The 120688-nt window shown below is 43.5% G+C and overlaps 1 protein-coding gene and 1 pseudogene across 7 annotated transcripts; both read left to right on the top strand.

The window, feature by feature from the left end:
- The first annotated feature begins 14506 nt into the window (after nucleotides 1-14506).
- Nucleotides 14507-72818, top strand: LOC135518949 (E3 ubiquitin-protein ligase Midline-1-like). 7 transcript variants are annotated; one of them, XM_064943927.1, is made up of 11 exons: nucleotides 14507-14787; nucleotides 47395-48116; nucleotides 61695-61790; nucleotides 64263-64370; nucleotides 67967-68115; nucleotides 68230-68357; nucleotides 69015-69158; nucleotides 70747-70908; nucleotides 71320-71527; nucleotides 71741-72561; nucleotides 72604-72818. In XM_064943927.1, exons 2-10 carry the CDS (start codon nucleotides 47451-47453, stop codon nucleotides 72087-72089), a joined length of 2010 nt encoding a protein of 669 aa, XP_064799999.1. In that variant the 5' UTR covers nucleotides 14507-14787; nucleotides 47395-47450; the 3' UTR covers nucleotides 72090-72561; nucleotides 72604-72818. The 7 variants fall into 7 exon arrangements, with proteins under 7 accessions (XP_064799999.1, XP_064800000.1, XP_064800002.1 ...); XM_064943928.1 differs by lacking the exon at nucleotides 14507-14787 and adding an exon at nucleotides 18466-18575; XM_064943924.1 differs by lacking the exon at nucleotides 14507-14787 and adding an exon at nucleotides 36855-37071.
- A 17743-nt stretch (nucleotides 72819-90561) lies between these two features.
- Nucleotides 90562-110658, top strand: LOC135518890 (conserved oligomeric Golgi complex subunit 3-like; annotated as a pseudogene).
- The last annotated feature ends 10030 nt before the right edge of the window (nucleotides 110659-120688 follow it).

The following is a 120688-nucleotide window of genomic DNA, read 5'->3' as shown; positions in this document are numbered from 1 at the left end:
ATACATGTGTGTGTGTGTGTGTGTGTGTGTGTGTGTGTGTGTGTGTGTGTGTGTGTGTGTGTGTGTGTGTGTGTGTGTGTGTGTGTGTGTGTGTGTGTGTGTGTGTGTGTGTGCGTGTGTGTGTGTGGCTAAGGTGTATGTAAACTTCTGACTTCAACTCTGTGTGTACATAGCTAACACAGCTAGTCCTGGGGAAATATATATATATATATATATATATATATATATATATATATATATATATATATATATATATATATAGCTATATATATAACTGGCACCACCAGTTGGGGAACCCTGCTGTAGAGGTCTACAAATGTTGTATCCTAATTTGATCACCCGGTTGGAAGAGTCCTTTCCTGAAAATGTTAGACTTGTAGTGTATTTGAGGTTGAAATTGTCCCTTAAGAAAGAATGTATCAATCCCCTCAAAAATGTCCATTCATTATAATCCACATAATAATTGACATTTCCTTTTGCTACAGGTTTATTTTTCTGATGTAGCAAACTGGTTCAAATTAAGATCCTACATATGTAAGGACAAATGACAACAATGTGTGATGAAACTGTGAATTGTGTTCATGACTGAGGTTTTGCACAACTTTCTCCATGACTTTCACTTGCGTCTCTCCGCTTCGAAATTGTTGCTGACTCAACATTGTTGTCTCCCCTGCACATTGTGCGCAAGGCAGATAATGTGATTTGATTAGAGATTGCAGAGTGATTAGGATAACACATCCTCAGTATTGCCTTAGAAGGACTATAAAAAGACTTCATCAATCTCTTTTAAATGAATATTCATGAGACTCTGAGCCCAACGTTGTTTGGATTTTTCTTACACTCTGATAAACAGCAGAATAGCAATGGGCTGTAAGTGAATTACTGTGACTGGTCTGTGTGTGCGTGTGTGTGCGTGCGTGCGTGCGTGTGTGCGTGTGTGTGTGTCTTGTTCATTTGTGTGTAACATAGATTAAGGAGGAGCAGGAATTGCTGAGGTAGAGTAAGTTAAGACTGGTGTGAACATGAATCATACCATCTGAGACAAAGAGGAAACCGGTCTGACGGGTCCAGTGAGTTACCAGGTACCACAAAGAGGAAACCGGTCTGACAGGTCCAGTGAGTTACCAGGTACCACAAAGAGGAAACCGGTCTGACAGGTCCAGTGAGTTACCAGGTACCACAAAGAGGAAACCGGTCTGACAGGTCCAGTGAGTTACCAGGTACCACAAAGAGGAAACCAGTGAGTTACCAGGTACCACAAAGAGGAAACGGTCTGTCAGGTCCAGTGAGTTACCAGCTACCACCAGAGGAAACCAGTGAGTTACCAGGGACCACAAAGAGGAAACCAGTGAGTTACCAGGGACCACAAAGAGGAAACCGGTCTGTCAGGTCCAGTGAGTTACCAGCTACCACAAAGAGGAAACCAGTGAGTTACCAGGGACCACAAAGAGATGAAACGGTCTGTCAGGTCCAGTGAGTTACCAGCTACCACAAAGATAAGGAAACCAGAGTTACCAGGGACCACAAAGACTATAAAAAGACTTCTGTCAGGTCCAGTGAGTTACCAGCTACCACAAAGAGGAAACCAGTGAGTTACCAGGTACCACAAAGAGGAAACCGGTCTGTCAGGTCCAGTGAGTTACCAGCTACCACAAAGAGGAAACCAGTGAGTTACCAGGGACCACAAAAGTGTGTGTGAAACCGGTCTGTGAGGTCCAGTGAGTTACCAGCTACCACAAAGAGGAAACCAGTGAGTTACCAGGGACCACAAAGAGGAAACCGGTCTGTCAGGTCCAGTGAGTTACCAGCTACCACAAAGAGGAAACCAGTGAGTTACCAGGTACCACAAAGAGGAAACCGGTCTGACAGGTCCAGTGAGTTACCAGGTACCACAAAGAGGAAACCAGTGAGTTACCAGGTACCACAAAGAGGAAACCGGTCTGACAGGTCCAGTGAGTTACCAGGTACCACAAAGAGGAAACCGGTCTGACAGGTCCAGTGAGTTACCAGGTACCACAAAGAGGAAACCGGTCTGACAGGTCCAGTGAGTTACCAGGTACCACAAAGAGGAAACCGGTCTGACGGGTCCAGTGAGTTACCAGGTACCACAAAGAGGAAACCGGTCTGACAGGTCCAGTGAGTTACCAGGTACCACAAAAGGAGTCTTGACAGGTCCAGTGAGTTACCAGGTACCACAAAGTGGAAACCAGTGAGTTACCAGGTACCACAAAGAGGAAACCGGTCTGACAGGTCCAGTGAGTTACCAGGTACCACAAAGAGGAAACCAGTGAGTTACCAGGTACCACAAAGAGGAAACCGGTCTGACAGGTCCAGTGAGTTACCAGGTACCACAAAGAGGAAACCAGTGAGTTACCAGGTACCACAAAGAGGAAACCGGTCTGACAGGTCCAGTGAGTTACCAGGTACCACAAAGAGGAAACCAGTGAGTTACCAGGTACCACAAAGAGGAAACCGGTCTTGACAGGTCCAGTGAGTTACCAAGCTACCACAAAGAGGAAACCAGTGAGTTACCAGGTACCACAAAGAGGAAACCGGTCTGTCAGGTCCAGTGAGTTACCAGCTACCACAAAGAGGAAACCAGTGAGTTACCAGGTACCACAAAGAGGAAACCGGTCTTGACAGATCCAGTGAGTTACCAGCTACCACAAAGAGGAAACCAGTGAGTTACCAGGTACCACAAAGAGGAAACCGGTCTGTCAGGTCCAGTAAGTTACCAGGTACCACAAAGAGTAAACCAGTGAGTTACCAGGTACCACAAAGAGGAAACCGGTCTGTCAGGTCCAGTGAGTTACCAGGTACCACAAAGAGGAAACCAGTGAGTTACCAGGTGACAGGTCCAGTGAGTTACCAGCTACCACAAAGAGGAAACCGGTCTGTCGTAGGCTTATTAAACAGTAAAAGGAATGCGTTCCACAGGGGGCTGGTGGCATCTTAATTGGGGAGAACGGGCTCGTGGAAATGACTGGAGCAGAATAGTGGAATGGTATTAAATGCATCAAACACATGGTTTCCAGGTATTTGATGCCATTATTATGAGCCGTTCTCAGCAGCCCCCTGTGAATTGCATACTTATTTTTCAGGCAACCATTTAACTGTCAGGCGGCTACTGTACTTAATTAAGTACAAAGGGTTTCCATTCCATGTAACTTTACACTATAAAGCTTATCATTTTGAAATAAACATTATGACATATATCTTCACCTAAAGCTTTTGGTTAAAATGACACCAATGCCATGTTATTTTAGGAGAGGATAAAGTACATATAACTGTGCCAACACTTGTAAAAGTGGGAATCTGGTATATTAATTTTGGTTTCCTCAAAGAAGCATCTGGTGTGTTTGAACACTCCAGAGACTCCATATTAAAGGGACTGAATGAGTTGTATTTTCTCTCTTCATTAATCTCTAGTGTCTTTACATTTTAGCAGATGCTCTTATCCAGAACAATTTAATGTAGTGAGTGCATACATTTTCCTACTGGTCCCCCATGGGAATTTAACCCAGAACCCTGCCATTGCAAGCACCATGCTCTAACAACTGAGCCAAACAGAAACTTTCTCTCACTTCTGGACTGAATTACTTACCCAAATCCTTTTTTTTCAGCTAATATCTCATGAATATGTGGATTTCTTGTGATTTTTGTATTTACGTTTAATTTCTGTTTCTCTTGCTTTATCACCTCTTAAATTCCACTTCAGCCTCAATTGCTGTTCTCCTTAATGATAAATACAGTACATCACAGACCAAGAGAGGCAAGGCCATCAGTGAGTGTGAGTTCCCAGATCTGGGTGTTGTGAAGGAACACAACTCTGTGTTGATGTGAGTGTTGTGACATAGTAGTGACTGTGGAAAGAGAGATGCCGAGTCTGTGTGTCAGTCACCACAACGTGTGGTTGGATACTCCTCCGCTGTTGTAGGCTCGAGCACAAGCTCCCGTTCTCAGAGAAGACAGTCTGAGCTCAAGGGATAAGGCGACTGTTTAACCCATTTTGAAATGGGAGTCTATTGTACGAGCCAAGTTTGGGGAATGTGTCCTGCAGATACTTTAAAGCATGTGAGATACATATGGAGAAGGAGTGAAAGAATGATATTCTGCATTCTCAAGTAGGCCAAAGCAATGAAGCTTTCAGCTTTGTCAATAAACTGATAGACTACTTAACACCAACCTAACCAGAACCTTCTCAATTATCATATAGCACAACAATGATAAATTCCAACAAGTGATAGCTAACTTATATCCACTGTGATAAGCTATTCTGCCATCCAACAACCCAGCATTTGGCCATTCCCAGTGAGGGAATGAAGTAGTGTTAGTGTTTTGATGATCCCTCAGAGCCAGTAGTCTAGTTAGGATGGAATGCACCCAGCCACACCCAGAGCTCAGACCCAGAGAGCTCAAGACCCAGACCTAGACCCAGACCAAGACCCAGAGCAGACCCAGACCCCAGACCCAGAGCCCAGACCCAGAGCTCTGACCCAGACCCCAGACCCAGAGCTCAGACCCAGACCCAGACCCAGAGCTCAGACCCAGACCCAGAGCCCAGACCCAGAGCGCAGACCCAGACCCAGAGCTCTGACCCAGACCCAGAGCCCAGACCCAGAGCCCAGACCCAGACCTAGACCCAGACCCAGAGCTCCGACCCAGACCCAGAGCCCAGACCCAGAGCTCCGACCCAGACCCAGAGCCCAGACCCAGACCAGACCCAGAGCAGAGCCCAGACCCAGACCAGACCCAGAGCCCAGACCCAGAGCCCAGACCCAGACCCAGAGCTCCGACCCAGACCCAGAGCACCGACCCAGACCCAGAGCTCTGACCCAGACCCAGGGCCCAGACCTAGACCCAGAGCCCAGACCCCGAGCTCCGACCCAGGTCTCTAACAGCTGGGCTCCCGCAGTGCTCTGCCTGTCCCAGGATAGGTCACAGTAGTCTAGATAGTAGTAGTCTAGTCTCCACTTTGTTCAGCTTTTTAAGACTGTCTGTTTGTGGGAGGATACAAGGCACAGTACAATAGGGTCTGTATTAAAGTTAAGTGATGATTTGATCAGGGGTATTGTTAGCTGTGTAAATGTATGACCTGGACATTTCTCATCTGAATTGAGAAAAAACTGCTTTAAAGTGTCAATCAGCAGTTGAAACAATTACAAAGCCAAATCTCCACCCCTGTTTCTTTAAACGTTTGAGGTATAGGGCTGGACACATTCCTAGACAGAACTATGGATGCAAGGGCTGACCATCCATGATATCAAAATTGTAGCTTTAACCATGTTTTGAGGATACCTTATATAGTGTTTGTTAACATTTTGCTTTGTTTACAAAAATTGGAGTAAAACAAGCTCATATCTTTGGTTCTCATGGAGAGTGACAGTTGAACTGAGCTCATGAGGTGTTTCTAAGTTATATTCTTCAAATATCAATGGTTACATTTAATTAATTCAGAAGCCCAGAAATGGATGAAGCAACTGTAAATTGCCCCTTTAAGTTGTGATGATGCTTAATGAAGACATCTCATAGTCTAACAGAGTCTCAGAAAACCCTCAGGACCTGCTGGAAGCAATTATAGGGCTCTCCAAGCAGTAAAGAATGTGGCCCGGCTTTCACCACAGTCCTTACAAAAGAATGATACATTTTTCAAGAAAAAAATTAAGCAAACAGTCTTTGGCTATGGGCTATTCTGTGGAACTAAACACAACACATGATCTTATTTTCCCATAAGTTACGACAGAAATTCAGTGTCACATTGTGCTGCTCTTAACCACAGCTCATAACTCATCCCTGCTGTTCTTTTCTGAGGGATTTATCTGTGCTGGACATTTGAGTCATACATTGTCTGCAGGCTTTGTGTCCAAGTTGTGGGTTTGTAGAGTGAGCCAGGCTAGCTAGTCATAACCTGCCTCATCGTAAACAGTCTAATCCTGACATTTGTCTTTGAAAGGAGATTACATGACCTCTGACCTTTTGAGGAGTCAGGTATCAGGAACACAGTGGACCACCAGAGGTGAAACTCCCAAGGTCATCTCTTTATGCAAAGTTATTTTGTTGTCTTAATCATGGTACATGTGTTGTTTGATACACATACCAGCACTGTTATGATATTTGAAGTGTCTCCAGCATATCAGTAGTAATATCTACAGAGTCATATCGACGAGGAATTCCCCATCCAAGTAACATAGGAAATATAGACATCCTCATCCTACACTGTTAAACAGCATACAGTTCCTCCAATACATTTTCTATGCTCCTGATAACGTCATACACTGTGTCAGTTCAGATCATGGCTGCTGTTGGTTGGCTACAGCTCGTGAGAGAGAGAGAACTGCATGGCATCTGATACCACAGGGGCTGGCAGGCAGGGCCGTAGTCATGGAGCCAATCACGCTGTAGTGTACTGTAGCAGACTACACCCAGAGGAAAAGCATCACTTCCAGGTCAATGACTCCTATATCCCCTCATAGACAACTATATGTTATCCGGGCTAATCAGAAAGCAGTTCAACGGTTGTTTACATTCAGTGGATCTCTTGCTGTGGCATATATACATTTGGCTTTCTAGTTCCACTCGCTAGACAACCACAGCTTCTCAAACTGAAAACAACAAACAAAGGTTTTGAGGATACTAGACATCGGCATTGCTATTCTATTGCTATTCTATAAGTCATATTTTTGATAAGAGTTAAAAGTAGGTTCATTAGTTATTGTAGGACTCTGTGAATTTCTATATTGATTTGTAGGACTCTGTGAATTTCTATAGTGATTTATACCACAGCGTTGTTGAATACTCGTTTCTGATTGGCTAGAAGGGAATTCTCAAATGGGTATTAAAACCAGATGACTTACAGTTGGAAAAGATATCGGGACTCTGTTCGAATAAATATTCCGGACACCTTGAAATCATGACGCAATATGTACACAACTGTATATGCTACATAGTTACAGAAAGCTAAACCAACAACCACACAAACCTGAAAGTGGATACATTGTAAATGCAGGTTCAAGGAGGAAAACTTCCAGCATTGATTTGTTTTTGCAGACATCATATTTGGATTGAGTGCTGACCATGGATGTCTCTGGTGAGTGCTGCATGGATCTGATGTGCTGACCATGGACCTTGACACAACTCCCATGTTTCTAGTTTGACCATCTGATGACCTTACGTGGTGATTGCTGACCATGGACCATGGATGTCTCTGACCATCTGATCCCTACTGTTGCAGCCATGACACAAGTGGCTCTATGTTGTCAAATCCTCCCATGTTTCTAGTTTGACCATCTGATGACCTTACGTGGTGAATGCTGACCATGGATTCTCTGGTCCCTACTGTTGCTGTCATGACACAAGTGGCTCTATGTTGTCAAATCCTCCCATGTTTCTAGTTTGACCATCTGATGACCTTACGTGGTGAGTGCTGACCATGGATGTCTCTGGTCCCTACTGTTGTCAGTCATGACACAAGTGGCTCTATGTTGTCAAATCCTCCCATGTTTCTAGTTTGTTGATGACCATGCTGACCATGGATGTCTCTGGTCCCTACTGTTGCTGTCATGACACAAGTGGCTCTATGTTGTCAAATCCTCCCATGTTCCTAGTTTGACCATCTGATGACCTTACGTGGTGAGTGTGACCATGGATTTCTCTGGTCCTGACCATGGATTTCTCTGGTCCCTACTGTTGCTGTCATGACACAAGTGGCTCTTCAAATCCTCCCATGTTTCTAGTTTGACCATCTGATGACCTTCGTGGTGAGTGCTGACCATGGATGTTTCTACTGTTGCTGTCATGACACAAGTTGCTCTATGTTGTCAAATCCTCCCATGTTTCTAGTTTGACCATCTGATGACCTTACGTGGTGAGTGCTGACCATGGATTTCTCTGGTCCCTACTGTTGCTGTCATGACACAAGTGGCTCTATGTTGTCAAATCCTCCCATGTTTCTAGTTTGACCATCTGATGACCTTACGTGGTGAGTGCTGACCATGGATTTCTCTGGTCCCTACTGTTGCAGTCATGACACAAGTGGCTCTATGTTGTCAAATCCTCCCATGTTTCTAGTTTGACCATCTGATGACCTGACCATACGTGGTGAGTGCTGACCATGGATTTCTCTGGTCCCTACTGTTGCAGTCATGACACAAGTGGCTCTATGTTGTCAAATCCTCCCATGTTTCTAGTTTGACCATCTGATGACCTTACGTGGTGAGTGCTGACCATGGATGTCTCTGGTCCCTACTGTTGCTGTCATGACACAAGTGGCTCTATGTTGTCAAATCCTCCCATGTTTCTAGTTTGACCATCTGATGACCTTACGTGGTGAGTGCTGACCATGGATTTCTCTGGTCCCTACTGTTGCTGTCATGACACAAATGTTGTCAAATCCTCCCATGTTTCTAGTTTGACCATCTGATGACCTTGACCGTGGTGTCATGACACAAGTGCTCTATGTTGACCATGGATCTGATCTTCTGGTCCCTACTGTTGTAGTCATGACACAAGTGGCTCTATGTTGTCAAATCCTCCCATGTTTCTAGTTTGACCATCTGATGACCTTACGTGGTGAGTGCTGACCATGGATTTCTCTGGTCACTACTGTTGCAGTCATGACACAAGTGGCTCTATGTTGTCAAATCCTCCCATGTTTCTAGTTTGACCATCTGATGACCTTACGTGGTGAGTGCTGACCATGGATTTCTCTGGTCCCTACTGTTGCTGTCATGACACAAGTGGTCTCTATGTTGTCAAATCCTCCCATGTTTCTAGTTTGACCATCTGATGACCTTACGTGGTGAGTGCTGACCATGGATTTCTCTGGTCCCTACTGTTGCAGTCATGACACAAGTGGCTCTATGTTGTCAAATCCTCCCATGTTTCTAGTTTGACCATCTGATGACCTTACGTGGTGAGTGCTGACCATGGATTTCTCTGGTCCCTACTGTTGCAGTCATGACACAAGTGGCTCTATGTTGTCAAATCCTCCTATGTTTCTAGTTTGACCATCTGATGACCTTACGTGGTGAGTGCTGACCATGGATTTCTCTGGTCCCTACTGTTTCAGTCATGACACAAGTGGCTCTATGTTGTCAAATCCTCCCATGTTTCTAGTTTGACCATCTGATGACCTTACGTGGTGAGTGCTGACCATGGATTTCTCTGGTCCCTACTGTTTCAGTCATGACACAAGTGGCTCTATGTTGTCAAATCCTCCTATGTTTCTAGTTTGACCATCTGTTGTAATCTTGTTAGGTCTGGGCAGGTTTCCTAGCAACAAACTATTTAACTAAGGTAGCTAGCTTCTAGCCTAGAGTTTGATATGTAATGCCCTTTCCTCGTAATGTACAGTGTTGAGTGTCTTGACGAGAAGCCAACATTTTCAAGCTTTGCCAGGCAAACTTAGGCATCGTTTTTAATTTGGATGTACCCAAATGAATGTCAATAGAAAACAGCTTAAACGAATGCTAATGCAGCTACTTTGCTTTTATTCTGACTGCAGAGTTTGTGACTGTGTTAGCCATAGTTAGTTGGCTAGCTAGCAAGCATGGGACAAGAAGGTTGCCAGCGAGCATGGCAGTGAAACATATAAAACAAACAACCAGTGCTTGTCTTGGGTCGGAGCGCTCTGGAGGGTCGTACCAGCACCTCCAACTGCGTTTCAGCTCCTCCATAAGACAAAATGTCACCGGCCTGGTGTCACACAAAAAGTTTGAACAAAGCGGAATGAAGGCAGGAGCCGCATTGAATAGCAACAGAGAGTGGGAATTCATGTCTTTATTTCGCTTTGTTTAAGTTTATTCGCTGCTAAGTCTGTGAATCCGGTGTATGTGTGCCAGGCTACAGTATATGGTGCCAGCTTCAGAATGCACAGATTGAGAATGTGCCAGATTGAATGGGCAGGATACGGTGTTCCAAGTTGTCAAATGAGGGTTCATATGGTCTTGAAAATCTTGGGAAAAGTCATGGATTTTTAATATAGTGTTTTCCTCTTCCCTAAATATATCATCACTCACTTACAAGTCGACATATCAGACATGATCAGAATTAGGCCAGCACACACAGTGTGATGTGCATCATCTGTGTGTGAGTGTGCCGTGCCGTTGTTCCGAGGAGAGAGACACATTTCAGAAGTAGCTAGCCAATCAAAACAATTATATTGTTACGCTCGTTGTTGGAAGGATCGGACCAAGGTGCAGCGTGGTAGGGGTACATTTTAATTTATACAAAATGTAACGTTGAGTAGAGCTAAGCAGCACAGTACCAAAAGCAAGATCCCACAAACTACAGGTGGAAAAAGGCTGCATAAGTATGATCCCCAATCAGAGACAATTATAGACAGCTGCCTCTGATTGGGAACCATACCCGGCCAGCAAAGAAATAGAAACAGATTGCCCACCCTAGTCACACCCTGACCTAATCAAATAGAGAATTAAAAGGATCTCTACGGTCAGGGCGTGTACCCCTCCCCCCAAATGTGCGGATTCCGGGCCGCGAACCTGAACCTATAGGGCAGGGTCCGGGTGGGCATCTACCCTCGGTGGCGACTCCGTTGCGGGACGCAGACCCCGCTCTGCCAACTTTGGTGGTGCCTCTGGTGCGGGGATCGTCGCCGGAAGCTCCGGACCTTGAATCATCGCAGGTGGAATCGAACCGTGGATCATCACCGGGGACGCCGGACCATGGATCGTCGCTGGAGGCTCCGGACCGGGAACCCTCACTGGAGGCTCTGGACTGCAGACCTTCGCTGGAGGCTCTGGACTGCCGACCGTCGCTGGAGGCTCTGGGCCATGGATCATCACTGGAGGCTTCGTGCATGGAGCAGGCACAGGATGCCGGGTGCATGGAGCTGGCACAGGATATACTGGACCGTGGAGGCGCACTGGAGGTCTGGAGCGTAGAGCTGGCACAACGCGTCCTGGACAAAGGACCACCTTCGCATGGCAAGTGCAGGGAGTTGGCACAGGACGCACTGGGCTGTGAAGGCGCACTGGAGACACGTATGTCTTGTCACGAACTGGCTCAAAGCCCGTAACAAAAGGGAGACAACGTGGAGATAAGAAGTAACTAAATATATATTTATTAAATAAGTAACTAAGTATAATATACAATGCTGTGTGTAATCAGTAATCAGTAGTGTAAGTGAGTGTTTTGCATGCATGAATGTGATAATGCAGGGTGTTGAAAGATGCTAAAGCAAACAACCAAAAACCACCAAGAAACACAACAAAATCTATAAAGGTGTCTGCATGGAGAGAGTCTCCTCCATGAATGTGGAAGAGGTCTATTTATCCTGGAACACACCGGGCCCAGGTGTTTCCCATATAGCTGACGACCCTCCCAAATTCGCCCACCGGCATCCTAATAAGGAAACAAGAACAAAGAGAGAATACGGCAGACAGAGTGGGAGGGTCATCACAGTATGGCCGGGGCAGGATATGCTGGGCCGTGGAGGCGCACTGGAGGTCTGGAGCGTAGAGCTGGCACAGTGCGTCCTGGACAAAGAACCACTTTAGCATGGTAAGTGCGGGGAGCTGGCACAGGATGCACTGGGCTGTGAAGGCGCACCGGAGATACAGCACATAGAGCCCGAAGAGGCCAGGCGCTGGAGACCGGGCGCGCTGAGCCGGCACCACCCGTCCTGGACAGATGCCTCCTTTCACATGGCAAGTGCGGGGAGCTGGCACAGCACGCACCGGGCTGTGGATGTGCACTGGAGACACAGTGCATATCACCGCAAAACATGGTGCCTGCCCGTTCACATGCTCCCCACGGTGAGTACGGGGAGTTGGCTCTGATTTAAGCATTAATGTCTTTGACTCGTTTTCACCTTTCCACAGGTGTTGTGCCAAACATCTCCCCCCTGCCAGAACACCCCCCCCATAATAATTTCCTTAATATTGTGGCTAGAGTCAAATACTTCCTATAGAACAAACTTCACGTCAGGATCGGCAAGCAAAATTAATAATGTAAATATAATAATTAATGTATGTTATATTAAACATAGAAGAGGGAGTAAAATGTTGGCAAACAATAAACATTTCAGAACAACTACGGCTGAATTACTATCCTTACACTTTGAAAAATACTAGTTGAATAAGACATGGGAGAGATGACGAATTTTGGCAAAGAGATTTATTTATAGACTAATACAAATCAGTAGCGGATTTAGGTACGGGCGACATGGGCAGGCGCCCAAGGTGGCTTCTTGCCGGGGGTGGACATGGGCGCCCCAGGGTACGGGAGGGGTGGGCGCGGGCGCTGAAGTGGGGGTTCGCCAAGGGCGCCATACAAGCTTGAACCACCACATACACTTGAAACAAATAGCTAAACCGAAAACGGAGTGAAGAGCAGATATTTCAACTTGCAAGCAAGTCGCAGCAATGAAGAACGTGAAGGGGGAGAATTCTGGCAGGGGGAGATGTTTGATACCAGCACTGTTGAGAAATAAATCTGACATTGTTATTTGAAAGCTGGGATTCCCCTCTATTAAATTGTAGACTATGTAATCCAGACAATGTTACAAAATATTAAAAGAAAAAGCCTAATTGACAAATAACTTCCATGCTGTGTGCATAGATCTCCCCTGAAACATGAATATTTTAGCCTTTTCAAGGTTATAGATAAACATGTATTAGCTACTTTGCTTTGAAGTAGCCTACCTTATCCATTTAATCCCTGATTCATTGAATGAGGGAATAATTGTATAAAGACAGAAAACTATTTGGTTGTAATGTTGCATCCTTTTATGTAAAGGGTTGCCAGCCGTCCTCCAGGAGGATTAAGTATACTGGGTGTGCTGGCTTTTGATTGGAGCCCTGCTCTAACGCACAACAGTATATTTATAAATTCTTAATTCTATTCCTTTACTTTAGATTTGTGTGTATTGTTGGGATATTTTTAGATATTACTGGTTAGATATTACTGCACTGTTGGAGCTAGAAGTTACAAGCATTTCACTACACCCGCAATAACATCTGCTAAACATGTGTATGTGACCAATAAAATGAGATTTGATATAGCCTAAACACCAGCTTCTCAACGGGACCTTGATAAGCAGACTAGGGTGTGTTTGAGGGCTAGATCAAAAGCCTGCGGCCCAGTACCTCTCCAGGTGCAGGGTTGACCACATGTGTTTTATACAGTAGCCTAACAATGCAGTTATTCTACTTTGTGGAGGGTGAAGTGCCTTGATTGATTTGAGAGCACAATGGCAGGAAATAGTAGATCTACATGGGATGAAAAACCAGCAGCCTTCTAGTGTCAATACCACATATATGAAGACTTTTTAATGTAGACAATATAGACGCTACCAATTATTTATCATTAAAAACAAAATTGGTTCAAAGTCATGGAGAAGTCATGGAAAAGTCATTGAAATTCCATCTGTCAAAATGTGTATGAATAATTAGAGGTCTCTATAGCATACTGTCGTTTGGGAATTTCTGTGAACATAGTCTCATGGACTGACTTAGAAAAATACAGGTCCAGGCACTTCTTTCATCCAACTGGGTCACGTACATAAATATACAACCAAAAGATAATAAAGATTGAATTCGCTTATAATGAAAATATCAACAACAACAAAAAATGTTCTCACGGATAAATTTATGCTTGAGTATCGTTTTCTTTGGCAGATGTGGTATAAGCCGGGTAATTCCTCAGTTCTGTACATTACCTTGGGGGAAAAAGGAACTCCACCAACGGACTCAGCCTCGTCCTGCTGCGTCGACCATTACTTCCAAGGTAATGTACAGGACGTGTGCGTTTATCCCTTACTTCTTGGATTCATTAGCCTTGTGTTTTTCAGACGTGATCTTTTGGGGGAGATCCTCTTACTGATGGGGCAGCAGAGTAATTCAAATCTTGAACCTTTGCCATGGTTACCGTGGGTACATCCACATCACATGCTCATTTACATTGCCAATAGAACTGTCTGTGGGGGACAATAAGGTAGAATAAAACAATGATAGGGTTCTTATAGAATGATGCAGATTTAGTTCAGTAAAGTGTCGTTCATACTGGATTTATCCCTCAATTCAATGTTAAGTCTCCTGGCTGGTTGAATACGGAAATATTCAATACAGCCTCATAATAAATCTGTGAAACATTTATCGCTAAAACATGCTCGCATTCACTTGCATTACATCTCTGTTCTCACAGCTGACCATGCTAACATTGGAGACGTCAATGAAGACGTCGCCCTTCCACCCTAGATCTTGTGGTCTTGGAATTGAACATTTATTTGACCATTCATGATCTCATGAGTAGCTTTCATTGAGCAGTGTTGTCTATCTATTGTGATGATGAATGGGTGTGTGGATGGGATGCAGCGAAGCAGCTGAGCCTTGGAGGCTGACCCCATCTGGCTTCAGCCTGGTTATGTTCTAGAGTGAGTTCCAGCCCCAGCCTCATCACAATAGAGTCCCCAAGGTTCCCCCTGCTCCCCAGCCTTTGTCTTCACATTGGCTTACCTTTTGTCTCATGACGTGGAGAAGGGATAGATGGGGAAAAGAGAGCCCGACCCCTTAATGGAGGCAGCGTCCTTGAAATAACCCAGTGGAAATTCCGCTTCCCCAGCATGTTACACGCTTCCGTGAGCATACAGCCAGGGCTGGGGCTGAGGCAGAGGGAGGGAAGGCACCACAGTAACTAGGTGGCTGTGTTATGTTTGGAGGCAGAGTTTCATCCAATGTGCCAGTGACATGCAGTAGAGGGTTTAATAACCATTCAGTGGGAGTTGCATCATTCCTCTCTGTTGGATAAGACCACCCTGGAACATATTATGTGAGTACTGCTTATTGCTGTGAAGGCTGTATATTGTGGAAAGTTGTTGTAATTTATGAGTGTAGCTATTTATTATGATGTCATAGAGAGCGGTAGCATCTTGAGATTCTTTACATGCTGATTCATGATATCAACCGTATACTTTTACTTGTAAGTGAGTTACAGGAATCCTTTCGATTTTTGTTTGAAGTGTTTGAAGGATATCACATTACTTTTGTGGAGCATTACCCTCTTATTTGGTATTTTTATGAACCTAAATAAACTGTTGTTTGATGATGAGGAATAATGTGGCCAGTTTTCATACACCTGTACCTGAAACCTTTAAACATTTCAGAAGTGTATTATGTTCAGAAAGCTTAATGTAGGAATCTGTTTAGTTACGATCATATGGACTAGTTAAATGCTTCAATAACCAGACTCAACCAAGAGTACTGGGAGAAGTAGATTAATTATTGGATGGATGGTGTGAACCCAGTCCATAATATGACACATCCTACATCTGACTCACCCATGTGCTTTAGACTCTTCGAACCATTAGGCCTCAGCGCTTTCTCTATTCCGGCCCTTATCTTGTCCTTCAAGGAAGGTTTTTCCAACCAGCAATATCTTCTATTGGTCGTCTTAAGCTCCACCAAGGAAAGAACCCTGACAGATTAATATTCATCTGCTTGGAATATTTATTCTATATTATGGTTCTATATTACGGTTCTATATTATGGTTCTATTATGGTCAGAGCAAACAGTAAACAGTAGATGCTTTATATATATATATATAATATACACTACCGTTCAAAAGTTTGGGGTCACTTAGAAATATCCTTCTTTTTCAAAGAAAAGCAACTTTTTTGTCCATTAAAATAACATGAAATGTATCAGAAATACAGTGTAGACATTGTTAATGTTGTAAATGAATACTGTAGCTGGAAACGGCAGATTTTTTATGGAATATCTACATAGGCTTACAGAGGCCCATTATCAGCAACCGTCACTCCTGTGATCCAATGCACGTTGTGTTAGCTAATCCAAGTTTATCATTTTAAAAGGCTAATTTATCACTAGAAAACCCTTTAGCAATTATGTTAGCACAGCTGAAAACTGTTGTGCTGATTAAAGAACAATAAAACTGGCATTCTTTAGACTAGTTGAGTATCTGGAGCATCAGCATTTGTGGGTTTGATTACAGGCTTAAATGGCCAGAAACTCGTCAGTCTATTCTTGTTCTAAGAAATGAAGGCTATTCCATGCGAGAAATTGCCAAGAAACTGAAGATCTCGCACAACAATGTGTACTACTCCTTTCACAGAACAGTGCAAAGTGCCCCTAACCAGAATAGAAAGAGCAGTGGGTGGCCCCGGTGCACAACTGAGCAAGAGCACAAGTACATTAGAGTGTCTAATTTGAGAAACAGACACCTCACAAGTCCTCTACTGGCAGCTTCAATAAATAGTACCCACAAAACACCAGTCTCAACATCAACAGTGAAGAGGTGACTCCGGGATGCTGGCCTTTGCAGAGTTGCAAAGAAAAAGCCATGTCTCAGACTGGCCTATAAAAAGTAAAGATTACGATGGGCCAAAGAACACACTGACAGAGATATGATAACTCTACATATGTGGTACCTCCTTCAAGACTGTAGGAAAAGCATTCCAGGTGAAGCTGGTTGAGAGAATGCCAAGTGTGTGCAAAGATGTATCAAGGCAAAGGGTGGCTACTTTGAAGAATCTCAAATATAAAATATATTTTGATGTCTTTAACACTTTTGTGCTTTCATATTGTTGATGTCTTCACTACCATTCTGCAATGTAGAAAATAGTCAAATAAAATAAAAACTCTTGAATGAGTAGGTGTGTCCAAACATTTATATATATATATATATCAGAAATATATATATGGTTAATGTTGTAAATATATATATATATATGAAACAAAATACTTTTAGTTAATTAATGAATATATATATACACTACCATTCAAAAATTTGGGGTCACTTAGAAAAGTCCTTGTTTTTGAAAGAAATGCAGCTGTATTTTTGGCCTTAAAATAACATCAAATTGGATCAGAAATACAGTATAGATATGGTTAATGTTGTAAATGACTATTGTAGATGCTACTGTGTAAATATATGAAACAAAATAGCCACTTTTAGTTAATTAATGAATATTCAAAGCCTTCTGGATTGGATGAAACTGTATTTGCTGCCTGTCTAATTAACCTCTAAAATCCCACTGTCTCAGTTTGAAGCTGTATTTGTTGCCTGTCTAATTAGCCTCTAAAGCTCACTGTCTCAGTTTGAAGCTGTATTTGTCTAATTGCCTGTCAGTTTAATTAGCCTGTCTCTAAAATCTCACTGTCTCCGTTTGAAGCTGTATTTGCTGCCTGTCTAATTAGCCTCTAAAATCTCACTGTTTGCTGTCTCAGTTTTTGCCTGTCTAATTAAAATCTCACTGTCTAGTTTGCTGCCTGTCTAATTAGCCTCTATAATCTCACTGTCGTTTGAAGCTGTATTTGCTGCCTCCTAAAATCTCACTTCCGTTTGAAGCTATATTTGGTGCCTGTCTAATTAGCCTCTAAAATCTCACTGTCTCCGTTTGAAGCTGTATTTGCTGCCTGTCTAATTAGCCTCTAAAATCTCACTGTCTCCGTTTGAAGCTGTATTTGCTGCCTGTCTAATTTGCCTCTAAAACCTTGCACTGTCTCAGTTTGAAGCTGTATTTGCTGCCTGTCTAATGTTCATCTAAAACCTCGCCGTCTCAGTTTGAAGCTGTATTTGCTTCCTGTCTAATGTTCATCTCAAAACTAATTTCTAAAACCGTCTCAGTTTGAAGCTGTATTTGCTGCCTGTCTAATTTGCCTCTAAAATCTCACTGTCTCAGTTTGAAGCTGTTTTTGCTGCCTGTCTAATTAGCCTCTAAAATCTCACTGTCTCAGTTTGAAGCTGTATTTGCTGCCTGTCTAATTAGCCTCTAAAGTCTCACAGTCTCTGTTTGAAGCTGTAATTGCTGCCTGTCTAATTAGCCTCTAAAATCTCACTGTTTGCGTTTGAAGCTGTATTTGCTGCCTGTCTAATTAGCCTCTAAAATCTCATTGTCTCCGTTTGAAGCTGTATTTGCTTCCTGTCTAATGTTCATCTAAAACCTCGCCGTCTCAGTTTGTACTTATGTAATGCCTCAGTTAACTATAACACTGTCAGATGTGGCTTACACAATTATGTACCAGAAGTTCATTGTTATCGGGATGCTTATGTTGTTGAAGGAAGTTTGTTTAGAACAGAGTTATAGTTAAAAACCTTAAAGCTTTTGGTTTCCTGACTCTTTTCTCTCAGAAAATCATAAATGCAGCTTTGTTTGCCAGCCTGGATTCGGGATCAAGTTGGATTTCATGTGGGCGACGTGGAGACAGTTGCTAAGCCGCAGTCAAGACATGTCCTTTTGGAGTGGTTCAAAGCAACGTTTCCACTCAAGCCTTATTTCAGCTTCAAATGGGTGTGATATTGTACTTGACCTTCTGCTGGTAAACTAGTTGTTACCAGTAAAATAAAAAGAGTCTTGTCCCCAAATAACCTGGACTGCTGAGGCAATGACACTGCAGCATCTTGTCATAATGGCATTTCAAAAAAAAAAAAAAAAAAAAAAAGCTGAGTGGAAATGCTATTATGGAGCAATCCTGTTTACTCTGGAGCTTAACCTGGAAACTATACAAATGGAATAGAATGAAGAGCTATTTCAATACAAGCCTTCCAGGAGGATTCTTACACGGCTGGAATTTCAATTGTGTGGCGAACGTATACGGTATGTGTCAGAGTTAGCTTGTGGAGTTGTTTTCACGTGCTGTAATAAAGGGGTTGGGGGGGGCATACTTCTGTCAAGCGAAATGAGAATAATCAAACATGGCGTGTATACAGCATTTGCAAAGTAGTTCTTGAGTCATTTGGTACATCTTTTTTTGTCTTATCTTTAGAAACGAGGAAAACATTTTTTTCATAATAATGTATGGATTTCATATTTCACAATTATCACACTGCGTTTGACCTATTTTATCGGAAGCTCCTCTCAAGCTACGATGTGAAGAGAGGGTCAGTTGACGCAGGTATACTAGACACCAACTTGACCACTTCTGTTGGGAAGCTTTTGTACAAACCTTCCATCTATCTGTACCATTCTTCAAGCCTCTCCATGTCAAACAATCAGTTTAAGAGAATATTTGGGGTCAGTGGGAACAGAAAGACCCTTCACACGTCCTGTCTCATTGTGCAGAGAAAGCCTTTGTAAACAAATTGCTTTGCCTTTTGAAAACATTCTACCAGTCTTCACAGTGGGGGGGTGGAGAGAAGGAGAGCAGGAGTGACTGGCAGCCATGGGCCTGACTCGGAGACAAACAGGCTTTCATCTGAGATGGAGCGAGAGAGCTGAGCTGGAGGACTTTCCATGAAAAGATTAGAGTGCTGTTTGGCACAAGAATCAAGATACACTGTGGATCTGTTGCACACCACCATAGCAACCAAAGCCTTACACCCCCCTGCCAACTCTCCTCAATGCCATCCCTTCTCATGCAATTAAAAATGATCTTCCTGTATGGGTTGAATACTTTTTCATACTGTACTCGCTTATAACTGTAGCATATGAGCAGTGAAATCGCACGGTGAACAATAATGCATCTACAGTACATAGCTAAGTACACATATATTTCATGTGTCAAGTCTCTTATTTGCAAATTAATAGGAGTCATTTATCTCCATTATCAATATACAGGCCAGCTCTGCTGTCCCAACTCCCTATCCCAAAATCCCCATATCACCATATCCTCACCCCCATATCCATATCACCATCACCATATCACCATCCCCATATCACCATCCCCATATCCATATCACCATCCCCATATCCCATATTGCATCACCATATCATCCCCATCATCCCCATATCCCATATCACCATCCCCATATCCCATATCCCCATCCCCATCCCACCTTATCCCCACCCCCATATCCCCATATCACCATCCCCATATCCCATATCATATCCCATCCCCATATCACCATCCCCATCACCTTATCACCATCCCCATATCATCCCCATATCCCCATATCCCATATCACCATCCCCATATCCATATCACCATCACCATATCACCATCCCCATATCATCCCCCATCCCCATATCCCCATATCCCCATCCCCATATCCCCCATATCATCCCCATATCATATCCCCATATCACCATCCCCATATCCCCATATCACCATCCCCATATCCCCATCACCTTATCCCCACCCCCATATCCCCCATCCCCATCCCCATATCCCCCATATCCCCACCCCCACCATCCCCATATCCCCATCACCTTATCCCCACCCCCATCCCCATATCCCCACCCCCATATCACCATCCCCATATCCCCCATATCACCATCCCCATCCCCATCCCCATATTCACCTTATCCCCACCCCCATATCCCCATCACCTTATCCCCACCCCCATATCCCCATATCCCCATCCCCATATCCCCATCCCCATATCCCCATCCCCATATCCCCATATCCCCATCACCTTATCCCCATCACCTTATCCCCACCCCCATATCCCCATATCCCCATCCCCATATCCCCATCCCCATATCCCCATCACCTTATCCCCACCCCCATATCCCATATCCCCATCCCCATATCCCCATCCCCCCCCATATCCCCATCATCCCCTTATCCCCATACCCCCATATCCCCATATCCCCATCCCCATATCCCCATCACCTTATCCCCACCCCCATATCCCCATATCCCCATCCCCATATCCCCATCCCTTATCCCCATCCCCATATCCCCATATCACCATATCCCCATCACCATATCCCCATATCCCCATCCCATATCCCCCCCATCCCCATATCCCCATCCCCATATCCCCATCCCCATATCCCCATATCCCCATATCCCCATCCCCATATCCCCATCCCCATCCCCTTATCCCCATCCCCATATCCCCATATCCCCATCACCTTATCCCCATCACCTTATCCCCACCCCCATATCCCCATATCCCCATCCCCCCATATCCCCATATCCCCATCCCCATATCCCCATATCATCCCCATCCCCATATCCCCATCCCCTTATATCCCCATCACCTTATCCCCATCCCCCATATCCATCCCCATATCCCCATCCCCATATCCCCATATCCCCATCCCCATATCCCATCATCCCCATTATCCCCACCCCCATATCCCCATATCCCCATATCCCCATCCCCATATCCCCATCACCTTATCCCCATATCCCACCCCCATATCCCCATATCCCCATCCCCATATCCCCATCCCCACCATTATCCCCATCCCCATATCCCCATATCCCCCCCATCCCCATCCCCATATCCCCATCACCTATATCCCCATATCCCCCCCCATATCCCCATATCCCCATCCCCCATATCCCCATCCCCATCCCCATTATCCCCATCCCCATATCCCCATATCCCCCCATATCCCCATATCCCCATCATCCCCATTATCCCCATCCCCCCCCATATCCCCATATCCCCATCCCCATATCCCCATATCCCCATTATCCCCACCCCCATATCCCCATCCCCATCACCATATCCCCATCCCCATATATCCCCATCCCCATATCCCCATCCCCACATTATCCCCATCCCCATCCCCATATCCCCATATCCCCATCCCCCCATATCCCCATCACCTTATCCCCACCCCCATATCCCCATATCCCCTATCCCCATATCCCCATCTTATCCCCACCCCCATATCCCCATATCCCCATCCCCATATCCCCATATCCCCATCCCCATCATATCCCCATCACCTTATCCCCATCCCCATATCCCCATCCCCATATCCCCATATCCCCATCCCCATATCCCCATCCCCATATCCCCATCCCCATATCCCCATATCCCCATCCCCATATCCCCATCCCCATATCCCCATCACCTTATCCCCACCCCCATATCCCCATATCCATATCCCCCCCATCCCCATCCCCTTATCCCCATCATCCCCATATTATCCCCACCCCCATATCATCCCCATATCCCCATCCCCATATCCCCATCCCCATATCCCCATCCCCATATCCCCATCCCCATATCCCCCCCATCCCCACCCCCATGTCCCTATGCCCATGTCCCATATATCGCCATGCAGGGCACTGCTGTACCCTAATTACCAACCAGGGATGTCTCCTTGGAAGCCAGACTCCCCTGTCCCCGCCACCAGGTTTGATTGACAGCCTCCCACCACAGGAAGGGGGATTATTTACCTCCTAAAGTCTCCAGGGACGAAGTTAACGATCCCAGCCAACAACACAACACAAAGAGGAAGTTAATGATCCCAGCCAACAACACACCACATAGAGGAAAAGCCTGAGAAGTCACTTCTGCCTGCTGGAGTTATTTGAAGCACACTCTGCTTCTTTTTGAGGGGGATTAGAGAAGAGAGAGAAACAATTGTGTGTGTGTGTGTGTGTGTGTGTGTGTGTGTGTGTGTGTGTGTGTGTGTGTGTGTGTGTGTGTGTGTGTGTGTGTGTGCGTGCGTGCGTGTGTGCGTGTGCGTGTGCGTGTGTGTGTGTGTGTGTGTGTGTGAGGAGAATTGCACAAATAGTGGCAAAGGCAGATGAAGCAGGAGAGACCAACCAAGGCTGAGAGAGAGAAAGAGGCTCCCGAAGTAAGAAAACTGATGTTCTCAGCACTTTGCCACTCTTCAAGGTGTCTGTGACAGTGCTGTGTTCATCTGTCACCCAGGCTGTGTGTGGAGAAGTGACTGGACACAGACAATGGCAATGTTTTGTGTTTTTATTAACAAATACCAGATATCACATTTTATCATGGTAGTAGGTGTGATGGTGATGATTTGTCCTTTGTAGGGTGATATTTTTACTGTTTGGTTTAGCAGTCTTACTTTACTTTTACTTATATACTTAGACAATATTATGCAATGTGTCATCAAAAAGAAAGGAAGACCAAGGCACTCTCCATATAATTAAAATGCCTTGTAACGCATGTTCAATGGAAACATTTTGTTTTTTAAACATTTTGTATTTATTTTTGGCTACTTTATGCAAAATAAAGCTAAGTAACTGTATACTAAGGTCAAATTCAATATGTTTGGCTGCAGTCACTTTCTTTTGTGTATGTGTGTGGGTGTGTATGTGGTTGTGTGTGTGTGTGTGTTTTCTTTTGTTTATTTTTTTTACCTTTATTTAACCAGGCAAGTCAGTTAAGAACAAATTCTTATTTTCAATGACGGCCTGGAAACAGTGGGTTAACTGCCTGTTCAGGGGCAGAACGACAGATTTGTACCTTGTCAGCTCGGGGGTTTGAACTTGCAACCTTCCGGTTACTAATCCAATGCTCTAACCACTAGGCTGTGTGTGTGTGTGTGTGTGTGTGTGTGTGTGTGTGTGTGTGTGTGTGTGTGTGTGTGTGTGTGTGTGTGTGTGTGTGTGTGTGTGTGTGTGTGTGTGTGTGTGTGTGTGTGTGTGTGTGTGTGTGTGTGTGTGTGTGTGTGTGTGTGTGTGTGTGTGTGTGTGTGTGTGTGTGTGTGTGTGTGTGTGTGTGTGTGTGTGTGTGTGTGTGCGCGCGTGCGTGCGTGCGTGAAATATTCAATCAATAATTTGTTATTTCCCTCTGGCTTTGTTTGCATTGTTCATCTGTATGTTTCATCAGCTGGAACATGATGGGGAAGTATGCATTAAGTCACTATCGATTGACAGTGCCAGTATTTGTATGCAGCTGGGAATAAATAAAAAACTAGAGCTGAGACGAAAACAGCGCCACTGTTGTTGTTGTGGCATCAGAGGGGCTGATATGCCAGTGTTGATTAGGAAGCAGAACAGTTTGATCCTGTTAAATGTAGATTTCCCACCTACAGTAGATGGACAATCTCAAAAGTGATTATTTATTATGAGATAATAAACAATAAACAATAACTAATAATGCCTATACTTCCAGAAATATGATATAATCACCTTTCTGGTAAAACTCGTCTCATATCATTGTTTCCTATACAACTAAAGTGGGGGCTTGAAATAATCTAAATGATTTCTAAATATAGTAAGAATCAAATTATAAACAACTTTTCTTATAACTGTAAAATAAATATCAATGTTATTGTGGGTGTAGCGATATGCATGTGTTCCTAGGTCCAACAGTGCAGTAGTATCTAACAATTCATACATCTAAAAGTAAAAGAATGGAATTAAGAGATATATAAATATTAGGACGAGCAATGTCGGATTGACATGGATTAAAATGCAATAAATAGAATACAGTATATTCATATGAGATGATTAAAGCACTATGTAAACATTATTAAAGTGACTAGTGTTCAATTATAAAAATGGCTGGGGATTCCATGTCTATGTATATAGAGCAGCAGCCTCAAAGGTGCAAGGTTTAGTAACCAGGTGGTAGCCGGCTAGTGATGGCTATTTAACAGTCTGATGGCCTTGAGATAGAAAACAACACCTCCACCTCGCTGATCCTCAACACAGGGGCCCTACAAGGGTGTGTACTCAGCCCCCTCCTGTACTCCCTGTTCACCCATGACTGGGTTTGCAGACGACACAACAGTAGCAGGCCTACCAGTGATGCGTTGTGCAAACCCCACCACCCTCTGTAGAGGATGCTCTCAATTGTGCATCAGTAAAAGTTTGTGAGGGTCATAGGGGCCAAGCCGAATTTCTTCAGCCTCCTGAGGTTGAAGAGGCGCTTTTGCACCTCTGTGTGGGTGGACCAATTGAAATTGTCAGTGATGTGTACGCAGAGGAACTTGAACCTTTTCACCTTCTCCAATGTGGTCCAGTCGATGTGGATAGGGGCGTGCGCCAGGGCCCTCACCTCCTCAATGTAGGCTGTCGTATCACTGTTGGTAATCAGGCTACTACTGTTGTGTCGTCTGCAAACCCAGTCATGTGTGTTGAGGATCAGCGAGGTGGAGGTGTTGTTTCCTACCTTCACCACCTGGGGGCGGCCCGTCAGGAATTCCAGGACCAAGTTGCACAGTGTTGGGTTCAGACCCAGAACCCCGAGCTTAATGATGAGCTTGGAGGATACTGTGGTGTTGAAGGCTGAGCTATAATCAATGAACAGCATTCTTACAAAGTTATTCCTCTTGCACAGATGGGATAGGGCAGTGTGCAGAGCGAATTGAAGTGGGTCTAGGGTGTCAGGTAAGGTAGAGGTGAAATGATCCTTCACTAGCCTCTCAAAGCACTTCATAATTACAGAAGTGACTGCTACTGGGCAATAGTCATGTAGATCAGTTACCTTTGCTTTCTAGGGTGCAGGAACAATGGAGGACATCTTGAAGCAAGTTTTGCACTAATGCTGCCATCTATCCACAGTTTCTGGTTTGTTTAGGTTTCAATAGTCACAGTGGGAACAACATCCCCTATACCCTTTCTGATGAACTCAGTTATTTTGTCCGTGTATACGTCAGTGTTATTCTTAGAGGCTATCCGGAACATATCCCAGTCTGCGTGATCAAAACAATCTTGGAGCATGGATTCCGATTGGTCAGACCAGCGTTGAATAGACCTGAGCACTGGCATTTCCTGTTTGAGTTTCTGCCTATAGGAAGGGAGGAGCAAAATGAAGGACCATGTATGTTGCATTGATCCGGTCTGACGAGGTAGGAGTGGGGGGGGGGGGGGCTGGGCATTCCTCATTGAGGACCATGTATGTTGCATTGATCTGATCTGACGGGGAAGGAGTGGGGGGGCTGGGCGTTCCTCATTGAGGACCATGTATGTTGCATTGATCTGATCTGTAATTGACTATGGCAGTATAGCGTATGGTTCTGCAGCCTGGACCTTATTGGAAAGGTTAGATGTCATACAGGGACAAGGACAAGACTATGTAGTGGGGCGTTTCTGACCTCCCCAGTGTCTGCACTACAGGTGGAGATGAGGGAAATGCCATTGCAGATTAGGAGACAGCAACTGGCAATTAATTATTGGGTCAACCTACAGAGACATCCTTCAAAGGGAATTTTATAGGCATGCATGGAACATGAGCGAAGACAGAACACAAGCTTTGGGTGGGTGGATAATACCTAGGCGAAGGAGATGGGACTGTATGGAAGGGAGTTTGGTCCAACGGTAACTCTTCCTGTAAATCCACCATGGCTACTCCCGCCTCCAGTAGTTGATCTAGAAATGTTGGAGAGACTACAGAAAGATAGGGAGGGTGTTGATCCATCTGGAGAGACTACAGAAAGATAGGGAGGGTGTTGATCCATCTGATTGGACTACAGAAAGATAGGGAGGGTGTTGATCCATCTGATTGGAGAGACTACAGAAAGATAGGGAGGGTGTTGATCCATCTGGAGAGACTACAGAATGATAGGGAGGGTGTTGATCCATCTGATTTGCTTAATAGACGTCTGGATATTGTGGCCATTTATTGTGGCCATTTACATAGATTCAAGAGACCCAAGGACAGGATGTACTGGGTCAACATTTGTAGTGCAGGAATGTGGGGTGAGAGTCAGGAAAAGTATTACAGGTCATCTGGCTGTATATACGGCGGCGCTGATGGCCATACTGTTGGCCTTGCAGTGGGTGGAGGAAGTCAAGCCAGACAGAGTAGTTATTTGCTCTGATTCATGTGCAGTGTTGATGAGTCTCTAGTACTTTAGCTCACATAGCAAACAACACATGTTTTATGAGGTGCTACAAACCCATTGCAGGATTAGAGTAACGAATATACAGATAAGATTTACTTAGTTCCCAGCCCATGTGGGGGTGGAGGGGAAGGATCCAGTTGATGTATTGGCTAAACAGGGACTTAGTACTGGGGATGTTAAGGTTGTATGTTCCATGAACAAGGCAGATGCAAAAAGCCTGTTATGGACAGCAGTGGTGCAGAGATGGTAGGTGCAGTGGAATAGAGATACTAAGGGCAGGCATATGTTTCAAGTATAGAGGAATGTCAGGGAGACGAGGACAGCAGGGAGGGACAAGATTAAGGGTGGGACAGTTGAACAAGACCTTAAGTGTGATAGGAAAGCATCCAACAGGACAGTGTGATTATTGCCAGGAAACCGAGACAGTTGAGCATGTATTGCTATAGTGTGGGCAGTATCAGGGGGAAAGAGAGAGGCTGAGATCTAGTATGAGGGAGAAGGGGATTCAGGAAATTAGTTTAAAGAGCATATTGAGTAGAAAGTCATTCGACATAGTCTCAAATATTCTCAAATAATCTTTTTAAAGAACAACTGGGCTAGAAGGTAGGATTTAGATTCTCCCTGTCTCTGGCCCACACTCCAGAATGGTAATGCACCATGACATTGGATGCCAACCGCAGATAAACCCCACTGAAGAAGAAGATGGAGTCGTGATCTGATTTACCGAAGGGAGTGCGGGGGACGGCTTATAGGCATCTCGAAAGGGGAATTTTCAGTAGTTGAGTGTTTTTCCAGAACTTCAATAGAGTTTTCCTCAAATTTGCTTAGTTAAAATACCCAGCTACAATAAATGCGACCTCAGGATATGTGGTTTCCAGTTTGCATAAAGTCCAGTGTAGTTACTTGAGGGCTGTCGTGATATCGGTTTGAGGGCTGTGACTATAGCTGAAGAGAATTCTCTTGGGAGGTAATATGGTTGGCATTTGATTGTGAGGTATTCTAGGTCGGGTGAACAAAAGGGTTATCACAATCACACCATGGGTGGTTAATCATGAAACATTACACCACGCCTTTCTTCTTCACGGAAAGTTCCTTATTCCTGTCTGTGCGACATACTGAGAACCCAGCTGGCTGTATGGATGGGGACAGTATATCCTGAGAGAGCCATGTTTCCGTGAAACAGAGTATGTTACAATCCCTGATGTCTCTCTGGAAGGAGAACCTTGCCCTGAGCTCATCTACTTTATTGTCCAGCGACTGAACAAGAGCGAGTAATATACTCGTAAGCGGATGGTGGTTGGTGTGCATGCCTCCTGAGCCGGACTAGAAGTCCACTCCAAATACTTCTTCTACCCCGACGGAATCTTGGAGCAGCCTCTGGGACTTCAGTTCAATTGCCTGGGGGTACGAACATAGGATCCAATTCTGGATAGTCGTATTCCTGGTCGTAATGCTGGTGAGTTACCGCCACTCTGATATCCAAAAGTTGTGCCCCGGCTGTATGTAATAACACAAAAAACGTTCCGAGCTAATAATGTAAGAAATAACACCAAAAAAAAAAAAATACAGCGAAGTTGCTTTGGAGCTAGAAGTAGAGCTGCCATGTCTGTCAGCGCTTACTTAATGACAATATACAATTGGAACCATTCAAATGCCTGCTGGCTCGTTACAACTTCAGCTTCAAGCACACATTGATTTTGGCCCTCTATGACCAATAGAAAGTAGTCTTGTTTCAATTCTAAATCCATCTGAGAACATCACAGCGAGATGATGTTTGCTGTAACCGCTAGAGCCCTCAAACTCAACTCTGGACCTCAAAGCCAGTTCCACTGCATTTTTTCAATGTTCCAATCTAATCAGGAACTGATTTAGAACCTGGGACACCAGGTGTGTGCAATTGAATTATAAGGTAGCACAGAAAACCAGCAGGCTCCTTACCTCGTAGGGTGAGAGTTGAGTACCCCTGCTCTAGAGTCTCACACTTCGTATGCCATATTGTAAATGGATCTGTGAGGTTCACAGCCAATGGAGTTTCATCCTTTGTCTGGATAGGCCAGAAAATGTGACATGTCACTACCTACTCAAATGAGATGTCAGATTTCACATACTGCGGTCGGGTTCACCTGCTCAGACATTGCGTGCATCAACCAATGGTTGCGTGCCACGTCATCGACTGTGTCATCGGCTGACAGATTGCTGTAGCATATGACGTGGTTAGATGATGTGTAAAATACCTATCCTGGCATGGTAAGATCTGGGCAGAGGAACGCAACCTGTGTCTCAGATGAGAGCGGAGCAGGACAACCAGAGATGTCACAGAACAATTCACAGAGCGCTCTGCACAGAAAAATGTTGGTCAGAACTGGTCCAGAATTGCTCAAAGTCACCCAAATAGTGTACTTAACGTTTAAGAGGATTACTGTAGGCCATCAACATTATATTGAGGCAGATTTCCATGACAGATGCCATGCAGTGTGCAGTGCACTATCCACTCACCCACTAATTATCTCGGAAGCTTCTGTTTTGATGAGTTCGCAAAATCAACTACACTGAACAAAAATATGAATGCAACGTGTAAAGTGTTGGTCCCATGTTCCATGAGCTGAAATAAAAATCTCAGAAATGTTCCATTCTGAGATGACTTTCCCTACTGGGTGAGGATCATAGGCGCCAGATCTCTGATGTAACTAAGGACAGAGAACAACATAACTGTAACTCTGAATGTGTATATTTCCCAGTGATCAGATTCACATCTAGATGTTGTGGAACTTATATGATTAAATATGAAACTATTTGTGAGAAGATGTAATATGGTGTTAGCCTTCTAAATGAGAGAATTGTTTTTCATATGAAGTCTTAACCAGTCCGTGACCACACCCCCGTGAGCACAGGCATTATGTCATCATCAGGGAACGCCCCTTTATTTCAGAGTGCATAAAAGGACCCATGATGAAATTTACATCAGACCAGTGGGACCGACAGCGTGAGGTGGAAGGTACGAAATGGTTAGACGCTCTGAAAACTTTCAACAGAGAAGAAGAAAATCTCTATAGACCAGATAGCATAAAGCAGTGGCTACATGGCTGAGAAATGGTTTAAAACTAAATAGCAAGCAGGCGGACGGTGTGAACCGGACGTCACAAATGACTCTACAAGACCAGTACATGGACAGCATGAGATGAAAGGTACAAATTGGTTAGAAACGCTAAAACTTTCTTGAGTGAGAAAGATGAAGACTGTACAGGAACATTCCGTATGTAACGGCGTTCTTCTTTAGTTGAAAGAGAGTCGGACCGAAATGCAGCGTGTAGGTTACTCATGTTTATTTAGTGAAGACAAACGAACGAACTATACATGAACAACTAAATAATACAAAACAACAAACGGAACGTGAAACCTATTACAGCCTGACTGGTGAAACTAACACAGAGACAGGAACAATCACCCACGAAATACAAAGCGAAAACCAGGCTACTTAAATACGGTTCCCAATCAGAGACAACGAGAATCACCTGACTCTGATTGAGAACCGCCTCAGGCAGCCAAACCTATTAAACACACACACCCTAATCAGCTACAATCCCAACTACTACAAACCCCAATATGAAACTACAATACATAATAACCCCATGTCACACCCTGGTCTGACTAACTAATAAACTAAAACACAAAATACTAAGACCAAGGCGTGACACCGTATGCAGCTGTTTAAGTACTTTAGTATAGTAAACGCCACCGAGAACCCCCGGGTGGTACTCTGAAAGATCCATTATATAGAACATTTCCCTATCAAACGACCATTGGTACGTCTGATGTATACATAATAACAGAGCTACAACTACGAAAGACTTTGATCTCTGGTGAACAAACCAGAGACTTTCAGTCAAATTATACTCCCCAGACGGATCGGCGATTTCAACAGAGAGACAACAAAGACATACACACGTAAATGTGTACATTGCAGTTCTTTCGAATGAGCGGCCGTTCATGTGCAAAGTATTCACATTTCCCTGAGCATAGTTCTCGGCTGTATGTACGTTAGGGAAGTCCTTTCCCCTTTTCTCCAGCTCTTTCTTACATGCCCCTCCCTTTCCCTCTCTTTTGAATCTGCCATTCTGTGTAACAAGCCCTCATATCGGTTTAGTCCACTAGGGACTTTTCATTGCATTATGTCGTAATCAATGTGTAAGCTATTCTGTTTGTGCGTTTATGTAATTCTGTGTGATTATTTAGTTAGTTAGTAAATAAAACATGAAGCCAATGTGTATATCACTGATTCATCACTTATGCTGGGGTTGTGCAGATATGCAAGGATTTTGCAACATCCAGAATGAGACTAAAGGTAAATTAATTAATGACTGATTTATGACTGAAATGTAAGTCATCTTTATATCTTTAAGAGTTAATTCAGAAAATGGTAACTCGTTAAATAAACTTTTTCCGTGGTTCCCCATGAGTTCATTCTTACAGGATTAATTTAATCATCATAATAATTAAACATAGTTAATTGATAATCGTCATCACCTCAAATGACAGTAAACACAAAACAATTTTCACAAAAAGTTAATTTCTTTCAAATTGTGTGCACAAATTTGTTTACATCCTTGTTAGTGAGAATCCATCCACCTGGTGTGGATATCAAGAAGCTGATAAAACAGCCTGATCATTACACAGGTGCACCTTGTGCAGGGGACAATTAAAGGCCACTCAAAAATGTGCAGTTTTGTCACACAACACAATGTCACAGATGTCTCAAGTTTTGAGGGAGCGTGCAATTGGCACACTGACAGCAGGAATTTCCACCAGAACTGTTGCCAGATACTTTAATGTTATTTTATGTACCATAAGCCGCCTCCAATGTTGTTTTAGAGAATTTGGCAGTACGTCCAACCGGCCTCACAACCGCAGACCATATGTGACCACGCCAGCCCAGGACTTCCACATCTGGCTTCTTCACCTGCAGGATCGAGACGAGCCACCCGGACAGCTGATGAATTTGTGGGTTTGCACAATCAAAGTATTTCTGCACAAACTGTCAGAAAACCGTCTCATGAAAGCTCATCTGCGTGCTCATCATCCTCACCAGGGTCTTGACCTGACTGCTGTTCGGTGTTGTAGCCGACTTCAGTGGGCAAATGCTCACCTTCGATGGTCACTGGCACGATCGAGAAGTGTGCTCTTCACGGATGAATCCCGGTTTCAACTGTACCGGGCAGATGGCAGACAATGTGTATGGTGTTGTGTGGGCGAACGGTTTGCTGATGTCAACATTGTGAACAGAGTGCCCCATGGTGGCGGTGTGTATAGTATGAGAAGGCACAAGAAAAGAAATTGCATTTTATCTTGAAGGCACAGAGATTCCTTGATGAGATTCTGAGGCCCAGTGTTGTGCTATTCATCATCCACTGCCATCACCTCATGTTTCAGCATGATAATGCATGGCCCCATGACGCAAGGATCTGTACACAATTCCTGGAAGCTGAAAATGTCCCAGTACTTCCATGGCCTGAATACTCACCAGACATGTCACCAGTTGAGCATGTTTGGGATGCTCTGGATCGACGTTTACAACAGCATGTTCCAGTTCTCGCCAATATCCAGCAACTTAGCACAGCAATTAAAGCATGAATTGGACATCATTCCACAGGCCACAATCAACAGCCTGATCAACTCTATGCGAAGGAGATGTGTCAAGCTGCATGAGGTAGATGGTGGCCACACCAGACACTGACTGGTTTTCTGATCCATGCCCCAACTTAAAAAAATAAATGTAATGTCATCATCGTAACCCTACTGACTGGGCAGAGGTCAATTCATCGTCTTTTCCAAGTTGGTTCAACGTAATTGAATTGAAATGACATGGAAACAACAGTGATTCAACCAGAGGGTGCCCAGTGGGTAGTTGCTCTAGTCTAGTGCAATGGGCCACTGAAGTATTTATATTCATTAATCAATCTTTTCTCAACCCATAGAAAACTGGATTACATTTTCATAGCTTTCTGAAGTGAAAAAGAAAACATGAACATAACTGTTCTCATGGCAGGGGTTCTGCTGTGGGTAATGACCAATCTGAATGGATTACTGCCAGAGCTCTGTAGCCAGCATGCTGTTCTGGGGCCTTAGTGCTGTAAACTAACTTATTACGAGATATCAATAGTCATATTTTGCATCTCAAATGGTACTCTATTCCCTATATAGTGCACTACTTTTGACCAGAGCTCTATGGGCCCTTGATGAAAAGTAGTGCACTAAATATGGAATAGAGTGCCATTTTGGGAGAGAATCTTAGTGATCCATTGATAAAAGGTCACCCGAGGTAGTGGAACGTGTGAGCTGAGCTAGGGGATATACATCAGCCCTTGGCTATGGAGGTGGGATGGAGGCCAGGGTTTAGCATTGATCAGATGTTATACGATGTGATTGCATCATCGGGCGGCCACCAAACACATCTAGTAGCTGCAGACGTTTCGAAGAGGGTGCATTTTTCCACATGACCACAGAGAGAGCGGTGGACCTGGTGCCAACAAACTGAGGAGACTTTCAACACCGTCTCAGTCAACTGTTTCAATGGCAGAGACATTCTGATGTGTCTCCACGTCCACTCACTGTGTTGACATGGGAAGATGGAATGAGGGTGTGTTCAGTGCGAGAAACTGACACGTGGCTTGTGAAGTTCAATGAAAGTCAAGATAAAGCTTCCCAGTGTTTGGCTTTACAATCACCTCAGCATTATGATCATGATGCCATTGAGGATGATGGAATGTTTGTTGTTGTGACTGTGAACACACCATTTTCATGCAGAAGCTAATGTCTTCACTGTGTTAAACAGCACAGCCAATATGATCCTGACAACTCTTTACCATGGAAGTCTAGCTTTCGTTCCACTGTGGATGTTTCTGCTCTGTTAGTCCAGTGGTCTCATTCTGTAATGGTGTAATGTTGCATGGTGACATCAATCATTGTTTAGTTTGGCTATTTGTCACTGGGCTGTATATTGTTTCCCTGAGACCTCCCCACCTCACATTGGACTGGGATGAGACCCCCCCACATCACATTGGACTGGGACGAGACCCCCCACCTCACATTGGACTGGGATGAGACCCCCCCACCTCACATTGGACTGGGATGAGACCCCCACCTCACAATGGACTGGGACGAGACCCCCCCACCTCACATTGGACTGGGATGAGACCCCCCACCTCACATTGGACTGGGATGAGACCCCCTCCACCTCACATTGGACTGGGATGAGACCCCCACCTCACATTGGACTGGGATGAGACCCCCATCCCTCAATGGACTGGGATGAGACCCCCACCTCACATTGGACTGGGATGAGACCCCCCACCTCACATTGGACTGGGATGAGACCCCTTCCATCTCACATTGGACTGGGATGAGACCCCACAGCTCACATTGGACTGGGACCTCCCCACCTCACATTGGACTGGGATGAGACCCCCCCCACCTCACATTGGACTGGGATGAGACCCCCAACACACATTGGACTGGGATGAGACCCCCCACCTCACATTGGACTATGATGAGACCCCCCACCTCACATTGGACTGGGATGAGACCCCCCACCTCACATTGGACTGGGATGAGACCCCCACCTCACAATGGACTGGGATGAGACCCCCCACCTCACATTGGACTGGGATGAGACCCCTCCAGCTCACATTGGACTGGGATGAGACCCGTCCAGCTCACATTGGACTGGGATGAGACCCCCCACCTCACATTGGACTGGGATGAGACCCCCCACCTCACATTGGACTGGGATGAGACCCCCATCCTCATTGGACTGGGATGAGACCCCCACCTCACATTGGACTGGGATGAGACCTCCCACCTCACATTGGACTGGGATGAGACCCCCCACCTCACAATGGACTGGGATGAGACCCCCACCTCACATTGGACTGGGATGAGACCCCCCACCTCACATTGGACTGGGATGAGACCCCCCCAGCTCACATTGGACTGGGATGAGACCCCCCTCCACACATTGGACTGGGATGAGACCCCCCACCTCACATTGGACTGGGATGAGACCCCCCACATCACATTGGACTGGGATGAGACCCCCACCTCACATTGGACTGGGATGAGACCCCCACCTCACAATGGACTGGGACGAGACCCCCCACCTCACATTGGACTGGGATGAGACCCTCCCACCTCACATTGGACTGGGATGAGACCCCCCCACCTCACATTGGACTGGGATGAGACCCCCCCACCTCACATTGGACTAGGATGAGACCCCCCACCTCACATTGGACTGGGATGAGACCCCCATCTCACAATGGACTGGGATGAGACCCCCCACCTCACATTGGACTGGGATGAGACCCTCCCACCTCACATTGGACTAGGATGAGACCCCCACCTCACATTGGACTGGGATGAGACCCCCACCTCACATTGGACTGGGATGAGACCCCCACCTCACATTGGACTGGGATGGACCCCCATCCCTCATTGGACTGGGATGAGACCCCCACCTCAGATTGGACTGGGATGAGACCCCCACCTCACATTGGACTGGGATGAGACCTCCCCACCTCACATTGGACTGGGATGAGACCCCCACCTCACATTGGACTGGGACGGACCCCCATCCCTCATTGGACTGGGATGAGACCCCCACCTCAGATTGGACTGGGATGAGACCCCCCACCTCACATTGGACTGGGACGAGACCCCCTACCTCACATTGGACTGGGATGAGACACCCCATCTCACATTGGACTGGGATGCAACCCCCCTACCTCACATTGGACTGGGATGAGACCCCCCACCTCATTGGACTGGGATGAGACCCCCACCTCACATTGGACTGGGATGAGACCCCCCACCTCACATTGGACAGGGATGAGACCCCCCACCTCACATTGGACTGGGATGAGACCCCCACCTCACATTGGACTGGGATGAGACCCCCCAGCTCACATTGGACTGGGATGAGACCCCCCACCTCACATTGGACTGGGATGAGACCCCCCACCTCACATTGGACTGGGATGAGACCCCCCCCTCACATTGGACAGGGATGAGACCCCCACCTCACATTGGACTGGGATGAGACCCCCCACCTCACATTGGACTGGGATGAGACCCCCCACCTCACATTGGACTGGGATGAGACCCCCCACCTCACATTGGACTGGGATGAGACCCCCCACCTCACATTGGACTGGGATGAGACCCCCAAACTCACATTGGACTGGGATGAGACCCCCCACCTCACATTGGACTGGGATGAGACCCCCCCACCTCACATTGGACTGGGACGAGACCCCCACCTCACATTGGACAGGGATGAGACCCCCACCTCACATTGGACTGGGATGAGACCCCCACCTCACATTGGACTGGGATGAGACCCCCCACCTCACATTGGACTGGGATGAGACCCCCCACCTCACATTGGACTGGGATGAGACCCCCCCAGCTCACATTGGACTGGGATGAGACCCCCTCCAGCTCACATTGGACTGGGATGAGACCCCCACCTCACATTGGACTGGGATGAGACCCCCCCACCTCACATTGGACTGGGATGAGACCCCCCCACCTCACATTGGACTGGGATGAGACCCTCCAGCTCACATTGGACTGGGATGAGACCCCCCACCTCACATTGGACAGGGATGAGACCCCCCACCTCACATTGGACCGGGATGAGACCCCCCCCACCTCACATTGGACTGGGATGAGACCCCCCACCTCACATTGGACTGGGATGAGACCCCCCCACCTCACATTGGACTGGGATGAGACCCCCCACCTCACATTGGACTGGGATGAGACCCCCCACCTCACATTGGACTGGGATGAGACCCCCCACCTCACATTGGACTGGGATGAGACCCCCCCACCTCACATTGGACTGGGATGAGACCCCCACCCCCCACCTCACATTGGACTGGGACGAGACCCCCACCTCACATTGGACTGGGATGAGACTCCCCCCCCACCTCACATTGGACTGGGATGAGACCCCCACCTCACATTGGACTGGGATGAGACCCCCCACCTCACATTGGACTGGGACGAGACCCCCCCCCCACCTCACATTGTGACAGTGTTATGTGTTTTTCATCAACATTGGTGTGTTGTGTTGTATACTAATCATTGTGTGATATACTGGATTGATAGTGTGTCTCTACCTGCTGTGTTTCTATATGTCAACGACTAGTCACTGCATCCACATACATTATGATTGATGGTTATTGGATTATATAAACATTCTCCAGTCGCACCATATGTGCTGTTTTTGGAAATTCTTTCTGAACATAGCAAAGCTTCTCAGCTCACAATCCCTGAGCAGACACACCCACCATCTCAGAGGTCCCTCCCCCTCTGTGTGATTGGTTAGTTTGCAGCCCACGGCAGACAGTTTCAACCCTCCTGGAGGGCCAGAAACTCACAGAAGAGTCAATACTGGTACTGGAGGTAAAAAACAGACGAGTCAAAACTGGTACTGGAGGTAAAAACAGAAGAGTTAGCCTGTTATTGCAGAGCGTTGCAGTGGATTGGCCTATTATAGTGTAGTGCTACCAGACTCGTCAACTGTGAGACATTTCTTATTTTCCCCCTGTTTGTGGATAATGGGATTTTAACCATGTGGCAGGTAAAAAAAGAAGAGGTTACTGATTACTTTAACTTCAGGTTTGCATATTTTCCTACACAGAAACAAGTGGTGTCTGTGTGCTGTATGTGTTTCGGTGTCATTGTGGTGACATGTTTGGGAGCAAAATGTTGACTCAGCCTCGAGGCAGGGCGTAGTTCAGAAGCTGATGTCACTCTGCTGTTCTGCACTCAGAAAATTCCATTATGGTTGAATTATGAAAGTGTGACATCACAGTGTGTAGAATAACACAGTGGTTGAGGGAGGCAGTGAGTGAAACGACACGGCGAAATGTTGTGATCATGTGCAATGGATTGTCTGTGATCCTCATTCTTTTGACGTGACTCATTCTGAAGCTGCGAATGTTGTGATTAGGAAAGCCGGTGTGTCAACTGCAGTGCTGATATCAATACCAAGGTTTACCACCTTGATTGTCAAGAAAACATTATTTATGAGTTAGATAAATCCTAAGAAGTGTTGCCTTTTTTATCAAACATTCCATTTGCAGAATGCAGTTGGAATATCAGGCTGTATCGTTTTTCAGTTCGTAGAATTCACGTCTGGCTCTCACACATTTCAATGAAAGCTATTTTTGTGTTGAGTGAAGCTCCTCTTTTTCAAAAGTGTATTGCCAATAACATTCTCAGTTTGTTCCACAGTGTGAGAGTTATACCAGTGCCATATCCCGGTGTCCCAATGCCCCACCAAATGTCTCTTACTACTTAAGAGAAGATAAACACAAGTGAAATATAGCACTGTTTGCAATCTGAGTTGCCTGTCTAGCTTCAAAGCAGTACTATTGTCACAAAATATTGCCTGTAGTTTTAGATCAGAGTTTATCTGTGTACTTCCTCATTACTTTATTACTTTCTAAGTGTAAAATTGAGACTTGTTGGAGCCTGGGGTTTTCTTGATTAATTAGTAACTAACTATCTCCTGATGGAACAGAGGAATGCCTAACTTTTCTCTGGAATCACACTGAGATCACATGTATCCCCATGGAAACCTTGTCAGTGTGTGAATGATTTGTTTAGGTTGATTGTAAGCCTAGATGTTGAAAGAGGTCAACAAGGAAAGGGACAGGCGGGATAGTGAGTAATGACTTTGGCAGTCTACATCGGTAACGTTTTGTTTGGTACCAATATAGATTAGTATTATAGTAGTGTGTGTGTGCATAGTGCATGATTTATCAGCAGTTTAAATAGTCAATTTGTCAGGGATTGTCATTGTCATGCGGTTTACATGTCAGCCACTAGGTGTCCCTCTTTTACCTCTGTTTTGTAGTGGCTAAATTGCCCATCAATATGTGGTAATCTGAAATCACTATGCAGCAATGTAAAGAGTACACTTTACGTGTAAGAATGACAAAATATGTACTTTGTTAAACAAATCATTTTTTCAAGTAATTTCAATGATGCATAATAAACCCTCAATTTAATCCAGTGAGTACAGTATTTTGGGATCAAGGGAGAACGTTAGATTATATTTTATAAGAGATTAGTGCAATCCAACTGCGACCAAATTCTGTTATCATGAAATCTATGCTGGGCCAGGACTTTGCTGGAAAATAATGAGTCTGAGGGCGATTCAGTGAAAGTTCACGCGGCTATGGAAAGAAAACACTATTTTCCTGCTGATGCCACCTGCCAAGCCACAGAGAGGAAATGGGAGAGTTTGGCTGTTCTGATAACTGACCAGGATGACCTACAGAAAGACCGACCCTGCCAACAGCAGGCGTAGCTAACAGACCCTCTGTTCTAATGCTGCTTGACTGCTTGGCTGGCTAAAGGCTAACTGGCAATGAATCAATCCAACTAATGGCCTCTGTTTCCAATTTCTTATCTGTGGTCAAATCTACATTGGATTGTCTCTCTCAACTGCACACAAACTCCTTTGCAGTGTATCTCTTTCAGCTTGTTGCATTTCATAACTGTACTATTGTATTTTTACACTTACATTCCTTACTGTAGGCTATTGTTTATTGGCACACATTGTAATCAATATCCCTCATCGAGACATCAACACTAAACAAATGTAATACCTATTGTCATGTCACAATCAATACATATCTTAATTTGATCACTCTTTTTCTGCTGAAAAAATGTCCTGCTCGGCAGGATATGCAAACTTTCAGTGTATTCAAGGTTTTAAAAAAGGCCTCTAAAGTTTGAGATTTCACTTTGAAATGTCAGACTTGACGTCAACCTTGACAGGGCTGTTGGACCGCTCTATTGAACCGGCTGCTTTAGGACGCAGTGCCAGGTCACACATTGGTCACAGATACGCCACAAAAACAGGATTACAGATAAACATGTTAGGTATCTGCCCCGGGAAAAAGAGCAATTTCTCTCTCTCTCTAATGATGAATACAAGGATAAAGGCAGTCATTAGAGATGATCAAATAGTGTGGCAAAGCTGATTAGAAAGAGCTTGAATTGAGAGAAAAAACAATCCCAGTATGACTCGTTTAAAAAACAAAACCTATTTAGTTAAACAGATGTAGGATCTTAATTTGATCACTCTTCTGTTGCTGAGCATTTTCATGCATAGCAGGAATTGCAAAATTGAAGTGTATTCAAGGTTTTAAAAAGGTTTCTAAAGTATTTTAATTTAATTTTACTGCTGTAGCAAACTGACTCAAATTAAAATCCTACATCTGTGAGCTCTGATAGAAGCTCTAATATTCAGTTAGTAGAGTACTAATGCTTGACTCGTGCATATATCCCAACTGGAAAACCTGTCAGTGCCCTCATGCAGAGAACCTTATCCCTGTCTACTGTTTCTCTGGTAGTTCAGCTGTTACACTGCCATGCATGCCTGGGCCCTGGGGATAAACAATTTACACTTCATCCTATTATTAAGGTTACATTATCGGCTTTCCTGCACTTCATCTTGCCCGGTCTGCTGGCACTAGATGTCAGGGATTTAACAACCTTTATGACAACAGCTCTGTGGGTCTCTTTTTAGGCTGTTGGTGTCTAGATGTGGTTACTCTTTAGACAGTGTTAGTTGGCTTTTAAAAAAAAGTGGTCTGTCGCTCTCTCTCAGGACACGTGAATGCACAGTCCTATTGGCTATTGATTGTGAGTCTTGTGCCAACCAATGACTGTAGGTGCCAACCCCCCCCCCCCCCTCCCCCGCCCTGGGTTGGTTGTAAGAGCCTGTCCCAGCCCCATTGTAAAGTTCACATTTATCCATTGCTGGCAGTGGGCAGACAGGGGGCTGGCTTCAAGGCAATTGATCATTCAGATCCACCCATGCATTTATTAATCCAAGTTAATGCAGCATACTTTTTGTGTATGATAACACTGCTGACTCAGTGTCACATTCCTTAAAGATAAGCACAGTTTGAACCATTTTTTTTTCTTCAATTTAACTAGGCAAGTCAGTTAAAGAACAAATTGTTATTGACAATGCCGGCACACCCCGGCCAAAACCTAACCCAGATGACACTGGGCCAATTGTGCCGCCTAATGGGACTCCCAATCACGGCCAAATGTGATAGAGCCTAGAATTGAACCAGGGACTGTAGTGACATCTCTTGCACTGAGATGCAGTGCCTTAGACCGCTGCACCACTCCGGAGCATGCCATCAATTTATTTTGTATTTTGCATGAATGTTGCATACTTGTGGCAAAACGCACGTATGAAACTATTCCTAGAGGACTTTGTGTATAACAAAACATTATTTTTTAAATAGCAGGCATGTGTTAGGCTCCTATAGGTAGAGAAAGGAACTAGGACCATGTTTTTAGGAACCTCTGGGTCCCGGGTGTGTGAAGATGAGCCTCACTCTTCTCCACAGACACTAAAATGCACCAGTACAGTACACTACAGTACACTACCTAACAGTACAGTACACTAAACTACACTACACTACCTAACAGTAACAGTACAGTACAGTAACTACCTAACAACAGTACAGTACCTGCAAGTACACTACCTAACAGTACAGTACCAGTACAGTACAGTACAGTACACTACAGTACACTACCTAACAGTACACTACAGTACAGTACACTACCTAACAGTACAGTACAGTAACAGTACACTACCTAACAGTACACTAAACAGTACAGTACAGTACAGTACCTACAGTACAGTACAGTAACAGTACAGTACCTAACAGTAGTAACACTACCATACAGTACAGTACAGTACCTAACAGTACAGTACACTACAGTACAGTACACTACCTAACAGTACACACCTACAGTACAGTACAGTACACTACCTAACAGTACAGTAAAGTACAGTACCTAACAGTACACTACCAACAGTACAGTACAGTACACTACCTAACAGTACAGTACACTACCTACAATACAGTACAGTAACAGTACACTACAGTACACTACCTAACAGTACAGTACACATACAGTACAGTACAGTACCTAACAGTACACTACCAGTACAGTACAGTACAACCTAACACTACCTAACAGTACAGTACAGTACACTACCACTACACTACCAAACAGTACAGTACAGTACACTACCTAACAGTTCAGTACACTACTAACAGTACACTACAGTACACTACCTAACAGTACACACAAACAGTACAGTACACTAACAGTACACTACCTAACAACAGTACACTACACTAACAGTACAGTACAGTACAGTACGCTACCTAACAGTACACTACCTAACAGTACAGTACAGTACAGTACATTAAACTACACTAATACAGTACACTACAGTACTGTACAGTACAGTACACTACCTAACAGTACACTACCTAACAGTACAGTACACTACAGTACAGTACAGTACCTAACAGTACAGTACACTACCTAACAGTACACTACCTAACAGTACAGTACACTACCTAACAGTACACTACCTAACAGTACAGTACAGTACACTACCTAACAGTACACACCAGTACAGTACAGTACAGTACACTACCTAACATTACACACTAACAGTACAGTACAGTACACTACAGTACACTACCTAACAGTACAGTACACTACCTAACAGTACACTACCTAACAGTACAGTACACCTACAGTACACTACCTAACAGTACACTACCAGTACAGTACAGTACAGTACACTACCTAACAGTACACACCACAGTACAGTACAGTACAGTACAGTACATTAAACAGTGTACACTACCTACAGTACAGTACTGTACAGTACAGTACACTACCTAACAGTACACTACCTAACAGTACAGTACACAGTACACTACCAGTACAGTACAGTACCGTACAGTACACTACCTAACAGTACACTACCTAACAGTACATTACCTAACAGTACAGTACACTACAGTACAGTACAGTACCGTACAGCACACTACCTAACAGTACAGTACAGTACAGGACAGTACACTACAGTACACTACATTACACTGCAATACACTACAGTACTGTACAGCACACTACCTAACAGTACCGTACACTACATTCCACAACTGTACTTTACACTACAGTACAGTGCAGCACACTACACTAGATTACAGTGCAATACACGACAGTACACTACACTACAGTATACTAGACTACGGTACAGCAGGTATTGCTGCCCAGCTGGAGGCTTCACAGGAAATCAGACAGGGGAAAGACATTGATGTTCCATCTCCAACACCATGTGTTACTCACTCTCACACCCACCGCTCTGTGTTCACCAAGACGTCTAGAATGTCAACAATATGGATCTGTCTGTCAGGGAGGGGATTGAGAGAGCAAGGGAGGGAGGGAGGGAGGGTGGGAGTGAGGGAGGGGAGGGAGTGAGGGAGGGAGGGAGAGAGAGAGGGAGGGGAGGCACATGGAGAGCAGATGGTAGATGGTACCCTCCTTAATTTAAAGTGATCCACCCCCACTTTATAAAACTTGAGTGATATGAACACACAGATTAACACAGGGTTTATCATGAACACACTGGAACAGATTAACACAGGAACAGTTAACACGGGAACAGATTAACACAGGAACAGATTAACACAGGAACAGATTAACACGGGAACAGATTAACACAGGAACAGATTAACACAGGAACAGATTAACACGGGAGCAGATTAACACAGGAACAGATTAACACGGGAGCAGATTAACACAGGAACAGATTAACACAGGAACAGATTAACACCGGAACAGATTAACACAGGGTTTATCATGAACACACGGGAACAGATTAACACAGGAACAGATTAACACAGGAACAGATTAACACAGGGTTTATCATGAACACACGGGAACAGATTAACACAGGAACAGATTAACACCGGAACAGATTAACACAGGGTTTATCATGAACACACGGGAACAGATTAACACAGGAACAGATTAACACAGGAACAGATTAACACCGGAACAGATTAACACAGGGTTTATCATGAACACACTGGAACAGATTAACACGGGAACAGATTAACACAGGAACAGATTAACACAGGAACAGATTAACACAGGGTTTATCATGAACACACTGGAACAGATTAACACTGGAACAGATTAACACAGGAACAGATTAACACAGGAACAGATTAACACAGGGTTTATCATGAACACACTGGAACAGATTAACACTGGAACAGATTAACACAGGAACAGATTAACACAGGAACAGATTAACACAGGGTTTATCATGAACACACAGGAACAGATTAACACAGGAACAGATTAACACAGGAACAGATTAACACAGGGTTTATCATGAACACACTGGAACAGATTAACACAGGAACAGATTAACACAGGGTTTATCATGAACACACAGGAACAGATTAACACCAGAACAGATTAAAACAGGAACAGATTAACACAGGGTTCATCATGAACACACAGGAACAGATTAACACAGGAACAGAATAACACAGGGTTTATCATGAACACACTGGAACAGATTAACACAGGAACAGATTAACACAGGGTTCATCATGAACACACAGGAACAGATTAACACCGGAACAGATTAACACAGGAACAGATTAACACAGGAACAGATTAACACAGGAACAGATTAACACAGGAACAGATTAACACAGGAACAGATTAACACAGGGTTTATCATGAAACACAGGAACAGATTAACACCGGAACAGATTAACACAGGAACAGATTAACACCGGAACAGATTAACACCGGAACAGATTAACACAGGAACAGATTAACACAGGAACAGATTAACACCGGAACAGATTAACACAGGGTTTATCATGAACACACTGGGAAGTTTTACAGATTTTACTAATCTTTGAAACAGCAATTCTTACCTTTCTCAGTGTGCATGCCTGCGTTCCTGCGTGCGTGTGTATTTGTGTGCATGTGTATCATCAGCCTTTCTCTGTTTTTAATCCCTGGTGACAGAGCTAAGAACAGTTCCACCACACAGGGCAGCATTGTGCCGCTTGAGAGGAAGAGGAGACGGTCACAGAGGGACACTGACCCGCCTGTCCTGTGTGAGGGCCAGAGTTACACTGACTAGGTCGACCCCTGGGGTTCTGGAGAACTCTGTCTCTGCTTATGTCCTGCCTCTCTCTCTCTCTCTCTCTCTCTCTCTCTCTCTGCCCCTCTGTCTCGCTGTCTCGCTGTCTCTCTGCACCCCCCCTCTCTCTCTCTCTCTCTCTCACTGCCCCTCTGTCTCGCTGTCTCTCTGCCCCCCCCCCCCCCTCTCTCTCTCTCTGCCCCTCTGTCTCGCTGTCTCGCTGTCTCTCTGCCCCCCCCTATCTCTCTCTCTCTCTCTCTCTCTCTCTCTGCCTGTATTTCCAGTGATTGCTGGCCAGCTCTCCTACTGTAGGTGGAGCTGTCTGTCCTGGAGTTGTGGGGAAGGTCTTCCTGTTGTGCTGGTTACCTTTTGCTCTCTGTCTCTGGTTCCTGGTTAGTGACAGCCGTGCTTCGGTACAGCAGGATTTCTGCCTTACGAAGACTTTTGTCATCTGGGTACCGACCACCTCCTCGTTACGGGAGGGTTTCCTTTGATGTCCTTCGATATGTTTTCATGATTTTGGTCAGAAGTTTTCTCCTCCACCGAAATGTCTCTGCAGTGCAAAGCGGGACGAAATCCACCGGTGGGTAAACTGAACTGCGTGTGAATGGAAAACTTTCAAAGGGAGTGGAGTAAAGGTGTAGTTGATGTGAATCACTCTCCTCTGGCTTTCTGCCACAGTGTACTTTGACAGGGGTTCAGTGTATCTAGGGCTTTTGTAAGATTGTATGATGACATCATTGGCGGGGACATTTGTCTTTATGTACAGTATTTGCAACTTCACGCAAAAGCTCTTTTGATTATTTTTCTTCAATATTTATGAACTGTTATTTGTCTTCATTGAACGGAGACTTAATCATTTGCCGGGGATGTTCAGTCACACGTGGAAGTTTATTTGCATGCTACTGTTGTATTGTAATTTGCTTTTATTCAGACGTACACTCTTAGAAAAAAGGGTTTGAAAAGGGTTCTGAGGCTGTCCCCAAAGGAGAACCCTTTTGATTCCAGGTAGAACTGTTTTGGGTTCCATGTAGAACCCTCTGTGGAAAGGGTTCCACATGGAACCCAAAAGGTTTTTTATCTGGAACCAAGAGGGGTTCTTCAAAGGGTTCTCTTATGCGGGCACAGAACCCTTTTTTGGTACACCCTTTTTATCTGAATATTTTTGTATATTTTGTTCTAGATATACTGTAGCACCTTTTCTTTCTAAGACTGTACGTGTCAGTCGTGTTGTGTTTGTTTTGTTGAATACTTACTCACACTATGAGTGGCACAGTGGAGGCGTCACTACAGACCCTGGTTCCATTCCAGGCTGTATCACAACTGGCCGTGATTGGGAGTCCCATAGGGCGGTGCACAATCGGCCCAGCGTCTTCCGGGTTTGGCCGGGGGTAGGCAGTCATTGGAAATAAGAATTTCTTCTCAACTGACTTGCCTGGTTAAATAAAGGTTCAATAAAATCAGATTTTTTAAAAAGGATGGCAGACAGACATTTCAGGACAGTATTCTTGTGTGGATTAAGTAGACACTTCTAATTCTGCTACTATTTTTAGTAGACATGAGCACTAATCTACTAATCTATCAACATGTTATATTGTGTGCACTGTGCATTTTAAAATGGATCATTTAACATTGCATTAAGAATAGACTCTATATTTTTGTGGAGGAAACCATAAACCATAATAATATTTGAGTGTATTTCTGGCAACTGCTATACAGTAACCTATACCATATGTTTTCTTAGTACTGACATCACGTTTGAACATTGGACACGCTAATTGTACCCTCCTTATCTTGACTTGGCTCATCAACTTGGATAACAGAGAGAAGGTTTCTCCATGTCTGGGACAAAGCACCAACAGTAGCACAACAAAGCCCCACAGATGAATTCATATTGTCTACATCACAGACATGTGAGACGAGTGCAACAGTTGTATCTTCCAGTAGGTTAACTGAGTGTCTCTGTGGATTTGAACAAGAATAGGGGAAGGGAACAAACCCGTCCTTAGCTATAGCTCTCTGCGAGTTTCTGTGTCCTCAACTTCAAAGATCACTTGTGCCCGGCTGGCCTGATAATGAGCTTTTGCCTTCTTTCACACATAATGAGTGGAGGTAGAGTTCACACAGGGAGACGCGACGGGCACAGCGTATCCACTCGCAGCTGGGGTGTCTGACTGGCCTGGAACAAAGGCTCTGTGTCCGTCAGGCCAGTCACAGTAAGGAGTTCCAGCCGTGAACAGGCAGGGACTTCTGCTTCAGTGATCTGTCTGGCTTCACTGCCCTGGGCTAGCTAGCCTAGCCAAGCCTCTCCATAGACAAGGGCCACTTGACGAAAATGACTCATTTATGGTGTTGTATCATCAAAACAACTCAAAGCTCTTATAAAATATGCAGCGTTTGTTTGTTTTCTCCCAATTTCGGTCTTCTTCGTTTGGCTGTTGCATCGCAGGAAATACGGTCAGATGTTCCTCCCTGTAAAATATGTAGGAATTAGTTCTAGAGAACTCAAGATCGACATGGATTTCTTTACTTCTTACCAAACAAGTTTCATTTCGATTCAGCTTTAATTTATATTTCTGTAGCGGGTTTAGAATACAATGAAACTCAATTTAGAAGTGTCTGCATTTCATGCAATAACCCACTGATGAAGATACCAGAGATGTGTTATCCAATACCTGCTATTTATTCTTCTACCACAACAAGTAATCTCCAGTTTTCTTTAGATTAGGAATGTGGTCAGACTACTCATTAATTTCTATTCTGGGAAAGTTGACAACCCCCTACTGTTTAACCCTTTTGAACCCCTTGCTTCTTTCTCTTTCTCTCTCTCTATCTCTCCCATTCTCCCATTCTCTAATGATGAAGTCCATGTCATCCCTACAGATAGCTGATCAGCTTCCCTGGATTTCGCTGACGACATCGCTTTGTTGCGTGTGAAGATGGAAACACTGGAGTCGGAGCTGACCTGCCCAATCTGTCTGGAGCTCTTCGAGGACCCCTTGCTCTTGCCCTGCGCTCACAGCCTGTGTTTCAACTGTGCCCATCGCATCCTAGTCTCCCACTGCAGCCCCAACGAGCCTGTGCAGTCCATCAGCGCCTTCCAGTGCCCAACCTGTCGCTATGCCATCACCCTCAACCAGAGGGGCCTAGAGGGACTCAAGCGTAACGTCACTTTGCAGAACATCATCGACCGCTTCCAGAAGGCTTCCGTGAGCGGGCCCAACTCCCCCAGCGAGACTCGCCGTGAGCGGGTCGCCCCGGACGGCACGGCCATGACCTCCCCCAGCGAGAGGGTGCAGTGTCAGTTCTGTGAGCAAGACCCTCCCCAGGATGCCGTCAAGACCTGTGTCACCTGTGAGGTGTCCTACTGCGACGAATGCTTGAAGGCCACCCACCCCAATAAGAAGCCCTTCACCAGCCACCGTCTGATCGAGCCCATGCCGGACTGTCACATCAGGGGACTCATGTGTCTGGAGCACGAGGACGAGAAGGTGAACATGTACTGTGTCACAGATGAACAGTTGATCTGTGCCTTGTGCAAACTGGTCGGTCGGCATCGGGACCACCAAGTAGCTGCCCTCAGCGACCGCTATGAGAAACTCAAGGTAAGAGATGCTCTGTGCTGTACTATGCTATACTGTAAACACCTTCAGGAATTTCTGGGGAGTATGGGAAGTTAATGATTGACTGTGAAAAGATCACTATGTGCAATAATTTGTGTCCACCGAGTGGAATAAATGGTGAGATTAAAAATCATATTTTATTCAAATCAAGTAAAAACATTTGAGTATATTAAATAAACAATATTGTGCCTGAATTACCAGACACATCAGATTCAATATCTGACCATTATTTTTTAGTTTTGTTTAGATTCACCACACACATTTTCAGAGATGCAAAAAAATAATGTGATTGCTAATTGTTGTTTTCCAAATGTTGCCTCATCCTTAAAACCTATGTGACATGCTTCAGCGTGAAAAAACCCTGTTGTTCCACAATTCACACGGGCATTTTAAGATTTAAAATTGAAGTAGGATCCAATATTTCAATAAAATAGTCTCCTATTTTAATATCCTCTGCTAACCAACGAGGAATGTTTCCTCAGACTCATGGGTAAATCAGGAGTCATTGTGGTTGGTAACAGTGTTGCACAAGAGAACAATACAATCAGGTAAACACACAGTTATACGCTACGTGTTATACTGTATCTACTGGCCCTCTTGGCTTACGAAACGACAACACAAAGCTTACAGTATTAGAAACATGTCAAATGGAATTCCACCTTCAGTCAGATTTCCCCACTAATGCAGCTACAGTAAACTCATATGAGGTCTGTTAATGTTTCAAAGAGCAAAGAGCTTTGGGAACAAGGAGTGATCACACACCATGACACTTTCTTTCAGCGGCTTAAATATAACATTTTGACACGAAATCACAACCAATAAATAAAGATTGCTTCCAAGGGTTTCAGGTTAAGTTCAACTAACCTCTTTCCCTCCATGTGTCCATATTAATATGGTATCACGAGAGGCTCTTAGCTGGAACACACACAAAAAGGTGGCCACGCATTCCTTGCACTTAAGACTTGAATGAGCTCCTGTCAAATGCATTGACGTTTGGGCTTTGTGGGCTAGCATTTCGCCTACGCGCCATGGGACTCGATCATGGCTCCAGAAACCTCATGGGAGCGATCAGCGCTTTATTACCAGGCAGAACCATGCGGCTGTGTATTATAGTTAGCCTTTCTCATGGAAATATACCCTCACATCTGACAAGCTCTATCAAGAGACACGGTAAATAGGGATGTGATGTCAGTAGACCTTAACCCCTATACATTCTGTTGAACCACATGTATTGAAGTATTTTATCAGTAAATTCATTTTTTATGTATTTTTATTTAACATAGCAATATCTATTATCGTTTTTTTTGTTGTTGTTTTTTTTTTTACAGTTGATTGATAGCCGATTGATGTTTTATTTGAAGGAGGCAGTGTTTAGTCAATGCCTTTAGTAAAGAAGAAGTCAGTGTAATAATGTAATAACGTGTCTAGATGAAGGCTTTCTAGGGACCACATGGATACCCTTGCATGACTTTGAAAAGACCTCAGGACTTATCACAAAATAAATACAAATGTTACACTATTTATGCATGAGTCACCAACAGGGATTTTGCATTACATAGTACACACGGACTACTTTTTTTTGCTTGACCTTTCACCAAAAACAAAGAGAATGCCAAGCTTGGTCCCAGAATCCCAGTGAAACTGAGATGTGGTAATCTTAGATTGCAGCACTATGGCAATCAAGGTCAGAGCATCAGCGGTAACCAGCGTTTCCTTTGTTTGATCATGCTGTCATTGTGCAGAGAACTCCAGACTGCTATCTCAGTGAGAGGAGCGAACAAGAGGAAGCAGACCAGGAGATATCTACGGTATCTACAGTATTAATCCAACTCCATATTCAGGGACAGGTCTACTAAGAGTTAATTAACAGCTGTTATTTTCAGAGGGGAATAAAACCTGCAGATGAAATAATACCAATATTCAAGGTAAAATATATCAAGGTAAAATCAAAAAAATATATGTTGGACCTCTTTTATTCCCCTCTGAAAATAACAGGAGAATATTTTGCACAGGTGCAAATGCTCTGTAAACCTGACCCGTAGAATATAGTCCACCACTATGGGTGGTTTCACGGCCTCTATGTGATATCTGCTTTTTTTGCGTAACGAGTAATGCCATACAGTATATATACATTATAAAGATAATATATGTACTCTGGAACATAGTTTACCATCAGGTTTTACATAACCCCCCCCCCCAGGGAGATTGTAAAATAAGAATTTGTTCTTAACTGACTTGCTTAGTTAAATAGGTTTTAAAGGAAGAGCGTCAGACTTACTGGAGTTGTGGTCAAACTTGAGCTCTGCATTTCTGACATTTCTTGCCAGTTGTAAGATACTCTACCTACTAGTTGGTCAGTTTTTTTTCAGGACAAATCCTACGTTATATCTGATTACAACGTCCGTGGCCATGTCAACTCTTTCATTCTTCAGATACAAATGAATTAAGTTATTCTGAGCATGACAGTAAATGTCAGAACTAATCAACAAACCCAGAACTGGTGCTCATTACTCTTTTTCCAGCTGTCAATACCCTTGTCTTGTGTGGGATTACTCTCTGTCTGTTTGTCATTCCCCCCTGACCTCTGTGCCAAGGTATTGTCATACTGTGTCCCTGAGTCAGTCTATAGCACTAAAGAACCAGGTTTTAGGGGTTGTTTGTTTTAGTCTATAAGGATTCATTTTTGTGGTTGCAACATTCTCCTTTGTGCTCCCTCGTGGATCTTTCACATGGGGCTATTGTCTTGATTTTTTTTTAAATATATATTTTTTAAGAGGCTTTATCTTTTACATAAATGACTAGTCACCCCGCTTCACCTTTTTGAATTTAAGCGTATAAAATATACAACAGCCAAAGTACAAAATAACCTAAATAAATAATGTTAACAGAGACTTTATGAAAATACAAAAGATATTTAATTTATGTGGAGATGCAGCCATAGACCTCACTGAAAAAAGGTAGCGTTGGTAAATGAATTGCACTTCTGAAATGCAGTCTTGACAAGCTGGACTACAGTATGCCGATGTTACCCACTGCGAAGCCACATCCTAGCCCTATTCAACGCAGAAGGAACTGGCTAATGTAGAGGGGACGTAAATCATAGACATAACAGAAGTATTTAGACACCTGTACATGTCTGAAATCTCTTATGTTCGGCAAAAGACAAGTGAGAAAGAGAGAGGAGGGGGTAAAAATATTTCTAATTTTAATGATTCTAGAGTTTGGAGGATCAAATCAAATAAAATTGTATTTGTCACAAGCCCTTAACCAACAATGCTTTAAGAAGTTAAGAAAATATATACAAATAAGTGGTAAGTAAAAAACTAGATAAGTAAAAAAATAGAAAATAAAAGTAACAAATAATTAACAGCTGCACTAAAATAACAAGCAAGGCTTTATACAGGGAGTAACGGTACAGAGTCAATGTGCTGGGGCACCGGTTAGCTGAGGTAATTGAGGTAATATGTTCAGTACATGTAGGTAGAGTTAAAGTGTCTATGCATAGATGATAAACAGAGAGTAGCAGCAGCGTAAAAGAGGAGTCTGGGTTGCCCTTTGATTAGCTGTTCAGGAGTCTTATGGCTTGTGGGTAGAAGCTGTTATGAAGCCTCTTGGACCTAGACTTGGCCCTCCGGTACCGCTTGCCGTGCTGTAGCAGAGAGAACACTCTCTGACTTGTGTGGCTGGAGTTTTTGACCATTTTTAGGGCCTTCCTCTGACACCTCCTGAAATAGAGGTTCTGGATGGCAGGAAGCTTGGTCCCAGTTATGTACTGGGCCGTAAGCACAACCCTCTGTAGTGCCTTGCGGTCGGAGGCCGAGCAGTTGTCATACCAGGAAGTGATGCAACCAGTCAGGATGCTCTCGATGGTGCTGGTTCTAGAGTTAGAAGGATCATTATTGGTTCTAGAGTTAGAAGGATCATTATTGGTTCTTGTGTTAAAAGGATCATTATTGGTTCTAGAGTTAGAAGGATCATTATTGGTTCTAGAGTAAGAAGGATCATTATTGGTTCTAGAGTTAAAATGTTCATTATTGTTTCAAGTTAAATTATGAATATTAGTTCTAGAGTTAAAAGGATCATTATTGGTTAAACAGTTAAAAGGAACATTATGTGTTATGGTTCAAGTTCCAAAGGTTCTACATTGTTTCCTCACGTTCATTTGACATGTTTTCATCTTCATGACATATTTTTCAAGTTAATTTCCTCTATACTATAATGATAAATTATACAACTGTGTGCCTCAACTATAGTACATTGAAATGCTCTTAGTGTTTGGACAGTTCCCTGTGATGGATTTCTATTTTCCTAAATCAATTCAGACATGATGAGAGGAAGGAATAGCTGCTTCCTCTGGATGAGGAATGCTTTTGGTCCCATACCTTTGGTTATGACTTGCTCAGTCTCTCTTCCTTCCTGACAAAAACCTGACCGGTCAGGTCACTGTCTGTGTTTCGAAACTGTTCTGACAACTTTTCTGTCATTTCATCACCTGATCTCAGGACAGTGTTAGTTCTGACTGTCCTGATTGTAAAACGGCAGATGAAAGCCTGGCATATGATATCAGCAGTCCACTATTTCCAGATGTAAGAAACAAAGCAGAACTCTGTAAATATATGACAAAAGAGAACATTTCTCAGAAAGAGTGTCACACCTTACCTTCACATGCAAAACAGTGAAATTCACAATTTACATGACTTGCCAGTGACAACAATTACAGTGCATCAACCCTCAAAAGGCTGAAGGAAGTAACAGAGAAATGGAGTTGTCTTTCAGTGCCGAGGTTCTTGAGTTATAGTCTGGGTCTGCTGTCTGTCTTTATAGTCTGGACCTGCTGTCTGTCTTTCAGTGTTGGACAGGGAGGTTCTTGGCCGAGCGGGTTATATAGTCTGGACCTGCTGTCTGTCTTTCAGTGTTGGACAGGGAGGTTCTGTCTTTCAGTGTTGGACTTGCCTTGGCCGAGCGGGTTATATAGTCTGGGTCTGGTTATATAGTCTGGGCCTGCTGTCTGTCTTTCAGTGTTGACAGGGAGGTTCTTGGCCGAGTGGGTTATATAGTCTGGACCTGCTGTCTGTCTTTCAGTGTTGGACAGGGAGGTTCTTGGCCGAGTGGGTTATATAGTCTGGGCCTGCTGTCTGTCTTTCAGTGTTGACAGGGAGGTTCTTGGCCGAGCGGGTTATATAGTCTGGGCCTGCTGTCTGTCTTTCAGTGTTGGACAGGGAGGTTCTTGGCCGAGCGGTTTATATAGTCTGGACCTGCTGTCTGTCTTTCAGTGTTGGACAGGGAGGTTCTTGGCCGTGTGGGTTATAGGGGATCAGGGATCCAAACACTTTCAAATGATTGGCACAGAACAAAATTATCTCTGAGAGGAAGTGTATGCTTTATCTCCTGTTGGGAGTTGAAATGCCAACTGGCATGCCACCCTAACTGTCAAACGTTTATGGAAGAGAGACAGGCTAGACGGGGAGATACCCTATTTACACAAAAGCAATATTATTTTGACCTGGCAACAGTATTAACCAACCATAACTATTCCCTTTATGACTCCTTATGTCATCACATTCCGTTTTCTTCACCAAGTCAATTATTTCAAGTGCATTATACAACTTGACATGCAAACATACTACTAGACATACTGCTGTATAAAATAAATTTATTTTTCAGCCGATTAAATGATCATAATGAGTCCATTTCAACTTAATGAACTGCATTGCAGCGTTTATCATGGAGTCATTGGTTGTTTCTGTGCGGCTGCATCAGCTGTTCTCCAGCCAGGACTCTATGGATCTCCAGGCACCTTCCATCCATCCATCCACGGCAGGCAGCACAAAGCTATTATAATTGCTTTCATCACCTCTGCTTGGATATAAATAAATAATTTTGGTGACAGCAGTTTAATAAAAAAAAATAAAAAAATGCTATTTCTGTGCACGCTGCCGGCTGACGCACAGAGCCTAATGAAATGGCAATGTGAAAAGGCCGACCTCAGAGAGCTTCCCAACATTAGCTAAACAGTGAATTCACAGACACGTTCAGTTCACCAAAGTTCTCTGTTTACTAAATTCTTCAATTTGTTTCATCATACTGGACTGTACAGTGTATTCGGAAAGCATTCAGACCCCTCAACTTTTTCCACATTTCATTACGTTACAGCCATATTCTAAAATGGATTCAATAATTTTTTTTTTACTCATCAATCTAAACACAATATCCCATAAAGAAAAAGCAAAAACAAGGTTTTTAGAAATGTTTACTAATGTACAAAAAATAAGAAACGGAAATATTACATTTACATAAGTATTCAGACCCTTTACTCAGTACTTTGTTGAAGCACCTTTATCAGCGATTACAGCCTTGAGTCTTCTTGGGTATGACGCTATAAGCTTGACACACTTGTATTTGGGGAGTTTCTCCCATTCCTCTCTGCAGATCCTTTCATGTCTGTAAGGTTGGATGGGGAGCGTCGCTGCATAGCTATTTTCAGGTCTCTCCAGAGATGTTCGATCAGGTACATGTCCGGGCTCTGGATGGGCCACTCAAGGACATTCAGAGATTTGTCCCGTAGCCACTCCTGCGTTGTCTTGGCTGTGTGCTTAGGGTCATTGTCCTGTTGAAAGGTCAACACAGTCTGAGATCTTAAGCGCTCTGGAGCAGGTTCATCGCTCTGTTCATCTTTCCCTTGATTATGACTACACTCCCAGTTCCTGCCACTGAAAAACAGCATGATGCTGCCACCACCATGCTTCACCGTAGGGATGGTGCCAGGTTTCCTTCAGATGTGACGCTTGGCATTCAGGCCAAATAGTTCAGTCTTGGTTTCACCAGACCAGAGAATGTATTTTCTCATGGTCTGAGAGTCCTTTAGGTGCCTTATGGCAAACTCCAAGTGGGCTGTCATGTGCCTTTTATTAAGGAGTGGCTTCCGTCTGGCCACTCTACCATTAAGGCCAGATTGGTGGAGTGCTTCAGATGGTTGTCCTTCTGGAAGGTTCTCCCATCTCCCAGACCAAGGCCCTTCTACCCTGATTGATCAGTTTGGCCGGACGGCCAGCATTAGGAAGAGTAATGGTGGTTCCAAACTTCTTCCATTTAAGAATGACGGAGGCTACTGTGTTCTTGGGGACCTTCAACGCTGCAGAAATATTTTGGTACAATTCTCCACAGACTTGTGCCTCGACACAATCCTGTCTCAGAGCTGTACTGGCAATTCCTTCGACCTCATGGCTTGGTTTCTGCTCTGACATGCACTGTCAACTGTGGGACCTTATATAGAAAGGTAGTGTGCATTTCCAAAACATGTCCAATCAATTGAGTTTACCACAGGTGGACTCCAATCAAGTTGTAGAAACATCAATGGAAATAGGAATACGTCTGAGGTCAATTTGGAGTCTCATAGCAAAGGGTCTGCATATTGATGTAAATAAGGTATTTCTGTATTTATTTTTTCTAAAGCCTGTTTTCACTTTGTCATTATGTGGTATTGTGATGTCATGTGGTATTGTGATGTCATTATGTGGTATTGTGATGTCATGTGGTATTGTGATGTCATGTGGTATTGTGATGTCATTATGTGGTATTGTGATGTCATGTGGTATTGTGATGTCATTATGTGGTATTGTGATGTCATGTGGTATTGTGTGTGTGTATATTGATGAGGAATTGTTTTTTTCATACATTTTAGAATAAGGCTGTAAAGTAACAAAATGTGGAAAAAGGGGAAGGGGTCTGAATACTTTCCGAATGCTCTGTATGTGTCACAATTATTACTTTATGGCGTTGCAACACGAAGGGCTTGTACTTAATATGATAAAACCAAGGGGAAAAAAATTACTTCAACATATAGGCCTAAGGATTTCAACAAGCAGTTGATTTAAATTCTTTGTTTTGTTGAGCAAAATGTTCTGGCATTAACAGTCCATTCAGGGATGTAAGCCCATGATGCTATCAATAGAGACATACATGGAACAATTCTTCTAGAGCGTAATCCCAATATTAAGTCCATCCAGGATTATATAACCATTAACGAATAACCCTTTCAGACATCAAACCAATGTCCTTGTAATTCTTCTTATGTCTCACTGCATAACCCTTATTTTTATTTTACCAGGCAAGTCAGTTAAAATAACAGCCTACGAACAGTGAGTTAACTGCCTGTTCAGGGGCAGAACGACAGATTTGTACCTTGTCAGCTCGGGGATTTGAACTTGCAACCTTCCGGTTACTAGTCCAACGCTCTAACCACTAGGCTACCCTGCCACCACTTGTGGAACGACAAAGTCATCCTTGGAGCAAAGATATAACTAGCTGTTAATGCTAAATTGTTGTGCAAGACAACCATACAACATAAAATGTACTTGCTATGACTGACTTAATACAACGGGTGGGTCTAATCCTGAATGCTGATTGGTTAAAACTGAATTCCAGCCAGTCTCTATTCCACAAGTTACCACCGGCTAAATTGATGTTAAAATGCCTTTTTACTCTGTTCCAAAAGCATCCAGACATTGTCTCACATTTATTTTAGACTAACATTTAAACATTGTTTCATATTTGTAACATTGTTTCAATATTCAAATTCAAACTAAAGGTGGACCGATTATGATTTTTCAACGCCGATACTGATTGGAGGACCAAAAAAAGCCGATACCGATTAATCGGCCGATTTTTTTAAATGTATTTGTAATAACGACAATTACAACAATACTGAATGAACACTTATTTTAACTTAATACATCAAAATCAATTTAGCCTCAAATAAAATGACATGTTCAACTTGGTTTAAATACTGCAAAAACAAAGTGTTGGAGAAGAAAGTAAAAGTGAAATATGTGCCGTTTTACAAAGCTAACATTTAAATCATTAAAACATTTTTAATGGAAATCTATTACAGTAAGGTACTTAAATGTTACCCAGAAATTATTTGAAATTGATATAAAAACAGCAACATTGGGCCTTTAAAATTTTTTTCTTCAAAAAAAATACCAATTGGGAGCATTAATAACTGGTTGTTTGGATCCTGGATACTGATTGGATGAGCAGTGTTCCAAGCTGCTCTGTAATGTCCATCACAGACACACTTATGCCTGCTAACAGTTCCATCTGAAAAAAAATGATAATATTAAAAAATATAAAATAAAGGATCTCTGCACCTCCAACAGAATATCATGTTCATGTTGCTGCCAGTATCATCTCTTGTATTTCTCTCAACTCGCACATTATTTCCCTTTGCTTCCAGCCTAGCTTTAAGTTTGGTACAGTGGGGGTTTAATATAAGCCTAGTGTTACGAATCCCTTTTTGGCCCAACAGTCTAGGGGGGGGGTAATGAGACCCGTAACATAACTCATGCAAATTATAATAGTGACAAAGCAAAAGTGTGAACGAAATAACCAGGACAATTGAAATCTACCATCAAACTCAAGGTTTATTTGAAAACACACGGTAATGGGGGGAGCAGGAAAAGGGGCTGAGCTGGACCCAAGGAAAGAAACAATAAGTATTCAAAAAAAACCTAAGCTAGACTAGCCTACTTTAACAACAGCGAACTAACTAACCAAAAATACAGTGGGTGGTCCGCCCAGTTCTAATTAGTGTATTTAACAAAGTCTACCTATGGGTAGAGTCTGCCCATGGGCGACTTGTCTTGGTTTCCCCTTTTCCCACCAGCAATCAAACACAAACACCATAACCAAAACAATACTCACAGGTGATGAAAGTGCTCAAACAAAAAGAGAGGTTAATACACAACGAGAGAGTGAACCACAGAGTCCTACAGACATGGCATTTACAGAGAGAGATTGAGCTCTAGAGCAAACAACTGACAGGGTTTTTAAACCAAGGGAAATGAACTGTGATTGGGTAAGAAACAGGAGGAGGTGTGTCTTCTGATTGATGATTGATTGTTGACTGATTGGGGAGTGATGATTTTCACCTGTGAGGGGAGAAGGAGAGCAAACACAGAATACATACACACACACACAGGATACATGTATCCGTAACACCTAGCATTTAGTTTGGTACAGTGGGGGTTTAATATAAGCCTAGCTTTAAGTTTGGTACAGTGGGGGTTTAATATAAGCCTAGTTTTAATTTTGCTACAGTGGGGGTTTAATATAAGCCTAGCTTTAAGTTTGTACAGTGGGGGTTTAATATAAGCCTAGCTTTAAGTTTGGTACAGTGGGGGTTAATATAAGCCTAGCTTTAAGTTTGGTACAGTGGGGGTTTAATATAAGTTTGGTACAGTGGGGGTTCAATATAAGCCTAGCTTAGTTTGGTACAGTGGGGGTTTAATATAAGCCTAGCATTTAGTTTGGTACAGTGGGGGTTTAATATAAGCCTAGCTTTTAGTTTGGTACAGTGGGTGTTTAATGTAAGCCTCACGGTCTGCCTGTCCAACCTCGGAAACAATGTTTCACTCTTGAATGTTGATCTCTGTAGTACCATACACATAGTGAACGGTGCCCAGACGAGACCACTTTTCCTGAGCCAGTCGAAATCAAGCATTATCATGGACATATCCAAGTAAATGCCAATAGCAAAAATGCTAAAAAAAAAATAATGAAAAAATGAAAATGCAGATAGTCTACTGTCATTACAGGTTCAATGTTTGACGTGGCTTGAGTTAGGCTAGCGAGATAGCTAGCTACAAGAAAGTTATCCAGCCTGCATAGCAACCATTTTGTTTAGAATGGGTAACCAGTCTTTTTGCATAGCAACTGTGCAAAAACAATTATAGACCAAAATAACTAACAACCAGATTTTCTGGTGGAAAAATGTAAATGTATGAAATTCACTTCGACAAAATAACATTTAAATGAAAATATGTCATTTCATTGTTATTTAAATATTTTGGTAACAGTTTTATAATGGTGGTCCTCCACAACGTTTGACGGTGAATGAGTGGTCCCGGAACATACAGTGAAAGGTTGGGAACCGCTGCTATAGACTATAGCCACGGATGTACCATGCAGCAATGACATAATTAGTCACGTTTTGAGAGAGTTGGATCTGAGTCACCATTGGGTGATTAATGAATGAATGGTTTAGTTGCCGGGAGCTCGATGAAATACGCATCGCCAATGTTCACCCCTATACTACGCTTGAAATTGAAAGATCATTACCGATTGGGCCGGAACATGCAGTCTCCACTAACGCCAGAACATTGCATTTAAATGTATATCGTGCTGTAGAGCAGGTCTTCAGTGTTAAGAATTTAATCTCCTAACACACGCACTCTACACACACGTACATTGGAAAATTGCTATATTGCTGCATTGTGTATTTTGTGTTGTAGATATATAGTGGTAGAGTAGCGGTGTAATAATGTATTGTATTGTAGATATATAGTGGTAGAGTAGTGGTGTAATAATGTATTGTAGATATATAGTGGTAGAGTAGTGTTGTAATAATGTATTGTATTGTAGATATATAGTGGTAGAGTAGTGGTGTAATAATGTATTCTAGATATATAGTGGTAGAGTAGTGGTGTAATAATGTATTGTATTGTAGATATGTAGTGGTAGAGTAGTGGTGTAATAATGTATTGTATTGTAGATATATAGTGGTAGAGTAATCGTGTAATAATGTATTGTAGATGTATAGTGGTAGAGTAGTGGTGTAATAATGTATTGTAGATATATAGTGGTAGAGTAGTGGTGTAATAATGTGTTGTATTGTAGATGTATAGTGGTAGAGGAGTGGTGTAATAATGTGTTGTATTGTAGATATATATTGGTGTAATAATGTATTGTATTGTAGATATGTAGTGGTAGAGTAGTGGTGTAATAATGTATTGTATTGTAGATATATAGTGGTAGAGTAGTGGTGTAATAATGTGTATTGTAGATGTATAGTGGTAGAGTAGTGGTGTAATAATGTGTTGTATTGTAGATATATATATTGGTGTAATAAGGTATTGTATTGTAGATATATAGTGGTAGAGTAGTGGTGTAATAATGTATTGTATTGTAGATATATAGTGGTAGAGTAGTGGTGTAATAATGTGTTGTATTGTAGATGTATAGTGGTAGAGTAGTGGTGTAATAATGTGTTGTATTGTAGATATATATTGGTGTAATAATGTATTGTATTGTAGATATGTAGTGGTAGAGTAGTGGTGTAATAATGTATTGTATTGTAGATATATAGTGGTAGAGTAGTGGTGTAATAATGTGTTGTATTGTAGATGTATAGTGGTAGAGTAGTGGTGTAATAATGTATATATATTGGTGTAATAATGTATTGTATTGTAGATATATAGTGGTAGAGTAGTGGTGTAATAATGTATTGTATTGTAGATAACAAGATTAAGGTGGTATAAAGTCGTGGTGTAATAATGTATTGTATTGTAGATAACAAGATTAAGGTGGTATAAAGTCGTGGTGTAATAATGTATTGTATTGTAGATACTGTATATAGTGGTAGAGTCGTGGTGTAATAATGTCTCTTTTATGTTTTGTATGTAATTGCCTTAATCTTGTTTTGGACCCCAAGAACAGTAGATGCTGCCTTGGCAGCCACTAATGGGGATCTGTAATAAAATACCAAGAAATAATTGAGCCCTAGGATACATCTCTGGCAGACGCTCTGCTTGTCCCTCTCAGCTTTGGCAACTCAGTGAGCAGGCTGGATGATGGGAGCTCTGGCACTGGGGCTAGCTCAGAGGTGACTGACTGACTGACTGACTGACTGACTGACTGACTGACTGACTGACTGAATTACTGAATGACTGAATGACTGACTGACTGACTGAATGACTGACTGAATTACTGAATGACTGAATGACTGACTGACTGAATGACTGAATGACTGACTGAATGACTGAATGACTGACTGACTGACTGACTGACTGAATGACTTAATGACTGACTGACTGACTGACTGACTGACTGACTGACTGACTGACTGATTGACTGAATGACTGACTGAATGACTGAATGACTGAATGACTGACTGACTGACTGACTGAATAACTGAATGACTGAATGACTGACTGACTGACTGACTGAATGACTGACTGAATGACTGAATGACTGACTGACTGAATGACTGAATGACTGACTGAATGACTGAATGACTGACTGACTGACTGACTGACTGACTGACTGACTGAATGACTTAATGACTGACTGACTGACTGACTGACTGATTGACTGAATGAATGACTGAATGACTGAAGGACTGACTGACTGACTGAATAACTGAATGACTGAATGACTGACTGACTGACTGACTGAATGACTGACTGAATGACTGAATGACTGACTGACTGAATGACTGAATGACTGACTGAATGACTGAATGACTGACTGACTGACTGAATGACTGAATGACTGAATGACTGACTGACTGACTGACAAACCAAATGGGACACAACCAGACCCTATGAAGGCACTGTCTGTTAGTGTATCGTCCTTTTCCAGTGGACAGGCATGATTGTGATTATGATTTTTCCTCCCCTTCTTGCCACATTTAGTTAAACGTTTACATTTTGCTAGAGGAATATTTTCAGCTTCAGACTCTTTCCGTTGTTCATATTTGTCCTGTTCTTTTTTTCCCCACAGCAAACCTTGGACTCCAACCTCAGCAATCTGATTAAGAGGAACAACGAGTTGGAAACTCTGATGGGCAAGTTGATCCAGATCTGCCAACATGTGGAGGTAAGTGAGGATGTTTGTCTGTTTCCATATTAGGCTATTTGATACAGCTCTCAGTTTCAGTGGCATTTCTATTGTTTGACAGGTTAAAGCTTTTTTGATTTCTTACTTGTATTGCAAATATTAGGTGTCAGATAAGACACAGTTTACAGTGTTTGCTGACATACAGTAGATAGAAAAATATTTGGTTTACAAAATATTTGGGGTTTAAAAAAGTTTTCGGTTAAAAAATCTTTGGTTTAAAACATCTTTGGTTAAAAAAAAATATTTTGTTCAAAAAATCTTTGGGGTGTAGGAAAAAGATGTAGGAGAGAGATGTAGGAGAGAGATGTAGGAGAGAGAGAGGAGAGAGATGAATGAGAGAGATTTAGGAGAGAGATGTAGGAGAGAAATTTAGGAGAGAGATGTAGGAGAGAGATGTAGGAGAGAGAGAGGAGAGAGATGAATGAGAGAGATTTAGGAGAGAGATGTAGGAGAGAAATTTAGGAGAGAGATGTAGGAGAGAGATGTAGGAGAGAGAGAGGAGAGAGATTTAGGAGAGAGATTTAGGAGAGAGATGTAGGAGAGAGATGTAGGAGAGAGATGTAGGAGAGAGAGAGGAGAGAGATGAAGGAGAGAGATGAAGGAGAGAGATGTAGGAGAGAGATGTAGTTGAGAGAGATGTAGGAGAGAGATGTAGGAGAGAAATGTAGTTGAGAGATGTAGGAGAGAGATGTAGGAGAGAGATGTAGTTGAGAGATGTAGGAGAGAGATGTAGTTGAGAGATGTAGGAGATAGATGTAGGAGAGAGAGATGAATGAGAGAGATTTAGGAGAGAGATGTAGGAGAGAGATTTAGGAGAGAGATGTAGGAGAGAGATTTAGGAGAGAGATTTAGGAGAGAGATGTAGGAGAGAGATGTAGGAGAGAGAGAGATGTAGTTGAGAGAGATGAGATGTAGGAGAGAGATGTAGTTGAGAGAGATGTAGGAGAGAAATGTAGTTGAGAGATGTAGGAGAGAGATGTAGTTGAGAGATGTAGGAGAGAGATGTAGGAGAGAGATGAAGTTGAGAGATGTAGGAGAGAGATGTAGTTGAGAGATGTAGGAGAGAGATGTAGGAGAGAGAGATGTAGGAGAGAGACGAAGGAGAGAGATGTAGGAGAGAGATGTAGGAGAGAGATGTAGGAGAGAGATGTAGGAGAAAGATGGAGGAGAGAGAGATGTAGGAGAGAGATGTAGGAGGGAGAGATGTAGGAGAGAGATGTAGGAGAGAGAGATGTAGGAGAGATGTAGTTGAGAGATGTAGGAGAAAGATGTAGGAGAGAGATGTAGGAGGGAGAGATGTAGGAGGGAGAGATGTAGGAGAGAGAGATGTAGGAGAGAGAGATATAGGAGAGATGTAGTTGAGAGATGTAGGAGAGAGATGTAGGAGAAAGATGGAGGAGAGAGAGATGTAGGAGAGAGATGTAGGAGAGAGAGATATAGGAGAGATGTAGTTGAGAGATGTAGGAGAGAGATGTAGGAGAAAGATGTAGGAGAGAGATGTAGGAGGGAGAGATGTAGGAGAGAGATGTAGGAGAGAGAGATGTAGGAGAGAGAGATGTAGGAGAGAGAGATGTAGGAGAGAGTGGGCCAGCAGCAGCTCTGGCTGTATGTAGGAAAGCAAAAACAATTGTTGCGATGACTAGGCTCAGCTGACTCTCACCTGTGGCACTATGCTACCCTGTGTATGGTGACAGCGTTTTGTACATAGAATGACATACTAGAAATGTCATTTAATAGAATCTCTATGGCTGCGTAGATATATCCTGGGAAATACTAGATAGCCTACTGCCTCGGGTTATATATGAGCCAGGGGGGCTTTGTTACAGTCTATGAGCATTATCTAATAAATTGTTCTCCTGTGGCCTAACTCAGGGTCACACAAGGTGTTTCTTGGTAGTCTTAAACAAATCTACTTTGAAACAAAAGTCAACATCTCACACACCTGTTTATGGACTTCAGAAAAGAAGAGACCTGTACCATGTCAGATATAGAGTTGAAATGTATTACATGTTGTGTTTGCCTCCCAATATTGCACGTTGTATACATCACAGAATACTTCTAAAATAAGAAAAAAACATTTGACATAGAAACACCAGATTTTATGGGAGAAAAAAAAAGGTTTCATGACATTCTACCCATGAAGACACCAGAGTGCATTGTGGTAATTTAACTGCAGGAAAGGGCTACAACAATTCCTGTCTGTATAACAACCGGCAGTGACTGGGAGTCCCATAGGGCGGAGCACAATTGACCCAGCGTCGCCCGGGGTTAGGCCAGGATAGGCCTTCATTGCAAATAAGAATTTGTTCTTAACTGACTTGCCTAGTTAAATAAAGGTTAAAAAATTATAATAATAAATAAATACAAATGTCTGTAAAATGCTATGTTTTATCCTGTGAATGCCAAACATAATGTATTAGATTGATATCCCTGTCCTGATCTGTTTCCAAGGGGAATGCATCAAGACAAGAGAACAAGCTCCTGGAAGAGTGTGACCTCCTGATGGACGTGGTACAGCAGAGAAGACAGATCATAGCCACCAAGATAAATGAGGGAAAGGTAATACTGCATACTGCCCTCCTCCTCCCCTACAGACGTTTGCAACTATCAACAACAGCTACAAGTCAAAACTTGCAAGTAGACATTGCAGCCCTTATGGCAAAACCACCTCACTACATTACAGTGACAATGTAATCAGTCACAAGGCAATGTTCTGATTCCACCTTGTTGTGACTGATGGCAACATTCTGATTCCACCTTGTTGTGACTGATGGCAACGTTCTGATTCCACCTTGTTGTGACTGATGGCAACGTTCTGATTCCACCTTGTTGTGACTGATGGCAACATTCTGATTCCACCTTGGTGTGATTGATGGCAACGTTCTGATTCCACCTTGTTGTGACTGATGGCAACGTTCTGATTCCACCTTGTTGTGACTGATGGCAACGTTCTGATTCCACCTTGTTGTGACTGATGGCAACGTTCTGATTCCACCTTGTTGTGACTGATGGCAACGTTCTGATTCCACCTTGTTCTGACTGACGGCAACGTTCTGATTCCACCTTGTTGTGACTGATGGCAACGTTCTGATTCCACCTTGTTGTGATTGATGGCAACGTTCTGATTCCACCTTGTTGTGATTGATGGCAACGTTCTGATTCCACCTTGTTGTGACTGATGGCAACGTTCTGATTCCACCTTGTTGTGACTGATGGCAACGTTCTGATTCCACCTTGTTGTGATTGATGGCAACGTTCTGATTCCACCTTGTTGTGACTGATGGCAACGTTCTGATTCCACCTTGTTGGGGGGGGGGCTGACATCCACATCTTGGGTTAACTGCAGAAGGACAGATTTTTACCTTGTCAGCTTGGGGGATTCGATCCAGCAACCTTTTGGTTACTAACCCTCTGTAAAGGCTGAGGGTGGATGTTGTTACCGTGCCGTCCATCTCTGCTAGACATGGACAGCTGTGTTATTTTATTTACCCTTTACTTAACCTTTTATTTAACAAGTCAAATCACTTAAGAACAATTTAAAATGGACTACCTACCCCATCCCAACCCTAACCCGGACGACGCTGGGCCAATTGCTCGCAGCCCAATGGGACTCCCAATCACAGTTGGTTGTGATACAGCCTGGAATGGAACCAGGGTCTGTAGTGACGCCCTCTAGCAGTGAGATGCAGTGCCTCAGATCGCTGTGATACAGCCTGGAATGGAACCAGGGTCTGTAGTGACGCCCTCTAGCAGTGAGATGCAGTGCCTCAGACCCCTGTGATACAGCCTGGAATGGAACCAGGGTCTGTAGTGACGCCCTCTAGCAGTGAGATGCAGTGCCTCAGACCCCTGTGATACAGCCTGGAATGGAACCAGGGTCTGTAGTGACGCCCTCTAGCAGTGAGATGCAGTGCCTCAGACTGTTGCTAGAGGAGCTTTGTTTTGTGTCTTGTGTGTGCTATACCGTATTGTATTCTGTAGTATGCCAGCACACTGGTAGTAATGGAGGAGACATTGCACAGTATTTATGCATCTGAAACAAATCCACTCTGCTCCTTGAGTGGTTTCCCTTCCTTTCCCCCCCATTAAGTGTCATTAGAGAGTGCTCTGGGGGGGGGATGCCGCTGGCATGCTGTACATGTTCAGTGTCAGAGCCACATCAGACCTGTTTCCTGTGATCTGGCCCCTCTGAGGAACACTGCTTCCTTCCTCGCCCCGTGCCTCGTTTCAAAGTCAGGAGGCTGCTCTCTGCTCTCTGCTCCCTGCTCTTTGTTCTCCCCTCTCTGCTCTCTCCTCTTTGCTCTCTCCTCTCTGCTCTCTCCTCTGCTCTCTCCTCTGCTCTCCCCTCTCTGCTCTCTCCTCCCTGATCTCTCCTCTGCTCTCTCCTCTGCTCCCTGCTCTCTCCTCTGCTCTCCCCTGCTCTCCACTGCTCTCTGCTCTCCCAACTCTGCTCTGCTCTCCTCTGCTCTCTCCTCTGCTCTCTCTCTCCTCTGCTCTCTCCTCTGCTCTCCCCTCTCTGCTCTCTCCTCTGCTCTCCCCTCTCTGCTCTCTCCTCTTTGCTCTCTTCTCCCTGATCTCTCCTCTGCTCTCTCCTCTGCTCCCTGCTCTCTCCTCTGCTCTCCCCTGCTCTCCACTGCTCTCTCCTCTGCTCTCTGCTCTCCCCTCTCTGCTCTCCCAACTCTGCTTTCTCCTCTCTGCTCTCTCCTCCCTGATCTCTCCTCTGCTCTCTCCTCTGCTCCCTGCTCTCTCCTCTGCTCTCCCCTGCTCTCCACTGCTCTCTGCTCTCCCAACTCTGCTCTCTCCTCTCTGCTCTCTCCTCTGCTCTCTCCTCTGCTCTCCCCTCTCTGCTCTCTCCTCTGCTCTCCCCTCTCTGCTCCCTGCTCTCTCCTCTGCTCTCCCCTCTCTCTCTCCTCTTTGCTCTCTTCTCCCTGATCTCTCCTCTGCTCTCTCCTCTGCTCTCCCCTGCTCTCCACTGCTCCTCTGCTGCTCTCCTCTGCTCCCAACTCTGCCTCCTCTCTGCTCTCTCCTCTGCTCTGCCTCCCTCTCTGCTCTCTCCCTGCTCTGCTGCCTGCTCTCTCTCTGCTCCCTCTGCTGCCTGCTCTCTGCTCTCTCTCTCTGCTCCCTCTCTCATCTCCCTGCTCTCTCTTCTCCTCTGCTCCCTCTCTCTCCTCTCTGCTGCCTGCTCTCCCCTCTCTCATCTCCTCTCCTCTCTCCTCTCTGCTGCCTGCTCTCTGCTCTCTCATCTCTGCTTCCTGCTCTCTCCTCTCTGCTGCCTGCTCTCTGCTCTCTCCTCTCTGCTTCCTGCTCTCTCCTCTCTGCTTCCTGCTCTCTTCTCTCTGCTGCCTGCTCTCTTGTCTCCCCTCTCTCCTCTCATCTCCCCTCTCTGCTCCCTGATCTCTCCTCTGCTCTCTCCTCTCTGCTTCCTGCTCTCTTCTCTCTGCTGCCTGCTCTCTCCTCTCCCCTCTCTCATCTCCTCTCCTCTCTCCTCTCTGCTTCCTGCTCTCTCCTTTCTGCTTCCTGCTCTCTTCTCTCTGCTGACTGCTCTCTCCTCTCCTCTCTCCCCTCCTCTCTCCTCTCTGCTGCCTGCTCTCTCATCTCTCCTCTCTGCTGCTTGCTCTCTCATCTCCTCTCTGCTGCCTGCTTTCTCTTCTCTGCTGTCTGCTCATTGTTCTCTCCTCTCACCTATCCCCTGTCTGCTCTCTGCTTCCTGCTCTCCCCTCTCTCATCTCCTCTCCTCTCTCCTCTCTCCTCTCTCCTCTCTCCTCTCTGCTCTCCCCACTCTCCTCTCTGCTCTCTGCTCTCTGCTCCCTGACAATGGACAGAGGGGGTAAGCAGGCATGTTCCGTTACCATGGTGATGTTTTAGATAATGTAGATACTCCTCATTCCATCCTCAAAGTTGATCACTTGGCTGCTTGGCTAATCATGATGGTCGAAGCAAATTTGATTAGATAAAAAAAGGCAAAGCATGTTTTTTTGAATTTGAGAAAAATGGTGACATGATTATGTACAATTGAATGACCTCTCGATTGTGACCTTTTGAATGAAGAACTGTCAACTCAATTGAACCTGCTGTAGTACAGACGTTTCTGAAGCCACAGTAGCAGTGGTCTGTCCCTGCACCGGGGTATTCAATAATCCATTGTTTCCCCTCAGGCTATCCGTCTGCGAAAGCTAGCCCAGCAGATCGCCACCTGCAAGCAGATCATCGAGAGATCGTCATCCCTCATCACTCAGGCAGATCACACCCTGAGGGAGGGAGACCACGCCCGCTTCCTGCAGACAGCCAAAAGCATCTGCGAGAGGTGAGCTATCAAGTCAACTGGTTGTTGTGATAATGCTTCAAACGGTCTCAACTGACAGAGTCCCAGGTTGTAACGAGAGAAATGTCATGTGAACTATATATCATTGTGTTTCAGAGTGTCCATGGCAACAGCATCCTCTCAGATCCTGATACCAGAGATCAACCTGAATGACACTTTTGATACGTTTGCGTTGGACTTTACGAGAGAAAAGAAACTGTTGGAAGGCTTGGATTACCTCACAGGTGAACGCAATTCCACCTGTTATCCATCTTTTCCCATCTTTTCAGTCAGAACTATATTGAGAACATATCTATAACTCAGGTCTATCTGAAATGAACCATTCTGGTACAGTGCAATTTCTCTGTTTATCTATTTTCTCCAGCAGTCAAATATAAAATCATCCACTCTGTAGCTTCTCAAATTGTTTTTGTCACATGCTTTGTAAACTACAGATGTAAACTAACAGTTCGGGGTTCGTTTACAGTTGAATTAATTCAATTTAAATTGTTCTGGCTTTTAGGTCATTCTCCAAAGGATGTCTTCTGTACTACATTTAACTCTGCGTCCAGTAACTTAACCAAACGAATCACACGGCACAATTTGTATTTATAAATCAAATAAATAAAACACTTTTTTTTTAACCAGGTAGGCCAGTTGAAAACAAGTTCTCATTTACAACTTCATACTGGCCAATGAATTCACAGCCCCTTGCAAGAGTGGACTAGAATTGATCTACCAACCCAAATATCCAACCCCTTTTGGTCCAAAAAGAATAGTGTGTTTTTTTTTGTAAATCCAATGTACTGGAGTGAGTTTGTCTACTGTTCATCATTGTTGTCCTAAATAAATGACAAACACCAGAGATGTGAAGAAAAACAACTAAATGTTTCTATTTTCAGCACCAAATCCCCCAATAATCCGGGAGGAATTATGTACAGCATCATATGACACCATCACTGCTCACTGGACATCAGATGACGAGTTCTGTGTGGTCTCCTATGAGCTGCAGTATGCCATCTTCACTGGACAAGCCAATGTCGTCAGTACGTACACATGTCCTAGATCTCCTCAGTACAGTTCGCTGTGTGACTGTACAGCATGTCTGTTGTGGTATAAACTGTTCAATCATGAAAGGTCTGAGTGACTATCTGACTATCTGAGGGGCTATCTGACTATCTGAGTGGCCATCTGACTATCTGAGTGGCCATCTGACTATCTGAGTGGCTATCTGACTATCTGAGGGGCCATCTGACTATCTGAGTGGCTATCTGACTATCTGAGTGGCTATCTGACTATCTGAGTGGCCATCTGACTATCTGAGTGGCCATCTGACTATCTGAGTGGCCATCTGACTATCTGAGTGGCCATCTGACTATCTGAGTGGCTATCTGACTATCTGAGTGGCTATCTGACTATCTGAGTGGCTATCTGACTATCTGAGTGGCTATCTGACTATCTGAGTGGCTATCTGACTATCTGAGTGGCTATCTGACTATCTGAGTGGCTATCTGACTATCTGAGTGGCCATCTGACTATCTGAGGGGCTATCTGACTATCTGAGTGGCTATCTGACTATCTGAGTGGCTATCTGACTATCTGATTGGCTATCTGACTATCTGAGTGGCTATCTGACTATCTGAGTGGCTATCTAACTATCTGAGTGGCTATCTGACTATCTGAGTGGCTATCTGACTATCTGAGTGGCTGGCCATCTGACTATCTGAGTGGCTATCTGACTATCTGAGTGGCTATCATCTGACTATCTGAGTGGCCATCTGACTATCTGAGTGGCCATCTGACTATCTGAGTGGCTATCTGACTATCTGAGTGGCCATCTGACTATCTGAGTGGCCATCTAACTATCTGAGGGCCATCTGACTATCTGAGTGGCTATCTGAATATCTGAGTGGCCATCTGACTATCTGAGTGGCCATCTATCTGAGTGGCCATCTGACTATCTGAGTGGCTATCTGACTATCTGAGTGGCCATCTGACTATCTGAGTGGCTATCTGACTATCTGAGTGGCTATCTGACTACCTGAGTGGCTATCAGACTATCTGAGTAGCTCCTGCTGTGAAAAGCTTTTTTTTCGGGGGGGGGGGGTCATTACATTACGCCGATCAAATAAAGCATTTTTTTATTTCAGAAGGGCAGCAGCAACCATGCTTTCCTTTCATTGGATAATAAGATATCAGAGATCTCTGCTGTGTATCGCTGCTAGAGACTGATCCAGGCCAGAGTATATAGGTTGAGTCAGACTGGATTCCAATCCAGCTGGAGATTTGTGTTTCCCTGCGGCTCATGTAAGTGGCAGACTGTTGGAACAGATCACCCTAGCAAGGGTTGCAAGAAATTGTCTCTCTTCTGCCCCAGGGCCTGTTCATACTACAGTGAGCAGACAATGTTATTGTGTACGACGGGTCACGCAGAGAAATAAGAGACGTGAAATATTATTATTAGGTTATGACAGTACAGATGCTAGAATTACCACAAGCTTGATTTGACGACAACAAAGTATTAATTGAAGGTGTTGTTATGTCAACGAATATCTGTTACATTTGTGTGTTTTGTTACAATCCAGTGGTTGTAGCTCCTGTTATTTAACTGACTTGACTTTGTCTGTGGTCTAGGTTTGTGTAACTCAGCTGACAGTTGGATGATTGTGCCCAACATCAAGCAGAACCACTACACAGTGCATGGACTCCAGTGTGGCACCAAGTACATCTTTATGGTCAAAGCTATCAACCAGGCAGGGAGTCGCAGCAGTGTACCTGGGAAGCTCAAGACCAACAGTATGAGTTTCCAATAGCTGTACCGTGCTGATGTCATTAAGCCTTCTTAGGAGATATTGACAAATGGAGATATTTACTAGCGTATTTACTATTGTTTACTGTTAAATTATAAACTGGGTGGTTCAAGCCCTGAATGCTGATTGGCTGAAAGCCGTGGTATATCAGATCGTGTACCACGGGTATGACAAAACATGTATTTTTTTTACTGCTCTAATTACGTTGGTAACCAGTTTATAAACAACAATACGGGACCTCGGGGGTTTGTGGTATATGGCCAACATACCACGGCTAAGGTCTGTGTCCAGGCACTCCGCGTTGCATCGTGCTTAAGAACAGCCCTTAGCCGAGGTATATTGGCCATATATCCCCCCCCGGGCCTTATTTCTTAATTAATCTATGGTCCATTTACAGGTCAGCCGTTCAAGTTAGACCCAAAGTCTGCTCACAAGAAGCTGAAGGTCTCCCACGACAACCTGACGGTGGAGCGAGACGAGACGTCGTCCAAGAAGAGCCACAATCAGGACCGCTTCACCAGCCAGGGCAGCTACGGCGTCACAGGGAATGTGTACATCGACAGCGGGCGCCACTACTGGGAGGCCTTGATAGGAGGGAGCACATGGTAAGAATATGGACCAGCCTCAGACACCTCAGACCAGAACATATGGAGAGACAAAGGTGTGTGAGATTAACATTGGGAAATCCAATCACAGTCTCTGTTACACTAGAATCTTGAAATCTAAAAATCTCTAGGACGCTAGGAGTCCTGTCATTTCCCACAGGTGCTATTTGACCTCAACTAGGGAATGAGCCATTAACATGCTATCTTCATCAGGTTTGCTGTGGGCGTTGCTTACAAGTCAGCACCGAAACACGAGTGGATCGGCAAGAACTCGGCCTCGTGGGTATTGTCTCGCTGCAACACCTCCTGGGTAGTACGTCACAACAGCAAGGAGATGCCCATCGAGCCGTCCCCCCACCTGCGTCGCGTGGGGGTGTTGTTGGACTACGACGCCGGTTCCCTGGCCTTCTACGACGGCGCCGGCTCACAGCACCTGTACACGTTCGACATCGCCTTCGCTCAGCCAGTCTGTCCCGTGTTCAACGTGTGGAACAAGTGTCTGACTGTTCTCACGGGGCTGCCCATCCCAGACCACCTCGAGGGGACAGACTGCCAGGATTAACTGACCAGCTAATGCAACACAAAGGGAGCAGAACAGACCCACTTTCAGCCTCACCTGGCTGCCTTTGTGTCACACCATCCATGCTGTATAAAGCAGAACAAAGCCATGGTGCCAGATCAGTCTCCAATCATTCTCTTATAGAAGCAAATACATTGTTTTTTTTAAAATTATTTATGGAAACCATTTATTGGGTTAAAAAAAATATTGTAGATTTTATTTCTTGCTTTAACACATTAATATTCACTGCTATATTTATGCTTATTGGTTTTGGGATGTGCTTAGAGAGGAAGGTTTTGGGATGCGCTTAGAGAGGAAGGTTTTGGGATGCGCTTAGAGAGGAAGATTTTGGGATGCGCTTAGAGAGGAAGGTTTTGGGATGTGCTTAGAGAGGAAGGTTTTGGGATGCGCTTAGAGAGGAAGGTTTTGGGATGCGCTTAGAGAGGAAGGTTTTGGGATGCGCTTAGAGAGGAAGGTTTTTAGAGAGGAAGGTTTTGGGATGCGCTTAGAGAGGAAGGTTTTGGGATGCGCTTAGAGAGGAAGGTTTTGGGATGCGCTTAGAGAGGAAGGTTTTGGGATGCGCTTAGAGAGGAAGGTTTTGGGATGCGCTTAGAGAGGAAGGTTTTGGGATGCGCTTAGAGAGGAAGGTTTTGGGATGCGCTTAGAGAGGAAGGTTTTGGGATGCGCTTAGAGAGGAAGGTTTTGGGATGCGCTTAGAGAGGAAGGTTTTGGGAGAGGAAGGTTTTGGGATGCGCTTAGAGAGGAAGGTTTTGGGATGCGCTTAGAGAGGAAGGTTTTGGGATGCGCTTAGAGAGGAAGGTGGGTATAACGTTTTCAAATTCAGTCATAATTACTGTATTTCTAAGCAGGCAGTGGTTTGAGCGTTGGGCCAGTAACCAAAAGGTTGCTAGTTCGAATCCCTGAGCTGACAAGGTAATACGTCTTTCTGCTCTGCCCCTGAACAAGGCAGTTGATTCGCTGTTCCCCGGGCAGGCCGTCATTGCCTAGTTAAATAAAAACGAAATGAAAAGCCCTGAGATGAGTTTATTTCGTACCGTGTTACACATACAGTAGATTGTTGACCTTTGTCCATGTATCAGTCGTTAGCAGCATGTTGCTAAATGTTTACGTGTAATCTGTTTATTTTGACATGTCGTCATGACACCCATTCCTCCGATCACAGAGCAGTTATAACTATTCATCTACAATCTTCTGTTTCATACAAGATCCTCTCCATGATTTTTTTTTTATGTATTAGGATGATGTTTGTGAAAATAAACATGTTAAGGGTTATTTTTAATAGTTCATCTGCCTCTTTTACAATTCTAAAATCATAGCACTTGTAATGCACTGACCACTTGACTATAATTGACAAACTCACAAAAGACACAATTCTTCATCTCTTTGTAAAAAAAAGAGGCACTGCGATGTTAAAAACGTTGATTCATGTTGAAAATGTTTACTTCTAAAGAAAAGCCATTTGAAGTGACATTTCAATACAGAAATAATGTCTCAATTGTAATTAGAAACAACATGTGCAATCTCTGTAAATACCTTACTGTTTTCTTCTCACCTATTGGCTCGGTATGTTCATTTGCCCGTACATTTGGTATTTGAGCAATTTGACTTTTTCCGATGCATCATTATTTTTACACATTCCTTGTTAAAAATGTAATAAAACGACATAAATAAAGTGTGAATTGTAATGATAATGCTTTTTATTTGTCTGTTACCTAATCTTAACAAATGTTCATTTAATTCAGACACACACTCTGTAGGCAAAACAAAAGAAAACCACTTGATATTTTGTGGCTTAGATTCATTTCACCGATTATAAGGTGTCGTGAAGTGTTAGGTGACTGTATATCACTATTAATCTACAGACCACTTCAGCACTGCACAACAACGATGAAGCTGTGATGAGATTCCTTCTGACATCTCTCTTTATCCTCCAGTAAGACCCCACTGGACCCCGATCCTTTCAACTAGTAGTAGACTAAAAAAAAAAGATCTGAACTCACTGTGACCTCACCATCAAACACCCTCGTGACATGGATCATGACAGAGCCCGAGTGCACGAACACAGTCCAGCTGGAATGATGTTGATTGGAGACGTCTGTAAATCATTTATTTACAAAAATATATATGTTAAAAGATTGTGAAAAGGTTTTGCTGGTCAATTTGATCAAATGTGGTATTTACACAGTAGCTTAACATAGACCTATTTGTTTAAAATAACATTATACAAGCTGAAAAACGAGCTATTTACACAGTACAATAACATACCTTATTTGTTTAAATAAAAGTACACAGGGTGAAATAGCAGGTGCAGTAGTTAGGCCTACCTAGTTTTCAGAATAAGATGTTTCTATGTTGGACTGTAGCTGTGTATGCAAAACGAATGCATAAAGACAGCTAAGGCCGGATGGAATATATTAAATGTGGCCTTTAATCTTGGACAAAGTATTGGCCTGTGGCTTCACCGAGGTTGGCGGTTGTTACGGTGATCCGGTACCAGAGACAATCCCAATAGAGAGGAATAGAAAGAGATTCTGACCATGCCGACTGATTAAGAAGTTATCTAAGTCACTGAAAACACGGTTCAAGAAATCCTATTTATTTTATTGCATGAACATTCAGTCATTTCAGGGCATTGAGAGAACAGTGGATTTGCACGCAATCTGACACAGAATGGGGTTATCAGCAGTCGGAACGCCCTGAGGCCATTATGAAGCAACGATGGTGTTCAAATAGTCATACAGTAAGATGCTTTCCAAAAGAAGGAAACAAATAAATTGCTATACGGTGTACTTGCTATACGGTGTACTTGCTATACGGGGTAATCAATACGGTGTACTTGCTATACGGTGTAATCAATATGGTGTACTTGCTATACGGTGTAATCAATACAGTGTAATCAATACGGTGTACTTGCTATACGGTGTAATCAATACAGTGTAATCAATACGGTGTACTTGCTATACGGTGTACTTGCTATACAGTGTAATCAATACGGTGTACTTGCTATACGGTGTAATCAATATGGTGTACTTGCTATACGGTGTAATCAATACAGTGTAATCAATACGGTGTACTTGCTATACGGTGTAATCAATACAGTGTAATCAATATGGTGTAATCAATACGGTGTAATCAATACAGTGTACTTGCTATACGGTGTAATCAATACAGTGTAATCAATACGGTGTACTTGCTATGTAATCAATACGGTGTAATCAATACAGTGTAATCAATATGGTGTAATCGATACAGTGTAATCAATACAGTGTACTTGCTATACGGTGTAATCAATACAGTGTAATCAATACGGTGTACTTGCTATACGGTGTAATCAATATGGTGTAATCAATACGGTGTACTTGCTATACGGTGTAATCAATACGGTGTAATCAATACTGTGTACTTGCTATAAGGGGTAATCAATACGGTGTACTTGCTATGCGGTGTAATCAATACGGTGTACTTGCTATACGGTGTAATCAATACGGTGTAATCAATACGGTGTAATCAATATGGTGTACTTGCTATCAGGGGTAATCAATACGGTGAAATCAATACAGTGTAATCAATATGGTGTACTTGCTATACGGTGTAATCAATACGGTGTAATCAATATGGTGTACTTGCTATACGGTGTAATCAATACGGTGTAATCAATACGGTGTAATCAATACGGTGTACTTGCTATACGGTGTAATCAATACGGTGTACTTGCTATACGGTGTAATCAATACGGTGTAATCAATACGGTGTAATCTATACAGTGTAATCAATACGGTGTAATCAATATGGTGTACTTGCTATACGGTGTAATCAATACGGTGTACTTGCTATACGGTGTAATCAATACGGTGTAATCAATACGGTGTAATCAATATGGTGTACTTGCTATACGGTGTAATCAATACGGTGTAATCAATACAGTGTAATCAATATGGTGTACTTGCTATACGGTGTAATCAATACGGTGTAATCAATACGGTGTAATCAATACGGTGTAATCAATACAGTGTACTTGCTATACGGTGTAATCAATACGGTGTAATCAATACGGTGTAATCAATACGGTGTAATCAATACAGTGTACTTGCTATACGGTGTAATCAATACGGTGTAATCAATACGGTGTACTTGCTATACGGTGTAATCAATACGGTGTAATCAATACGGTGTAATCAATACGGTGTAATCAATACAGTGTACTTGCTATACGGTGTAATCAATACGGTGTAATCAATACAGTGTAATCAATACGGTGTAATCAATACGGTGTACTTTCTATACGGTGTAATCAATACGGTGTACTTTCTATACGGTGTAATCAATACGGTGTACTTTCTATACGGTGTAATCAATACGGTGTACTATCTATACGGTGTAATCAATACGGTGTACTTTCTATACGGTGTAATCAATACGGTGTACTTTCTATACGGTGTAATCAATACGGTGTAATCAATACGGTGTAATCAATACGGTGTAATCAATACGGTGTACTTGCTATACGGTGTACTGTTTGATGACTGATGAACATTCTAAAGCTGTAGTCTCAAACACTATATTTTTTTAACAAACTGTATTAATGAACAACACATATTAGAAAGACTTATTAATAAGCAACAATATCAAATTATTATTTGAAATGTATATTCGGATGTGGATTATATGTCTTGGATATACTGTACAGTACATTCACCATTTTTCCAAGGAATAGCAAAGAAACATGGAACGTATCAACGTTGGGCAAGAAAATTATATTTTAACTGAAGGTAAAATGAGTTGTTTTTCTACCACAACAAAGAAAGAACATTCTGTTAGAGGAACATTATCTATGTAATCATATTTTCTCCTTTATTCCCCCACTCTTTTATATATATATTTATTCAACTAGGCAAGTCAGTTAAGAACAGATTCTTATTTACAATGACCTAACCCGGATGACACTGGGCCAATTGTACGCCGTCCTATGGGACTCCCAATAACGGCCGGTTGTGATACAACCTGGAATGGAACCAAAGTCTGTAGTGACGCCTCTAGCACTGACACGCAGTGGCTTAGACCGCTGCACCACTCAGGAGCCCCTTATGAAGACAAACATTTCACATAAATGAAAGCAGATTGTTTGGTTGAAAAACAGCGCAAAAAAAACAACAGAGAAGGAAACACAGACGAAACTCGTGATATATATGTATGCCTAATATTTGTGTCATTACTAAATACAGATCTCTGAAGTTTCTTGGGACTTATCGATCCACGTTTAGACAGACTGCATGCTGAGGGCAGAAACTGTCTCATGCCCCTTCATAATAAAGTGGTTGAATAGACGTTCAAGGGTTCTTGCTTTCACAAACATTCCACAGACAGTATTTTTGGGATTGCTCTTTGTATAAGTGTCTCTTTTAAAAATACATTCAGCACAACATATGTTGATTTACAAACCAGTACAGTTTGATATGGTTTTGTCTGATATTATGGTAATTCTGAGAGTCATACAGAAGTGTTCCGTATGCCTAGTTATATCCTTAGATTGTGGAAAAATCACTTATTGGATGTAAAATCTGATCCAGGGCTCCACCTGGTGGTAAATGTCACCATCTCTGTATGGTAGCAGGTAAAACACACACATTACAATCTACCTACACATTACACATACTAACAGTCTGTTACCTAGCCAAGAATTTTCAACTCAACTCCACCCAGGTAGCAGATACCAAAAGGACATTCTTATTAATCTAATTCTAGGAGGGATGGACAACAGCAGTGAGTGCTTCTATGCTGTCATGCAAATTGATGCTTTGGGTTATGTCATTCCTCTGTTTAGTGACACAATGTCAAAGAGTGTCCTCAATTGGATGTGTGCTTTTTTGGGGTGTGTGCGTCTTTTTGTCAATAACAGCTGGTGCGCGATGTCTAATATTAAAGAAGTCTCGAGATATTGCTCGCCTGAGGTAGAGTACCTTATGATAAGCTGTAGACCACACTATCTACCAAGAGAGTTCTCATCTATATTATTCGTAGCTGTCTATTTACCACCACAGACCGATGCTGGCACTAAGACGGCACTCAACCAAATCTATAAGGCCAAAAGCAAAAAAGAAAATGCTCACCCAGAATTGGAGCTCCTAGTGGCCAGTAATTTTAATGCAGGGCAAACTTAAATCAGTTTTACCTGAATGTCACATGTGCAACCAGAGGAAAAACATCTCTAGACCACCTTTACTCCACACAAAGAGATGCATACAAAGCTCTCCCCCGCTCTCCATTTGGATGATCTGACTGTAATTCTATCCTCCTGATTCCTGCTTACAAACAACACGTCTGCCACGCTGATCCTCAACACTGGGGCTCCTCAGGGGTGTGTCCTTAGTCCCCTCCTGTACTCCCTGTTCACCCACGACCGCGTGGCCAAACACGACTCCAACACCATCATTAAGTTGCTGACGACACAACAGTGGTAGGCCTGATCACCGACAACAATGAGACAGCCTATAGAGAGGAGGTCAGAGAACTGGCCGTTTGAGCAAGACAAATGAGCTGATGGCCTTTTCTACAAGAAAAGGCGGGCCGAACAGGCCCCCTTTAACATCAACTGGGCTGTAGTGGAGCGGGTCAAGAGTTTCAATTTCCTTGGTGTCCACATCACCAACGTTCTTATCATTGTCCAAACACAAGAGGGCATGACAAAACCTTTTCCCCTCAGAAGGATGAAAAGATTTGGCATGGGTCCCCAGATCCTCAAAAAGTTCTACATCTGCACCATCAAGAGCATCCTGACCAGTTGCATCACCGCCTGGTACGGCAACTGCTCGGCATCTGACCGTAAGGCGCTTACAGAAGGTAGTGCGTACGGCCCAGTACATCACTGGGGCCAAGATTCCCGCCATCCAGGATCTATATAATAGGCGGTGTCAGAGGAAGCCCATAAAATTTTCAGAGACTCCAGTCACCCAAGTCAAAGACTGTTTTCCTTGCTTCCACAGAGTGTTATTGTGTTATTGACTTGTTTATTGTTTACTCCATGTGTAACTCTGTGTTGTTGTCTGTTCACACTGCTTTGCTTTATCTTGGCCAGGTCGCAGTTGTAAATGAGAACTTGTTCTCAACTAGCCTACCTGGTTAAATAAAGGTGTTCTCAACTAGCCTACCTGGTTAAATAAAGGTGTTCTCAACTAGCCTACCTGGTTAAATAAAGGTGTTCTAAACTAGCCTACCTGGTTAAATAAAGGTGATCTCAACTAGCCTACCTGGTTAAATAAAGGTGTTCTCAACTAGCCTACCTGTTTAAATAAAGGTGTTCTCAACTAGCCTACCTGGTTAAATAAAGGTGTTCTCAACTAGTCTACCTGGTTAACTAAAGGTGTTCTCAACTAGCCTACCTGGTTAAATAAAGGTGTTCTCAACTAGCCTACCTGGTTAAATAAAGGTGTTCTCAACTAGCCTACCTGGTTAAATAAAGGTGTTCTCAACTAGCCTACCTGGTTAAATAAATGTGTTCTCAACTAGCCTACCTGGTTAAATAAAGGTGTTCTCAACTAGCCTACCTGGTTAAATAAAGGTGTTCTCAACTAGCCTACCTGGTTAACAAAAGGTGTTCTCAACTAGTCTACCTGGTTAAATAAAGGTGTTCTCAACTAGCCTACCTTGTTAAATAAATGTGTTCTCAACTAGCCTACCTGGTTAAATAAAGGTGTTCTCAACTAGCCTACCTGGTTAAATAAAGGTGTTCTCAACTAGCCTACCTGGTTAACAAAAGGTGTTCTCAACTAGCCTACCTGGTTAAATAAATGTGTTCTCAACTAGCCTACCTGGTTAAATAAAGGTGTTCTCAACTAGCCTACCTGTTTAAATAAAGGTGTTCTCAACTAGCCTACCTGGTTAAATAAAGGTGTTCTCAACTAGTCTACCTGGTTAAATAAAGGTGTTCTCAACTAGCCTACCTGGTTAAATAAAGATGAAATATAACAAATAAAACAAAAAGCGCTACCAGAGCGCCAAGTCTGGGACCAAGAGGCTCCGTCCTCCCTTCTACTCCCAAGTCTGGGACCAAGAGGCTCTGTCCTCCCTTCTACTCCCAAGTCTGGGACCAAGAGGCTCTGTCCTCCCTTCTACTCCCAAGTCTGGGACCAAGAGGCTCTGTCCTCCCTTCTATTCCCAAGTCTGGGACCAAGAGGCTCTGTCCTCCCTTCTACTCCCAAGTCTGGGACCAAGAGGCTCTGTCCTCCCTTCTACTCCCAAGTCTGGGACCAAGAGGCTCTGTCCTCCCTTCTACTCCCAAGTCTGGGACCAAGAGGCTCTGTCCTCCCTTCTACTCCCAAGTCTGGGACCAAGAGGCTCTGTCCTCCCTTCTACTCCCAAGTCTGGGACCAAGAGGCTCTGTCCTCCCTTCTACTCCCAAGTCTGGGACCAAGAGGCTCTGTCCTCCCTTCTACTCCCAAGTCTGGGACCAAGAGGCTCTGTCCTCCCTTCTCCCAAGTCTGGGACCAAGAGGCTCTGTCCTCCCTTCTACTCCCAAGTCTGGGACCAAGAGGCTCCGTCCTCCCTTCTACTCCCAAGTCTGGGACCAAGAGGCTCTGTCCTCCCTTCTACTCCCAAGTCTGGGACCATGAGGCTCCGTCCTCCCTTCTACTCCCAAGTCTGGGACCAAGAGGCTCTGTCCTCCCTTCTACTCCCAAGTCTGGGACCAAGAGGCTCTGTCCTCCCTTCTACTCCCAAGTCTGGGACCAAGAGGCTCTGTCCTCCCTTCTATTCCCAAGTCATTAGACCGCTGAACATTTAATGAAATGGCCACCGGACTATTTACATTGACCCCCCCCCACCCCCCATTTGTTTTGTACACTGCTGCTACTCGCTGTTTATTATCTATGCATAGTCACTTCATCCATACTTACATGTACAAATGACCTCTAACCTGTACCCCTGCACACTGACTCGGTACTGGTACCCCCTGGTACCCCCTGTATATAGCCCAAATCAAATCAAATCAAATTTTATTTGTCACATACACATGGTTAGCAGATGTTAATGCGAGTGTAGCGAAATGCTTGTGCTTCTAGTTCCGACAATGCAGTAATAACCAACAAGTAATCTAACTAACAATTCCAAAACTAATTTCTTATACACAGTGTAAGGGGATAAAGAATATGTACATAAAGATATGAATGAGTGATGGTGCAGAGCAGCATAGTCAAGATACAGTAGATGGTATCGAGTACAGTATATACATATGAGATGAGTATGTAAACAAAGTGGCATAGTTAAAGTGGCTAGTGATACATGTATTACATAAGGATGCAGTAGATGATATAGAGTACAGTATATACGTATACATATGAGATGAATAATGTAGGGTATGTAAACATTATATTAGTTAGCATTGTTTAAAGTAGCTAGTGATATATTTTTCACATAATTTCCCATCAATTCCCATTATTAAAGTGGCTGAAGTTGAGTCAGTGTGTTGGCAGCAGCCACTCAATGTTAGTGGTTGCTGTTTAACAGTCTGATGGCCTTGAGATAGAAGCTGTTTATCAGTCTCTCGGTCCCAGCTTTGATGCACCTGTACTGACCTCGCCTTCTGGATGATAGCGGGGTGAACAGGCAGTGGCTCGGGTGGGTGTTGTCCTTGATGATCTTTATGGCCTTCCTGTAACATCGGGTGGTGTAGGTGTCCTGGAGGCCTTGTTTATTGTTATGTTATTGTGTTACTTTTTATTATTATTTATTTATTATTATTTTTTACTTTAGTTTATTTGGTAAATATTTTCTTAACTCTTCTTGAACTGCACTGTTGGTTAAGGGCTTGTAAGTAAGCATTTCATGGTAAGGTCTACACTTGTATTCGGCGCATGTGACAAATAAAGTTTGATTTGATGTTACAGACTTGCAACTGCATTGGAACAACACTGTTCACTAAATTCCACCTGAGCATAAACCCTCATTTATCATCTTAATTTCCGTGTGCAACGTTTGAAGCCTTTAACGTTTCAACCAATGAAGTCTACATGTGTTCAGAAAATAGTCATACTATTGGAAGCTGTAGTCACAGTCCTCCCCCTTTTTGGAACTCCGCCCCTTTTCCCGGAACAGGACCTCGTCTGCTGCTGACGAGTTTCCACTAGATATCACAGCCACAAAGCACATTGGCGTACCTGTACCGTAAAAATGTATGAAAACAAAACATGTATTGTTGGTCTTCATTTAAGGTTAAGGCATAGGGTTATCAGTGTGGTTAAGGTTAGGATTAAGTTTCAAATTAAATTTTAAAAAGGTAAATTGTAGAAATAAGAGGAGTTCCATAACTTTGTGGCTGTGGTAAATAGCGCCGACCGCGCTGAGGACCAACACGTAGACTATGCGACAGTCAGAACCAACACGTAGACTATGTCACTGTGTCAGAGAACCAATTTAGGCTACAGTGGTTCATCCTTTAAAAATTGCAGCGTACTGCGGTGCAGCTTGAACGGTGCTGCAGAATTATATGCCCCTTTATTTAAGTGTGAAGCACTGGGACCATTAATGCTGGTTAGTGCTACGTTAGTGTTTGACCACCAGAGGGCATCTTTGAGAAGCATTTGGATAGTCGCCCTGGGTGATATGGCCTAACAGTAATATCGGAGTTTTGGACGCCTAATAAAAGCATAATCAGTGCTCTAACTCCCCCTTGTGGTCGTCTGGAGCAATGAAGTGGTGTCGCAGGGTACCGTACTAAACCCCAAATTACCTTTAAATCCCACAGCATAATCGCAAAACATTTAGTGGAGAAACCACTGTAGATGTAGGTTCTCTGACACAGTCACGTAGCCTACATTTTGGTTATGTGACTGGGGCACAAACAGTACCAACAGAACAAAGTAGTATGGACCTGTTTCCATTTGTAATGGAATAAAACATCAGACATTTAAAAGTCAGCCTGTTATCAAAATCCTAGTTCCCTGTCAACAGATAGTTTTCTCTTAAACAGTCAGAACTGGTGGCTCTGACTGAGAACGTACAGCAGAAGCATTCTTACAACAACGAGTTGGAGAACATCAACACGGTTAGCTGTCTTAAAAAAAAATGTATTAAACCCTGTACCCATCCTCCTTTCTGTGGCATTTTAAATCCTTTAGCAAATGTCATTGGTTAATCTTTTTCATGACTCGAGCCTTGCAAAAGTTCATTCTCGCCCTGTCTCTGCAGAAAGTAAACCCGCCCACACGGTCTGTAAACAGTGAAGGATTTATACCAATGCTTTTGAAATTGGATGACTGTATAGACTATGTTTCTTCCCATGTAATTATATTTTCATCCCACGTAGGAAAGTGTGTATTCTATTATAAAGCTGTGTCTTCATATTGGCTGATGTACTTCCTTTTTCTTCAAGCAAACTTGAAGGATTACCCAGTGTATCTGACCAAGTTCCAACAATGTCTGTCTAAAGCCCTTCATGAAGACTCACACTGGGAACGCTATGCAGAATCTCACCAGCCAGTGAAGGGTAGGAAGGAGTCCTCGGAAGCTTTTTTATCATGGATTTTGAGTTGGTACTGGTACACAAGTCTTCTGTCTTGAGTTGTCTGTCTGATTTAAAATGTATTTTTCTTTCAGGATCTGTTGGGTCTAACGAACCCAGACGATGCCTTCACACTGTGTCAAGTTCAGAGCAGCTGCACCCAAAGTCCGAGTGAGTAGAATTATTTATTTATTCTGTTGGAATTAAACATCAAATTGCTAAGCCATCCTTTTGGTTGAAAAAATCTGCTGTGTTTGTAGAGATGAATAATAGTGATTGTTCTTTCAGATGCTGATCGAACAAATGGAACAGAGGTCAGAGAGAATACTTGAGTACTTGGGTTCATGTACTGTATGAGTGAGTATTGGGTTCATGTACTGTATGAGTGAGTATTGGGTTCATGTACTGTATGAGTGAGTATTGGGTTCATGTACTGTATGAGTGAGTATTGGGTTCATGTACTGTATGAGTGAGTATTGGGTTCATGTACTGTATGAGTGAGTATTGGGTTCATGTACTGTATGAGTGAGTATTGGGTTCATGTACGCTATGAGTGAGTATTGGGTTCATGTACTGTATGAGTGAGTATTGGGTTCATGTACTGTATGAGTGAGTATTGGGTTCATGTACTGTATGAGTGAGTATTGGGTTCATGTACTGTATGAGTGAGTATTGGGTTCATGTACTGTATGAGTGAGTATTGGGTTCATGTACTGTATGAGTGAGTATTGGGTTCATGTACTGTATGAGTGAGTATTGTGAGTATTGGGTTCATGTACTGTATGAGTGAGTATTGGGTTCATGTCATGTACTGTATGAGTGAGTATTGGGTTCATGTACTGTTCATGAGTGAGTATTGGGTTCATGTACTGTATGAGTGAGTATTGGGTTCATGTACTGTATGAGTGAGTATTGGGTTCATGTACTGTATGAGTGAGTATTGGGTTCATGTACTGTATGAGTGAGTATTGGGTTCATGTACTGTATGAGTGAGTATTGGGTTCATGTACTGTATGAGTGAGTATTGGGTTCATGTACTGTATGAGTGAGTATTGGGTTCATGTACTGTATGAGTGAGTATTGGGTTCATGTACTGTATGAGTGAGTATTGGGTTCATGTACTGTATGAGTGAGTATTGGGTTCATGTACTGTATGACCGTGGCTTATCAGGATCGTCTCACCTACTGTGGTGTGTTCTGTTATCTTTATGTCATTCAAATCAACTTTTATTTGTCACATGCGCCAAATACCACAGGTGTAGACTTTTACTGTGAAATTGCTTACTTACAAGCCCTTAACCAACAATGCAGTTAAGAAAATATACTTAAGAAATAAAAGTAACAAATAATTAAAGAGCAGTAGTAAAATAACAATAGCTAGGCTATATACAGGGGGTACCGGTACAGAGTTAATGTGGAGGCTATATACAGGGGGTACCGGTACAGAGTTAATGTGGAGGCTATATATAGGGGGTACCGGTACAGAGTCAATGTGGAGGCTATATACAGGGGGTACCGGTACAGAGTTAATGTGGAGGTAATATACAGGGGGTACCGGTACAGAGTCAATGTGGAGGTTATATACAGGGGGTACCGGTACAGAGTCAATGTGCGGGGGTACCGGTTATTCGAGGTAGTTGAGGTAATATGTACATGAAGGTAGAGTTATTAAAGTGACTATGCATAGATAATAAACAGAGTAGCAGCAACATAAGGGGGGGGGGGAATGCAAATATTCTGGGTAGCCACTGCTTAGATGTTCAGATGTTCTTATGGCTTGGGGATAGAAGCTGTTTAGAAGCCTTTTGGACTTAGACTTGGTGCTCCGGTACCGCTTGCCATGCGGTAGCAGAGAGAACAGTCTATGACTAGGGTGGCTGGAGTCTGACAATTCTTAGGGCCTTCCTCTGACACCGCCTGTTATAGAGGTCCTAGATGGCAGGAAGCTTGGCATCGGTGATTTACTGGGCCGTACGCACTACCCTCTGTAGTGCCTTGCGGTCAGAGGCCGAGCAATTGCCATACCCAGCAGTGATGCAACCAGTCAGGATGCTCTTGATGGTGCAGCTGTAGAACCATTGGAGGATTTGAGGACCTGAGGGGGAATAGGTTTTGTCATGCCCTCTTCACGACTGTCTTGGTGTGCTTGGACCATGTTAGTTTGTTGGTGATGTGGACACCAAGGAACTTGAAACCCCCAACCTGCTCCACTGCAGCCCCATCGTTGAGAATGCGGGGGTGCTTGGTCCTCCTTTTCCTGTAGTCCACAATCATCTCCTTGGTCATGTTGAGGGAGAGGATGTTGTCTTAGCACCACACGGCCAGGTCTCTGATCTCCTCCCTATAGGCTGTCTCATCGTGGTTAGTGATCAGGCATACCACCATTGTGTTGTCGGCAAACTTAATGATGGTGCATGCCTGGCCATGCAGTCATGAGTGAGCAGGGAGTAAAGGAAGGGACTGAGCACGCACCCCTGAGGGGCCCCTGTCTTGAGGATCAGCGTGGTGGATGTGCTGTTACCTACCTTTACCACCTGGGGGCGGCCCATCAGGAAGTCCAGTATCTAGTTGCAGAGGGAAGTGTTTAGTCCCAGGTTTCCAGCTTAGTGATGAGCTTTGAGGACACGATGGTGTTGAACACTGAGCTGTAGTCAATGAGTAGCATTCTCACATAGGTGTTCCTTTTGTCCAGACATGAAAAGGCAGTGTGGAGTGCAAAGGAGATCGTATCATCTGTGGATCTGTTGGGGCTCTATGCCAATTGGAGTGGGTCTAGGGTTTCTGGGAAAATTGTGTTGTGAGCCATGACCAGCCTTCATGGTTACAGAAGTGAGTGCTTCAGGTCGGTAGTCATTTACATAGGTTACCTTAGTGTTCTTGGGCACAGGGCCTATGGTGGTCTGCTTGAAAGATGCTGGTAATACAAACCCAGACAGGGGGAGGTTAAAAATGTCAGTGAAGACACTTGCCAGTTGGTCAGTGCAAGCTTGGAGTACATGTCCTGGTAATCCATCTGGCCCAGCGGCCTTGTGAATGTTGACCTGTTTAAAGCTCTTAGTCACATCGGCTACAGAGAGTGTGATCACACAATCGTCCACAACAGCTGGTGCTCTCATGCATGTTTCAGTGTTACTTGCCTCGAAGCAAGCATAGAAGTAATTTAGCTCATCTGGTAGGTTTGTCTCACTGGGCAGCTCGTGGCTGTTCTTCCCTTTGTAGTATTTAATAGTTTGCAAGCCCTGCCACATCCAGATTAGCCACTCATTGCCGGATCCTTACAAGGCACCCCGATCTCCTTCCGCACGGTTGGATAAGAGCCAATAATATGGCAGCCATCCCCTCCGGGTGCCATTATTATTGGCTCTTATCCAACCGTGCAGATTCCTACACATGTTCTGTTACAGTATCTATGTGTAAAACCTACCCGTGTTCTGTCATCTATGTGTTATGCCTACTCGTGTTCTGTCATCTATGTGTAATGCCGACCCGTGTTCTGTCGTCTATGTGTAATGCCTCCCCGTGTTCTGTCACCTATGTGTAATGCCGACCCGTGTTCTGTCGTTCTGTCGCGCCCCCATGCTCATCAACAGGGCTGTAGTGGAGCAGGTTGAGAGCTTCAAGTTCCTTGGTGTCCACATCACCAACAAACTATAATGGTCCTGATACACCAAGACAGTCGTGAAGAGGTCACGACAACACCTATTCCCCCTCAAGAGACTGAAAAGATGTCATGGGTCCCCACATCCTCAAAAAGTTCTACAGCTACGCCATCGAGAGCATGACTGGTTGCATCACCGCCTTGTATGGCAACTGCTCAGCCTCCAACCGCAAGGCGCTACAAGCTTCCTGACATCCCGGACCTCTACCAGGTGGTGTCAGAGGAAGGCCCTAAAAACTGTCAAAGACTCCAGCCACCCCAGTCATAGACTGTTCTCTCTGCTACTGCACGGCAAGCGGTACCAGAGCGTCAAGTCTAGGTCCAAGAGGCTTCTGAACAGCTTTTTCCCACAAGCCATAAGACTGCTGGACAGCTAATTAAATGGTTATTTGCATTTATGCTGCTGCTACTCAATGTTTGTCATCTATGCATAGTCACTTAACCTCTACCAACATGTACATATTACCTCAATTACCATGACTTACCTGTACCCCTGAACATTTACACATTTACCCTCCCTTTCAGAGTGTGTTCCTAATCTCAGCTCGTTACCTGTATAAAAGACATCTGGGAGCTAGAAATCTTTCTGATTGAGACGGGGTCAAATACTTATTTCCCTCATTAAAATGCAAATCAATTTATAACGTTTTTGACATGCATTTTTCTGGATTTTTTAATTGTTATTCTGTCTCTCAACTGTTCAAATAAACCTACCATTAAAATTATAGACTGATAATTTCTTTGTCAGTGGGCAAACGTACAAAATCAGCAGGGGATCAAATACTTTTTTCCCTCACTGTAACCTCGTGTTATTTTATTGTTGCTCTTATTTTTTTATTGTAGTCTCATTTATTTTAATTTGATTTTTTCTAAACTGCATTTTTGTTTAAGGGCTCATAAGTAATCATTTCACTGTAAGGTCTACACCGTTATAAACAGCAAGTACCGCTGTGCATTAGTAAGATCACAGTATTTTACTAAGATCCATTTACTTATGATTGGTTTTATTTTATTTGTCAGAAACAGTTGCATAGATACTGTACAAACACATTACTGAAATGATATTATCTGAGAAGCCTTCAACATGTTTTGCCAGCGCTGATGTTGTCTGTCTGTTCTATGTACTCTTCCCAGGTGCGTTGTGGCTTTGCCTTCGTGTTTCACGTCTGTCAGGATGAGCACCAGCTCTACACTGACTTTTTTTCCAAACACACACATAGACTCCAGGAAGTACTGAACCCACACCTAGACTAGAGGAAGTACTGTCTCCAAACCCACCTCTAGACTAGAGGAAGTACTGTCTCCAAACCCACCCCTAGACTAGAGGAAGTACTGTCTCCAAACCCACACCTAGACTAGAGGAAGTACTGTCTCCAAACCCACCCCTAGACTAGAGGAAGTACTGTCTCCAAACCCACCTCTAGACTAGAGGAAGTACTGTCTAGACTAGAGGAAGTACTGTCTCCAAACCCACCCCTAGACTAGAGGAAGTACTTTCTCCAAACCCACACCTAGACTAGAGGAAGTACTGTCTCCAAACCCACACATAGACTCCAGGAAGTACTGTACCCACAACTAGACTAGAGGAAGTACTGTCTCCAAACCCACACCTAGACTAGAGGAAGTACTGTCTCCAAACCCACACCTAGACTAGAGGAAGTACTGTCTCCAAACCCACCTCTAGACTAGAGGAAGTACTGTCTCCAAACCCACCCCTAGACTAGAGGAAGTACTGTCTCCAAACCCACACCTAGACTAGAGGAAGTACTGTCTCCAAACCCACACTCTAGACTAGAGGAAGTACTGTCTCCAAACCCACAACTAGACTAGAGGAAGTACTGTCTCCAAACCCACCTAGACTAGACTAGAGGAAGTACTGTCTCTAGACAAACCCACCCCTAGACTAGAGGAAGTACTGTCTCCAAACCCACACCTAGACTAGTCTCCAAACCCACAGACTAGAGAAGTACTGTCTCCAAACCCCCTAGACTAAGTACCCTGTCTCCAAACCCAACCCTAGAGGAAGTACTGTCTCTAGACTAGAGGAAGTACTGTCTCCAAACCCACCCCTAGACTAGAGGAAGTACTGTACCCACACCTAGACTAGAGGAAGTACTGTCTCCAAACCCCCACCTCTAGACTAGTACTGTCTCCAAACCCACACCTAGACTAGAGGAAGTACTGTACCCACACCCACCCCTAGACTAGAGGAAGTACTGTAGACTAGAGGAAGTACTGTACCCACACCTAGACTAGAGGAAGTACTGTCTAGACCAAACCCTAGAGGAAGTACACACCTAGACTAGAGGAAGTACTGTCTCCAAACCCAACCTAGACTAGAGGAAGTACTGTACCCACCTAGACTAGAGGAAGTACTGTACCTAGACTAGAGGAAGTACTGTACCCACACCTAGACTAGAGGAAGTACTGTCTCCAAACCCACACCTCGACTAGAGGAAGTACTGTACCCACACCTAGACTAGAGGAAGTACTGTCTCCAAACCCACACCTCGACTAGAGGAAGTACTGTACCCACACCTAGACTAGAGGAAGTACTATCTCCAACCCCACACATTGACTTTTTTTGTAGCACCTTCCTGTAATGCTAATTCTCACTGAATCTCAGAGCAGAATATGTTTATCTTGAAGTAAAGGCTCATTTCAATTAATATTTCCCTGTTAGTATTCTCCTTTCTTTCTTTTTCTTTAATTTATTTTCTGTCTGTCCTGTCTGTCTTGTCTTTCTACACCTGCTTACTTTACTGTTGAATTAACTGGCAGCTGTAACATTCTACACAGTGAGATAAAACATGTATCTAAACTGATCAGATACTAGCTAGTGTTTCTCTCTTGTAGAAGAAATGCATTTTCAACATACTGTCATTTCCCAGAGGACAACTCAAATGTGACCTTTTGCTCACTGGTGGGAAAGTGGAGGAGTTTTACCCCCCCCCCCCCCCTCCAGTGAACTGCTGGAGAAGCTGTCGGTCGCTGTATGACGTCCTGCGACTGCTCATTATCCACGGTATCCACTTGGAGACCATGTCAGAACTCTGTGGCATCCTAAATAATGAGATGCTACAAGACCACGTCCACAACAACAACTGTCCTGTCACTGGCAATACAAAGGTCCTCTGGTTACTCTTACCGTCAAGGTATAGTATGTTGCATGTTTACACCGTAACGGATTTTCAGAGAGCAGTGTAATTAGGCCTACATGTCAACAGATAAAACATCCCTAGGACATGGTGTTTCTTTCTATAAGCGAGGGTGTGTAACCAGGCTGAGTAGGAGTGTATGACATTATGGTGTGTGTAGCTGGTCAGCTGGGGGTGTTTGAGGCGGTGGTGAAGCAGATGCTGGAGGATGTCCAGGAGAGGCTGATCTACAGGACACACATCTACATCCAGACAGACATCATCGGATACAACCCCGCCCCCGGGGACCTGGCCTATCCTGAGAAACTGGAGAGGATGGAGGTGGGTTTGACTGACTGCTGTCTTAAGTCAGTGAGAGGAATTTGCCCCTATATACTAATCTAAGGTTAATTCTGGGTTTTTTAAATGTTTTTTTAACCTTAATTTAACTAGGCAAGTCAGGTAAGAACCAATTCTTATTTACAATGACGGCCTACACCGGCCAAACCCGGACGACGCTGGGCCAATTGTGCACCGCCCTACGGGACTCTCAATCAATGCCCTACGGGACTCTGTGCACCGCCCTACAGGACTCTCAACCATGGCCATTTGTGATACAACCCGGAATCGAAACAGGGTGTCTGTAGTGACACCTCAAGCCCTGAGATGCAGTTCCTTAGACCGCTGTGCCACTCGGGAGCCCAGTTAAGATGAACACAATGTTCTCTTTCTGTAATATTTCCAGTGTTCTGGTGATAGTGATTGACACGGATTCTGTAGCAGCTGACAGTCACTGCCCTTCGTTTTGACTTCTACAAGGTCTTGGCCTAGCGTTTTACACTACAGATGTTTACAGTACACTTGGTGCTGTCTGAGTAGAATAGAAAGAGCCTGTCTCCAAGAGGCCTGTTAGATGTTTTCTGTGCTGGAGACGTCTCCCTGTTCAACGTGTAATAAACTACGCCCGGGCATGAGTAATCCAACAGACGTCAAAGCTTGATCATGAACCAGAGATTTTTTTATTTTTTATTTAATACTGTAAAACTATTTGGTGTCTGCCCGAATGGGCAAGTGACATTTTGTCTTAATTAAGACAACGTTCATTTGCTTTGACTCTAGTGTTCCATGTGTACATGTGCATTTGAAGGGCACAACAAAAAAAGAAGCCAAGCCAAGCATCACGCCCTTCTCCCTAATTTCCCTCTGTGTCTCATTCATTCAATTGCGTTTCGACCTCTCTATATACACACACAGACACTGAGTGTGCACACAAACTCCTGTTAGGCCTACAGAAATAAATGCCTATAGAAATGTATCTAACCGATGGGATATACAAGCTACAGTACTTGCCAAGTGATAGTCATAGTTTTTATCATGTAAAAATCGTAAAATATAAACAGAAAAAATGGATAAAGACAGCGTATCTCCAGCAGAATCATTAAACATATGCCTATTCAGGAAACAGATGTCTGGAATTCATCACCATGCAGTGTTCAATGTGGAATTGTTCATCCATTTAAGAAAATTCTAAAATAACAGGCAGAATAAACTATATTGAACATCTGTATATTGAAAAAGAAGACCGATTCTTGTTTTGTAACCCTGAAAAAAATTATTTCAACTGGTCAAATTGAGCCCCGTTTCAAACAATCTCCCTTTCAAGACTAACTGTTCGAGATGTGCATCATTTGATAATCATTAATTAAATATTTAATAATTTCGCAATGGCAACCGTTTTCATTTGGAAAAATATTCTGTTCTATTGTTATTCTGTTTTTATAATACATGTTTTTGTTTACTTAAAAAATAAAAATAAATAAAAAGTGTGTCTTGACTGTGATAAAGGGGCTTGGGAAATAAGAGCGTCATGTCTGTTAAATTTTCCAAAAACGAGACTATTTCATAGGCTTCTACAAGCACTACTACTGAGGTGACTGCCTTTTGAAGGTTGTTGGTCCACCATATAATAGAACCAGTTGATATTAATGTTTCAATGAATAAATCATAAATTGCACTTGCTATTTTATTGACAAATTATTTATATACTGTGTATACATGCATACATATAGTACCAGTCAAAAGTTTGTACACAGCCACTCGTTCCAGGGTTTTTCTTTATTTTTTACTATTTTCTACATTGTGAATAATCGTGAAGACATCAAAACTATGAAATAACACAGCATGGAATCATGTAGGAACCAAAAAAGTATTAAGCAAATTTGCCTTGATGACAGCTAAAGAAAAACCCTTGAATGAGGCTTACTGGTGCTTACTGGTGCTTACTGCTGCTTACTGCTGCTTACTGCTGCTTACTGGTGCTTACTGCTGCTTACTGGTGCTTACTGCTGCTTACTGCTGCTTACTGCTGCTTACTGGTGCTTACTGCTGCTTACTGGTGCTTACTGCTTACTGGTGCTTACTGCTGCTTACTGGTGCTTACTGGTGCTTACTGCTGCTTACTGGTGCTTACTGGTGCTTACTGGTGCTTACTGCTGCTTACTGGTGCTTACTGGTGCTTACTGGTGCTTACTGGTGCTTACTGCTGTTTACTGGTGCTTACTGGTGCTTACTGCTGCTTACTGGTGCTTACTGGTGCTTACTGGTGCTTACTGCTGCTTACTGGTGCTTACTGGTGCTTACTGGTGCTTACTGCTTACTGGTGCTTACTGCTGCTTACTGCTGCTTACTGGTGCTTACTGGTGCTTACTGGTGCTTACTGGTGCTTACTGGTGCTTACTGGTGCTTACTGCTGCTTACTGTGCTTACTGCTTACTGGTGCTTACTGCTGCTTGCTTACTGGTGCTTACTGGTGCTTACTGCTGCTTACTGGTGCTTACTGGTGCTTACTGCTGCTTACTGGTGCTTACTGGTGCTTACTGGTGCTTACTGCTGCTTACTGGTGCTTACTGCTGCTTACTGGTGCTTACTGGTGCTTACTGGTTACTGTGCTCTTGGTGCATGCTTACTGGTGCCGTCCCTGGTGCTTACTGGGTGTGCTTAGTGGGTTGAGTCACTGGTGATGCTTCCTGTCCGGGTGACTGGGTTGTGCCGTGGCTTACTGGCTTAGATCTTTGTGGGCTATGCTTACTGGTGCCTTGTCTCAGGATGGTAAGTTGGTGGTTGAAGATATCCCTCTAGTGGTGTGGGGGCTGTGCTTTGGCTTAGTGGGTGGTGGTTATATCCTTCCTTTTTGGCCCTGTCCTGGGGGTAGGTTGTCCGTGGCGGGTGGGGCCACAGTGTCTCCTGGCTCCTCCTGTCTTAGCCTCCAGTATTTACGCTGCAGTAGTATTTATGCTGCATCCACCCTGTTGTCCATGTGTTGATGCTGTCCACCCTGTTGTCCCTGTGTTGATGCCATCCACCCTGTTGTCCCTGTGTTGATGCTGTCCACCCTGTTGTCCCTGTGTTGATGCCATCCACCCTGTTGTCCCTGTGTTGATGCTGTCCACCCTGTTGTCCCTGTGTTGATGCTGTCCACCCTGTTGATGCGTGGGATTTGTTGTCCCTCCAGAGAGCAGCCTTCCAGGGCTTATCTCAAGAGGCCTTATCTGCCTGCATCCAGTCCCTGCTCAAAGCCTCTGATGTCATCCTCAAGAACAAGATTGCTGCAGATTTATTTCAGGCACAAGGACAATGCGATGCACATAATGCGTCACGTTATACATCCAGTGGCCAGTTATTCAGATACACCAAAATGGTTCTCTCCTACACACAGTGAGTCACGTGGCCATGGCTTGCTGTGTAAAGCAGGCGGAGGGGCATTCAGTTCCTACTGTTCCATTTGAATGTTTGAATGGGCCAAACGAGTGCCCTAAGCGACTTCGAGCGAGGTATGATCGACGGTGCCAGGTTCCAGTATCTCAGAAATGTCCTCCTAGGGTTTATAGAGAACAGTGCAACAAACAAACAACACGTGGTCAGTGGCAGTCCTGTGGTCAAAAACTGCTCGTTGATGAGAGAGATGGAAGGAGAATGGCAAGAATCGTGCAAGCTAACAGACGGGCAGACAAACAGACAAATAACAGAGCAGTACCAACAGTGCAGAATGGCATCTCAGCGAAACACAAGAAGCGGCTCCATTGGACACATGACCACGAACACTGGACGATTGAGAAGTAGAAAAATATCGCCTGGTCCGTCGAATACCGGTTTCTGTTGTGTCATGTTGATGGCAGAGTCAGGATTTGGTGTGAGCAGTATGAGTCCATCCTGTCTGGTGTCAACGGTACAGGCTGGTGGCGGTGGTGTGATGGTGTGGGGAGTGTTTTCCTGGCACATGTTAGGTCCCTTGATGCCAATTGATCAATGTTTCCAATCCCCCCAAAGAATTAAGACTGTTCTGGAGGCAAAGGGCGGTCTGACCCGGTACTCGATAGTTATACCTAATAAACTGGCCTCTGGGTGTACATTTCTGACTGTAAAGGGTGTCCTTCCAAAACCTCTTCACCTTTTTTTCTTCTTAAATGGGTCAATACTGGTTTTCTTTTTGGGGGGAAAAGGTTAACATTTGAAATACTTTGATGTTAAAGTTACTGGTATGGTTTCATCTTGTACGGACACAAGTAGACAGTCAGCTGTTTCTGATCAAACACCTGTTTATCATGAGGGAACATTCCACGAAGACTTTGCCATCAAGGAGATCTCTCTGAACCTGAAGAGAACCAGAGGTGAGATGGTGAGGAGGGACAGAAGAGGTTCCTTTTAAACCTGTCATCACATTAGCATAATCAGTCTAGGATGACTGTTGTGTCCAAATGCACATGGCTATTATAACTTGAGTTACTGTATAGCCTTCTCTAGCCGTCGGTAGAATTGCTCCTGTTCTGGTACTTGCAAGGGCGGATTTAATTTGTAACACTAGAGAGCACTCTAATCCTTCTTCAGCAAGATCCATCTTTTATTTTCCTGTTTCAAATCAGATGCTGCCTTCAAAATGATGAACCCCAAATCTGTACCTAGTTTCTTCAGACTCTACAGCCCCAATGCCATCCTAGAATGTCTCTTAGAGGTAACGTTCTTTAGATTTAGTTGAAATACATCCTACACATTCAGGACCAGGAGTTTCTATGTCAGAAAACCTCATATATTTGGGAGGTCCCTTATCTACAATACCAGTTACTAGTAACTAATCTCTCTCTGGACCTAATCTACAGTACTAGTAACTAACCTCTCTCTGGATCTAATCTACAATACCAGTTAGTAGTAACTAACCACTCTCTGGACCTAATCTACAATACCAGTTACTAGTAACTAATCTCTCTCTGGACCTAATCTACAGTACTAGTAACTAACCTCTCTCTGGACCTAATCTACAGTACTAGTAACTAACCACTCTCTGGATCTAATCTACAGTGTACTAGTAACTAACCTCTCTCTGGATCTAATCTACAGTACTAGTAACTAACCACTCTCTGGACCTAATCTACAGTACTAGTAACTAACCACTCTCTGGATCTAATCTACAGTACTGTGTACTAGTAACTAACCACTCTCTGGATCTAATCTACAGTACTAGTAACTAACCACTCTCTGGATCTAATCTACAGTACTATGTACTAGTAACTAACCACTCTCTCTCTGGTAACTAACCTCTCTCTGGATCTAATCTACAGTACTATGTACTAGTAACTAACCACTCTCTGGATCTAATCTACAGTACTATGTACTAGTAAATAACCACTCTCTGGATCTAATCTACAGTACTAATCTAACACTCTCTGGATAATCCAGTTACTAGTAACTAACCACTCTCTGGATCTAATACAGTACTAGTAACCACTCTCTGGATATAATCTACAGTACTAGTAACTAACCACTCTCTGGATCTACAGTACTGTGTATCTAACCACTCTCTGGTACAGTACTGTAACTAACCAGTAACTAACTAGTAACTAACCACTCTCTGGACCTAATCTACAGTACTATGTACTAGTAACTATCCTCTCTCTGGATCTAATCTACAGTACTATGTACTAGTAACTAACCACTCTCTGGACCTAATCTACAGTACTATGTACTAGTAACGAACCACTCTCTGGACCTAATCTACAATACCAGTTACTAGTAACTAAATCTCATCTACAGTCTGGACTCTGGAATCTACAGTACTATGTACTAGTAACTAACTAACTAGTAACTAACCACTCTCTGGACCTAATCTACAGTACTATGTACCAGTAACGAACCACTCTCTGGACCTAATCTACAATACCAGTTACTAGTAACTAACCACTCTCTGGACCTAATCTACAGTACTATGTACTAGTAACTAACTAACCTCTCTCTGGACCTAATCTACAGTACTATGTACTAGTAACTAACTAACCTCTCTCTGGACCTAATCTACAGTACTATGTACTAGTAACTAACCTCTCTCTGGACTTAATCTACAGTACTATGTACTAGAAACTAACCTTTCTCTAGACCTCATCTACAGTACTATGTACGAGTAACTAACCTCTCTTTGGACCTCATCTACAGTACTAGTAACTAACTAACCTTTCTCTGGACCTCATCTATATTACTATGTACTAGTAACTAACTAATCTATCTCTGTTGGACCTCATCTGCAATACCAGTTACTAGTAACTAACTAACCTCTCTCTGGACCTAATCTACAGTACTATGTACTAGTAACTAACTAACCTCTCTCTGGACCTAATCTACAGTACTAGTAACTAACTAACCTCTCTCTGGACCTCATCTATATTACAATGTACTAGTAACTAACTAACCTATCTCTGTTGGACCTCATCTGCAATACCAGTTACACGTAACTAACTAACTTTTAATAATATAATACATAAATAAAAATCTATTTGGTCTCAAATAAATAATGAAACATGTTCAATTTGGTTTAAGTAATGCAAAAACACAGTGTTGGAGAAGAAAGTAAAAGTGCAATATGTGCCATGTAAGAAGCTAACGTTTAAGTTCCTTGTTCAGAACATAAGAACATATGAAAGCTGGAGGTTCCCTTTAACATGAGTCTACTATATTCCCAGTTGTAGTTATTATAGGAATTATTAGGACTATTTCTCTCTATACCATTTGTATTTCATTTTCCTTTGACTATGGGAAGTTCTTATAGGCACTATAGTATTACCAGCTTAATCTCGGGAGTTGATAGGATTGAAGTCATAAACAGTGCTGTGCTTCAAGCATTGCGAAGAGCTGCTGGAAACTATAATTTCGAAAACGAAACGGCATCCATAAGTCTAAATATTGCTGTTACATTGCACAACCTTCAATGTTGTGTCATAATTATGTAAAATTCTGGCAAATTAATTACGGTCTTTGTTAGGAAGAAATGCTCTTTACATAGTTTGCAACAATCCAGGTGGCACAAACTGCTGCATATACCCTGACTCTGCTTGCAGAGAACGCAAGAGAAGTGACACAATTTCCCTAGTTAATATTGCTTTCGGGCTAAATATGCAGGTTTAAAAAATATACTTGTGTATTGATTTTAAGAAAGGCATTGATGTTTATGGTTTGGTACATTGGTGCAACGACAGTGCTTTTTTTGCGAATGCGCTTTTGTTAAATCATCACCCGTTTGGCGAAGTAGGCTGTGATTCGATGATATATTAACATGCACCACATCGATTATATGCAACGCAGGACAAGCTAGTTAAACTAGTAATATCAACAACCATGTGTAGTTTGATTGTTTTTTTATAAGATAAATTGCTAGGTAAGTTTAATGCTAGCTAGCAACTTATCTTGGCTCTTTGCTGCACTCGCGTAACAGGTAGTCAGCCTGCCACGCAGTCTCCTCGTGGAGTGCAATGTAATCGGCCAAAAATGTAGATTACCGATTGTTATGAAAACTTGAAATCGGCCCCAATGAATCGGCCATGCCGATTTAATAGGACGCCCTGTACTAGTAACTAGACTCTTTCTCTCTGTCTCTGTTGGACCTTAGGGATCACCTGAGATAAAAGAACAATACATTGTCTGGGAGAAGGACGTAGACCCACACCTGAAGTTCAGCTGTGAGCAGTTCATCCAGCAACAGACTCACCTCTCTGTGGGGAATCAGGAGGAGTTCCTCACCAAGGTAACGTGTAAGTCGGACCGAGGAGAGGACAGGCAGACGTAGCCTGGGGCTCTGACTGCACACCATGATGCTTCCACCCCCGTGCTTCGCGGTCGGGATGGTGTTCTTCGGCCTGCCAAGCATCCCCCTTTTCCTCCAAACATAACGATGGTCATTATGGCCAAACATCAGACCAGAGGACATTTCTCCAAAAATTACTATCTTTGTCCCCATGTGCAGTTGCAAACCTTGGTCTGGCTTTTTATGGCAGTTTTGAAGCAGTGGCTTCTTCTATACTGAGCGGCCTTTCAGGGTAAGTCGATATAGGATTTGTTTTACTGTGGATACAGATACTTTTGTACCTGTTTCCTCCAGCATCTTCACGAGGTCCTTTGCTGTTGTTCTGGGCTTGATTTGCACTTTTCACACCAAAGTACGTTCATCTCTAGGAGACAGACCACGTCTCCTTCCTGAGCAGTATGACGGCTGTGTGGTCACATGGTGTTTATACTTGCGTACTATTGTTTGTACAGATGAACATGGTACCTTCAGGCTTCGAACCAGACTTGTTGAGGTCTACAAAAAAACAATCTGCCTTCTTGGCTGATGTCTTTTGATTTTCCCATGATGTCAAGCAAATAGGTACTGAGTTTGAAGGTAGGCCTTGAAATACATCCACAGGTACACCTCCAATTGACTCAAATTATGTCAATTAGCCTATCAGAAGCTTCTAAAGCCATGACATCATTTTCTGAAATTTTCCAAGCTGTTTAAATGCACAGTCAACTTAGTGTATGTAAACTTCTGACCCACTGGAATTGTGATACAGTGAAATAATATGTCTGTAACAATTGTTACAGACAATTGGACTCTACAAGGTGTCGAAAGCGTTCCACAGGGATGCTGGCCGATATTCACACAGTTATGTCAAGTTGGCTGGATGTCCTTTAGGTGGTGGACCATTGTTGTTGCACACACAAAACTGTTAAGCTTGAAACCCAGCAGTGTTGTAGTTTTCGACAAAAACCGGTGCCCCTGGCACCTACTACAGTACCATACCCCGTTCAAAGGCACTTCAATATTTTGTTTTGTACATTCACCCTCTGAATGGCACACATATACAACACATGTCTCAATTGTCTCACGGCTTAAAAATCCTTATTTAACCTGTCTCCTCCCCTTCATCTACATTGATTTGATGTGGATTTAACTTGTGACTTTAATAAGGGATCATAGCTTCCACCTGGATTCACCTGGTCAGTCTATGTCATGGACAGAGCAGTTGCGCTCCCTAGTGGCGCTGCCGTCTAAGGCAGTGCAGTTCAGTGCAAGACGCGTCTCCCTGGTTTGAATCCAGGCTGTATCACATCCGGTCGTGATTGGGAGTCCCATAGGGCGGCGCACAATTGGCCCAGCGTCGTCCCGGTGTGGTCGATGGAGGCCGTCATTGTAAATATGAATTTGTTGTTAACTGACCTGCCTAGTTAAATGAAGGTTACATTTTTTTTCTACAAATTATAATAATAATTGTACACTCAGTGTATATCGATGCTGCCCCCATCTCTGATTCTCTGCTGGGCACGAAATATCAAGTGCGCCTTTTGGCTATTTAGTGTGGTCTCAATCAAATGATTTATAGGCTATAGGCTACGAAGCGCGTGATTGGAGAAGCACAGAGTTATATTTCTAAGATGGATGGTATAAATAAAACTAGGCTGCATTACACACTGCAATGGATATTCCAACCCTGAGCGCCGGCTCTGCTCTGCTCTTGCCGATCAAAAACGTTGTGTGCTGCCTAACCAATGCTGTGCTGTGTAGGACTACGTTGGCAGTTTAGGAGAGTTAGAAAAATGTTTACTGTACGTTGGCGGTTCTGGAGTCAAAGAAAAAATGCATTAGGTCTATTCCCCCAAATTCTGTGTCTTCTGCGCAGATTAGCCTATAGCCTATGTTCTGTTCAGTTTGAGAAGGAGGGGCGCAAAGATGAGAAGGAGGACAGGAGGTCAACTTTGATAGCTTGCTATGATTTGATTTTAATACAAACGATGTGTTTCTTTCCCATGATGTATTTATCAGAGTTATTGACCTCACAATAAGCCAGAGTCTAGTGATTTACTTGAAGCAGCAGCCGGGGCACAACCAATCAGAAATGGACAGTGGTGCTGTTCAGTGGTGCTGAAAGTAGGCAAATTCCAGAAGACATTAATTTGAACCGTCTTCATTTTAATTAGACTTTACTAACACCGAAAGGGGCTTTGTGTTGGAGCCAATTTCTGTTTGACTGATGAAATTAGGCTATAGACTGCCATATCCATAGATTTGTCAGTCAATTCCTCCTCCCACCATGCACATTTAAATAGCCTCCCTCCATGTTAGTGAAGGGCTGTTATGTTAACACCAAGGCTCTAATTGAGAGAGGCCTTAGGCCTTCATTTTATTAAAGAAAATGTTTTTAAAAAATGCAGGTCTACCCTTTAGTTAGCGTAAGATTTTGAAGAAAATAAAACCGATTTGAATGATATCAAGTAATTTATAACAGCGCTTTGATCGGTGGTGTATTATGCTACAAACCAGCTACTGTATATCCACTGTGATTTATTATTTCACCCTGTTGGTCATCTATGAACGTTTGAACATCTTAAAGAACAATCTGGCCTTAATGGCCGTGTACTCTTATAATCTCCCACCCGGCACAGCCAGAAGAGAACTGGTCACCCCTCAGAGCCTGGTTCCTCTCTAGGTTTCTTTCTAGGTTCCAGCCTTTCTAGGGAGTTTTTCCTAGCCATCATGCTTCTACACCTGCATTGCTTGCTGTTTGGGGTTTTAAGCTGGGTTTCTGTACAGCACTTTGAGATATCAGCTGATGTAAGAAGGGCTTTATAAATACATTTGATTTGTTAGCTTACGGATCCAATTATATAAAGTGATCTATAATAGCGTTTTGGTCTGTGATGCTTTATGCTAGAAACAAGCTGTAAAATACCTGGGAGAGATGTGACTGATGCATTATGGGAACATTGTTTTAGTTTCTTTGACATTAAGAGGCTGAGCTCCAACCTTCTATACCCAAGGTAGACCAAAAAATGTCCTTTGCGTGGAAATCTAATTCTGTCACTGTCAATTTGTTAAGCTATTCACTTTCTGTACAATAGAAGATGTTTAAACCCAGACAGCTTTGAGGGAAACACTTTGTGACCTTCTCTCGTTGGGTTAAGCCACAGAACAAGAGTAGCCAGCAGTTAAAGCTCACATTTTTCTGTGTCAGTAGGCCTTCTGTTACTGTGGTGGACAAGTAGACCTAACTTTTGAAAGTACCATGCTCAGATTCCTAATTATTAAATTATTTGCAAACAAGATGCACTGATTTGGCATTGAAGAAATAGGATAAGATGAACATGTCCATTCTTAGCCTGTCAGATGAACACATAGGCCCATCTCTCTGTCCATTCTTAGCCTGTCAGATGAACACATAGGCCTATCTCTCTGTCCATTCTTAGCCTGTCAGATGAACACTAAAGGCCTATCTCTCTGTCCATTCTTAGCCTGTCAGATGAACACTAAAGGCCTATCTCTCTGTCCATTCTTAGCCTGTCAGATGAACACATAGGCCTATCTCTCTGTCCATTCTTAGCCTGTCAGATGAACACATAGGCCCATCTCTCTGTCCATTCTTAGCCTGTCAGATGAACACATAGGTCTATCTCTCTGTCCATTCTTAGCCTGTCAGATGAACACTAAAGGCCTATCTCTCTGTCCATTCTTAGCCTGTCAGATGAACACTAAAGGCCTATCTCTCTGTCCATTCTTAGCCTGTCAGATGAACACATAGGTCTATCTCTCTGTCCATTCTTAGCCTGTCAGATGAACACTAAAGGCCTATCTCTCTGTCCATTCTTAGCCTGTCAGATGAACACATAGGCCTATCTCTCTGTCCATTCTTAGCCTGTCAGATGAACACTAAAGGCCTATCTCTCTGTCCATTCTTAGCCTGTCAGATGAACACTAAAGGCCCATCTCTCTGTCCATTCTTAGCCTGTCAGATGAACACATAGGCCTATCTCTCTGTCCATTCTTAGCCTGTCAGATGAACACTAAAGGCCTATCTCTCTGTCCATTCGTAGCCTGTCAGATGAACACATAGGCCTATCTCTCTGTCCATTCTTAGCCTGTCAGATGAACACATAGGCCCATCTCTCTGTCCATTCTTAGCCTGTCAGATGAACACATAGGCCTATCTCTCTGTCCATTCTTAGCCTGGAATTTGTGTGGTACTATTAAAAAAGATTATACTGATGTGTAAAATTACAAAGAAATGCATAACATTTTTATAAAAGGCCTTTATTTTTTTCAGACCTGCAAACATGATGATAGATTCATGCTATGCTTTTACTATAAAGGAGATCTTTCCAACCCTACTCTTGTCCAGGGTGGTCTATGAACCCACAACCTTCTGGCCCGCAGCCCTGTGCTCTATAAATATTACTGTGTTGCCATATAATGCTGACAGGATGAAGTTTCTAACACTGGATATATCAGGCTCTGTTGTGTCCAGGAAGGGAGGGTAAACGGTATATCTCAGGCTCTGTTCTGTCCAGGAAGTGACGGTATACTGTATATCTCAGGCTCTGTTCTGTCCAGGAAGTGAGGGTAAACTGTAAATCTCAGGCTCTGTTCTGTCCAGGAAGTGAGGGTAAACCGTATATCTCAGGCTCTGTTCTGACCAGGAAGTGAGGGTAAACTGTATATCTCAGGCTCTGTTCTGTCCAGGAAGTGAGGGTAAACTGCATATCTCAGGCTCTGTTCTGTCCAGGAAGTGAGGGTAAATGGTATATCGCAGGCTCTGTTCTGTCCAGGAAGTGAGGGTAAACGGCAGACATGTTCTCTGCCATCCACTTCTCTTTTAATTACTATTTTGGGTGTAGGGGAAAGGTCACTGGTAAGCTAGTTTGGAGGAAGTATTTAGTGTTGTGTGCATTGCGTTTGCGCACTTAGCTAGCTACCAATGCATATGAAGTGTGACTGGCTCATCTGCGGATGTATGGAGAAAATGCCCTCATTTATTTAAAAAATGTGCCTCTCACACGGGAGGGTTCATACTCTCTGATTGGCTCAAAGTCGCTACCGGGTTGGTACGCAGCAGGTACCACTTTTTGTTCTAGCAAGAGAAGGAAGGGCCTCACGCTGTGATGAGTACCAGTCTATCAGCAGTGAGATTCTCTGTGTGTTTCATGCTTTAGACTGTTAAAACATTAGTAGGATTATGTTAATTAATCACTTCTTGATCTGTCCTCTTGAAAGAAAGTGCCTTCATAAAGTATTCACACAGCTTGAATTTAAAATTGATTAGATTTAGATTTTGTGTCACTTGCCTACACACAATACCCCATAATGTCAAAGTGGAATTATGTTTCTAGAAGTTAATAATAAATGAAAAGCTGAAATGTCTTGAGTCAAGTATTCAATCCCTCTGTTATTGCAAGCCTAAATAACTTCAGCAGTAAGAATGTGCTTAACAAGTCAGATAATCTGCATGGACTAACTCTGTTTGAAATAATAGTGTTGAACATGATTGTTGAATGACTACCCCACACGTAAAATTGTCTGTTAGGTCCCTCATTCAAGCAGTGAATTTCAAGCACATATTCAATGACAAAGACCAGGGATGTTTTTCAATGCCTCACAAAGAAAGGCAACTATTGGTAGATGAAAATAATATATATATATATATCCCTTTGAGCATGGTGAAATTATTATTTACAGTGCATTCGGAAAGTATTCAGACCCCTTGACTTTTTCCACATTTTGTTACGTTACAGCCTTATTCTAAAATGTATGAAATAGTTATTTTCCCTCATCAATCTTCACACAATAACCCCATAATGACAAAGCAAAAACAGGTTTTAAGAATGTGTTGATAATTTATAAAAATCTATCACATATACATAAGTATTCATACCCTTTACTCAGTACTCTGAAGCTTTACAGACTCGAGTCGTCTTGGGTATGACACTACAAGCTTGGCACTTGTATTTGGGGAGTTTCTCCTATTCTTCTCTGCAGATTCTCTCACGGTCTGTCAGGTATTTTTTTCAGGTCTCTCCAGAGATGTTTGATTGGGTTCAAGTCCGGACTCTAGCTGTGCCACTCAAGGACATTCAAGGACAAGCCACTCCTGCGTTGTCTTGGATGTGTACTTAGGGTCGTTGTCCTAAGAATCTTTGCCCCAGTCTGACGTCCTGAGCGCTCTGGAGCAGGTTTTCATCAATGATCTCTCTGTACATTGCTCCATTCATCTTGCCTTAATCCTGACTAGTCTCCCAATCCCTGCCGCTGAAAAACATCCCCACAGCATGATGCTGCCACCACCATGCCTCACCGTAGGGATGGTGCCAGGTTTCCTCCAGAAGTGACGCTTGGCATTCAGGCTAAAGAGTTCAATCTTGGTTTCATCAAACCAGAGAATCTTGATTCTCATGGTCTGCGAGTCTTTAGGTGCCTTTTGGCAAGGAGCGGCTTCCGTCTGGCCACTCTACCATACAGGCCTGATTGGTGGAGTGCTGCACTGTGTTCTTGGGGACCTTCAATGCTGCAGAAATGTTTTGGTTAACTTCCAGATCTATGCCTCGACACAATCCTGTCTTGGAGCTCTATGGACAAATCCTTCAAACTCATGGCTTGTTTTTTGCTCTGACATGCGCTGTAAACTGTGGGACCTTATACAGACTGGTGTGGGCCTTTCCAAATTATGTCATCAATTGAATTTAACACAGGTGAACACCCAATGAAGTTGTAGAAACATCTCAAGGATGATCAATGGAAACAGGACGCACCTGCACTCAATTTCGAGTCTCATAGCAGTTGGTCTGAATGTTTATGTAAATAAGGTATTTCTGTTTTTTTTCATTTAGAAATTTGCTAAAATTTCTAAACCTGTTCTCGCTTTGTCATTATGGGGTATTGTGTGTAGATTGAGGATTGTTTTAATTTAATCAATTTTAGAATACGGCTGTAACGTAATAAAATGTGTTAATAGTCAAGGGGTCTGAACTTTCCGACTGCACTGTACACTTTGGATGGTGTATCAATACAACCAGTCACTACAAAGATACAGGCCTCCTCCTAAGGAAACTACTTGGGGATTTCAGCATGAGGCCAGTGGTGACTTTAAAACACTTAGAGTTAAAGCTGCAATATGTCACATTTTGGGCGACCCGACCAAATCCACATAGAAATGTAGATTGTCATTCCCGTTGAAAGCAAATCAAAGAAGCAGTAGATCTGTTCTATGTGCGCAATTTCTATGCTTCCCGGCCTTAAGTTTAGTTTTTGCATCTTTTACTTTTGGTTTTGTACACCAGCTGAAAATACAATATTTTGGGTTATGGATTTTTGCATAGTGCATCTTTTTAAATGGCTGTGAATAGAGAAACCTGAGGTTAGATCAACTACATTGTAAACTCTGCAAAAAAAGAAACGTCCTCTCACATGTGTAAATATTTGTATGAACATAAGATTCAACAACTGAGACAAACTGAACAAGTTCCACAGACATGTGACTAACAGAAATGGAATAATGTGTGTCCCTGAACAAAGGGGGTTCAAGAGTAACAGTCAGTATCTGGTGTGGACAACAGCTGCATTAAGTACTGCAATGCATCTCCTCCTCATGGACTGCACCAGATTTGCCAGTTCTTGCTGTGAGATGTTACCCCACTCTTCCACCAAGGCATCTGCAAGTTCCCGGGCATTTCTGGGGGGAATGGCCCTAGCCATCACCCTCCGATCCAACAGGTCCCAGATGTGCTCAATGGGATTGAGATCCAGGCTCTTCGTTTTTCCACGACAGAACACTGACATTCCTGTCTTGCAGGAAATCACGCACAGAACAAGCAGTATGGCTGGTGGCATTGTCATGCTGGAGGGTCATGTCAGGATTAGCCTGCAGAAAGGGGACCACATGAGGGAGGAGGATATATTCCCTGTAATGCACAGCTTTGAGATTGCCTGCAATGACTACAATGTCAGTCCGATGATGCTGTGACACACCACCCCAGACTGACCCTCCACCTCCAAATCGATCCCACTCCAGAGTAGAGGCCTCGGTGTAACGCTCATTCCTTAGAAGAAAAATGTGAATCCGACTCACCGCTAGTGAGACAAAACCGGGACTCGTCAGTGAAGAGCACTTTTTGCCAGTCCTGTCTGATCCAGCGACGGTGGGTTTTTGCCCATAGATGACGTTGTTGCCGGTGATGTCTGGTGAGGACCTGCCTTACGAACAGGCCTGCCTTACAACAGGCCTATAAGCCTTCAGTCCAGCCTCTCTCAGCCTATACTCATCTCATATGTATATACTGTACTCAATACCATCTACTGTATCTTGCCTATGCTGCTCTGTACCATCACTCATTCATATATCTTTATGTACATATTCTTTATCCCCTTACACTTGTGTGTATAAGACAGTAGTTTTGGAATTGTTAGTTAGATTACTTGTTGGTTATTACTGCATTGTCGGAACTAGAAGCACAAGCATTTCGCTACACTCGCATTAACATCTGCTGACCATGTGTATGTGACAAATAAAATTTGATTTGATTTGATTTTTGGACAGTCTGAGCACTGATGGAGGGATTGTGCGTTCCTGGTGTAACTCGGGCAGTTGTTGTTGTTACCATCCTGTACCTGTCCCGCAGGTGTGATGTTCGGATGTACCAATCCTGTGCAGGTGTTGTTACATGTGGTCTGCCACTGCGAGGACGATCAGCTGTCCGTCCTGTCTCCCTGTAGCGCTGTGTTAGACGTCTCACAGTACAGACAGTGCAATGTATTGCCCTGGCCACATCTGCAGTCCTCAAGCCTCCTGGCAGCATGCCTAAGGCACGTTCACGCAGATGAGCAGGGACCCTGAGCATCTTTCTTTTGGTGTTTTTCAGAGTCAGTGGAAAGGCCTCTTTAGTGTCCTAAGTTTTCATAACTGAGACCTTAATTGCCTACCGTCTGTAAGCTGTTAGTGTCTTAACGACCGTTCCACAGGTGCATGTTCATTCCATTGTTTATGGTTCATTGAACAAACATGGGAAACAGTGTTTAAAGTCTTTACAACGAAGATCTGTGAAGTTATTTGGATTTTTACGAATTATCTTTGAAAGAGGGTCTTGTAAAAGGGACGTCCTTTCTTTGCTGAGTTTAGTTACTCCACAGCAATAACCTAAATGATTGAGTCAAAAGAATGAAGCCTTTACATAATACAAATATTACAAAACACGCATCCTATTTGCTATTAGGCACTAAAGTAAAACTGCTGTCACGAGTCCGACTGAGGGTGGTTTCCCTTCCCGGTCGGGTGGCGCTCGGTGGTCGTCGTTACCGGCCTATTAGCTGCCACTGATTGTCTTTTCTCCCCCTCCTTGTATGTTTATTGGTAGCACCTGTGTGTAGGATTAGTTTGTCTTTATTAGACAGCCGGCCCACCTGGTTGTTGTGCGGGATTATTCTTTGTAACCTCTGTATCAGAGGAACGTGTTAGTTCCTAGTCATGCCTTTTTTGAATCGTCATTTTGACATTCCCTGTGTTTTGGGGCCGTGATCATTGTTAGCACCCTGAGGTGCGTTTAGTGCATTAAAGAGCACAGCATTGTACTCTCTGTCTCCTGCCTTTGACTCCACACCCACGACACCCGGATTGTTACAACTGCAAAAAATGTGGCAAAGAAATTAACTTTTTGTCCTGAATACAAAGCGTTATGTTTTAGGCAAATCCAACACAGCTCATCACTGAGTACCACTCCTCATGTTTTCAGGCATGGTGGTGGCTGCATCATGTTATGGGTATGCCTTTCATCGTCAAGGACTAGGGAGTTTTTTTTTAAATAAAAATAAATTGAATAGAGCCAAGCAAAGGCAAAATCCTAGAGGAAAACCTGGTTCAGTCTGCTTTCCACCAGACACTGGGAGACAAATCCACCTTTCAGCAGGACAATAACCTAAATCGTCTTGTAACTCTACAGCAAGACTTGAAAATGGCTGTCAAGCAATGATCAACTTGACAGAGCTTTGAGAATTTGGGCTAATATTGTACAATCCAGGTTTGCGTGGCTCATAGATACATACCCAGAAAGACTCACATCTGTAATTCTAACATGTATTAACTCAGGGGGTTGAATACTTATTTAATCAAAAGATATGTTTTATTTTCCATTAATACATTTTTTTTCGCTTTGACATTCAAGTATTTTGTGTAGCTTGTTGACAAACATGCCAATTAAATACAATTTTAATTCCACATTGTGAAGCAATACAATGTGGAAAAAGTAAAGTCGAGGGATGTATGTACTTTCTGAAGGCACTGTAAGCTGAACCGTATGTTAATTAACAGTAGGTTGCTCATGCTGTCATAAGGCAGTTCACCAATGAAAACAAGGCATGTTGAATGATTGGTAGCCTAGTCGTTAGACCTAACTTGATGGATGAGGTGAGGGATGGTGATCTGATACAAACTCACATAGGCCTTGTTCACTTGTTTCATATTCCAAACAGCTTACAGTATGCTAGACTACTATACAATTAAAACAGTTTTCACTAGACTACCCACATAAAGACACCTATTAATTACAATGATCATTACCCCCCATCCCCAAATTTCACCTAGAAAAATGTAAAAGTGTCATTGAGACAACCCCAATTGTATTAATGATCAAACACCTGACTTCTGTGTTGACTACTTGATATGATTTAAGACTCTGCAGTAGGTTTCAGGAAACAGCAGTTATAGGTTTTTAAAAACAAATAGTTACATTCTGAGGGGGAAGATGGCTGACACTCCTCCAGATATCCCCCTACCCAGCCGTTAGCTAATGAAGAGCAGCCAATTACCAAGTACTCCTAACAGTCTATAGCCTACCATTCCTACCCTGGCAGCCTTCTGCCAACATCCTTATTAGGCAACAAATGTGCATTTCCCTATGATTTGAACAATGTGGGGGGCCTGGGGTTCCACCGCCGCACTGAAGTGGTACTCATCAAAATTCTTCAAGGTTGGCAGGTGTGAGATTACTCATGTTGTCCTTGTGTGAGGGTGATGGACTTTGTGTTGTTTCAGGTGTCCGCTCTGGAAACCATGGTGATCCAAGGAGGTCCCACCCACAACCTCTCTAAACAACCTTGGATAACAGCCAGGTAAGAAACAGTAGCATCATATTTCAGTGGAACCTCTAAATCATGTGGTGGAAGGAAGGCATGGAACTGGAAAATGGCTTTCTGTGCCTCCCCTTTTAGCCAAGATCAACGACATAGTGATGCCTACCTACCGGGTGATGAAGAGCAAGCTGCCAAGCACGTTACAAAGCATGTCCTTGTACCGGGCCAACGGAGACACAGAGTTTATCCTCTTCAAGCCTGTTCGGGTGGGGGTCTGTTACACGCTGGAGGAATTGAAACTCTCATTCTCCTTTTAACAACCCTGTACTAGCCTGGTCCCAAATCGGTTTGAGCTTTCCTGACAAAAAATGACAATACAGCACAAACAGATTTGGAGCCAGGCTAACCCTGTTCGGGATCTCATGATGGTTTTGGTACACTCCTACAAAACAAATAGCCGTTTTCAGCAGGTCGCTGAGGCTGAGCAATGCTCAGTTACCATTTTCAGCCTCGATCTTGCTTGTTAAAGAGAAATCATTGTTCAGTAATTATTGTGGATCTTAGTGTACGGCTAAGTGCTATTCTAAGTGAATCTAAGTGCACAACAATGGCGTTGACATGGCAACTAGGATACAAAGGGGACCGGTGGGGGTGTAATTTCTCTCCAGCAGCTCTCTGGCTAGCGTGCTGTTTTCTCCAACAGAACAAAATCCAGCAGGGGTTTCAGAGACTGTACACCGTGATTCAGGAGGGATACAGTGGAGAGGACCTTCAGATCATCGCTTGCTCTTCTATGGAACAGGCAAGTCTTGAACTGGCTACACTACAAAATCAGAACCAAGGGTATGGTATTACAAGGTTCATCACTGTCGCACTGGGGATGGCTGTTGGATCTCAAGGTCTTTTTACAAGTGTATTTAATCAACTTTCTTTTATTTAGGTTATCCAATTGGGATCACAATATATTTTTTACTGTGTGTAGTGGCGTCTGGAGTGACATTGAGTCATGCTGGATGTTGTTAGCTCTGTGTTTCTGTTCTCGCTCTCTCCAGATTAACCTGCTGTTGTCCGTGAATAAGTAGCCTGAAGGGCTGGTCCATAGAAGATGACGAGCTCTGACCTGACCTGGCCTGACAGCAGTGTTACTCCAGCCCTGACCTGGCCAGACAGCAGTGTTACTCCAGCCCTGACTTGTACTGGCCAATCAGAAGTGTTTATCTAGCCCTGACTTGGCCTGGCCAATCAGCAGTGTTACTCCAGCCCTGACCTGACCTGGCCAGACAGCAGTGTTACTCTAGACCTGACCTGACCTGGCCTGACCAGACAGCAGTGTTACTCTAGCCTTGACCTGAACTGGCCAGACAGCAGTGTTACTCTAGCCTTGACCTGACCTGGCCAGACAGCAGTGTTACTCTAGACCTGACCTGACCTGGCCTGACCAGACAGCAGTGTTACTCTAGCCAGGACCTGAACTGGCCAGACAGCAGTGTTACTCTAGCCTTGACCTGACCTGGCCAGACAGCAGTGTTACTCCAGCCCTGACCTGGCCAGACAGCAGTGTTACTCCAGCCCTGACCTGGCCAGACAGCAGTGTTACTCCAGCCCTGACCTGGCCAGACAGCAGTGTTACTCCAGCCCTGGCCTGACCTGGCCAGACAGCCGTGTTACTCCAGCCCTGGCGTGGCCAGACAGCAGTGTTACTCCAGCCCTGACCTGACCTGGCCAGACAGCAGTGTTACTCTAGACCTGACCTGACCTGGCCTGACCAGACAGCAATGTTAATCTAGCCTTGACCTGACCTGGCCAGACAGCAGTGTTACTCTAGCCTTGACCTGAACTAGCCAGACAGCAGTGTTACTCTAGCCTTGACCTGACCTTGCCAGACAGCAGTGTTACTCCAGCCCTGACCTGGCCAGACATCAGTGTTACTCCAGCCCTGACCTGACCTGGCCAGACAAGCAGTGCTACTCCAGCCCTGACCTGGCCAGACAGCAGTGTTACTCCAGCCCTGGCCTGACCTGGTCAGACAGCCGTGTTACTCCAGCCCTGGCCTGACCTGGCCAGAGAGCAGTGTTACTCCAGCCCTGACCTGACCTGGCCAGACAGCAGTGTTACTCCAGCCCTTACCTGGCCAGACAGCAGTGTTACTCCAGCCCTGACTTGGCCTGGCCAATCAGCAGTGTTACTCCAGCCCTGACCTGACCTGGCCAGACAGCAGTGTTACTCCAGCCCTGACCTGACCTCACCAGACAGCAGTGTTACTCCAGCCCTGACCTGACCTGGCCAGACAGCCGTGTTACTCCAGCCCTGACCTGGCCAGACAGCATTGTTACTCCAGCCCTGACCTGGCCAGACAGCATTGTTACTCCAGCCCTGACCTGGCCAGACAGCCGTGTTACTCCAGCCCTGACCTGGCCAGACAGCATTGTTACTCCAGCCCTGACCTGGCCAGACAGCATTGTTACTCCAGCCCTGACCTGGCCAGACAGCATTGTTACTCCAGCCCTGACCTGGCCAGACAGCAGTGTTACTCCAGCCCTGACCTGACCAGACAGCAGTGTTACTCCAGCCCTGACCTGACCTGGCCAGACCAGGAGCCCTCGGTGGAGTGAGAGTCTAGAAAAAGTACCACCGGACAAGACTTTGGCCCTCAGGGACCAGCCTACGAAGACGGGAGTTGCACAAAAATCCTACAAAGATACCCTGACACAACTGTCACTCGGTATGTAGGTAGGATCGTCAGTCACTCAGTTGGTAGGTAGGATCGTCAGTCACTCGGTAGGTAGGATCGTCACTCGGTAGGTAGGATCGTCAGTCACTCGGTAGGTAGGATCGTCACTCGGTAGGTAGGTAGAATCGTCAGTCACTTGGTAGGTAGGTAGGACCGTCTGTCACTCGGTAGTTAGATAGGTTGGATCGTCAGTCACTCAGTAGGTAGATAGGTAGGATCATCAGTCACTCAGTTTGTACAATGGTTCTTCCTTTAAAAGTTACGAGTTCATGCTGCGACCGTTAGTGGTAGATGGTGAAGTCATTGCACGACCCTATCACAAGTTATTTTTTTAAACAAAGCAATTTATTATTAATATTAACACACCTGCATTATCATTATATAAAAGCCCCTTAGATATTCTCACAGATCAGATTTGACCTAATGGAAAATGCCCCTTAGATATTAATTTAGAATCCTCTAAATGTAATTATTTTTTTGATATACTGTAGGCCTACAGTAGGCGACATGAGTAATGTGCTGATTACACAGGCTGCTTGAAATAATTAACATTTCATTATTTATTTTTCCATATTTTCTCATTGTTTCTGTGATCCAAAAATAAAATTAATATTTCAATTCAATTATTTGAGTCCTGTTTAAGTAGTATTTTAGTATTTTGATACTTTGTGCAATGCAATTGAGTATTAAGTATTAAAAACTTTGAATGGGGCCTCCCGAGTGGCACAGCGGTCTAAGACACTGCGTTGCTACAGATGTTGATTCGATACCTGTGCCGGCCGCGACCAGGAGACCCATTTAGCTCAGCGTCATCCGGGTTAGGGGAGGGTTTGGCCGGGCGGGCGGTGGGCTTTTGGTTTGTCTCCCTCTAAAAACAGGGAGAGAAAACAAGTGTAGCAGGCTGCAAATTAGATAAACATTTCAAGGATGGGCTATTAGCAGGACAATAGACTCTTCAACATTTACAAAGGATAGTCTAGTAGCTCGGCTACACAACAATGTATTAAACAATGTATTGCAATGTATTAAGGTTTTTCTAAATTGCTAAAACACAATTTCTGAAACCTTGCTCCATTTCCTGAAAACATTAAACACCAAACCTCATCTTCATCAAAACCTCATCTTCATCAAAACCTCATCTTCAAGCACTATTTACATAACCTCTGACTCCTCTCGCAAAATGAAACATTCACCTCAAACAGTTTTACCTGTTGTTCAAAATCAAACACGGCTCTCAAATCATAAACAAAGTGATCAAAATGATTTACCCTCGAAAGCAGTCAGTAATCAATACACCCAAAAATAGAAAACACATTGTTCTAAACATTTTTTTTTATCTAAAAACATATTCATATTTTTCCGTCATTGTCTTTTGATGAACGAAAACATGTTCTATCATAGTAGCTCAAAATTGATCAGAAATTACTACTCTGCTTTGTTCTTCCTCCTCCTTGTACCCCTATTTTTACTGTACCCTGCATCTCACAAACTTGTCCTTTGTCTCTGTGATACTGTAATTCTTGTTCTTTGATGATCTGAACCTGCAACCAGTCCAAATCTATTGAGCAGTCAGTACTGTTAATAAATGGAAAGCACAATATTCAGGGCCATACAATTTGTCCATTGTACAGTATACAGCCTACAATGCACTGTACTACAGTATACAATACTACAAGGGACAAAAATCAAAGCAGTAAACATGTGATCAATGCTTCTTCTTGTCTTTGGGCTGGGTCAGGCCAGAGCACTTTGTCGACATCACAAGCAATATTGTCCCTCCTGAGGCAATGGGGGAAGAAGCCTCTTGTGTGCCGTATCCAGCCCTGACATGATTCCTCACCTATATCACCACAGGCTAAATCCATGGCTTGCAGCAGATTTACTCCGGTGTAGGGTTGTCTATCATACACTTTCCATCTCCAAGAGGAGAAAAACTCCTCAATCAGATTCAGGAAAGGCGAGTATGGAGGGAGGTACAAGTTCATAAACTGCCCATTGATGTTAAACCATTCCCTTACCTGAGCAGCTCGGTGGTAACTGACATTGTCCCACACTATCACATCGGTGGGAATGCGATTCTCAATTAGCTCTTGACCTTGCTGCTCTTGAACCTGCTGCTCAAATAAAATATCTCTTAGATTGGCAATAAATCTTAGAAGGTGCTGGGTGTTATATGGCCCGAGTGTAACATGGTGATGTAGAACACCATGGTTGCTGATAGCAGCACAGATTGTGACATTGCCACCTCGTTGACCAGGGATTTCAACAATGGCCCGCTGTCCAATCATGTTTTGGCCTCTCCTTCTCCTCTTTGTTAGATTGAAGCCTGCTTCATCGACAAAGATGAACTCATGGGGTCTGTCCAAGGATTCTAAGTCAAATATTGTCTGTGTAGAAATACAATATACTGTATGTAGGATTTTGTAAGTCGTGCAGAGACAGTGCTATACCGTAGAGTACAATTAGGCTTCTGATTCACATACATTGCATGTACTGAAGAGTAATGTCATTCACATAGTATGTGTTAGTACTGTAGACAATCTGGATTGCAGTAAATATTTCTGAATGTACACTTACTTGCACACACTGAGCTCGCAGTTCTTTCACCCTTGGTGAGTTGCACTCAAAAGGTTTTCTGTATACTTGTTTCATTCGCATCCTGTTATGATGGAGGACACGGTCAATAGTGGAAAGGCTCACACTGTCGATTCCCTGGAAGTGTGTGTTGTCTTGTATCACACGTTCCTGGATTTCTCGTATTGCATTATCTTGAAGGACCAGGCCAACTATAACGGCCTCTTGCTCCTGAGTGAATATAGCTGTTCTTCCACCTGCATGTGGCTGCCTTGCAATTCTACAAAATGTAGTTGTGCAGTTACAAAACATGCAGTACAATACATACAGTGATTAACTTTACAAATGTCTATTGAAACAGCTGCATATAGTGTAGTACAGTAAATTTGCAATTACAAAAATACAGTAGTATACTGTACCTGTTCTCGTCTCTGAATGTCCTTACTTTGGTGGACACAGAAAATTGGCTCAAATTGGGTTGCACTCTAAGTCCTGCTTCTCTCATTGTCAGTCCATGGACAATAACATGGTCTATAACTGTTGCTCAAATTTCATCAGATATTCCCACTCTTTGTCTTCCTCTTTCTTGTCCTCTTCTTCCTCTTTCTTGCCCTCCTCCTCCTCATCACCCACCTCGCATACGCACTCGTCCTCGTCCTCACATTGTTTCTTCTATCCATTCTCTGACTTTCTCCTTCCTACCTTCAACAACCTGTTTGCTCTCTGAACTGACTTATATTGGTTGTGTCGCATCACTTGAAACAGGTTAAATCAATTTTGAGTGGTTGTGTTCAATCAATGACATGTCTTCTCTATTTGTATTTGATTGTTGCCACTTGTGTTTACCAGTATGGATGACATGTGCATTCGAGTGCAGAATGTGTTTTGAGAATGTGTTTAGAGTTTTGCTGAAAAGTCTAAGCATGGGGACTGGTATTGATAAATCAATGAGAATTTTATTTTCAGTGAATCTCCATTTGGCTATTGGTTAGCCTACAATTAGGGTGTGGAAATGTTAGGATTATTTTGCTCATAGTACAGTAGCCTACTCCCAACCGGTGACGTTGTACAGCGCCATATTTTCCTAACGGTTTCATTTTTTATTGTAATAAAAACACCATAATATTAATCAAATTAATTAAGCAAAGTTTCTTAATCAATCCCATATACTATGTTCTTACAAAGAAAAGTTTTAAATTCTCTAGTACAGGAAATATTATAGTCAAATGCTTCACAAAGATGCCCTCTAGTGGCCAAACTAGCACTAACTAGCATTAATGGCTGACAACAATAACGTGCTATAGAATTCTGCGGCAGCCCGCAAGGTGTACTGCAGTATGACGCAACTTTTAAAGGAAGAACCACTGTAGGTAGGATCGTCAGTCACTCAGTTGGAAGGTAGGATCGTGGGAAATTAAGACTCTTTATGGGACTGATCTTGAATCAACGTGTTTAAATCAAATGAAAGGCGGTTACGGTTGGACTAGGGCAGTGGTCACCGACCAAGTGATCGACTGGTCTGTGCCCCCTTTTCTCAGTGGAGGGAGAGGAAGGAGGGTGAGTCGGGTCAGAGGCAATCTCACCACTGCTCAGGCCCTCCACTCAAACTGACCATCAGATGCAGGCCGTCAGTCCAGTTCAAAAAAATTCAAAAGCTATTGATTATTGATTATGCTCACTCAGCTGTGCCTTACAAGTAATACAAACAAATGATCTATTACCAGTGTGATCATATACAGTGCCTTGCGAAAGTATTCAGCCCCCTTGAACTTTGCGACCTTTTGCCACATTTCAGGCTTCAAACATAAACATATAAAACTGTATTTTTTTGTGAAGAATCAACAACAAGTGGGACACAATCATGAAGTGGAACGACATTTATTGGATATTTCAAACTTTTTTAACAAATCAAAAACTGAAAAATTGGGCGTGCAAAATTATTCAGTCCCCTTAAGTTAATACTTTGTAGCGCCACCTTTTGCTGCGATTACAGCTGTAAGTCGCTTGGGGTATGTCTCTATCAGTTTTGCACATCGAGAGACTGAAATTTTTTCCCATTCCTCCTTGCAAAACAGCTCGAGCTCAGTGAGGTTGGATGGAGAGCATTTGTGAACAGCAGTTTTCAGTTCTTTCCACAGATTCTCGATTGGATTCAGGTCTGGACTTTGACTTGGCCATTCTAACACCTGGATATGTTTATTTTTGAACCATTCCATTGTAGATTTTATGTTTTGGATCATTGTCTTGTTGGAAGACAAATCTCCGTCCCAGTCTCAGGTCTTTTGCAGACTCCATCAGGTTTTCTTCCAGAATGGTCCTGTATTTGGCTCCATCCATCTTCCCATCAATTTTAACCATCTTCCCTGTCCCTGCTGAAGAAAAGCAGGCCCAAACCATGATGCTGCCACCACCATGTTTGACAGTGGGGATGGTGTGTTCAGGGTTTAGAGCTGTGTTGCTTTTACGCCAAACATAACGTTTTGCATTGTTGCCAAAAAGTTCAAATTTGGTTTCATCTGACCAGAGCACCTTCTTCCACATGTTTGGTGTGTCTCCCAGGTGGCTTGTGGCAAACTTTAAACAACACTTTTTATGGATATCTTTAAGAAATGGCTTTCATGATTGTGTCCCACTTGTTGTTGATTCTTCACAAAAAAATACAGTTTTATATGTTTATGTTTGAAGCCTGAAATGTGGCAAAAGGTCGCCAATTTCAAGGGGGCCGAATACTTTCGCAAGGCACTGTACCTACGCTTTGTTAATATGACTTCAAAGTGGTCTGAGAAGAACATTGGCAGGGCAATTCAAGCATAGCCAATATGCAATGATAATGTATTGGGCCTATAGCCTACTGCACAAACCTCATCGATGTCGGCTTGCATTTCGACTCTGTGATCTTGACTCAGAAAAGGTTGATGACCGCTGCACCAGGGTTATTAGCTATGTCAACTGCAATTCTCTACACGTTACCATGTTCTAATTCAAGAGTTAAGTCTGCACACTCGGTGAGTGTATCAAACCAGGGTGAATGTTGTGCGGCAGAAAGGAGGACGCTCTAACCAGGCGAGGAGAGAAAGGTTTATTCATTAGTCAGGTAGCAAATGAGTGACAAGCAGCTGCCACATTTATGCTTCACTTGGTTTCCTTAATGGATTGAGAGACGTAGTGAAAATAATTCTGTACAGTATCTAATGTCTCTTCGCCTTCCTTTCTCTATGGACATGGAGATCTCTGGTCTACGGGTCTCTACGCCTTCCTTTCTCTACGGACATGGAGATCTCTGGTCTATGGGTCTCTACGCCTTCCTTTCTCTATGAACATGGAGATCTCTGGTCTATGGGTCTCTACGCCTTCCTTTCTCTATGAACATCTCTGGTCTATGGGTCTCTACGCCTTCCTTTCTCTACGGACATGGAGATCTCTGGTCTATGGGTCTCTTCGCCTTCCTTTCTCTACGGACATGGAGATCTTCTGGTCTATGGGTCTCTACGCCTTCCTTTCTCTATGAACATGGAGATCTCTGGTCTATGGGTCTCTACGCCTTCCTTTCTCTATGAACATCTCTGGTCTATGGGTCTCTACGCCTTCCTTTCTCTACAGACATGGAGATCTCTGGTCTATGGGTCTCTATGCCTTCCTTTCTCTATGAACATGGAGATCTCTGGTCTATGGGTCTCTACGCCTTCCTTTCTCTATGAACATCTCTGGTCTATGGGTCTCTACGCCTTCCTTTCTCTACGAACATCTCTGGTCTATGGGTCTCTACGCCTTCCTTTCTCTACGGACATGGAGATCTCTGGTCTATGGGTCTCTACGCCTTCCTTTCTCTATGAACATGGAGATCTCTGGTCTATGGGTCTCTACACCTTCCTTTCTCCATGAACATATCTGGTCTATGGGTCTCTACGCCTTCCTTTCTCTACGAACATCTCTGGTCTATGGGTCTCTACGCCTTCCTTTCTCTACGGACATGGAGATCTCTGGTCTATGGCTCTCTACGCCTTCCTTTCTCTATGAACATGGAGATCTCTGGTCTATGGGTCTCTACGCCTTCCTTTCTCTAAGAACATCTCTGGTCTATGGGTCTCTACGCCTTCCTTTCTCTATGGACATCTCTGGTCTATGGGTCTCTACGCCTTCCTTTCTCTACGAACATCTCTGGTCTATGGGTCTCTACGCCTTCCTTTCTCTACGGACATGGAGATCTCTGGTCTATGGCTCTCTACGCCTTCCTTTCTCTATAAACATGGAGATCTTTGGTCTATGGGTCTCTACGCCTTCCTTCTCTATGGAGATCTCTGGTCTATGGGTCTCTACGCCTTCCTTTCTCTACAGACATGGAGATCTTTGGTCTATGGGTCTCTACGCCTTCGTTTCTCTATGAACATGGAGATCTCTGGTCTATGGGTCTCTACGCCTTCCTTTCTCTACAGACATGGAGATCTTTGGTCTATGGGTCTCTACGCCTTCCTTTCTCTATGGAGATCTCTGTTCTATGGGTCTCTATGCCTTCCTTTCTCTATGGACATGGAGAAAAGAAACCCTTCTAACCGTTGTCTTGTATGTCAGTGGTTTCCAACGGATACTTCCACCTGTTCTGACTGTTTTTGTCAACTTGTTGCATACATGTAAGAAGTACACTGAGAACTTGTACAAAAAAATAAAAAATATTTTGTACTTGGGATACATTTACCTTCTCTGTGGCCTGGCGATGTTAAGGAATGGAGAAGTCATTGGTCTACTCAGTAATTGAATATACCATGGTTATATTTGCCTCATGGAATTCACAAAAATTAAATGAATTACAAGGTGAATGTAAACTGCAGCCTCCTTTCTATAGAATTAACTACTGTGTTTATCTATGAACATTATGATATATTTCTTAAAGGATTACAAATTGGAATATCTGCTGTCCTTGTCTCATTGTCCACCACTATACAAAAGTGCTAATGTCTCATTGTGCAATTGTCATTGCAAAAACCTAACAAAAGCAACTGTATCCAATAAAGTATAGTATTTTAATGAAAAAGAAACCACACAGGTATACGAGTGTTGAATGATATGGCTCAGGTAGCTGAACAGTGCTTATCCAGAGGTGTCTTCAGTCTCCATCTGCGACACCAGGCAAGGAGGTGGACTGGTGGTCTGTTGCTAGGTGATCTAGTGTTGCTAGGTGATGTAGTGTTGCTCAGTGATCTAGTGTTGCTCGGTGATCTAGTGTTGCTAGGTGATCTAGTGTTGCTAGGTGATCTAGTGTTGCTAGGTGATCTAGTGTTGCTAGGTGATCTAGTGTTGCTAGGTGATCTAGCTCTGGATCCTCTGCAGCAGGTTGCAGATCGCTTCATGTGGAGGTGTCTCTGGCCCGTCGTGTGCTCCAACTGCAGAAAAGCAAAGTAATAAGCTCAGCAACAAATAAAAGTCCCTTTTTCAGGACCCTCTCTTTCATAGATCATTTGTAAAAATCCAAATAACTTCACAGATCATCGTTGTAAAGGGTTTAAACACTGTTTCCCATGTTTGTTCAATGAACCATAAACAATTAATAAACATGCACCTGTGGAACGGTCGTTAAGACACTAACAGCTTACAGACGGTAGACAATTAAGGTCACAGTTATGAAAACTTAGGACACTAAAGAGGCCTTTCCACTGACTCGGAAAAACACCAAAAGAAAGATACCCAGGGTCCTTGCTCATCTGTGTGAACGTGCCTTAGGCATGCTGCAAGGAGGCATGAGGACTGCAGATGTAGCCAGGGCAATAAATTGCAATGTCGGTACTGTGAGACACCTAAGACAGCGCTACAGG

The sequence above is a fragment of the Oncorhynchus masou genome, chromosome 29 (genome assembly GCF_036934945.1).
Source record: "Oncorhynchus masou masou isolate Uvic2021 chromosome 29, UVic_Omas_1.1, whole genome shotgun sequence".
Lineage (NCBI taxonomy): Eukaryota > Metazoa > Chordata > Actinopteri > Salmoniformes > Salmonidae > Oncorhynchus > Oncorhynchus masou.
This window is presented reverse-complemented; position numbering and strand designations above follow the sequence as displayed.

Coding starts and splice junctions, on each gene's coding strand:
- LOC135518949 (XM_064943927.1), top strand. CDS start 47,451: ATGGAAACACTGGAGTCGGAGCTGACCTGCCCAATCTGTCTGGAGCTC. Junction 64,371..67,966: donor CCAAGATAAATGAGGGAAAG/GTAATACTGCAT, acceptor GTTTCCCCTCAG/GCTATCCGTCTGCGAAAGCT. Junction 69,159..70,746: donor TGGACAAGCCAATGTCGTCA/GTACGTACACAT, acceptor TCTGTGGTCTAG/GTTTGTGTAACTCAGCTGAC.